The sequence below is a fragment of the Aplidium turbinatum genome, chromosome 3 (genome assembly GCF_918807975.1).
Source record: "Aplidium turbinatum chromosome 3, kaAplTurb1.1, whole genome shotgun sequence".
Lineage (NCBI taxonomy): Eukaryota > Metazoa > Chordata > Ascidiacea > Aplousobranchia > Polyclinidae > Aplidium > Aplidium turbinatum.
The window spans coordinates 28,909,767-29,053,945 of record NC_137474.1 but is presented as its reverse complement, the minus strand read 5'-3'; the positions used below and the strand labels follow the sequence as shown (position 1 = coordinate 29,053,945).

At 39.5% G+C, this 144,179-nt stretch overlaps 3 protein-coding genes and 2 non-coding genes across 7 annotated transcripts in view; 2 read left to right on the top strand and 3 right to left on the bottom strand.

Moving 5' to 3' along the window:
* The window catches only part of LOC145766213 (max dimerization protein 1-like), an 18,653-nt gene extending 15,795 nt beyond the window's left edge, over window positions 1-2,858 (bottom strand). The window contains exon 1 of the mRNA XM_082577880.1: window positions 1-2,858. This exon is cut by the window's left edge and continues 884 nt beyond it. The gene's annotated coding sequence lies outside the window, so the exon portion shown is untranslated.
* A 16,790-nt stretch (window positions 2,859-19,648) lies between these two features.
* LOC145767289 (alkylglycerol monooxygenase-like) lies at window positions 19,649-56,676 on the bottom strand. 3 transcript variants are annotated; one of them, XM_082579080.1, is made up of 11 exons: window positions 56,528-56,676; window positions 51,979-52,179; window positions 45,110-45,237; window positions 29,098-29,252; window positions 27,403-27,506; window positions 26,884-26,995; window positions 26,444-26,560; window positions 24,922-25,007; window positions 24,334-24,468; window positions 23,113-23,312; window positions 19,649-20,926 (listed from the first exon to the last, which is right to left on the bottom strand). In XM_082579080.1, exons 2-11 carry the CDS (start codon window positions 52,135-52,137, stop codon window positions 20,731-20,733), a joined length of 1,392 nt encoding a protein of 463 aa, XP_082435206.1. In that variant the 5' UTR covers window positions 52,138-52,179; window positions 56,528-56,676; the 3' UTR covers window positions 19,649-20,730. The 3 variants fall into 3 exon arrangements, with proteins under 3 accessions (XP_082435206.1, XP_082435207.1, XP_082435208.1); XM_082579081.1 differs by lacking the exons at window positions 51,979-52,179; window positions 56,528-56,676 and adding an exon at window positions 29,557-30,258 and having other exon boundaries at window positions 45,110-45,202; XM_082579082.1 differs by lacking the exons at window positions 45,110-45,237; window positions 51,979-52,179; window positions 56,528-56,676 and adding an exon at window positions 29,557-30,571.
* Window positions 56,677-72,907: 16,231 nt separating this feature from the next.
* On the bottom strand, window positions 72,908-114,171 carry LOC145767487 (uncharacterized). Its single transcript, XM_082579319.1, has 25 exons — window positions 114,010-114,171; window positions 106,678-106,764; window positions 101,799-101,954; window positions 95,558-95,702; window positions 94,963-95,127; window positions 93,265-93,403; window positions 92,891-93,031; window positions 92,575-92,719; window positions 92,258-92,359; window positions 90,321-90,402; window positions 89,668-89,808; window positions 89,250-89,372; window positions 81,814-81,951; window positions 81,315-81,364; window positions 79,888-80,037; window positions 79,648-79,755; window positions 79,362-79,442; window positions 78,878-78,929; window positions 78,360-78,448; window positions 78,011-78,080; window positions 77,360-77,614; window positions 77,007-77,104; window positions 76,572-76,743; window positions 76,131-76,283; window positions 72,908-75,826 (listed from the first exon to the last, which is right to left on the bottom strand). The coding sequence occupies exons 1-25, from the start codon at window positions 114,070-114,072 to the stop codon at window positions 75,666-75,668; spliced, it is 3,066 nt and encodes a 1,021-aa protein (XP_082435445.1). The 5' UTR covers window positions 114,073-114,171; the 3' UTR covers window positions 72,908-75,665.
* A 22,808-nt stretch (window positions 114,172-136,979) lies between these two features.
* Trnas-gcu (transfer RNA serine (anticodon GCU)) lies at window positions 136,980-137,061 on the top strand. The gene has a single exon. It is a non-coding gene; the product is annotated as a tRNA-Ser (tRNA).
* Window positions 137,062-137,066: 5 nt separating this feature from the next.
* Window positions 137,067-137,138, top strand: Trnaa-ugc (transfer RNA alanine (anticodon UGC)). Its single transcript has one exon. It is a non-coding gene; the product is annotated as a tRNA-Ala (tRNA).
* Window positions 137,139-144,179: the final 7,041 nt, after the last annotated feature.

The following is a 144,179-nucleotide window of genomic DNA, read 5'->3' as shown; positions in this document are numbered from 1 at the left end:
TGACCTCGGCAAAAATAAGCAGGATCGAATGAACTTGTTTTGTAACACTTGTAGTGGAGCAAGCAATGTAGAGTTTGCTCTTCCCCAATTTATAATCGAGTATTGGATCTTGGATTGAAACAAAGCATAATATAAAGTTTGTAATATTGTTAAAGGGGCAATGTATCTCAGCTTAAATGCTATGCCGCAGACCTTTGCAAGCTGCTTTCTAAGATTAATAATTGTGTAATGTGTGTATATATGCAATATGCATATACCTTTATACCACATAAAAGTGGTTAAAAAATAAGGTACATGACTAGATGCATGTATCAGCTATGAAACTGCCAGAAGCTTGTAAAGTGGAAGTAAGCATGCAACAGACATGATACGCCATATCCAGAACCCAGTAGAAGAGATATAAATAGGGAAAAATTAACAGCAAAAACAATGAGTACAAGCAAGAAAACATAACAAAGAAGTAAACACCACTTTCTAAATTTTTTTGATGCTGCTTTTGTTTGTTAGACAATTTGGGATCTTGCCAGGACTAACGTTGACAGCATCTTCAATTTCAATCAACTGGCAGGTTTTTTTGGAGTCCTCCTTGTTGGCCAAACACAATTAGTTTAACTTGCAGGGGAGCGGACTTTACTCCAGACACCAGGTTTGCCCTCAATGTTGCTGAAAAGTTATTTAATTAATAACGTAAAATTTTTATAAATTTTTTATCAGAAAGAAACCACTGTCAACTAAATAATATTGAATTGCAATTAAATAGAAAAACGGAGGTTTACATGACATTAAAGATCCTAATAAAGACCTGTATGATATGACGTATAAAGTTCAAATAAATGATGTTTAAGATCTTATTCAGATAATGTCATTTCTGTATCACATAGACAAAAAGCAATTGCAATGGATTACAATGATGCAACTGCTGGCATTTTCAATAAATACCATATGAGACATTTTTTTATATCTACCGGTAAATACCACTAAAAAAAAAATTAAGAGCTTCTCAACATATTTAGGTCATCGGGATGTGATAAGTGATGTGCTTCCTCTTTTAAATTGTTACCGTACATTAAATTTTTGCACATGGAGATCAAAAAACCTTGTATCATGCAATGGCTTATAAAAAGAACAAGATATGATTAAGTGAGTTACTGTTCTCCACATTCACAAATAACACTCTTCATTAAACCTGAATGCTACAGTTTCAAACCAAAAGGACAGACAAAATGATTCCTGTCAGTTCAGCAAAATGATTCCTGTCAGTTCAGTCTATACAAGTCCAAAGACCTAAATTCTCAGATGGAAACATACTGCATAACCATGCTTCTCGGCATGTCTCCAGATACCAATTGTTTGATTAAAAACTCATCAGAAGCTGTCAGGTAATCTTGTGCAACTTACAAAAATGACTTTTTTAATTTTATTCAATCTATTTATGTCATCCCAGAAATGGTTTCATATATGACAGCAGTGAATGCTCAATTACGGTATGGCAAAATTACACAGAAATTCAGTTTGAGTTGGCCAAAGGCATCCAGTGACAGTTTGCAGGAAACTGTGTTGCCGTGTTAAAAAGAAAGTTTGTGCATGTGTGGTAAAACATAAAACAACTTTTCATATTTGTTTTCAATACCATTTTAAAGACACTTTAGCCTATCCTCAATTGAGACTAACTAGAGAATTGGAAGAGATAATCACATGCTAAAGCAGCACCATTAATTTTATGTCATGACAGAAAAAAAAATGTCCAATTGATTCCGATATAAACTACAAAGGTTTAAAATATATTAGACAGTTAGACACTTTAGACATGTTGATTCTTTAGATAAATTGATTCTTGTAATATTGTAACTGTTATAATACAGTACAAAGCCCTCATGTGGAAAACCACTCCATAGGCCTCATATTAGGCTCTATTTGCAGAAGGCAGGCTAGTTAAAGCAAAACCGTTTGGTGGTGGAGTGTAAAGCTCTTAAATCAATAAAGCTCCATGTCATAATAAATTCAACAGTTCACAAGTCGTCGTCGTGTGAGCCTCTAGGGACGAGGGTCTGTCCTTTTACCAGTCCAAATTCACGATGTTTCCGGACTACACTGGAAGTTTACAAGTAACAGAACATCTCCAGCTTATATCAAGATGTGATTACCAACATCCAATTTTAGAAAAATTCTTAATACAATATTTAATTGGAAGTTTATCGATCCAGGCTTTGGAGCTTGTGTACAAGTCTCCACTCTGGTCATGAATGCTATGATGTGATATACGATAAAGATTGAAGTTGACCAAGACATATAGGGTGAAATGTATGAACAGTAAAGCAAAGGTAAAGTAGTTAAACTATACTTTTTGTTGATTCCAATGTATGAGATTGTGGTATTTTTGACCAGGGCAGAGACTTGTACAACAGCTTCCAGGCGTCCACGTGGCAGTTGAATATTTTGTTTGACGCCAATCTTCATGTCCACCTTCGAGCATGCCTTTCAGTGTCCTGCCAAAGACACAGCCACATGCTCTTGAGCAGTGGTGAACTGTCGCTATTTTGAGTATCGTACCAGGGCTCTCGCCACTCAGCTATGCAGCATGGATTAAATGGCACAAGAATGGGATATAAGATTCAAGCTGTAATAATGTAAGGTGCAGACTTTCTTTCATGCTGTGATGCGGTAAAAGATTGAATGTCACAAGAATCCAAGATATCTGAGGTAAGCTTAACTCCATACAAATGTACCACCTAATATAGCTTAACTGCCAATGGCCCATAAGCTGTATCAACTGATACACTAACGGCATTTTATCTGCTTATCATGCTAACGTGCTGAGACAATGCACAAAAGTCGATGTAAGTTTTAAAACAGCTTCAAAACAGATACTTTACTTATCAAACAAAAATACTTCAATAGCTTAGTAGATTGGAAAAACCTAGAACATCACACAACTAAGGCGAAAGAGAAAATTGAATTGAGTCCTGTCTTTGTCATGAGTTACCAAGGGGGGTGGGGGGGACTTATATACCAGTCCCAGGTATACAAGTCCCCCCCACCCCCGTTGGTTACTCATGACAAAGACAGGACTCAATGGACATGGCTCTGTCACCTTAGTTGTGTGATGTTCTAGGCATTACCTAGTAGATTAGGATGGCACTGACTAGTAGACCGTATGGTCATTTTGTTGTCCCCATGTCAGTATGGGAACTTGTGCTACTTTTGCAGTGTACCGTACTGTATAATAGGCGATACAACTTGCATATTTCAACCATGTACGGTTCCTGTTTCTGGCAAATCAACCATTGATTCATTGTTGTTTGTTGTATCCAGGCTTACACCCGGTGGTTGAAGATTTATATTAAGTGGATGGGAAGGCAAGGAAGCCAATCTTCATGTCCACCTTCAGGCATGCCTTTAGGTGTCCTGCCAAAGCCCAAAGACACAGCTGCATGCTTTTGAGCGGTGTCGAACCGGCACCCTTTCGATTGCCGTTCCAGGGCTCTCACCACTCGGCTATGCAGCCGATACAATTGATTCATTGATTAATGGTAACTCAAGCAATAGGAGTGAGTGAAGACTCATGAAATATTTGCCAGTTAATGCTTTGCACAACATATCCATAAGTATGTCCATCATTTTTCAATATGACAAAACAAGTAGTTTGAATAGCTAAGTAGTTTTTCTGAATAAATTTATGAAATTGTTCAAAAATAAAAAGAGATCTTCACGCCAAAAATCTAAAGCTACAAGTCGCAGTCCAACAGTAACATACAATTGAGCCCTAATTTTACAAAAAAAAAAATCAACTTTCTACCTAACAAATTGAAAAACTGCCTGAACCGTCTCTACTCTCTACGAGTTTCTGCAGAAATGCATCCATAAAAACCCTCAAGTGATAAAAAACATTTCATTTTCAAATCTTGATTCGCAATTCGCAAACCACAATTTCTGTTGTGGTTCCCTGATGAGCCTTTTTCTTCGGAGTGAATACCAAACAAAGAAACCTAGTGACGAGAGGCGAACGCACCAATCAGAGTGCAGGATTTAAGTCAGCGATGGTTCCATGTGATGCACACATGGACTTTTTGCTGACGCGGTTGCTGATAGAAACAAGGCCACTCAGGAAAGTAAATTTTAGATTAAATTTTCGCTCTTTTTTTTGGGTCTAGTTTGGTAAAAGCAAAATATATAATGCATGAGTTTTTCTACGCTATGAGTGCAATAATCAAACATCTGTATGCAATCGGTTTGTTGACAGCAAAAAATTTGTTTTAAAATTTAAAGGAGCTATGGCCCAACAAAAATTTATAAAATTTTAACTGTCAATAGAGAGAGAGCAACCCTTTTATTTCGTCTGTTCCGAAAATAATATGGTACAATTATACACAATACGAATAAAATAGCACCATAGCAATCTACATACCACAACAGGCAGGAAGCAGAGAAAGACTGTAGCCTATGGCCTATCAGTCATCGAGTCAGCTGCTTCCCTGTTCTTAATGTGACAAATGTCAAGCATCGGCAAGTTACGTTGAAACAAGATAGGCTGATGTTCGGTAAAATTGCAAAAAATGAATTCATGTGCTGCTGCGATCCTCAAGAGAAGTCCTGTAGTTATATTCAAATACAAACTTTACTTCTGGTCAGTGGCGTAGCTAGGGGGGGGGGGGGAGGGGGGGTGGACCGCCCCGGGCGGCACGTCTGGGGGGCGGCACTTTCAAACAGGACGTTTTGTTTTTTTGTTGATAATGCAAAAGTACACGGAAAATAAAAGCAAACAGAATGGCAACGTTCAAAACAGTGGCGTAGCCAAGGGGGAGGAGGGTTTGGGGGTAACATTCGTAACAACCCCCCCTTTGGGGAGGTAGACAAGCACCTTCACGTGGTCCCTCCCGTCAGTAACATACAAAATTATACAAAATACGTATGCGAAACGAAGCTTGTCAAACAAGAGCTAATGAGACTGTGCAGCGCAGGGTGGGTAGGAAAATGCCCTTTTCAGGGCACGGCAGTGCTCGCACTGTCGAAAAGTACCGACGACCCACCGTACTGCAGCTGAACACCGAGGGCATCACGGCCAGCAAGCTCAACATCATCGAGCACCTGGCCACCAAGCATCAAGCCCTCATCATCCTCCTCCAGGAGACTCACTGTACATCTGTGGATAAGTTGGTAATAACCAACTTCACACTCGCAGGCGCAACCTGCAGCAGGAAACACGGCCTCGCCACGTTTGTCCATGACCGGCTGAGCTGGTCCTTGGTTGACCAATCCCAAGCTCAATCGGAGATCGAGTGGCTTTGTGTAGATGTAGCAGGCTACAACATCGTCAATGTCTACAAGCCCCCACCTTCGCGGATAACATCAACAGCCATCCCAGTGTTCCCCCACCCCAGCCTCTACGCTGGCGATTTTAACTGCCACCACACTGACTGGGGGTACAACTCCATCAACAACGACGGAGATAGTCTGGCCGCTTGGGCAACCAACAACAACCTCGCCCTCTTATACGATCCTAAGGGCGCACCGAGCTTCCACTCCGGTCGTTGGAACACTGGCACGAACCCAGACCTGGCTTTCGCAAGTGATGACCCCGATGATCGCCAGCCGGACAGACGTGTGTTAGAGAAGTTCCCAAGGTCTCAACACCGACCCTCGCTAATCACGGCCCCCTTGCTTGCCACACCTATTCCGAGCAAGCCTGTCAAGCGATAGAACTTCAGAAAGGCCGATTGGGAATACTACAGCTTCCTCACAAACGAAGCTACGCAGTACCTCCCATCCCCACACACCATCAAAGTGGATGAAGCCTACCAGGACTTCTGTGATGCAATCATATCTGCGGCAAAAGACTCCATCCCGCGAGGTCGACGGAAAAACTACATACCTTGCTGGGATGTGGAGTGCGACAGGCTTTACCGCGACTTCCTCCATTCCCCCCAGGGTACCGCCACCACCAACTCAGCAACAGCCCTGCTGGCAAGATTGGATTCAAAGAGGAAGAAGCGCTGGACAGAAGCCATAGACTCAATCGACTTCACGCACTCCAGCCGCACAGCTTGGAGTACACTCAACAACCTCACTGGCAGATCACGTGCCTCTCGTCGCCAATGCCCCATTTCAGCAAATGCCATCGCCTCACAACTTGTGAAAAATGGAGTGCACAGAACGAGAGACCGTGAATCAGACAAGTCCGTCCTCAAGGAAATGACGGACCTCTGGAAGGTCCCAACACCTGTCGAGGGCAACATCTCTGGTGAGTTTACCCCAGAAGAATTTGCCTCCGCCCTCCAGCACCTAAAGCCAGGCAAATCCCCGGGCCTTGACCACTTATGCCCGGAACTAATACTCCAAGCTGCCCCCTCTATGAGGTCCTGGTTAAAAGAATTCCTTTCCTGCTGCTTGCGTCACCTGCGCATCCCAAGAATCTGGAGAAGAGCCCTAGTGGTTGCAGTCCCAAAGCCGAAGAAGCCCCCAGGGGATCCGAAGAGCTATCGTCCCATCTCTCTGCTCTGTATCCCCTTCAAGATACTCGAAAGACTTATCTACGCCCGTGTCGAACCGATAATAGACCCTCAGCTCCCTCGGGAACAAGCCGGCTTTCGCCACGGAAGATCAACTGTAGACCAGGTCACTCTGATGACCCAAGACATCGAGGACAGCTTCTCGGCAAAAAAGAAGGCTGGCGCCGTGTTTGTCGATCTCACGGCTGCCTACGACACTGTATGGCACAGCGGCCTTACCTGCAAACTACTCCGTCTCCTTCCTGACAGGCACATGGTCCATATGATTATGGAACTTGTGCAAAACCGCAGCTTTACCCTTTCCACAGACTACGTCGACTCAGGAACGGCGTCCCACAGGGCTCTCTCCTGGCTCCCCTCCTCTTTAACACTTACATCTATGACCTGTCTGACACCATCTCCAGGAAGTATGCTTATGCAGACGATCTGGCTCTCCTGCATCCAGCCGGAGATTGGCAGTCAATGGAGAGGAACCTAAGCCAGGACATGTCAACTATATCAACATATCTCCAGAAATGGAAGCTACAGCTCAGCAAGGCAAAGACAGTGTCGGCGGCCTTCCACCTAAACAACAAGGAAGCAAAACGTGAGATCAACATTACCACCGATGACGAACACCTCCCCTACTGCGCCGAACCCACCTACCTCGGCGTAACCCTGGACAGGTCACTCACGTACCGACGACACCTGGAGTCACTGCGCAAAAAACTATCTGCGCGCGTTGCACTTTTGAGGCGGCTGGCGGGTTCCGGTTGGGGAGCTGATGCGAAAACCCTTCGCACAGCTACCTTGGCCCTTGTCCATTCTACCGCTGAGTACTGCGCACCAGTGTGGTGCCGCAGCTCTCACACCCGCCACATTGACACCGCTATCAATGACGCACTACGCACTGTGACTGGATACCTGCGTCCCACTCCAACGGACTGCCTTCCCATCCTTGCAGGCATCCAACCTGCTGAGCTTCGCCGTAAAGGAGCCATGATTTCCCTTGCTCGTCGCGCACTGGACCCCGACCACCTCCTCCACAGTACATTCCAGCGCCTACCTGGAGGACAGCAGCGACTGAAATCAAGACGCCCATTTGTGCCCGCCGCACGACTGCTTCTGAACAACGTTGAAGATCTTGGAATAAGTGCGGCACACTGGACGAACTACACATAGAACATGGAGTGGCAAAACAACACCTCCCGACTCCGTGATTTCCTACCCGACGTCGATCCCCACCCTCCGGGAATGTCCCTCGCAAGACTTGCGTGGGTCCGGCTTAACCGCCTACGAACCGGCGTCGGTCGCTTTCGTTCAGACATGTGCAAATGGGGCCTGGCTCCCTCACCGGGATGCGAGTGTGTCGCCACAGACCAGACAGTAGATCATGTCGTCCATGACTGCCCAATCCATCAACCACCACATGGAGCGCCTGGACTGAAGGCCCTGGATGACGAGACTGTCGAGTGGCTGATGACATCATGCCCAAACATATAGTCCAGAAGAACAGCTCATACGACGAAGAAGAACCCCCCTTTGGCACGCATGTGACGTCACGATATTGAGAATGATGCTTTCAGTCTCTATGTCTCTAAAACAAAGTTTGCCTAATTTTAAACGAAACTCCATTAAAAGAGCGAGTTTTGCCAATACCAAACATTCAAATATCTCAGCCAGGAATTACGAATTAGCAACAAGAAAACATAGAGACTTAGCTTTATTAAGTTACCGAAAAATTCCCAAGAAAACATGATCTTATCCTTTTGCTATGCCACCGGACAGCGCCATTTTACAGAAATATTTATACTAGGGGATTTATACCCACATTTTTGTTGAAAATGCTCTCAAAATGCACCAAATCAGTTCGCCTTATTCTGTTTGTAATCAAGTTGGGCATTATTTAGCTGCAACGTTTTCGATCTGGAAGTTTGTTTCTTCTTTGAAATAAACTCATAGGCCTACTCGCAAAAAAACAAGGTAGGCCTATCCAGTGTTGGGCGCGATAACTCATTTTTCATTTAAGCGATAACGATAATCGATAAACGAAAAATGCCTAAAGCGATAACGATAAACAATAAATCAAAAAAAAGTTAAGCGATAACGATAAACGATAAATCATCGCCGATAATGTCCGATAACAATAATTTTTTTTTCCTTGATTACCGCTGCCCCATCCCATGCAGCACGAACTGTTTTCATCAACATGACGAAAAATCGAACATAATATACTGTAAAGGGACAAAACTTTTTGTAAGTTAGCTTATGCACAAATAGAATCGCAATAGCGGCAGTGGGTATCGAATCTTCAACCTCTTGATCCAGAATCAAACTACTGAGGTAACAGCTGTGCTTATAATTATACCTTCAGATACCAGTTGGATGCTTTTATCAATTGAGTTACACTGCCGCTTACGTGCAGTAGGCAAAATAATTAAATCAAATGAAAATACCATAATAAATTCCAAACTTTGTATTTTGCTTTCTGCTTTAAAGGACTGTTTACAGCAAAGTCAGCAATAATTGAAAAAATTCCAAAAAACGAAAAATGCTTGAAAATTTATCAGTAATCTTAAGCGTTATTGGTAATAAAAATGTGCATACTGTGAAATCTATCAAGCTTGTCAAATTAGTCGTGTTTGTTTAAGAACAATAACATAATTATCGTAATTTACTGATAATTTCAGATAATTTTTTTTTGTTTTCTTTGTGAACACCATCAGTAAAGCAATAGCAGAACGCTGAGTTGTTGAGATAAGAATTACAATGTAGGCACTGTATTAGTGGGAATAAAAATATTTGATTGAGGTAGGCTATGTCGCATAGGTAGGCTACAGTAAATGAGAAAGGTTATACTGTATTTAGCATAATTTTACCACGCAACTCGATCCGCCTATTGTCATGCAAAAACTACTACAAGATGCAAAAAATGTGATGTCGGTCTGCATGTTAAATGCTTCAAGCAATATCATATTCCGCAATGACTTGTTTCAGTGACGTTGTGTTACTTTGCTAATTTTCATCTTCATATTTTTTGAACTTTCATTTCAATAAAATGCTCGATGACAATAATGACATGACAAGACATGAACAAGACATTTCTCATTTATCACTTTGAGCGATAAGTAAAATGTAATAACGCTTAAACATTAGGCTACGCACAAGAAACTTGTGAAATTTGATAACGGATTTGTCTAGCGTCTTATATATAGGACGACTTTTTTCTCAAAAAGTACAAACACAATTAGGAAAAAAATAATTGTGATATGTTTTTTAGGTCATAATTATGCAATATTTAAATTTTCCGAAAATTTTTTTAAGTCCTACTTTCACTTTCGGCACAAATGGGTTAACTTTTTAAGTTAAATGGCACTTACGCATTCGGTTATTATTTTTGGATTAAAGTTATATCGCCAAGCTAGAAAAAAATCGATCTTACAGTCTATAACTGATCTTGTGTTGTTATTGTGTGTGAATTTTGTCTTTTAATCTGAGTTTGTGACGTAACCGCACGTCTCAAGGCAAGTTTTTGCAATTTTAGTTAATTTACTCATCTAAAGATTTAATGCGCTTAAAACAGTAAGTTTCATGTTTTGACGAGAGAGATTATTTTTTTACGACAATTACTAAATCATTAGTTAAACTACCATTCAACGTTTTATAGGCAGAGAAAACTTTTTCTCGAACCGTAGAAAATTTCATTGTCAGATCACCGCTTCAATGCGTGATGGAAATCTACAGATAAATCTGCATCAGGCATTGCAGAGTGCAAAAAACAGTGTTGCAGAACGCGTTTTCGAATATTAAATTCTCATCAGTGCTACTGTATTACATTGTATTATAATCACTGAAATCATATTGAATTGATATTAATAACAATACCGTCTATTAATTTTCAGTGCTTATTTAAGTACTGTAAATTAGTATACTTCGGTAGATGTTCATTGTGATGGCTTTTTTGCTTTGAACATTAAGTTTGTTTTAACAAAAAAAACCTTAAGCGAGTAATGTCGGTCTGGAATTGCATGCGGGAAGTGATTTTCTGATGTCTCTGGATTTATTAATATTCAATTGAACACTGAGAATATGTCCTTATAATGTTTGTAATGTATTGTATTGAGTTTAAATTTAACCGTTGTTATTGCGTTCATAAACGTAGTTGCACTGATGAGAATTTAATATTCGAAAACGCGTTCTGCAACACTGTTTTTTGCACTCTGCAATGCCTGATGCAGATTTATCTGTAGATTTCCATCACGCATTGAAGCGGTGATCTGACAATGAAATTTTCTACGGTTCGAGAAAAAGTTTTCTCTGCCTTTAAAACGTTGAATGGTAGTTTAACTAATGATTTCTGAAAGTTCCTTGGTTTCATGTTATCACAATTACTAAAAACTAACACTTCCAACCAGGGAGTCGAACCGAACCCGAACCGGATTTTTGTAAACCGGTTTTGGTGCGATTTTGTCTGAACCTTAATCGGAACTGAACCGAAAATTTGAGTTAGCTTAAACCTTAACCGAACCCGAACCGGTTGAAAAAAGCGGTTCACTCCAGCATTACGTCATTGTTCGCATTGTGGTAAGTGAAGTTGTACGTAGCATGTTGTTATCTTGGAGGCCACATTGTACGGATGAATTATAGCCTATTCCGTAACACACGATCCACTATCATCGATGCTTTGGAGAGGAATTTTTTGGGGTAAGCAACTTCTGTTCTGTGACATCATAGACAATATAGGCCTAATTTTATCGGACTCGAACCGGAACTTATAAAACCGGTGTTGAGACTATTTTTGTCGAAACCGAACCGTACCCGAACCACGAATCATTGTTGTTGAACCGGAGCTAAACCGGAACTCTTAAGTTTCTTCGAACCCAAACCGGAACTGAACCAAATTTTGAAACAATCTTTGAACCAGAACCGGACCCGAACCGGAAAAATCAAACGGTTCGACTCCCTGCTTCCAACGAAAAAAGAAAACACAAGAATAAAATAGTTGATTGTGAGGTGGCGCAAAAGACCATGTTTTCGATGTAAAAGCGGCCTCGCATTGCGACACTTTCACAAACCACTTGCCATTTCTTTCGCTTCGTTTCAAAGGAAGTTGTGCCGCCTGTGCTCTTACATTTTAATTGTATAATTCACTCGGGATTGCCCATTGCAGCAAAACAACAAGAGACTTGTTACATGCATTTCATTGCATTGCAATTTGCAACTTTAAAAATTATTGTGTTGTCAGGGCCGTCGCTGCAGGGGGGCGTGCCCTCTCCCCTGATAACGACCTGTGCACACACACTTCAGGACTGAAGAAGAACTGGTTTTAATTTTAGTTTCATTAACTAGGTGGCTATAGTAAAAATATTACTTTTCATGATCTTTCCACTTGTGTGTTGATCCAAAATAAAATTTATCGGCGATTAATTATATCGGCGATAATCAAACATTGCCTTTGGCGATAACGATAAACGATAACTGAAAAAATAATTGAGCGATAACGATAAGCGATAAAAATTTATCGCCGATAATGCCCATCACTGGGCCTATCATTCTCAGATCATCCCCACTACCGTGCTGGTACTCCGGATGTTGCTGTAACAGTTACAACTAGGCATGGGCGGATGCTCCTGACCAAGGGTCGGGAACCTATGGCTCGCGAGCCATATAGCCTATGGCTCTTTTCAAGACGGCATCTGGCTCGCAAAAAAAAACTATCTTCTAAAGTGCAAACCGCAAAATTTTTATCTTAATTTTTCATTACAACTTAGAGCTGAAAATGCGCTCAGAATGCACCAAATTAATTGTAATTTTTCATTTTTTTTGGTGGGGGAGACCCCCCAAATCCCCCGCTGTTTTTTTCCTCTTGCTAAGACAGGTTCCCACTTTCAAAACTTCACCAGTGTCACCACGTGTTAATTGTATTAAGTGTTAAGGCATTGCAGTATAACCTATGGCTCTCACGGAAATGTATTTCCAAAAATGTAGCTTTAATGGCTCTTTTACTCAAAAAGGTTCCCGACCACTGCCCCAGACGATTCGATGTCCGCTACAACCACAAAGAAGCAAATTTTCGTCAAAACCATAGAAACTGTTTAAAATTGTGCGCAAACTTGGAGGCAAAATCCGCTATACAAACAAACAGGGGGCGCCGGAAGCGGGGGGCAGGGGGGCGGATGCCCCTTGCCCTCAATTTTTCTGTGGATGGGGGGCAGGAGGGGCAATGGTGCCCTTTTGAGGTCATGTAAGCTACTGCATATTTTACAATATAACAATTTCTGCTATTCGATTTTAGCCTAATTATAATCTTTCATTTTGCCTCAAAACAACACAAAATTCTATATCGCAGTAGTCAGTAGGTTACATCATTATAACATAGCATGATGTCCTTCCGTGCCATTGTTCTTTGTATACCGGACGGCGGACACCTATATCATTACTCGATAATGAGCTGATAGATGAACATTATCGTTATATCTTAAAACTTTAAAAAAAATTGGCCTTTCCTGCCCCCCCCAGTCAAAAATCGTTCCGGCGCCCCTGCAAACGAAAGAAACCAGGAACATTACGACTTCCATTGTTAAGATGTGATGTTCTGTCCCTCAAGTAGTCTAGGCCTCACATATTTTTGTGCGGACATTTCAAAATAAGCTAAAAAGGAATTTTTTAAGCTTGTTCAATTTTGCATTGACGCCGGAGATGAAAACATTTTGCTCGAATGGCGGAAACGCTCAGTATGTAGGCTTAACCCAATGTAACAAAATGAGCTTCCGGAGTAGCTGGCAAAATGGCGAATCGCATTGGCGTAAGAGTCAGAGGTGCAGGGAGGGCAACCGCAGCCCCAAACTTTTCAATTAATCCAAAATTTGAGCAAGTTTGATAAAAATCTGGGCAAGAACTTTCAACATGTTTTAAAAACTTATTTTTTATTCAAATAATAACATTATGCAACTGAAGTTATGTTATGCAAATAAAAAGCAATCGCACCCCCAAACTTTTCAATTAGTCAAACATCCGATAAAAATTTGAGCAAGAACTTTCAGCATGTTTAAAAAGTGTCATTAAAGAATAAGATCGAACTAAGAATAAGATCGATAAGATCGAATCAATTATAAGATCGAACTTACCGGATTCTTAAACACGAATGTTCATTGCTGCCGGATTCGAAGGAGTTCATGGCTCCTGATTGATTGCTATTGCATAATTGCATTCATTTTTGGCTAACCCTGCTCAGCTTGACTAATGACTATCTGCTGAAGCCTTTTAGAACGGTAGGCTGTAGCCTACATATGGGCTATGTCAGTGATTGATTGTAGGAATCATCATCATCCTCGACCTAAAAAAGCCTTTTTGGAAATCCTGACTAATTCACATAGGCTACTTCCTACTTGCAAAATATTCAAACCACTGACTGCTTGCGCTTGTTGAAATTCAATACCGGTGCGATAACTTGTTGTGCGATTTCAATATATAGCCTATGACCCTCATGTAGGGGCTATGCTAGTTTAACAATATTATTTGTTTGTTGGTACGGTAAGTTAAATTTACCAACATAAAAATAAACAAATTTTTGAATGAAAAGCGTAGTTACAAGTATTTTCCGATTTTTGTAGATGCTACTTCAAATGTTTCTTATCAAGAACAAATCACTTTCGCGAACCAGCTATAGGCTAGGCTACACCATGCTAAAGTTTCTATCCCTCCTACTTAAACCACTAATCTCTGGAGATTTCACTTCAGAGGAGTTCGGCACCGCCCTCCGCCTAGTGAAACCACACAAGTCTCTAGGGCAGGATAAGATCTGCCCTGAGCTTGTGCTTCATGCTAGCCCTGCCCTGCCCTGTCCTGGATAGCCTACGGAGATTCTTTTCTTCTTGCTTGCACCACCTCAAAATCCCCAAAAATCTGGAAAAGAGCTTTAGTAGTTGCGATCCCTTAACCTCAAAAGCCACCAGAGGACCCAAGGAGTTATTGTCCGATATCCTTCCTCTGTGTTCCTTTTAAAATCCTCGAAGGTCTGATCTATGCCCATGTCAACCCAATCATCGACCCGCTCCTTCCGAATGAGCAACATGAGTTTCAGCGAAGAAAATTCACCGTAGATCAGGTCACACTCTTGACCCAAGACATCGAGGATTGCTTTTTAGGCAAAAAGGGAAGCCGGCGCTGTCTTTCTAGATCTCACAGCTGCCCATGACACCGCGGTCTTACTTGCAAGCTGCTTCGCCTGCTTCCTGACCGACATATGATCCATATGATCATGAAACTTGTCAGAAATTGAAGCTTCGCCTTCACCACCAGCAACTCACGGCGAAGCAGACAGAGACGTCTGAAAAACGGCGTCCCACATGTATCGGTCCTGGCTCCACTTCTTTTCATCATTAACACCCACGACCTGCCAACTACAGTCTCCGCAAAATACGCTTATGCGGACAACCTGGCAATTATCCACTCCACGAAGTTGTAGGTAAACCTAGAAGCAGGGGCGCCGGAACGATATTTGACTGGGGGGCAAGATTACGAAAAAAAGGCACTTTTGTTTACTAAAAGGCCAATTTTATTTCAAGTTTTAACATAAGATATAGCGATAATGCTAATTTATCAGCTCACTATGTATTGAGTAATGATAGCCTACAAGTGTCCGGTATACAAAGAAGGGCATCATGCTATGTTATAATGATGTAACCTACTGTCAAGCCTTAAACCAGCCTGCGGCCATGGCCGCTAAGTAGTGCTTGAATGACCGCCGGTGCTACCTCCTCAATCGGCCAAGTTTGGCCGCCGGTCTCTTCTAGCCAATTATTTAATTTCGCAACAGAATGACCGTGGATTAACTGTCGAAAATATGTAGTATCAAAGAGTGACACAAAATTAGGTCAGCGCGTCATAATCGCCACTGTTGCATTGTGCAGGAATATTTGTTATTGATGGAATATATCCATCTGCGATCACCAGCGCTGTAAGTCTTGTTTGTAATTCCTGACGTTTATTTTAACAAAGCCTTAATCCGAAGTGCTAATTTACGTCGGCTGGCAATATTGTCGTTTTTATGTCGATTCGATGTTGTCGGACATTGAATCGTTGTTAAAAAGGAGAACTAGGTTAGTTGACATCTCAGGAGAAAACATTTTTTGAACATATTTTGCAAAAATTATGCTTCTTTTAGGCTAGTAATGTCCTTCACATCATTGAAATACTTATTTTATTATCTTGCCGTCATCGTTAACACATGTCGAACGTTCTTTTTCGTTGCTAAAAAGAATTCTAGGGGAGTGGCGAACTTCTTTAAAATCAGCCACATTGGAGACACTCGTGCGAGTGTCGTTTACGGTTAGATGATCCCGCAGTACTGGTTTACAATCCCGATAAAGCAGTTATTGCGTGGTGCAACGATTCTATCGTAGGACGTCGCCCAGGCCCAGTCTTCAACAATGCTAAGTGATCATTTTAGCATTGTTGCAAGTTTAATTCTATTTACTTGTGCTGTCGTTATTTTTATTTTGGCCTCCAAGCACGCAGATTTGGCCGCCGAGAAAGAGCTCCCGGTAGGCCACGATGGCTGCCGAAAAAAAAAACGAGTTTTAAGGCCTGAAACTGTGTTGCAAAATTTTGTGCCGTAAATATTATTTTGAGGCAAAAATGAAAGATTATAATCAGGCTAAAAGCGAATAGCAGAAATTGTTATATTGCAAAATGTGCACTGTGCAGTAGCTTACATGACTTTAATAGGGCACCATTGCCCTCCCTGCCCCTCCATCTGCAGAAAAATTAAGGGCAGCGTGGGCATCCGCCCCCCCCCCCCCCCCGCCCCTGCCTAGAAGACACCTTGAGCCAGGACATGAAAACCCTCTCAGCTTATCTCCAGAACTGGCGACTGTAACTCAGCGAGACCAAAACTGTGGCAGCAGCTTTACATCTACACAATCGAGAAGCTGATCGTGAGCTACATTTCCAGAACAAAGGAAAACCACCGCATTCTCTGGATATGGTGCATTGTTCTTAGTGTCTTTATTTGGGATCCGAGAATCATTATGATAGCCTACCGGGCCTAAATTTTCCCATCAACGTCTCTGACCAAAGGTACTATGTATAAGATGTGCAATTGTGCATGTGCGCACCATAGGCTACGATTTTACTACAATTTTTCTAGACAAACATTGAGCAACAATGGCAATCTTGCTACAAATGTAGTCGAGTGACTTTTGTTGACTTTTTGGGGACCCATTTTTCGTATTGTCTCCTGACCAATCATGAGTTCTCTCGGAGGCCCTGCAGTGTCCCACTGGTCACCGATCTCCCCTTATAACTACCGGTACATCTGAGTAAAATAAGTCAGGAGCCAGGTGCTACGCAGTGTAGTAAAAAACGAATGAGTGGTAGGCTACGCGATCAGAAAAAGTTTAAGAAACACTGGGTTAAAGCTATAGGCTACCTCTGTTAGCAGCATAGCCTGTGCTGTATTTAGAAAGTTTGAGTACCGTAGCATTGTCCTAGTCCCTATAACAAAATAGTCTTGGCACCTTAGGTACGGTATCTTCAATTTGTCTGTAGGCTACTCAACTCGTTAGTGGTTAAACTTAGACCTACATATTGAAATTATTTCTCATTCATTTAGGCTAATACTATTCTCTGGATATATACCAACATGCGGAGATCTGGCACCTCTAGATATATGTCCATGTATTTTTTTAATTTTGTACCAGTAGGCTACTAGGTTACATCAGCTTAAGATTTAGGTTTGCACCTTTTGATTTTAATAATATGCAACCATCCATTTGGAATAGCCTAGAATTTGTATACGTGTTGATAATATCAGAGTTTGCTTCATTTGTTTGTTTTATGTATTTTTCAAAATTTCTTGTTGAGCCTACATGTGCTAACTGAAGATGCTGTTGCTAAGGGAGCGTTCAAATATTACGTAACGCTGTTTTTCCGAATTTTTGACCCCCCTCCCCCACGTGACGCATTTCCATTACAAAGCCCGTTTATACCAAAATTATGACGTGGAAACACGTGCTGATAAAATATCTTGGTTTGTATGCACCTAAAGCTTACGTTTGAGACATGAAATTTTAGCTATATTCTTTTTTTGGAATTAAAACGTTATGTACCTACTGAAAACGTTTAGTAGCCCACCGTCCAAAATGTTTCGATCCAAACCTTTCATTGTTTGGTTATGTATTGAAAGAAACATCACAAAAGCGCAAAAGAAACCGCAAGGAAAGCTAAGCATCTTCGAATGGGGTCATCAATGCTTCAAAAATGTTTCTATATATTGGAGCAGTAGGCCTACTCTCGCTTGTGTGGTTCGAACTTGATGCATAATTGTCTTCTTCAGACTCGTACGTATGAATGTCTTCTACCTGTTGATGGTTTACAGAATCAGTTGCTTACACCTTACTATGCTGTTGGTACTATGTACTGACTGCTGACTAAGCTAAGAGACTTTAGAATTAGGCTGCTTGGCAATAGTCCCGAAACCCGGTTCAACTCAATAGAACCACCCTGTCCACAGCTAACACATTCTCTACTCTCTATGTCTCTACTTAGTAATTAAAACGGATATAGTTCAGACTTTAAGTGATGACAAGTGATACTTTTATTTGCAATTTACTTAAAATAATACTTTCTAAACCGGTCAAAATTTGCAGCCATAAAAAGGGCCAAATAAAGCCAGATTTTCTGGCCTTAATTGCATCAATTTTTTTAGGCCAACTGCAATTTAAAAAGGCCAGATTTTTGGAAATTGGCCTAAAAAAAGGCCATCTGGCAACCCTGATGTTGTTCACTCACATTAAAGCAAGCTTTGTGATGCAAGAATGCTGCCTTGCAATTTTGCAACGCGAGGTTTTATGCACTTGGAACCTGTATGGAATTACGGGAATTACAGTAGCCTACCGTAATTGATACTTGATAGAGATTTTGTTGGTGCTGAATAGGTGCTGTTGGATATGATTTGAGCTTTATTTAGTATCCAAACGACGATACCAGCCAGCACAAATAAACTACCGTACCGCAAGTGTTACGTAACGTTTTGCTTGAACCCCCTCCCCCCCGATGTGACGCTAACGTAACGCTTTCCATAAACCCCCCCTCCCCCTCGATAGCGTTACGTAATATTTGAACGGTCCCCAAAGCGAAATCGATTTTTAATAAATTAGGCTATAAGTTACTAAGAGGTTAGATTGTTGTGCAAACGCCAGTATTTGATGAATGCAAAATAGCAGTAGTTAACTGCGAATTTGTCATAAACTAGTTTCTTTTAAATATTTTTTTTTTGCTGCCGACACATCTTTCGACCAGAAGCGGTCATAGAAAAGCATCTCTTCTGCGAATTTTGACACCATTTTTATCACTCTACGATAAGTGGTTTTCGAAATATTGGGGTAATTGGAACTTTAAGGGCGGTGCCCCACGCTTCCGGACTCCCGTAGACTTGCATACTTTATCAGGGTCATTTATTTCTTTTTTAGTGTTTTTGTCTAATAAATCTATTCGGCACTTCGGTGTTGCATCCCGCTTTTACAATTTAGTAGCCATCAGAGATGAATCTGCAATCTGCATCTTTCAGCACACACGATTTCAGGACAGAAATGCAAGGCTGTGTTTCATCTTGAGATGGGACGGCAATTTTAGGGCGATGTCTCCTTTCTTTTGACCATATCTCTATTGTGACTGATGTTGTGGGCCATCATATAGGCTAGCCATCAGCCTACTATGACGTTCTAGAATATGACTTCGCAATGGAAAAATACTGAAGCATGTTTGAAAATACACCAAAATTATAATTCAAAAATCAAAATTTACTCAAAAAAGTTTTCTTGAATAATTTTTTTTCTGCTTCCAATACGACTCCCTACTCTTACAAGTAATTATAGGTAACCGCATCTTCTGCGCCTTTTGACACCAAATTTGTCACTCTACCATAAGTAGATTTTGAAATACTTAATAATGGGGTATTTAGAACTTCAAGGTGCGTGCCCCGTATCTTTATGACGGCATCCTTTCAAATATCACACTGGCACTCTCAACATTCGACTACGAATGTCATGGTACGGAGTTTTCATTGCAATTATACGAAACTGAAACCAACTGAACTTTTACTTATTTTTCACGATAATCAAAGAAACCTTTCATCAAAATTTTGGAAACAAATGTTCTTTTTAGCACTTGTATTGATCGCAATTCATTTCATCGCAAGATAATTTCACAAATAAAAAAAATCTTATGGCAAAAGAGATGTCTTTTATAACATTCATGGCATTCGGTGAAAATTTTTACACGTAACAATTAACCTACATTTGTTTCGAAACAGTGGAATCACGATGTCTTTCGAAAAACAAGTAGCCATGTGAAGAATTACGCAGCATCCCTCCTCTTAGAACCATTCCCACAACCGCTGAGTATCATATTTTTTAAAGTAGCTATACAACATTCTGGTAGGCTACTGCAATACTTACAACAAATATGAACACTGGCAATAGTTAACTGAAATTAAAACAGGTTTGCTAACATACACTATGTGGTGCACCTCAAAAAATACCAGATGAAATTACAAAGGATTAGTGATAAACTCCATTCTATCATTACTTGAGAATCTTTTTAGTCATCAACCAAAGACAACAAGACCAGGCGACAAGGTCAAGAACTCGGTCTGCGTCTGGAGGAAGGAATCAAACCGTGGCCGAATCAAACCAATCAGGGTTCGGTTCTTACAGCGTGCGGTTGTCCAGCACATTGTAAACTTTGTCATTACGGAGATTAATATTCCTCCAATCAATCAATGGCATTAGAAAACTTTTCAATCATGAAAGCACAATAAATATAATTAATAGCAAATAATACTGTTCAATTAGCAGGAACCAAGAAGTTCAAGAACCTTTCGTAAAGCACATTCTGGCGTAAATGTAAAACAACCTTGCATAATAAAATTAAAAGCACTTAAATCGATTAATTTCTTAAAAAGAAGAAAACATTAATGATTAATTATGATAGCTGTTTTCCAACAACAGAATGAAGAAAAATAGCAAAAACAAAATGATTTGCTGGTAAAAAATTTAAAACAACTTATTCCATTAAGGTAATGTTAAAGGCCAGCATCTACAAATGTACAACAATGATGTCCCATAAACAAAGCGGTGAGCCACATTGGGAATACACCATTGAGTGAAAACTCTCATACTTGATGAACATTAGATAAATGTTCCTCTCTTGATGTTGAAATCGTTCTGTGCCTCAAACTAAATTAAGAAATTTTTCGCTTTTGTTGCCTTGCGGCAATAACAGCCAACCAGAGAGCGACGGATGAAAGATAGATGAACTCCATACCTCGTAGAAGGTTGGTCGGTAGTTTGTGAGACTCGCTCAGGGCCGCCATGTTGATTTGGATGAACACGACTGATAAGAGACACCTGATACATTCTGCTGAGTGAGCGTAAGATCTGCAAAAAAAAACGCACATATGTACAGTAGAAGCTGTTCAAATATCATATGACGCCATGGAGGTGTCAGAACCCTGAACATTGCCTCACAGAAGCTGGCGACGTGCCACATGTGGGTGGGAATATATTAGTAGTAGTCCAGTTTTAATCCGGTGATGTCCCCGTTACCGAAGGTGGCCGGATTCACCTCCAAGTGCCGCAATCGCCTTCACACCCTGCCTCCACATCACTCTCTTGTCAAGCCCACCTTGCTGCTTTCCTCCTCAACTTGCCTTTTCCATGTTTTCTTAGGTCTTCCTTGTTTTCTACGACCCTCCACTTGCAACTCCAGCACTTTTCTCAAAACATCATTTTTATCCCTTCTCAAAGCATGCCCGTACCACCTCATTCCATTCGCCTTCGCCAACTTATCAACATTCTCATTTAACCCAAGCAAGTTCATAAGTTCTTCGGTATTCCTTTTATCAATCAGCTTCACACCACACATTGCCCTCATTATCGCTCTCTCAGTTCTTTTTACTTCTCTGGGAGTGTTTTTCAATTTGGTCAATTCCAGCTCAGCTTCTTTCTTCATAGATTTTGCAACTATTCTCTTTGCCCGATTTTTCAATTGCTTGTACTTTAGCTTAGTTTCTTCTGATCTATTTCTGCAATCTGCACCAATCCTCTTATGCGACTTTTTTCTCCCAAACTATTTCCTTCACCTCTTCGAGGATGTTGGGACTTCTGGCTTCTTTCTTCGAACTCTGGGGCCGAGGGTTTATCCTTTTACCACCCCAGAGACGCCCTGATGTGTCTCTGTTTGTTGTCATTAGCCTGTTTTGTGCAGTTACCGGGACTCACCACGAGGAGGTTGACAACATGAGTCCCAAGGCACAACTTGGGGTGCAGGTGCTGACACCTTGCGCACTGCAACCCTGGCGTTGGTCCACTCCACTGCTGAATACTGCGCCCCTGCTTGGTGCCGCAGTGCCCACACCCGCCTCATCGACAGCCCAATCAACGACGCATTGCGAACTGTGACTGGATGCCTGCGCCCAACTCCAACAGAGTATTTACCAATCCTCGCAGGCATCCAACCTGCTGAGCTTCGCCGAAAGGGAGCCCTTATACACCTGGCTCGCCGGGCGGGGGATCCTAACCACTTGCTTCATGCAAAACTCAACATCCAACCTCAGGAATCTCCCCGGCAATTAAAGTCAAGACACCCCTTTGTGCCAGCTGCTGTTGAATTACTACATCCATTCAGCGATCATGCCATCAGCGCAGCACACTTCATGGAAGACAATTGGAATGCAGCGTGGTGTGCCACCGACACAAAACTACATCGTTTTATACCTCACCCGGTGGTGCGCTCCCCTGGTATGGACCTGCCTCGGCCGACTTGGGTCAAGCTCAACAGAATCCGAACCGGAGTCGGTCGCTTCCATTCCAACATGCACAAGTGGGGTTTGGCTCCCTCACCGGCCTGCGAATGCGGCGCGGAGGAACAAACTGCTGACCATGTCGTTCTCGAATGTCCGATCTATAAGGCACCAAATGGAACGCATGGTATAGCAACGCTGGACGAAGCTACACTCACCTGGCTCTCCATCACCTGCCCTGAAATTTGATTTGATCTAGTCTCAAACGAAAGAAGAAGAAGAAGACCTCTTCGAAGATGCAGTTTAACGTCATACCCACCCAGGACGTAAATAAATAACATACGTGAATAAATCATATAAACCAATGTCACTTTGTATGGTTTGTTACAGTCCAAAGTACATGAGTAAGACAATATTAAAAGTACAGTAATAAAAAAACAGAAGTAATTCATCAGTTTTGACTCCAAATTATATGAAGTAAGTGTTTAGTTACTGTAGATGAGGAATTTTAAAACTTTCTTCTACTCTGGTTTGTTCAAGAAAACTTTAAGAAGGAAGAGGCTATACCAGGTTGCTCACACGCTCAAGAACTCATGCTGCAATGAGTGCATGGCAAAGAACTAGACTCTAGCGTTTTGCTCACAGCAGCAACCTTAAAACGATTGAAATACAATGAAAGGATTTGTGGCATTTTTGTGGTGCTAAAACAACCTATCAGAAGGATCAAATTACGCGTGTCAAAATTAACCTTGCTTTGATCTAAAAAAAAAACAGAGGATTTATTCTGATAAGGAACCTTCGAACTGCAACAGACCAACTTACTTTTTGTCGAAAAGATATCCCAAACAGGTGAAGCCAGCCAATAAGAACACGATGTCAAATAAAATGAACTGGCCAGCCATCTGATAGCGCAGGAGCAGCAGCTGGTCGTACATGGGTATCATGCTCAAGCTGTGGAGGAGGGCGTAGGCGGACACCCAGTTGGACGTGTCCACGTCATAGCGGGTGATAGGATTTTCAACCTGAAAATATAATCAATGATCATGCAAGTTAAAGTAAATGGGAAATAAAATAGAGGCAGGGCGCCAAGAACTTGACCACAGAATTGTAATTAAAAATCCAAAAACAGACAAGTTTGGCGCTTTATTGCCTTCAACCCTCAAAGAAAAGGTGGACCTGATGATGACGAACATTATAGATCCCGATCCACAAGACCGTCCCAGAGCATAATTATGACGAGCCTGTTTTTGCTCTATCATTATTATTATAATATTATATTCTCTAATGCAAAGGAATTTATTCTCACACGAGTCAGTTCAATCATAAATAGCTAAAAATCGATTTCGATCAGCTAGTAGCTAGATCATCTTCAGTTAAGCTTGACTACAAATAGATTTCTACAAGACATGTAACCGAGTCGTTCATATCAAGCATTGTTGTGGGTTTGACACCTGTCAGAAGATATTTCATTTTCTTGATTATATTCTCTATCATTAAAATTATCTTGGCGGATGTAGAGGGGGGCGAACCTCGAAGCAGGTTTTAGTCGAACATATGTATCATTTCGACGGCATGTTTAGTTGGCATAAAGAAGGGTATCCGTTATCCGGTCATAAAATATCTGCTACTAAGTAGCATTTTAGTGTAGTGAGAGAGTTTAATTGATGAAGTTTTACGTCAATTAGAACCTCTCTCTCGTTAAAAACTATAATTATACATTGGTTAAGGCTTAGATGCATCAACAGCAGATCATCCACATCAAACGGAAGATTACCTTAATCGGCCGCTTAAACAACCCACTGTTGCTGCAAACAACGTTAACGTATCAAATGTGAGTAAATATGGCAACGTGACATACAGATGCATAACGCGATTTCCAAAACAATCTACCCGCTCATGCTTTCAAGTGTTAAGTTAGGCAAAAAGCAGAACAAGCTTTAACCACCTTTAAAACTTTCAGTTGCTACACTTTGTTTCGATCATTATTTCCTTCCACAAAACACGCGCATACACCGCGATAGCTTGATATCAAAATCCACTCACTTTAGGAAGGTCTTTGAATTCTCCCAGCCGGGGTTTCCCTGGTCCCCATCCGGGACCTTTGATAAGGACACACAACTTATTCCACAATCCTTCTGTGTTCAACACACGCGAGCACACGTACTGCACGTATCCAAGCTGCACAAACACACAATATTCGATTTTGTGGTAAAACACCTCAATAGAAAAATGAAAGTAACTGAACAGAGCGCATCCACCAATTTGAGAGCCTGTCAAAGCTCTGGTGATAATTGATATTGTTGACACATCTAGGATAGCGTCATTCAAAGTTTAAAATTTCTATGAATATTCTGCAATTATTTTTTAAATGTTAAGACAGTACGCACTGAAAAGTAATCAGCTAACAAGCCATATGTTGAAGAAAACTTAAATATTAATAAACAATACTGTACGCATATAGTACTGTACGTTATCCATACAGGATCAAGAGATGGACCAAATGATTTAAAGGTTTTTCAGACTTCCGAAAAAAAAAATATTGATTTGTTTTATTTGTCTATGCAGAACAATGTTTTTGATGGCCGCGTTCCAACAATCAAATAACATCCTAAAAGTCCACTGCATGTGTACCTGTACATATGTTGGATCGAAGGAGGCGAGGGGTTGGACCAGGCCATAAGCAACCTTCTCCTCTTTGCGCTCAGCGGCAAACGTCCCTGGGAGAAACATTCCATTCACATTGAGTGTGTAATATAACCATTTTTGATGTTAAAGTAACGGACAAATAAAGTAAAGTGAATCCCTAGTGTTACTTCAGTGTTACAGTATTGTGTATTTATCTGCGTTTAACTGTTGTAGCTAATTTTGGTGTTGTTTGTTTAAATGTTTCGGTGGCAGCTGACTTTGAATATCTCTTAGTTTTTCGCTGGGCACATCTTTGGTGTTGGTTGTTGATGGTTTGGTGGAAGGAAATAGGTGCAGGAGACGAACTTGGGGAGATGATGTAAAACAGCGGGCTTTGTCAAGCATTAGAGAAGCAAAAAGAGTAGCGGAAGAACGTGACGTGTGGAATTGACAGCCAACCTTCGTCTCGGAGACAATACATGATGCCGTCCCCGATAACTCTTGTGCGAATTATTTGTGTTTATTGTGTTATGTATACTTTTGGTATTTTGCTAACAAAATATTTAAACCATCAGTGCAGTGTTTTTCAACCTTTTTTGGCCCAACGCCCCCTTCATGAACTAGCAAAATTTTACCGCCCCCCAATAAAAACGATTAATCACAAAAAAACGAAAAAAAAATACTACTAATACTACAAAAGTGCTCAATGCCAAGCAAAAAGCCAAGCAGAGTGAATTACATCAAATATAGGCTAGTTATCAGTCTCTAAAACCCTTACAGCCTGTTTTACCGTAAAAGGGGGATCATCAGAAGGTCCCTATTCAAATAGAATTATATTTCTATTAGAATAAGGACCTTTTGATGATGCCCCTTTTAGGGTGAAACTGGCTGTAAGGATTTTAAAGACTAGAAACTATATAATTTGATGAAAAGCAAATATATATTTGCGAGCATGAAAACAGTATAGGCCTACTGGTAGTCAGTGTGAACCTTGGGCTTGGTGAGAAAGTGCCAGTTTCTTCACATCCGGTGTAAAGCCAGTGAGGAACATTCGAAGATCACCTCTTATGGATATGTCAAGTGGGTTTTTCTGTTTGGTAGGTAGCAGAACAACACAGCTGAATCCCTTTTCCACCAGGTATGAGGTAGGAAATGCTACCACGAAGATATGAGCTCTTTGACGACATCGTTACGCTGGGCAGTAGATGGTTTAAACCAGAATGCCCCCTAATAACCAAAACGCCCCCCTTAAGCCTAGGTAATCATACCGCCCCCCCCTACAAAATCAAAACGCCCCCGGGGGGCGGTACCGCCCCCGTTGAGAACCACTGCATTAGTGCATCCGACCCTGAGAGGGATCCGACTTACTTCATATTTCATTATTTATTACACATCTATTTTTTCATATTCATTGCATTGCACGCACCACTTATATTGCGCTGATATCGTTTATGTGTAAATATTTCAATGTCACTTTTAGAATTAGTAAACTTTTCAGTGATATTGCTACATAGATACAAGATATTACCAAACATTCTGTCCCAGATTATCAAAGCTCCTGCGTAGTTCTTATCGATGCAGTAGGGATTCCTCCCGTGGTGTACCCGGTGGTGACTGGGAGTGTTGAAAACGTACTCTAAGGGTCCTGTCGGTGTAAATAAATATAAATTATTTCAAAATAGTCAAAAGTCGGGGCAAACATGCACCATGCTTAGCCAGAAAAAGTTTGCCTTAAAGAAAGAAAGGGGAGTTTTGTTGGCTGGGTTGTGACGATCTTCCACTTCTAGACTTCCCAAAAAAGAAAAATAGGCTAAAAAACATTTCAGAAAGCGGAAAACATTGTAAAATTTACAAATGCAGCCGTAAGCCTCGTAACCGAATCGACCAAAATCAACAAAGTATTAAGAACGAAACCACGAAAGTGAAGCTTTGATCATTCCCACCACCAACAAGCGAGAGTACCCATACCCAGTGAATCAATGAGTTCAGTATGGATCCAAAACTGGAATAGAATGTTGACTTGAAGATGAACAAGATGGACGGATGGAGGTATCAGCAACCCGCAAGGTGCGTAGAAGAACTGAACAAAACAACGCATCACTGTGACGTCACGTGATAATTGTTAAGTTATACGCATTCCACATCAAATTTTGGTAACCCAATGTTTCATTTTTTTCTTTTTAAATATGGTATTGACCATGCAAAGTAATGGACAAACAACTTTCTTTTACATCTTGTACGTCCTTGATATATGTCTATGTGCAATTTTACCACTGCGTGGAGATTAGCTGTGCTCACTATTAGCTTATTGACCAATTATACAACTCACCGTTTTTTCAACCTGTATCTTTGTAAGTACTCGACATAGGTTTACAAAATTTGGTTTCTGGGTGTTTTAGGGTCAAAGAATCCAAATCGTCATCAGAAATAGTTGCCTTAGTTAGTTAGTCAATTTTAAGTAAAAATAACTTCAAATGGTTAACAAACCGCCGATACGAATCCCTGAAGAGTAGACTGCCTCAGAGCTGTCATCAAGTTATAATCTTCGGAGCTGTGATGGGTTTGGTGGCTCATCCAAAAGAAGTTTATTTCTGAAAAAAGATGCAGCAACACTTTCGGCTAATTTGGAAATTCCTTCAAGAAAGTTATTGAAATCATTTACAAATACACCAAATATGATTCAACTGTAATTCAAACGGTAGTCTCCATCTTCCAGCAATCTAAGTAGTCAGACTTGGAACTTCTCAATGTAGAGAGAAAACGTTGAATTGTAGTTTTTTTATTTATTAAATATTTCTGGAAACTTCCTTGGTTTCATATTATCTGAATTCAAATGATGTCAATAAAATGACTTGTTGTCATGTCCCGTGCTTCAGATGTTTTTAACACAAGCTAGTTTATAAATCAAGTTCCAGGTGATTTTCATGTGTCTGAAGGTTTAAAAATCTTCAAGTAATGTCTTTTCTTGTTTCTACAGTTCAAAGAATGCCATGTAAATAATTAGGGCAAACTCATTGCAAGCTGAGACAATAAATCAAGGGTTCTCGTCTGGAGGTAAATTTCTATCATGAAGAAAGTAAATTTAAGGGGGCAGTTCTACTTAGAATCGCATTTTTCGTACTTGTCATAAACAGCAATCCACACAAAAGTTCACCCACAAACCATATATTGCCGGAATAAGGAGGAAACAAGCTATCCAAAAATATTTACTTTGTTAGGCTGGGGCAATCCATTAAGGGTTTATACCATTTTGAATTTGTACATAAAATCAACCGATTGTCTCCATTGCAGCCCTAGAAACTCGAAAATGGCTAGAGGTAGGGACTTCGAACTGCATGGTGATCTAGTAGAGTATCCTAGCTATAAATTGATAGAGAGGATTTCTTTCAACTCTTTTATATTTTTAAATATAAAAAAATTCATAATTGCTATGCATCGAGAGCAAATTTGACTTCAGGATTTGGTAATAAAATATTTATTACTCTGAATATTGAAACAAAACTCAATCATTATGTCCGTAAGGGCCTACTGTAGGCCCTGTTAAAAATTTTAGCCAATTCTGACAGGTAGTTTTCTAGAAGAAACATTTTTAGTGCACAAAAACATGATTTTGAGTAAATCGCATTTGAAAAATAGAATTAGGTAAATTTATGCTTTTGACTTTAAATGTGACTTTTTTTCTTCTATGTCCATTCACAACAACTAAAATATACATAATGAACAAAATACTGGTGGCGCTATTTAGCTTATTCATTATTAGATTTTGTAAGGGAAAATACAAAACATCTTGCAACTAACATTCTCACAAAAATGCAAATTTTTATTCACATTTTAAACTTAGGTGCGTTCAGAAAACCTTCCGTTTGAAGCCTAATGAGGGCAAATAGGTAAAAACTGACTGCATATTCGGAATCTACGATAAATTTCCAATATATATCAATAAAATAAAAAGTTTGAATTTTTTTTTTTCTAAGTAGAACTGCCCCCTTTAAAAAAAATAGAGGACATACCACATAATAAATGGAAAAATTGCGATTTGAAAAAAGCTGATCTTAACATTTTATAGTTTAGACGGTGAGTAGGCTAGATGATAAACTAATTAACAATATGTCATTCTTGTAAAAGTATTTCACAACATTGAATCGAAGCAGGAACACCAAATTTCCACGGAGTCCTTCTCACCATGGGCGGCCCTGTGGAACCAATAATAAGCAAAATCCATTCCGATGAAGGAAAGAACCCAAGTGATGGAGGAATCCCAAGGAAGATCAATAATCCTCCAGTTGTCATAAACATAGAAGTATATAGACATCTCAAATGACTTCTCGCTCACCAACCTGGAGGAATCGCAAACGTAATTATTGAGGACACTTACTCTTTTACACAAAGCAGCTGTTTTGCTAGAATACTGATTTTATATAGCGATATGTTCACCTTATGCATTGTTAGAGCTCTTTACAGACAGTTTCAATAAGTAAAAAAAAAAACGAAGTGGGCTTGACCAGAGTTGGAGCATAGCATTTTGAGCATGGCGAACGTGCAGTTATCCTAATACAGTGAAAACATCACATAGCACATTTTCAAATTGGTTTGTGTTTTGAGCTTCTAAAATGTTCATGAAGTAGGAGTGCGCTACAATACCGGGAAAATAAAAATATCCAGCTCCACAAGCCAAATGACATCTTCCTTTCTGCAGCCAAAGCGAAACTAGCAGCAACTGCACAGGTTTTTAAAATAAAACATTTCTTAAAATTAACTTACAGTTTCAATGTTACGTCACATAAAAAATTTACACTTGCAGTTCAAATCAAATATAGACAATGATTAACTCCCAGGTTTCTGTTTAACTTTGTCCAAAGTACATTGCTGATAGTGATAACTGCCTACCAAGCACATGGTGAATTGCAGACAAAGAAACAAATCATCGCCGAGTTGTGCAAGTAAACGTTGATTTAACTAAAATTGAAGTCGGATGGGAATTTAACAATATGCATCAGTGATTTCCAACCTTGTTCTGCTCATGGCTCATTAAACTAAGAAGATTTTTGTAGTGGCCCGGCACCTTATGCGATGATAAACACAAAGTGACAAATACACAAAATATTAATTAGCAGTTTATTAACACAACTTCAATGAGAAGATTGCTGCTGCATCTTGTCACTTCGTGGTTTTCATACAATACGTTGAATACTGGGCATGGGCACAGTCGAAGGAAGTGCGCAGCGTACGTCGTCTCCAACATCCAGTCGGTTGCGCTTCTTGGATTTCACAGTCAGTAGGGATGAGAAGACGGACTCACACAATCATGTGGTGGTGGAAGGCAACAGCTTTTTTTCACAGTTTCTGCTGATACATAGAATTGTAGATACGATGACGACACTCTAACGCAAAATTCAGTGACTGATTTGATGGCATACTGGAAACAGCGTCATGGCCCACCGGTTGGGAACCACTGGTGTATATTCTATATATACTAATTACTAAACAATAAATACTAATACTATCAATACCGGTAACTACAAAAAAGTCAAGCAGAGCGAATTACATCAAATACAGTTACTATTCACTAAAAATCTTAACAGGCTGTTCCACTCTTATTGGGTCATCACTCATCAGAAGGTTCTTATTCAAATACAGTATAATCTATTACATATCTAAGTAATATCTAGAACAGTGGTTCTCAACCTTTTTTAGCATGGGGGCCAAATTTAAAACCTAAATTTTGTATAAAGAGCCGCAGCAAAATAAATGCAATACTCTCTACTGGAGATGTACCGATACCAATATTTTGGCCGATACCGATATCACTTTTTTAGGCCGATACCGATATTTTGGCCGATACTTTGGTGTTACAAAAAGAAGCAATTTTGGTATTTGCAAGGAATTATATCAAATGCTAAGTTTTACCTTATTTGCATAAAACTATTAAAAAAAGCTTTCAATTGGCATAATTTATTAAAGATTCAAGAATCCAATCTCAACCGCATTGTTGTGTCATAATAGTAGGTTTTAGTAATGAAAGGCCACCGTAATTGAGGACTGTATAAGGGAAGAAACATTACATCATAATTGGGGTTTTTGAAAAATTAATAAAGTGTTTGAGCAAACTCTCCAAATAGGCTATCATAATTGATAATAAGATGTAAAATGTAAACCAAGTGAATTGTGTAGTCGTACAAAAACTATTCGACAAGTAATGAGCAACCTAATGGCGCTTGTCGTTCGGTTGAAAAGCTTTTGCCAGGCCAAGACTACCCAGGTAGCAAAAATGTATAATTTTGCATCGTTTTTACGTTGCTAAACGTTTAAAAAAAAACGTGTAACTTGGTTGTTTTTAGTAAGCTGGTTCTATCAGTTTGTGATTAAATTTCCATCTTTCGTTGTAATAAACTCACCAAGCTTAAACAATGTCATGGCAGAATAAGTAGGCTCAAAATGAAAGCAATGGAACTACGAATCTTCACTAAACTAATCAAAATGGTCTTGTTGCGCCTAAGATGACCAAGGCCTATGAGAGGGGGGGGTACGGAGGGTACGGCGTACCCTTGACGGCCCAAGCCTGTGTTTGTTGGGGGCCCGAAATTGTGGTTTTATAGTTTACACGCAAAAATGTTTGGTTAAAACCATCCTAAACGACTGATTTCAAGCATTAAAGTTGTTATTCTTTAGTCCTGGGGGGCCCGTAATCTAGAAAAAGGGCCCAGAAAGGTAATCGAGGGCTTTGCAAGCAAATTATGGGTCCAAAGTGGTAATTTAATGCTTTACGTGCAAAAATGTTCTGTTAAAAGCACCCTAAATTAAATCATAAAAGTTAGTTATTCTGCTGTCCGGGCGTACACTAGCCATTTCAATTCTTGTCGATGTCAATTCTTGCTACAAAACGGCTGCCGAGAAACACATAGTTGATTGGATGGTCTAAATGGCTAGCGTGGAAGCTACACTGTTATGGTTAGCGAATCGCAACAGCTCGCTGTAGCCTACTAGTAAGTGCTCAGCCTTGTGCTGATGCCGGGAAGAACGCTCCTTTCTTCACAATGAGGTTGTCATCTTAGACGCAACAAGACCATTTATTGATTAGTCTGTTTAGTGAGGATTCGAAGTGCCATTGCTATCATTTTGAGCCTACTTACTCTGCCATGACATAGTTTAAACTTGCGACGTGAGTTTATTACAACGAAAGGTGGAAATTAAATCACAAACTGATAAAACCAGCTTACCAAAAACAACCAAGTTACATGGGTTTTTTAAACGTTTAGCAACGTAAAAACGATGCAAAAGTATACATTTTTGCTACCTGGCTAGTCTTGTCCTCTGCTGAGAGTAAAAAAGAAACACGAAGAAAAGAATGATAAATATTGGAGAAATTGAGTCTCCTTCACAACTTAAGAATCGAACAACGCAAAACTGCTGAAACAAAACGTTTTGTTTGAGTGAAAGAATCACTGTAAGCAAACAATGCCAAAAGGTGCGCGCATGAAGTCATGGGAGTGTGAGGTATCAAAAATTTGAACAGGTTGTTATTTTTCTACATCAATGTGATGTTAGTTACTACTTTAAAAAATCTATATAAAATATCTTTGCTTCTGCAGAAAATCCGCAGCGAACGCCTTTTTTTACATGTTTAGTATCGGCCACAGTATCGGTCAAATTTTGCCGATACCGATACTAAAAAAATGGCTGATATCACCGATACCGATATATCGGTACATCTCTACTCTCTACTTTTTTTGTCGATAAGTTAACTTGTATCAGTCGATTATAATGCAAATTCGCCAATTAGACTTTAAAGAACATCATAATACTCCATATAATTGCCTACTCGTCATAATAGGTTACATGCAATGAAAGAAATGAAACAAACAAACTAATAAAAAATAAATAAAACAAGTATATAACAAAGGGGTTGATTAAATGACATGATTTAAGTTTTTCTGGTGCAAACTAAGCTGATCTTAGTGATCTATCACAAGATGTAGAGGTGATAATCTGCTTTTATTCCGAAGTTTCATTATTCAGACATGACTGACTTCTTCGGGGAGGATAGGTCAGGTAGGCTGTTAACATGGTCACCACTGACACCTAACAGTCCTCATCATTGGTAGCACTTGCTGAGCATACGACCACACTTCTGACTTACATAATTTAGTCAAAACTGCAACAAACTAATTTATAATAATAAGTTATTCAGCAGGTATAATTCAACACTTTTTTTGCAGTTCTTTGTTGTGATAAACGAAAACAATTGTTACTTGAAAAAATGTATGAAACGATTGGAAATAGTATAAAAAACAAAAAAAGCGATTAATAAAACGTCTTTATCATCCCTAGTTGTGGTATTTTGATTTTATTCCCACCATTTTGCTGAGAATTGCTTAACACATGTGAGTTGAACCATTGGTTGAACAGAGTGTGAGTTGAACAGAGACAAAGGCATTTTTCAGCATTGGCTATCAAGATAAGGTACTTTCCCTCTGAGACTCGATTCCAAAAGTGAAGTAAGTGATCACATTTGAATAATGTTAGCTTCACATCTTACTGCAAATCTAGCAGTTCCAGTGGAAAATCATTGGGGGGCAATGGCTGCGTCTATTGCCATAGGTGTTGACATGGTCAGGGTGTTTATATTTTCATCAGGGGCAGAAACGAGTTGATACCGTTGGTCACAGCGGTAAACCATAATCTCTTCGTGGGAAAATTTTAACATAAAGTTCCCGAATCCGTTCGTCTGTATATAATGACCGAAGAAACACACACTTGAACTTCTTTTCAAACAGTGTATTTCTGTAAAATTAGCCCGCGGCTATCGAAATGGCTGGTGCAACGCCTTACACCTCAAAACTGTCACTACGATACAGATTACTTGGATAAAAGACGGAGAATTTGTCCAGCTAGCAAGCACCAAATAAACCAGTTAAATGTGCGACCGACTTCCAACAAACAACTTCGAGAATGAATCAGAAAAATTTGTGATAACTCAAAGGCACGAGAGCAGTTCGTGACGCAATATTTCATGTCCAAACAGGTCTCAAACTGAAACAGGTTTAAACCGGTCTGACACGAGTCTTACGGACGATGGTGCAATTTTGGCTCATGTTTTAGGAATTTCCATGACGTAATATTCAGTAGACCCGAACGGTTTCTACATGACGTTTGACCAGGCGAACAACCGTCTGTAACATAGCGGCCCCTAGTTATGACAGTCTGACATGGCATAACTAAAAAAGAATTGACGACAATTGTGAGCCAATGAATAAAAACACATGATACACAAATGGTTTGAATCACTCACGTTTAAGTTAATACGCAAATACAAAGGGCATGCAAAGAATGAACAGCAATAAGAATAAACACGACGATACATGAAATTGGTACCATAGGTAGTAGGTACACGCAAAAAATGACGCTATATACCATGGTTGCGATAATAACCGACTGTTCTGGGTTCAGACAAGTGTCGGCCACCGCAGACAAAACCAGGCTCAAACCCTAACACTTAGGTGTTCTTTACGGGGGCGAGGCACAAAATATCCCTCAACACATAGTCTACTTTCACTTTCCCCGTACTCTCATCATAGTTGCAGACGGCAACTTTAGCTCTACGAACCACAGGCTTCCCTTTCCTAATTTGTGGAACTACCTCATGCACCCTCCCAAGTTGATACTTCCCACGTTTACCAATGTCCTGGAGAGAACCTACCACTACAAGTTGACCAGGCTCCAAATTCTCGGCCATTTTTAGCCATTTTTTCCGGCCCTGAAGACCTGGCAAGTAAAAATCGATCCATTTACTCCAAAACTGCTGAGAAAGTGACAAATTGAACCGATAATCCCTTCTTAATTGGTCACGATCATGTGGTTGCCCAACAGCACAGTATGGGTCTAAGTATGGGGTCAAAAGTGAGGCAGGGGTGATGACAGTAAAATCCCTAGGGTCGTCACTCAAAGATACCAAAGGGCGTTCGTTCACGATCCGAACGGCACTGCCTGTGTACGTAAGCAGTTCAATAAAACTGGGCTTACGTATTGAAGAGTCCAAAATGTGAAAAAACGCGATTTTAAATTGTTTAACCATTGCCTCCCAGGCGCCACCTTGCGCCGGAGCATACGGAGGTATAAATTCCCAGTTTATCTCTCTCTGTCTCAGGGCGTTGTGAAATTCAGCTGATCCTATCAACTCGGGTAACTTCTTAGATGCTGCCTGAAAGGTACTTCCATTGTCGGAATAGATAGCATTAACCTGCCCACGTAAATCTGTAAACCTTGTAAAGGCAAGTAAAAAATCACTCAGCGACAATGACGTAACCAGCTCAACATGAATAGCGCGAGATGCCATACATGTGAACAAGAGTCCCCAAGCTTTTTTGTGACTTATACCTTCAACGAAAGTTAAAGGTCCAAGATAGTCTAAGCCGCAATCAAAAAAGGGTTTCCTATGCGCAGTTGTGCGAGACAAAGGTAAATCAGACATGAGCTGCCTTATAGGTCGAGCTTTCTCAATCGCGCATACACCACAGTCATTAAGATACCTCTTCACGGAGGCATTACCATTAGCGATCCAAAACTTCTGTCGCGTAGACAACAAAGTGTGCTGTACTCCACAGTGCGCATTTCCATTATGATGCGACAGTACAACAAGCCTAGTGAAGGGGTGCTTCGAAGGCAAAACAATCGGATGCTTTGCTTCAAGAGAGATCTCGGGAGAATTACTTAAGCGCCCTTCAATGCGGATTACACCAGCGTCATCTACACAAGGTCTGTACTTTTTAAGTGAACGTAATTCTTTCAACCGTTCCTTCTCACGTTGCGAAGCGCCAACACTACCTCGCTTTATCACTTCCTCAAGGGCATCCGGCGATCGTTTGGTCATTAAATGTACCACATCGCCATACACGCTCTTCTGAACAAACTTTACAGCCAACTCTGAAGCACTGTTAAGATAAGATGCATCCAGTTTTGGCTTCACAAAGCTACTCTTTCTCGTTTTACAGCACAAAAATTCAACAAAAGCAACCAAATAAGCGATTCTCTTTTTCATAACATACAAAGAAGGTGCGGCCTCGATCAATCTGTGAAGACCACCCTGTCCAACGTCAAGCGACTCCTCTTCGTCACGAAGATATAGGCTATGGACAGGTACTGGAGTGGCATTTTCTACAGATGGAATTTCCTCACACTGGTAGAGAAGACTAGAACCATTTAACCACAACTCTCGAAATTCTTTCTTTGTAATAAGATTTGGCCGTGTGCCAACATCAGCTGGGTTCATATCGGTAGAGCAAAAACGCCAATCCTGGGCTCCAGACAACAATAAAATATGCTCAACTCGACGCGTAATAAACTTATTCAAACGTAAATCAGGGTTTTTAACCCACTGCAACACAGTACGAGAATCACACCAAAAATACTTAAGGCAGTCGGGCATCTTCAATGCCTCGTAGGCCTGCTTCACGAGTCTGGCTGTATTCAAAGCGGCAACAAGCTCTTTCCTAGCTATCGGCCAAGAAAACTGATTTTTTACAACAATGGTAGATTTACCCAGAACGAAAGACACACTCGGAACTCCGTTAACCAGTCTACGTAAGTAAACAACAGAAGAGAAAGCTTGATTCGAAGCATCACTAAACCCATGCAATTGATATGAAACAATATCATCCGGACTGCACACACCAGAGTTTGCAAAATACCATCTCGGTAACGAAAAATCCTTAAGCAGGTCCAAAGAGCGAAGCCACGACTCCCACTCTTTAACAAAGCTATCAGGGACCTCGGTGTCCCAATCAAACTTGTCTATCGCCAATTGCTGAAGTATAAGGCGTGCTTTTAGAAAAAATGGCGCTCCAAAGCCTAGCGGATCAAAATTTTGTCCAAGCTGACTGAGCATACTTCGGCGCGTGTGTTTAGCTAAGGGCTTTAAGGAACATGCGATACGCATCTCGTCAGACTCGGTTTGCCACACACAACCCAATGTCTTCGCTGATGGCAAAGTCATATTTTCAGTCTGAAAGTCAATGTCACGAATCAAAGGTGAAAGCATCTCATTATCCAAATTTGACAAGACAATCATAGCCTCCTTGTTAGCACTCCACTTACCAAGTTTAAACCCACGGCTATCAAACAAAGCAATTGATTCATGAGTGATTTGCTGAGCTTCCTCTAAGCTATCAGCCATGTACATATTATTTGCAATATTGCAGAGAGTCAATTCACCAGCACTGCTGGGATTCTGCTCGATCATTTTCTTTATAGCCAAGCAAGCGATATACGGGCTACTCTTTATTCCCCAAGGGTGTACACTAGGGTGTGACAGCCGCCCCATGATTTTTGAAACTTGGTTTCACAGAGCCTACCTTTTTTTTGGTGGTGAGGTTTTACCTGTATAAGATTCCTGTAAAGTTTCAAAAAAATTGGTCAAGGTTTAGAGGTGGCCCGTGGCCACTAAAGTTTTTGGGGGGTGCGCGATGCATTTTTAGGGGTGTTTTTGCTATATCTCAGCTCATAGACATGATAGAAGGTCATGTTATAGCTCAATCGATGCAGAATAAGCAAGTTTATATCAGACTTGTAAACAAATGTTCAGTTTAAAATGTGTAGTTTTCGAGTTATTTGAGAAAACCCCGTTTTTTGCATATTCGTGAGAAAAATGTTCTTAGCACATTTTCTTCTTGGGTTAAAACACATGGAAAATCAATGAAATGATGAATTCACATGTTTACTTAATGTTAAACGAAATCACAAAGTACATTTGAGAACTAGGAACAGCGATGATAAAAATCACAATGTAAGAAACCAACACCGAGATGGATGTAAGTTTTGTTTACGCTGATTGGGCATAGAATTTCTGCTGTTCTGAACTACTTGAAGAAGATTTTTAAATGAAACTTCTGTCTTGTGTCAATTAAGTCTTGGCACAGTTTGACACCCCTTTCTGCTGCATCATTAACAACACAAAGATTTAAAACCCGTTTCTTTGCTTCACAGTAGCTGCCGTTCTGGCACTAATCGACAACACCAACACTTAAAAAGGTCGTGTCAATCCTCAAGATTCTGAAGAAGCTCCAAGAATATTCTCCAACAAAGGAGCTCAAGTCATCTGTTGGTTTTGTAGGAACGGAAGGAAAGGAGGGTTTGCCAAAATCACTTCCTTCTCTTTTCAAAGAATGTCCAGGATCTTCGAAGCTTGTCAGCTTTTGAACAATTTTTTGCTTTGTCCCATCAGACAGACTGCTATCGAAAGGGTAAGGGGTATAAGTTCTTCACTAAGATACCACATGTGCCCCTTTAGAGCTTTAAGAGCTGCTTTGGCCCTACTGCTTTTGATTTCTTCATACTCAAGGAGGTTGTTGATAAGTTCTAGGTCGTTGCAAGGAGCAGAAGTTGACACAGAAGCAGTTAGCCACCATGACACATAGGAATATACAAGCTGAACAAATTTTTGGATTTTCTTTAACTGTTGCTTTGAACATATAAAACCTGCAGGAAGATCTCTAGTAATAACTTTAGTCAGAAGAACGATCTTGATGCATTATAAAATCTTGGCCATCCATCTGGCTTTGTGACAACTGACAAGCACCCGGACGTAGAAAACCTCCAAAGATCTCAGTCAGCTCCTTCACCAAGATACAAAAGCACTAGTTTGACTAGCTCCTCATAATCACCCCTCACAAATCTCTGGCCTAAGGCTTCATAGCAGATCTTCACAATCATCTCCTTCTTGATCCTCATATCTGCTGGCAAAGGTGCAGGGATGTCTAGGTCTGCATGGCAACATTTATGGCTAATTGACTCAAAGTTCTCCCTAAACCTGTGAGAATATAAACACATTTCACACTACTAAAATTCTTTGTTGCTGTAAATCGTCCATCCTGTGCTTAGTTTCTATTAGGAAGCCTAATCACTTCCTCTGCCATCTTATGAGATTGCAAGTGAGGTATTCTTGCATATGCGTAAAAGGGTAGTACTGCTTTAACAGCTTCGTTAGCAGCGTTTCTCAAGGTATTTGTTGGTGTGGAATGATGCAAGAAAGAACAGCAGGACCTGACGACAAGTAGGTAGTCGTGAACCAGTAATGACTTTATCTTCTTCACCAGGAATTGTGTCAAGCAAATAATACCTTGGATCTTTAAACTATGACATAGCATGTAATATAAATTAGCACTTACCACCATAAAAATTGCCTAAATAGTAAACACAATGTTAGTGTTCAGTTTCTATGCTTCTAACAAAGCAAAACATGAGGTAACTTAGGTTTAAACTGTGAAGAGTTACAGCTTCTGTACTTCTCCAGGTGTTCCTAGGAAGAAAAAAAGTGAAAAAGATAAAACATTCAATTCATATGTAAAATTTTTCACAAAATTTTTACAAAAAACGGGGTTTTCTCAAATAACTCGCAAACTACACATTTTAGGCAAATATTTTCTTCACAAGTCTAATACAAATTTGCTTATTCTGCATCGATTGAGCTATAGCACGACCTTCCATCATGTTTAGGAGCCGAGATATAGCAAAAACACCCCTAAAAATGCATCACGCACCCCCCAAAACTTTAGTGGCCACGGGCCACCTCTAAACCTTGACCAATTTTTTTGAAACTTTACAGGAATCTTATACAGGTAAAACCTCACCACCAAAAAAAAGGTAGGCAAATTCTGAAAAGGTCGGGGCGGCTGTCACACCCTAGTGTACACAAAAACGAAATGGTACCATCCTACCATTTTCAAGGTCATCATCTTCAAACCACAATATACGAAACAAATCCCTTTGCGACTCAGGTAATTTTATTTGAAAGAAGCATTTAGTCACATTAGCCATGAGACCAAATCTACCAAGCCGAAATCTAGCCAAGACATCTACCAGAGGGTTTAACAAGTCAGGACCCGAAAACATTACATCATTAACACAAGTTCCTCGGAATTCAGACTTGCCATCGTAAACAATGCGCTTTTTTAATTGTGACGTAACAAAGTATGGTAAATACCATTCAAATCCCTTGACATTTCCTGCTTCACCAGTACGCTCAATATAGCCATTTGATTTAAGATCTTTCATGGTGTCAGTAAGGAAATCACGAAGTTCAGGTTGTTTTAAAGCTTTCTTTCTTAAAGCAGCAGCTCTATCTGACGCCAACACAAAATTGTTAGGTAGTTCAATATCTTCCTTCAACGGAACAGGTATCTCAAATCGACCATCTTTCAACTCAATATTCGGTTCAACAAGTTCTCTAGCCAACTTATCATTGCGAGACAATTCACAGGTTTCATTTTGCAACGTCAAATCCTGAATGACTTTATTTAGGTCTGCTATTTCCATATCACGAGACTCAATTTTACGCTGAAAGCCAGAGATGACATCCGACTCTGAAGACGTCTGCACTCTGCACACTTTAGCAACGCTTTCCTCTAAGGGTGACTTACCACCACAAGCCAACCAACCGAGAGGAGTGAGCAAAGCATGTGGTTCACTACGATTTTCACCAACACGTTCTTTTTTTGCACACATCAAATAAGCGTTGTCGTTGCCAATCAGTACATCTACAGTACTACAATCATTCAAATGAAACATATTCACGTCATGAAAATGACGGAAACCATTTAAATCTTGTTTATGCGGTAAAGTTTTAACATCATCAGCCCAAGCTGGGTTAACCACCGAAGTTATATCACAAAACAGTTCATCTGTCTCTAACGACTGGATGTTGAGTTTGACAAGGTCAGCACAAGTAGCTTTCTGACCAGCCAGGGTATCCATTTTAAACGACGCTTTATCGTACGGTTTAAGGTCAAGTTCACACACCAAGTCACTCGAAACAAACGTCAACTGCGAACCAGGATCATGCTGACAATACACCAACTTCGATTTGCCAGTCATTGGATTCAAAACACGAGCAGCAGTAACGCGGTTAAAGGCTGCTTTAACATTTCCAATCTTAACATTACGCACAGGAACTCTGGCACGAGCATCATCTTTCCCAACCGAATCCAGAGAATCACGTGACGTCACATAAAAATCATGCAGAAGAAAATAGTGTTTCCTATCGTTGTTAGGCCCACACTTACGACAGTTATTTGCATGAACGCAATCCCTAACCATATGCTGGCGCAAACAATTCAAGCATTTGCCAGCTTTCACAATGACATCTCTCCGATCTTTAGGTGTCAAGCGCAAAAATTCTTTACAATTAGACAAAAAATGATATTCAACTTGACCACGTGACGAACAACAAATGCATGCCGGTAGGTTTTTACGTCTGGCTTCACCACCGCGCGGTGCGCCAACAACAGTCGAGTACTGCGAACTCCCTGACATCACATCATCATGGGGTTTTACGGACGTCTGCCTAACCGGACATGAAGGCAATTTTCCTTTGCCAAACTTTTTAAATTGCTGCGACTCACCAGAATCGCCCATTAGCATAATGCTAAAATCAGTCGACTTACGCGTTTCCTCCCGTACTACAAATTCAAACAAACTCTGAAAAGTAGGCTCATCAGTGCCACCATACTGATCACCTAAAAAGTCAAGATAACGCTGCTTAGCGTCAAACGAGAGTCGCTTAGCCAAATCCAAAACAAAACGTCCTTCCAATTTGTCACGCTGACCATAAGCTTGCGCGTAAAGCAAACACTGCGATAATTCATCTTTAAACTCTTTCAGATCACTGGAAGAGGTCGAAGTCAATTTGCTACCATAGCGATACTTTCTAATTTCCGGTTCTGCAAAAAGACCTCCACGAACCCCAAAACGCTGGGACAAGCGAGCTAACGACATTTCTATCCTGTCTTCCTCTGACAAGCCAGGGGTGTCAGAAACCAAATTAGCAATCGTTTGCGCAGCTGTTCTAACACAAGCTGCTTGTAACAAAGTCAAACAAGTCCCCTTAAAGGGCGAAGCTGCCATTAAGGCCGTAACACGATTTTTAAAGAAGATAAATGGCATATTATTACCATCGTAACCAATCAAGGCCGCCTTATCGAAAAACGTCCTACTATTTTGGTATTCAAAAAAGCAATCCTGCTGTTGAGAACTCGATTTAGCAGGAGAAGACAAGCTATATCCCTTAAGGGGCTGAGTGGGCTCAGTCACATGCACAGCCCGATCAGACGCGATACGCCTCTCACAACCACCCAAATTACGTGTAGCTGGGCGATCAAAACCTAGCGGCGCAGAGAACTGTGAAGGGGGCAAAGCATTACTACTAATGGCGGCCCCGTGACCTGTACGCTCTGGGGGAGAAGTTCGGTTGTAATTCGCAGACCTTGGCTCTACAGCATTCGGAAGACCCTTAGCCGCGGCCCCAAGACCTCCTGAAACAGCTGGAAAACGTGTGGATTGCCCTGGTCCACTCACAGGTTGAACGGGCGTTTGGAAAAGGTTATGTAAATTAAACTGCGATTGATGTTCATTTCTGGAATGCCTAGAAGAGCTCTTCCTAGAGCTACGCCGGGAGCCCGCCTCTGATCGATATTCAGCTAAAACTACCTCTTTACGTTGTTCAGCCTTCAACTGAGCGTCTTTGAGTGCGAACTCAGCAGCTCTAGCTTCGGCTCTCGCGGCGGCCTCAGCTGCTCTCGCTTCGGCCTCAGCTCTCGCTTCAGCCTCAGCTCGAATGGCCTCAGCAGCTCTCGCTTCGGCCTCAGCTCTCGCGGCAGCCTCAGCAGCTCTCACGGCAGCCTCAGCTCGTATGGCCTCAGCTCTCGCGATGGCCTCAGCAGCTCTTGCTTCGGCCTCAGCTTGGATCTGGAGCTCCTCTCGTCTTAGCTGTAGGTTAATTTGTGCAACTATCCGAGACGAACTCTTAGACATCCTAGTGCTTACATTTGAGGCGCTATCCTCAGGATGTATGTCAGCATCCAACATATCTGAGAACTCACTTTCTTTTTGTTCAAAGTTATTTTTTAACGAGTTAAATTCGGGATCTACCCTATCACGAAGTTCTGCCAAGATTGCAGAGTTAAAGATTGTAGTCAAAAGAGCATGGAAATGCCGTAATTCCTCTTCTAAAGTAGATAAGTTAGATCGAAAAATTAACAGTTCCTGCTTATCACTCAAAGAACCTAGGGCTACAGAAAGTTCCCCAATTTGAGTCAAAATATCCCGTCTAAGATGCCGGGCCTCTCGAACTGACTTAGCCTCATCGTTATTGCGTCCCTCCCCAGAATGGTCTGCCCGACCGCAAAGAACATCATCAGGCTTAAACTCAGTCGAGTCTACGGCGGTCGAGTCCTTGTCGCCACCGAGTGTAGACATATTAAATGTTGGGGCTAAATTTAACAATTAAAAAAATTAAGTTACACAAACACACAAATTATTAGGCTACAGTAGTTATAAAAAACTTAACTGCAAAGACAGTAAAAATACAAAAAAGAATTTAAATGCACGATACCGTAGCTGTACGAGTATGAAGTCCTAAAGTCCACAAACTTGCTTGGATTCTTCCACTTGAATCTACAAGCACAGATGGATTGTCTTTTAATCTTCTTTCTTGCCAATGATTGTCAAAGTTATTTTTCTTCTGTACCAAACTGAGAAGAAATGTCTTTACTTTTCTTTGCTTCTGTAAGAGTGTAGACTACCAACCAACAAATCTTCTTTTATTATTTCTTGTACTTCTAATTAGTTCTTCTGCACTAGCTGACAACAAACACGTCGTTTATTTTTATGCCTTCAAGTGCTTCTTGGCCTACCAGCTAACAAATTCGTTTTTTATTTTTCTTGCTTTAATTTCTTCTTGACCTACCAACTGACAAGAACTCGTCTTTTATTTTTTATGTGTGCTTCTAGTGCTTCTTGGCCTACCAGCTAACAAGAACTCGTCTTTTATTTTTTATGGTCACAGCGGTAAACCATAATCTCTTCGTGGGAAAATTTTAACATAAAGTTCCCGAATCCGTTCGTCTGTATATAATGACCGAAGAAACACACACTTGAACTTCTTTTCAAACAGTGTATTTCTGTAAAATTAGCCCGCGGCTATCGAAATGGCTGGTGCAACGCCTTACACCTCAAAACTGTCACTACGATACAGATTACTTGGATAAAAGACGGAGAATTTGTCCAGCTAGCAAGCACCAAATAAACCAATTAAATGTGCGACCGACTTCCAACAAACAACTTCGAGAATGAATCAGAAAAATTTGTGATAACTCAAAGGCACGAGAGCAGTTCGTGACGCAATATTTCATGTCCAAACAGGTCTCAAACTGAAACAGGTTTAAACCGGTCTGACACGAGTCTTACGCACGATGGTGCAATTTTGGCTCATGTTTTAGGAATTTCCATGACGTAATATTCAGTAGACCCGAACGGTTTCTACATGACGTTTGACCAGGCGAACAACCGTCTGTAACAACCGTCAATGCGACTTTTAAATTCATTAATCATGTCGCAAATAAGCGTAGTGTACTTTCGAATGATCCATCAACAAGGCATGGCTTAACCACACAAAGGCAGTGAACACACAATCAGCATCAATATAAGCAAGAAAATGCTTAAACTTGTGATGAACAAGCGTATTTGCACGAATTCAATTTACTTTTGATGTTACGATTTGTTTTTATTACCTTACACATCTTCAGTGACTAAACAAAGATATTTTAGAAACGTTATTATAAGGCATTTTCTTTGCTAGTATATCATATATGTAAGTTATGTGACAACCATGTATTTTTTTCCATTTGGGCAGTTCTTCTAGCACAAATAATGATTTTTGCTGCATCAATGAGGGCCGCAGGAAGAATGGTTGAGCCGCATATGGCCAATGGTTGATATCACTGATCTAAAATCTAAATGAATAAGAACCTTCTGATGATCACAATAAAGGTGAAACAGCCTGTTAAGATTTTTAGTGAATAGTAAAACTGCATTTGATGTATTCAATATCATGCAAGGGGACATAATGATCAGAAACATATTGCAACAAGTTCTAATTGCAATTAATTAGTATTTTATTCCACAAGCCAGAGTGGTGTTTTGATTTATTGAAACTAGGCTAAGCACATGAACTAATAATACGATGAAAGAACAATGACATGAATGGGAATGTGCAAATAATGCGGGCAGCCAATACACTGGATGCGCACAACTTTATAACATAAAAACAAACTAATTATCATACAGGAATGCTGACCAAACGCAATTCCAGGTATCACAAAGCACAATCTATGAACATTTTTCCTAAAAGAAGTTGTGCAAAACTGACCGGATTAGTCGTGAGCATACGCCAGCATGCAAGCTGGTAAGTCCATCATTGACTCGTAAAGTACGGTGGCCCTTCCAAGTCGCTATAGCGAATTCCAGAGCAATCAATGTGAAGAAAGATGCAGCAGCCTGAATTAAAAGCAAGCCTTAGATGAAATGTATACGCATTCTTAAATTGACACATTATGGTTTTAGGCAGGGCTTTGGAGCAGTCATAAATGTTAAGTTGCTCCAGTTCCGGAGCTCTCTTTTATCATAAATTAGCTCCAGCTCCTGAGCTTATTGATACCACTGCTCCGACTCCAGCTCCAGGCTCCGAAAAGCGCTTTCATTAAAATAATAACGACATAACAATTTAATTTCTTAAAGTTAAGCTTAAAATTGCCTGCAGTCAACTGTTACTAAACAATGGCACAACTTTATGAAATTTAAGGTACTTTCATCAAAATGTCATGCGGAACAGCGTTTCAAAACATATTCGTTAATTCAACGTCTGATTATGCAAATAATTTCTTAATTTTGTAAAGGGTTGCTGTTAAATTATGTGAATTCAGCCAATAGTAGTAGCATCTTATGAAATACATCGGAGCCGGAGCTATTTTTCAAACAACTGGCTCCAGCTCCACTTGAATTTCATGAAGAGCTCCGGTTCCAGCTCCGTTGAAAATGCACGTTTTACAGCGTGTGGCATGTTTTACAGCATTATGAAATCTATCAATGATTATAATAGATATTATCTGAGCTGAAACACTTGTAGGCCTCGAAATTTGTACTTTTTTCCGGCGGTCAAGCATGTCCTACCGGACTGGCCCTTTCAGCGGACATTTAATATCTCAACCGGACATATTTTTTGCATGTAGATTTTGCACAAAATCACACTACAGTATTGTGTAGTCGTGTTTGTAGAAGATTTTCTACAACAGAATAACTCTGCAATGGTTGATGGCTTAATTAACCGACCCTGAAGTATACTGGAGCAGATTGCTTGCAAATAAATCAGTGCGTTAATGACAGTCGTGTAACGACGCAATAAACACAATTGAAAACAACAATCCAAATTTCCTTATTACAAAAGCAACTACGATCACTTATTCCGTGGTTTTCGCGTTATAGAATCGTTGTGCCAAGCGATTACAAGCCTTAAAGCAGCCGGCGGCCATGGCCGCTAAGTAGTGCTTGAATGACTGCCGGTGTTACCTCCTCAGTCGGCCAATTTGGCCGCCAGTTTCTTCTAGCTAATTATTTAATTTTGCAATAGAATGATAGTGGATTAGCTGTCAAAAATATCTAGTATCAAAGAGTGACGCAGAATTAGGTCAGCGTAAATACTTATTACTGGAATACTTATTACTGGATACTGACAGGGAAACTGTCTTCCTAAATGATCGCTAGAATGTCTCTAAATAAACAGAAGCAGCAGCAAGACGGGTTTTTAAAGTCAATCAAAAAAGGTTATCGATAAAACGATCGTCTTCACAAGAGCGGAATGGCCCGTTTCGGAGAGTCCGATTCGGAGACATCCTTTTTCGGAGAAAGCCCTTTTCGGAGATTTTTTGAAAATCCAACAACGCCTTCTGTAAATCAAAAGACGCCTTCTGTTTCTAAACAATTCGCATTCTAAACTGCCACTTAGGTTTTAACTTACTTGATTGCAACAGAGTGGTGTATAAATACTTATTACTGGATACTGACAGGGAAACTGTCGTCCTAAATGATCGCTAGAATGTCTCTAAATAAACAGAAGCAGCAGCAAGACGGGTTTTTAAAATCAATCAAAAAAGGTTATCGATAAAACGATCGTCTTCACAAGAGCGGAATGGTCCGTTTCGGAGAGTCCGATTCGGAGACAGCCTTTTTCGGAGAAAGCCCTTTTCGGAGATTTTTTGAAAATCCAACGACGCCTTCTGTAAATCAAAAGATGCCTTCTGTTTCTAAACAATTCGCATTCTAAACTGCCACTTAGGTTTTAAGTTACTTGATTATGTCAAACCCTATTTGGCAACTGTCTTTTTTTCGTTGACACTTTTTGCTGAGACTTTATCTCATTAACCTCTATTGTTAAACATGAAACGCTGTTGCAATTGATCGGCGAAATGACCATTGCATTTACAAGCGCGCCGCGCCAGTCAGCAAAACAGTTTTTTTTACATTGAATCATCCTGTTCAGACGTGAAATCAATGTAAAGAAAAACGATAGGCCAACTGAGTGATTCCACGTATTCAGACGTTGAATCAACGTAAATACGAACTGTTAGGCCAATAAATTGGGTTCTTTGAACAAATCGAATGGCTTTTGTACATGTTTTTCTCAGTTACAACCTATACCTAGTCAGTAAAAGTTCCTTTTTGTACATGATTTCGAAACTTTTTTTTACAAACAAGGCAAAGTCTAGCACATGCTGATGAGAAACATTTCTGATCAAAGTTGCGCGAAAAGTCTGAGCATCGACCAAAAGCAATAGCTCTACACCTACTTGGAAAATATATTTCAGGGCCTTGTTCTAACCTGAGTGAACATAAAAACACCATACTAATTAACATGTTTTTAAAACTAGAATTATTAGCAGATTTTTTATTTTGGCTTCTGGACACAAGAATTTGGCCGTCGGGAAGAAGTTTCTGGTAGGTCATGCTTGGTCACCAGTGGCGTACCGTGACCACTTTGACAGGGTGTTCAGTGACGGCAAAGCAACAGCGGGGGGTCTGGGGGGCCTCCCCCAGAAAATTTTTAAAATTAACATTGAATTTGGTGCGTTCAGAGAGCATTTTCAGCACAAATTCTGAACATGAACAGAACTGACAAAAATAATGTTGTCGGAATGGAGAAGAATACAAAATAGATTTTATTTGACAGCGCATTGAATGAAAGACTTAATAATATCAAACATTAAGTTGCATTTCTAAAGTCACATACTTCAGTTCACTTTTTATTTCCGACCATCAAAACGAACAATATTACTTGCCATAACACAGCAGGAGTCTGAAAAAACGCGAAAGTTAAAGCGTGCTCGAGATGGAAATGATTTACTTCATGCAAGGATTAGGCACGGTCGCAACACCTTGAGAAATGTACAAGCAAATTAAAAACAAACAGGTGAAAGTTAAAACAAAAAACAATAGCAAAGCAACTCGATAATAAACAAGAAAAAAAAGTCGATTGCTATGTTGGTCGGCTGTACTTTTATCTGCCGTACTACTTAGTAAAAACGAAAATGTTTAACACCTCGACTACAGAAGGAAAATTCATCTATAGCATAATTCGATTCTTCTTGTTTGTGCAATAAATTTTTGAATTACATCGTCGTAGAAAGCTTGCTTTTGCTTCAGTTCTAGCAAAATTTTTTTCCAACGCTGATCACCTCAAACTCTAATCCAACAAGCTAAAACTTGCTATTGCCTGGGATTCCCCCAATGACGCGCCAAGGTATGCAGATCAGCGAGTGCACAGCCTGGCTGACCTAAAACCATTGCTGTTTTCCCTGCCTTGTGACGTCATTTTTCTTAATTGTTTATTTTAAATAGCACTCGCCAAGCTGTCAGTGCACACCCAGCTTAAAGGTAATGACCGAAAAAAATTAAAGGCAATGACCTCAAACGTTGGAGTATTAAAATTAGAAGGGGACGAGTTTTGCAATTGAAAAGAAAGCAATCAGCATGCAGCAAGATGTTAGAATATCATGAAAGTAAAGAACATCGACAACCGATGGAAATTTTCTTTTTTTCTGGATTTCTTGGGGTGTGCAGTGCACACCTTGAACACCCTGAATATACGCCACTGTTGGTCACCGAAAAAAATGAAGGAGCTTAGAGGCCTGAATCAAATATTAAAAAACATTTTTTTATGTTTTTTTATTGTTCTTTTTTCTATGTCTTTTTTGTTTTTCATACTACTGTACTGTATTTCCAAACATTTGTTCAAATAACCGTTTTTGTATTGAAAAAACAGCAAAAAAAAAAACTGCATAATTGCAGCTACCGGTACTGAATAACCTATCACTCTGTCGCTTTGACTGAAATCTATCAGTCAGAACTCAGAAGTGTGGCCACATGTTCAGCAAGTGGTACCAATGGACCATCCAGTTCAAGTGCTACAAATGATGAAGACTGTTTGAATGATGAATCCTTGGAAATGCTGTCCCAGTGGTGACCATATTAACAGTCAACCTCCTTTGTTGTTGGTCTCAACTTCCTTTATTAGGCTAGTTTGTTTATTTCCTTCAATGCATTATTGTATTATGAACTCAGCAACAGAAGAGGAATACCAGTTAAGGATTTTTGTAAATTGGAATGGTTAGGAAGAAAACTTGTGAAATTAAAACTTGACGTCAGGTATTTGGAAACGTGTACCGATTTGAACATTTGCCAAATTTTTTTATAATTCATGACACCGAAACTTAGCATTTGGAAGAACACTCAGGAAGTATTTCAAATTATAATTATATATATTAAAAGAAAGTTGAGCAAAACGAAAACTTGGCAGTTACGCATTGCAGAGCGAAAGTATGAAGTAAATAGTTCTACCTGTCATTCATGATAAGCGAATGTTCTTGGAAAAATTAAGCGAAAATAAGCGAAAATTTAATTGGTGAATCTGCACTGTATATCATATATATAGTCAAATGCTACAGGTTAACTTATCGATGTCTTGATTATTTCAAAACAATCAATCAGTGTATTTTTCGTCATTAACGCGTCCAGGACGAAAAAGATAATACTAACTACAAAAATCGATATACAGTAGACCTACCAGCACGTTAATGAATGGGAAAAGGTGGCAAAACCTTGAAAGGTTTAAAACGTGCCTGAATGGAAAATCATGTAGTAAGCTAGATATGTCAGACGTTAGCACGGCCAGTCGGCCACAAAACCAAAAAAACAAATAGCCAAAAATAAAACAAAAACAGAGAGAAGCACACATGTAGTAATGAATGACAGCCTACTGAAAAGTGTTGTGGATTCAATTTGCCAGTTCCAATATTGATATGGATGAGCAGTCATAATAATAAAAATAGGATGGAGAAAGAAAACCGGACATAAAAGAAACCCATTCTCAGGCAAAAGCCGTTTCGATGTGGCCCAGGAGAGCAGGTGTTGAGCTCTTTCTATGGTCAGACTGCACATCACACAGTAGCCTATGACGATTGAGGTTTGAGATCCAGTTTAAGTTATTGTTTATTATTAAGTTTATTATTATTTAAAGGAAAGATTGGAAAAGATTGGAGCCTTACCAAGTATATATTCCGTAGTAAACAATGCTAGCTATTAATAATTATTTATATCATTATTATTATTATTTTTACTTGTTAAGTTTATTATTGGATTGGAACAAATTAACAAAGGAGCATAATTAGGCTACATACCGTATATATATATATATTTAGTTTCAGCATTGAAATTTTAGACAGATTGTTTGGCAAAGAAAGGATTATTTTTTCTACTTTTATAAAAATGTATTATATATACAGCTTATAATAAAAAAAAACAGCGCAAAAAACAATTCACATCCCTAAACATGATATTATACAGAACGCATATATACAAAACTAGACAAAAAGAAAGCCAAGAGGCTTAAGATGGGCATTTTCAAATAGTTGAGTCCTAACAATAAATTCTTGTTTTTGCAAATCTGAAATAAGAGTATGTGTAACTCAATTTGCAGAGGAATAATTCTGAAACCAACAATGCTGTTCAATGCGTGTGACTCGTGTGACAATGTGACATATTAGTTGCGCATGTGTGTTGCATCAATGAACAAAACGTACCGTATTAAGTATATAAGTTGTGTTTAAGGTGAGGTCAGTAAACCTTCATACAGGTCCCACAAACTCAATACCAACTGATACACCATAATTATACTGTAACATTTCCTGACTAGTGACTACAGCTGCTTCAAAGCATGTAATTGATCATGATCACAAAAACAATGACCAGGGCGCATTTTTTCTATAAACGACAAATGTAGATTATATATTATAGTTATATATTCAAGCAATGCAAAGAAAACGCATTTTTTTCTGACGTTTTGCTAAAAAATCGGTCAATGAATGATAAAATAAAACCTAGCATGGCACCATCATGTGTGCCTATGCAATCTGCAGAGCTTGACTTAATCTCACTAGCTAACTGTCAAAAATATGGAAGATGACGTTAGCTTTCTGTTCGCACATGCTAAAAGATTACAGAATTATCTGGTCAGAAACAAAAATTTTGAAAAACGAAACAAATTACTATCAAGGCATCACTGCAAAAAAGTTGCTTCATCAACATCGCCTTAAAACAATGCAATGTACTCAAGCAGAACAACGTAAATATGCTGCCCAAAGCTTATAAATCTTTATTGTCTTGATGCGCCTACTTCATGCCTTATTGAACACAGTTGAAAACGATCTCCTAATTCAACTTCATCTATTACCAGTAGATCTTCTGCTTGTCTCAACTGCTTCAATTTCATGTGTAATGTTAAAAGTTGTATGCTATCTAAACTAGAAAGTATATAACCGCTCATACATCTTTTGGTCAACCTTTAAAATAATGTGTGTTTCACTTTTTGTCTCTTGCCTTTAATAGCACTGCAGTATGGTGCCGTTATACAGTGATCTATACAACTATTTAAATTTTACTTTGCATGTTATTTGCTTTGAGGATGCGCTTTGTAATGGTGCTTGAAATGTCAGTAAAGCAGTAAATCAACTTGTTTGTCTTTGCTTTTACTTTCATCAGAGGAACTTTGCAACTAGTGCTAGAAACGACAATTATCCAGATGAACATCAACACTTTTCAGTATTCAATTGGTATTTAGTTTTAGAGAGAAACTTCAAGTTCAAGAACATAACATAAAACTTAATAAAACTTAATAATAAGAACACTTACAGCTGATGTGTAGTCTGGGACCAAGGTTACATCTTTAAAGAAAGTTTCCTTTGGTGAAATGGCGTAAAATAGCACTCTAAAAGATTCAGAAAATGTTGGCCTTATTGCATTGGAATGTAGTTTCAATTCACTTTGACTTTCAGAAAAGTTGAGCGCCATTTCATATTGAAAATGAAAGACTATTGAACTGTGAAAAACAATCTGCAATATAAATGAATTTCAGTACGCATTTGTATCAAATATTTTTTCTGTAAAACTCACAAATACAGGTACAGGGTCATCAATAATTAACGTTATAACTTCAAACAACTGTATTAAACAAATGGTAGACAATTTTTGAGCAATATACACATACCGTATATATATATAATATTATTGTCGAGTAAATAAATATTTAGGAAAAATAAGTTTTACTCAATGTGTCCACCATCTGCGTCGATAACAAGTCAGAGACGCTTCAAAAAGGACCTGCAAGAGTCACGAATAACTCTTTGAAGTGTTTTGGCTCATTCTTTTTTCATATTAGCCTTCAGCACTTCCAAGCTTTGGTGGTGTTTAGTCGAAACCTTGCTCTAGTGGTGTTTAGTCTAAAACCAGGTAAGACCACATGCCAAAGTCTAGGGGGTTCAGGTCTGGGGATGAAGGAGGCCATTCTTCCTTTGAACCCTCAAGAATATCATTTCCGTAGTTTTTTTAGTTCAATTTCACTCACATGACAAACATTTACCAGTAATGTTTGATCGTACAACCAATCGCTGACAAAGCACTCTGTTGCATATTCGTACAAAGCACTAACAAACTAGTCTGAGTGTAATTAGACTTGCAAACAGTTGTAGAATTAAACCACAGTTGTGAAGCCCAATGCAATCGAGTTAGCACACGCACAATCCTAACAACACCTAATTACAATAAACCTCTTTATTGAGCAAATTAATTAAACAAGTCATTCGGATAATCGTATCAAAAGGTCAAACAAATGGCTGATATCATCAACCAATTTCATCTGCACCTCGATACATATCATTAGGTATTTTCAGGCATGATACCAAGACTATAAATTTCTTTTTGCTTCTTGTTGTGCTGCATCTGAGATCGCAGTACATTGTATGTTGTTATAATGGACACAAACTGAAACATGACATTATAATTGCAGTGGCTATTCTTGCAGGGTTATGAGCTCTTCGAGTGACAGACTTTGCCATTACTGTTTTTAGCATTGACGGCTCGTCCATAGAAACTGCAGAACCCCCTGCACATTTCAACATTTTATTTTTTTATTAAATTTATGTTTTTTTTGTCATTTTCTCTATAGATCAGGGGTTCCCAACCTGTGGTACGCGAAGGTTTTTCAGGTGGTATGCGGGTAGCTTACGTTTCTTTTCAGAACTTCATATTTTGTTTATCTGGCTTTGTTTACAAAAAAAAATTCCCGAAGCCTATTCTTATTGTTAAGTAACTGTTCCCTGTTGTTACGGTGCGTAATTATTCCTGTTGTTTCGTATCATTACGATCTTCAAAATACAGGTCATGTCAATTGTCAACAAGGAGCACAGTTGCTTTGAAAAGCCATAGCCTACAACGCTGCAGGACAGTTTGCGTTAATTATGTCAAATGATTGCTCTTGAAAGACATCATCTACTGTTTTACAGCTTAAGCTACAAATAGCATTGAATAATGCTAGTTGTAAGCTAAAAATAGATCGGAATAAAATGTTCAAGAACGGTTACAAGGAATGTTCTCCAGTAAACTTTTGGCTCAGTATGGCCTCTTCAAATTCAATGCTAGCTTCCCATGTTGTTCCACAGCTACTCAAGTCAAAAAAATCGAAACCGACTAGATGCGCCCGGAAATGACTTTCGATGCTCTGTTGGCAAATTTACACCGCACATCGACCAATTGGTGGACAGCTGGGGTTTTTTCGCTGAGACTTTTCGGTCATTTGTCCGAAATGACTTGAAAAAATTCGGTCATTTTTTATTTATTTCGGTCATTTTTAGTCACTTTTGGTCATATATAGTCAATTGACTATAAAATATATTTTTTCGGACATTTTGACCAAATTGACTATATTTTTTTCGGACATTTTGCTAAAAAATCGGTCAATGACCGATAAATGACCGAGAAAAAAAAACAGGTGGACAGTAAACAGAAATCTTATTAAATTTAGTTGTGGTGCTTTAGCGTTATTTTAGTAGGCCAATATTATTCTTCGGAATAAAATAGATTCGATCAAATTCAGGGTTGTTGGTATTCTACCCGACCCAAAAAAACCCGGGTGGGTTTTTTTAATAAAACCCACTTAAAAAAACCCAAAAAAACCCATAAAAAAACCCAGAGCATCATATTTGTCCAGTTTTTATTGGAAAATTAAAAAAATTTACAAAAACACAACAAGGCACTTACAACAAACTTTAAATTAGGACTTAAGGATGTGATTGTGAAGTAATTTCCAAGAATAAACTGAAAACGTAGTGGATATTGCACAGTACACAAAAATCAAGTAATGTCACTTTGTGTATACTACACTAAAACTCATTTATGCAAGAAGGCCTTATAGTTAAATTGGTGAAAGTACTACTCTACTGTAGTCTGTATATATGATGTGAAATGCAATTTAGGAGGCTATTTACCAATTACAGATTCTGGATTCTAACGCATGGCTGTTTCAGAGCATTTGCCTAATTGGCCACGCAATCACTCAATTGCTCATCCATTACTATATATAATATATATATAAATGATAAAAAATATTTAAACATGATGGCATAAATGCTCCTTGCCTTCAAATCTAAACAAATGATGCAATAATGTGATTTCTACCACAGTAGCATCAACTTGGTATAGAAATCAGTGGATGATGCAACATCCAACTTGATCTTGAAACTAATGGATGATGCAATATTCAAGCAACAACAGCCCTAGTGCATTATTTTATTGAGTTATGCAAGCATGTACTGTGAGTGATAGGCACTTCACTCGTAAAAAGTAGTTTTGAGGTGAAATAAGCATGAATCTACTTTTTTGCATCTTTTTTAAAAAAAAACAATAAAACCCAAAAAAACCCGGGTTTTTTAAAAAAAACCCGGGCGGGTTGAGCTTTTTTAAAAAAACCCGGGTTTTTCTCAACCCTGATCAAATTAGTTGTTCTGCAAAAAGTGGTACGCTTGGCAGTACAGAGCGTCCAAGTGGTACGAGATCGTAAAAAGGTTAGGAACCCCTGCTATAGATCCTACCGACTAGAAGTTTCATAATTTCTGGATTTTAAAAAGTATTATGATTTTTTAAGTTTTATATTTGGAAGCCTGGAACTGCAAGCTCTGCAGTTGCGATCTTATAAACGTAGAACAAAGAGAAATTGAAATTGTCATATTTTGGCTGAGGTTGCTTTAGAATCCCACAATTCCAAACTGCAAATTTTACAGATTTGCTAGTCTGGCTAGCTACTGTTGCAAGTATACTTCATCATTGTCATGCACGATATTAGGTGGCTGCGACTGACGCTGCAACATGGTTAGACTAATGTGCTTTGCTTTCTGCACAAAAAGATAACTAGGTTATCATTATTGTTGTTACTCAATTAAAAATAAAGTTAACAATTTAACCTAGGTTCATTGCTAACTTACGATAATAAGGTAAGGCCAAAGGTCACATGCTAAAACAGCCTATTTAAACTTGTTGAACATTAGGAATTTAAGTGCTCAAATAGCTTCAGAATGCAGGAAATACTACTAAAATAAGGTAAATTTTATTGGGGGGGGGCATGCCTCCAGACCTCCTAGCTTGGCATCGCGCCTTTGACGCTCGATCTTTTACGTATACCTCCAATTGCAGCAACCCCTGTTATAAATACCGTACCACGAGCCGCCACTGGTTTTTAGCTTACCGAGTGTGCCAGACATTTTCAGAGATTGTCATTTTTTTTTAGAAATTTCCAGATATATCTATATGTTCTTAGGCATTTTGCTAAATATTTTTAAAGGTTGTTAGGTGATAACAAAGATAATGAGAGATTTTGAAGAATTACGATGACATTTTATCTTAAAACAACCACAGTCAAGTTTTATTACATGTTTTTAGGGATTGTGAGACATTTTTCTTTTTCAGTTAGTTTGAAAATCTGTTTGATATTTTCATAAATATTATGGTTTTCCATGCACTGTTGAATATTGCGATGAATGATGATTCAGGTATTGTAGTGCACTTCCAGCGACTATTGGAAACTTTGAAAAAAATGTTGAACCAAGGGTTGTTTGGGTGTTTCCAGGAAAAGCCACACATTTGAAGAGATTGCTGGGACATTATAGTACTTATACATAAACTTTTTCAAGCATTGTTGAGTATTGCAAAAAGAACTCCTGACAATCCATCATGATACCTGAGAACCCCTGAAATTGAATGGCAATCTCTGACGATGTTGCAGGGAGGCTATGACATTTACAACATAGGCTACCCTATTTTCACTAGCTTATCGTAAACGTTCACATAAACTGGTTAGCATTTAAACTCCAACTTGTCATTAACATAGTTTGATCGCTGCTGGCTACGGTACCTCGCAGGAATCATTTGCTGAACTTGAAAGAAATCATTAAATCAACTTGTTGCATGCTGTACATCCGTGTCCATTGATGTTTTTGCGCTTCAAAATAAACTTTCTGAGCTTTGACGTTCCGTGTAGCCTACTTTGTTGTTTAGGCCAAGGCAACAAGATGTTGAGCTTTTGAGTTTTGAGCAAAATGCAGTTTGCACGGTTCAGTGATTTTATGGGGAGGAAGAACAAGCACCTTCTCGTGGTCCCTCTCGTCAGTACCATATCTTTAAGAAAAAAGATATGCAAAGCGAAGCTTGTCACACTCGAGCAAACCAGGCCCAGGTTCAGCCCAGGGTGGATAGGGAAACGCCCTTCTTAGGGCGCGGCAGCTCCTCTGTCGAAAAGTACCGACGACCACCGTACTGCAGCTGAACACCGAGGGCATTACGGCCAGCAAGCTCAGCATCATCGAGTATCTGGCCACAAAACATCAGGCCCTCGTTATTCTCCTCCAGGAGACCCACTGCACATCTGTGGGTAAGTTGGTATTACCCAACTTCACACTCGCAAGCGCAACCATCAGCAGGAAACACGGCCTCGCCACGTTTGTCCATGAGCAACTGAGCTGGACGCCAATATACCAGTCCAGTGCCCAATCGGAGATAGAGTGGTTATGCATAGACATATCAGGCTATCACATCATCAATGTCTATAAGCCACCACCCTCACGCTTAACACCAACAGCCATCCCAATGTTCCCCCAACCCAGCCTCTATGCTGGCGATTTTAATTGCCACCACGTTGACTGGGGCTACAACACCACCAACACCGACGGAGAAAGCCTGGCCTCATGGTCAGCCAATAACAACCTCACCCTACTGCACGATTCCAAGGGTGCAGCGAGCTTCTTCTCCGGACGCTGCAACACTGGTACAAACCCCGATCTGGCTTTCGCAAGTGATGACCCCGATAATTGCCAACCGGACAGACGTACTGTGCTAGAGAAGTTCCCCAGGTCCCAACATCGACCCTCGATTATCACGGCTCCAACGCTCATAATGTCTGTCCCGAGCAAGCCTGTTAATCGATGGAACTTCAGAATGGCTAACTGGGAGTAGGCTACTATAGCCTCCTCACCAATGAAGCCACACAGTATCTCCCATCCCCTCACACCAACAACGTGGAAGAAGCCTACCAGGACTTTTGTGATGCAATAACATCAGCGGCAAAACAATCCATCTCCCGCGGCCGACGAAAGACCTACATACCGGGCTGGGATAAGGAGTGCGAAACCCTCTACTCCGACTTCCTCCACGCCCCTCAGGGCAATGACACCAACAGCTCAGCCACAGCTCTGCTGGCAAGGCTGGAGTTAAAGAGGAAGGAGCGCTGGACAGAAGCCGTTGAATCAATCGACTTCACGCACTCCAGCCGCATAGCATGGAGTATACTGAACAACCTAACTGGCAGATCACGTGCCTCTCGTCAACAATGTCCCGTTTCAGCAAATTCCATCGCCTCACAACTTGTGGAGAACGGGAAATACAAATCGAGAGACCGTGAATCAGATAGATCCGTCTTGCAAGAAATGACGGACCTCTGGAGGGAAACAACCCCAGACGGGGACAACATCTCGGGTGAGTTCACTCCGGAAGAATTTTCCGCCGCCCTCCAGCACATAAAGCCAGGTAAAGCCCCGGGCCCTGACCACCTATGCCTGGAGTTGATACTCCATGCTGCTGCCTCCTTAAAGTCCTGGTTAAAAGACTTCCTTTTCAGCTGTTTGCGCCACCTGAGAATTCCCAAAATCTGGAGAAGAGCCCTTGTGGTTGCAGTCCCTAAGCCGAAGAAGCCCCCAAGGGACCCGAAGAGTTACCGTCTAATCTCACTGCTCTGCATCCCCTTCAAGATCCTCGAGAGACTCATCTACGCCGTATCGAACCAATAATAGATCCGCAACTCCCCCGTGAACAAGCTGGTTTCCGACACGGACGATCAACCGTAGATCAGGTCACACTTATGACCCAAGACATTGAGGACAGCTTCTCGGCTAAGAAGAAGGCTGGCGCCGTGTTTGTTGATCTCACGGCTGCCTATGACACCGTATGGCATAGCGGCCTTACCTGCAAGTTACTCCGTCTGCTCCCTGACAGACACATGGTCCATTATGATGATGGAACTTGTGCAAAACCGCAGTTTTACCCTCACAACCGGTAGCGGTCGTCGAAGCAGACTACGCCGACTTAAAAACGGCGTCCCACAGGGCTCAGTCTTGGCTCCTCCTGTTCAACATATACACCTACGACTTGCTCCCCACCATCTCCAGAAAATATGCTTACGCAGACGACCTGGCACTCCTGCACTCAGCAGGAAACTGGCAGTCAGTGGAGAGGAACCTCAGCCAAGACATGCAAACACTATCAGCATACCTCCAGAAATGGAAGCTACAGCTCAGCAAGTCAAAGACAGTGTCGGCGGCCTTCCACCTTAACAACCGGGAGACACAGCGTGAGATAAACATCAAGATTGATGGGGAACGCCTGCCCTACTGTGCCGAACCTACATACCTCGGCATAACCCTGGACAGGTCACTCACGTACCGCCGGCACTGGAAGTCACTGCGCAAAAAACTATCTACACGTGTCGCACTTTTGAGGCGATTGGCGGGTTCCGGCTGGGGAGCTGGTGCTAAAACTCTTCGTACAGCTACCCTAACCCTTGCTCATTCCACCGCTGAGTACTGCGCGCCGGTCTGGTGTCGTAGTTCTCACACCCACCAGATTGATACCGCCATCAACGACGCACTGCGTACAGTGACTGGATGCCTGCGTCCCACTCCAACGGACTGCCTACCCATCCTAGCAGGCATCCAACCCGCTGAGCTACGCCGTAAAGGAGCCACGATTTCTCTCGCTCGCCGCGCTTTGGACCCGGACCATCTCCTCCATGCAACATTCAAGAGACCACCACCTATAAAGCAGCGGCTGAAATCAACACGCCCCTTTGTGCCTGCCGCACAACAACTCCTTAAGAACGCAGAAGAACTTAGTTTAAGTGCGGCACACTGGACGAACCACATGTGGAACACGGAGTGGCAAAATCACACCTCCACGCTCCGTGACTTCATACCCGACGCCGATCCCCGTTCACCAGGGATGTCCCTCGCAAGGCTTGCGTGGGTGAGGCTTAACCGCCTGCGAACTGGCGTCGGCCGCTTTCATTCGGACATGCACAAGTGGGGCCTGGCTCCTTCATCAGAATGCGAGTGTGGTGCCACGGAACAGACCGCAGACCGTGTCATCCACCACTGCCTAACCCACCGGCCTCCACACGGTGCGCATGGTCTGAGAATCCTGGACGACAAGACTGCTGAGTGGCTGAAGATTTCCTGCCCTCCAATCTAGCCTGGAAAAATCGCTCATACGCCATCACCATCAGTGATTTCATAGAGGTTTTATACTTTTTACAAGAAACACTGGCATAATCGCAAAATATGACAGCAGTATATTTGTACTAACCTCAATTTCACATCTGATTCATTTAAAATAATTCGAAATTGTAAATCAGAATTTGAAATTGAAACCAAAATTCACGAGGCACTTCAAATAAAACAACCTAACTCAAAGCTCAACCAGAGATCCCTGAGCTCAACAAGCAGTTATTCGTTGGAGGAGCATCTTTCATAGTGAATTTATATTAAATTTCGTTGTTGGTTGGTTTTGAATCTTTATCCTCGGACTGAAAAAGCCTTGATAGGCTATTCCTGGTAGTTTCTCATACGGGTAGAGGCTGCTAACGCATAACCGGTTACCGAGATTGACAGAATGAAGTTTCCAATTGTTGAAGCATAGATAACTTGCCGTACTAATAGCCCACTGTAGATATGCAACTCAGCAATCGTGGAAATATCGTCACGCTCGACTGACTTTACGAACACAATCAAGCAGTGGTGCCACTCCCAGTGCCGGTCTTAGGGTATTTCGGGCCCTGTGCGGAATATGTGTTTGCGGGCCCCAATGACAATGATCCAATTCAGTAGCGTAGCTAGGTATTTTAAAAGGGAGGGGGTGATTTGACGGTCGGCGGGCGAAGTCTGACGGCGTGATCGCTGAAGGCGACACCTAGCAGAGGGGGGTCTGGGGGGCCTCCCCTAGAAAATTTTTAAAAATTACTTTGAATTTGGGGCATTCTGAGAGCATGTTCAACAAAAATTTGGGTATAAATATTCCTGTAAAATGGTGCTGTCCAGTGGCATAGCAAAAGGATAAGATCATGCTTTTTTTGGCATTTTTCGAAAATAAAGCTATATGTCTCTATGTTGAGTATGGATGCAACCTATTTCGTCTCCTGAAAAATTCGTAGGCTACCCCGATTTCGTACCCTGAATCGTGTAATAAAAACAAATTGACCTATTTCGTTCCTTGAAAAGATCGAGAAATTTTGAAATGTTTGCGGCAACTCCGATCAGCGACTTCGGCTCTGTTGTTTTTTTTCTCGATCTTTTCAGGGTACGAAATAGGTTGCACCTGTTGAGTCTCTATGTTTTTATGTTGCTAATTCCTTGTTTGTTGAATTCACTTGTTAAATTTTTCCATTGGAAATGACAAAATTACTGCAGTTTCTGAGTAAATTGCGGGCCCCCTAATTTGTGGGCCCTGTGCGATCGCACGGTTTGCACACCCCAAAGACCAGCACTGGCCACTCCTAGTGTTTTTCCACTAGATCTAGTGTTTTTGGGTTGCATTTAGTGTTCTAGTGTTTTTTCTGCTATCTAGTGTTTTTTTAGCGATTTACCGCTATGTTGGTATGCATAAGTTTGGACAGTGTTTAAAGTACCGGTAGTCCCTCCTATTTTTGTTTGGCTGCATCAATGTGTTTGTAGGCCTACAGTAGGCCTATAGTACTTTTCAAAGTGGACTCGAGTTTTTTGTCTAGTTACACCCAATGATGACCAAATGTGAGATATTTAGCATAAATGCTTTAAAAAATACATACAAATGACTGTAAAAAGTGTTTAAAGTAGGTAGCGTAGCCTACCTTATGGTAAGCTTGCATTTCGTCGGCTTACATTTGATGAGTGTGAAGTTCTTAGACTAGCCTACACTACCTCAGAGATGATTGTGAGCAGAGGTGGGCACCCGCTACTTTTAAAGTAGCGCGCTACCCGCTACCGCTACTTGAGCCAAAGTAGCGCGCGCTACCGCTACTTCTTCCGCTACTTTTGTCTAAAGTGACACTAGGAAACACTCAAGTTCCTAGTGACGCAAAAATGACCTTGAAAACGAATGTTATCATTCGTTTACGCTGTCATTTTAACGTCATTATAGAAAATACATTCTAAGGGAAATTTATTATTATGCATCTTTCAAAAACACGAGCATTTCAAAATGAGAGTCACTAAGTCCTGCAAGCTTTCGCTTGCACATCTTTTCCAACAGAGAAAGGTCTCTCCACCGCAGCACTGGAAGGAATGGGGGTGTTGTACTTAATAAACAGATGTTTTAACTCGGTATTCGAAAAGCTCAAGAATTTGCTCTTGTCCGAAAAAAAAGGCGTCCATAATTACTGCTTCCTTCTGCACAGACGTTTCACGGGATGGCGCCAATACACCAAAAAATTCTTCCTCGGAGTCACGACTGGTGTTGGTGTCACTCTTCTCGGTATCAACCTGACTTGATGTCTCCCACAACAGTCGAATTACATCTGTCTTAACTTTTTCTCGCAGTGCGTCAGCATCATCCGTGGAAACGTAGTGCAGAAATTGTAGTCACGACGTCTTGAAGGAGGGATGAAGACATGATGCCATAACGCATTTTATGCGTTCAAATAGTTGTTGAATCGTTTCTTCACTCCTTCAAGGACTTTCACTTTCAACTCCTCACAAGTCACAAGATCACTGATCTCGGTCAACTTATTCGCGCAAATTGTGATGGTTGGAAGCAAGACTCCGCAATACGCCTTGGACTCGCCCTGGAGAATGTCTAAAGCCTGGCAGATAGGCTTCATCACACGGAGATTTTCGCCGAAGAAGTTGACATCAGCTAGAAAAGACCGAAACTTTGCAACCAAACCGATTATATAGCTGCTTGACCACGCCAGTATTGCCAAAAAAACAAGCATTTTTTTCAATTTAATTTAAAAAGTAGCGGGTAGCGGGAGTGCAACTGAAAAAAAGTAGCGCCTCTCCCGCTACCGCTACTTTAGAGAAAAAATAGCGCCGCTACTGCAGCCGCTACTCCAACTAAAAAGTAGCGCCGCTACCGCTATTTTTACTAAAAAAGTAGCGCCGCTAGTAGCGCGCTACTGCCCACCTCTGATTGTGAGTAATATTGCGCTTTTGACAATATACAGTAGAATTCGCCTATAGTGACACCTGAAGAGACCGCGGAAAAAGTGTCACTATAAGCGAAGTGTCACTATAGACGAAGTCAAGGTGAAATGGCCGCAGATGACTACAGTAGAACTCGCATATAACAAACCAGTCGGGACTAGCGAAATTCGTCCGTTATGTGCGATATCCGTTATGCACGAGGTATTTTACATTGTTTTCTTCAAAGGGACTGGAGAATTAGTCCATTGTATACAGTTATCCGTTAACAACGGAACTTCTTGGCATTCCCGAGCGGTCTGCAGAAGCCGTCGCAAGAAAACTCCAAAATAAGAAGATCTTTGCTTCTTCAGCTTTGGAATCAATCACCATTATCAACGAACGGATCAAAAATGTCAGAAAAGATGTTTCCAAGCTTATGTTTCCAAGCTTTCCAAGCTTATGGAAGCAGCGAACATCTTTGCGTCTGTCAATAACCTAAAGACGCCAAAGGATCCCCGAGTGAGCAAAACTCCAGCAAGATTTCGAAACACAGAGGAATCGGATGCTTTGTCGTCTGCGGGAGAAGGAGCGTGGAAACGGCAATACATCAAAGCCGCAAACTCCGTTCAAAAGGTTGCTGAGATATAATCGCAACTGAACCCTCAAACACTAGATCTTTTCAAAGAAACGCGAAAATTCGTGAAGCTCTGCCTTTGCCTCTCGGTTTCAGCTGCATCATCAAAACGTTCTTTTGCTGCTCTAAGACGCCTGAACATGTGGTTGAGAAGCTCAATGACACAAAAAAGACTTACTCATCTTGCGTTGATGCATGTCCACCAAAACATTTTGGACACTGTCGATATCAAAGAACTCATGAAACAGTTCATAAAGAAAACACCTCAGCGAAAATCAATATTCGGAAACGTGTGAGAGCTCATTTCCACAAACTGTCGTTTTCATATCACTTTCTAATTAATATGTTGGTTTTAATTTCTTGAACAGCTGGTTTGTTATTTGTCGTTCTTCATTTGTTACAATTTACAATGTGTGTGTTTTTTATTTACACATGAGGTGACTGAATGCCTACTACCAATTGTAAATGTTCTCCCACATAAGGGGGGTCTGGGGGGCGAAGCCCCCCAGAACCTGTCAACACTACGGCAGCTTCAGCCCTCCCTAGAGAAAAATAGTTCCCGCGCCACTGGCTATGCCCCTGATCACCTAATGAAGTTTACATTGCTGTTGACTGCTTTTGATTGTTTATTGTTTACGTTCTTGTTGAATGGTCGATAACTCGAATTTTTGCTTTATGAAGCTTATTTTAGCGCTCGAATTTTTGCTTTATGTTGAAAATAGCAAAATTTGGTTCATGTCGGTAGCCTATCTCAGAAACGTGACGTGATAGAGAAAATCTGACTTCATATTTGAAATCAGCGCCCCAAATTCAGCTAAGAACACCTGTTTTCATGTTCTGTTTTGTTGCTTCCTTCTGCACAGACGTTTCACGGGATGGCGCAAACACTCCAAAAATACATCCTCGGAGACTCTGAGTCATTACTGGTGTTGGTGTCACTCTTTTCGGTATCATCCTGGCTTGATGTCTCCCGCAACAGTCGAATTACATCTGTCTTAACTTTTTCTCGCAGTGCGTCAGCATCATCCGTGGAAACGTAGTGCAGAAATTGTAGCCACGACGTCTTGAAGGAGGGATGAAGACATGATGCCATAACGCATTTCATGTTGTTGAAGCACTTGTTGAATCGTTTTTTCACCCCTTCAAGGACTTTCACTTTCAACTCCTCACAGGGTCACAAGATCACTGATCTCGGTCAACTTATTCGCGCAAATTGTGATGGTTAGAAGCAAGACTCCTAGAGCGAGAGCCAGGTCGATTTATTTGACTGTCTGGGTCAGTAAGATTTGACAAGTGTTTCTAGACTGAAATTTTGTGTAGATTTCAAAAATAAACCTCTTACTTGCACTAGCCTGACCGTTTTTGTTATATTAGGCATTTTCCGAGATGATACCTGTCAATAGGCTATCGCTATATCCGACTAAGGGTGCACCATTTGCCCCGGATCTTTAGCAAAAAGCCTGAACATTTTTTTGCTTATGAGGTTATCTTAGAAAACAACTTTTGCAAAGTTTCATTTTGATTGGACAAAGTTTAACCCCCCCACCCGGCCATTTTCTAAGGGGACTAACAACATTTTCTTCACATTATTGCTACTAGATGAAGCTGCTTACAAAATACAACTGCATATTTACTTTGGAAACATACCCCTCTTTATTCCGCATAATTTAAAACAAAAATTATCTGAATTGGCCAATGGGAAGCAGAAATATGGGCAGTTTTGTACTCTCCCCTAGCGCAATACTGCCTCTAGCGGCCAAAACATAACAACAATTATCTCCTTAAATGTTCATCCGATTGAAGCAAAACTGGTGTCTAACCCCCCACTTTCAAGGGTGGTGAGTTCATTTTTGCTGCTAGTTTTAAAGATTCTAGCCACTAGGTGGCAGAAAACCTGCTTTTCATAAGTTTAAGCTAACGTAACCGCTTGGACTTGACTTCAAATATGTAAAGTCTCAACAAATGCAACTCATTGAGATTTATATCATTGAAAACAAACAAAGAAAGAACCGTGCAACATCTATTGTAATTGTGATGGATATTGTACAGCAATAACCTTACACGAATTTCACATCATAAAGGTCACACAGGTAATGAAACAGTAAACTCGCAGTTAGATTGTCAGATACCATGACGCTGAATCTATTTTCCTATTTCTTTGGTTTGGTAATTTTTTTTTGGGAATTCTCTACTACTTGTAAAATGTTTTGGTATCGTTCTTCCTTGAGAGCAGTCCCATGAAAATCCAGGACCAGTTTGACTCCTCGCTCTGCTGTGTCATTAACCACACTGATGTTATTCACAATTTTTTTTTGCAATTTTGTAAGTCTCATTGTCATCCCAGCTTTCGATAGGTTCACTTAAAAATGCTGAGTCAATTTTCAAGATTTTAAAAAATGACCAAGAGTCTTCTCCAATATAGTCCTGGAGATCCCTGGATGTGTCTGCTGGGAGTTCAGGGAAACAAGGTTTTCCAAATCCAGAGCCAAACCTTTTTTGTGCACACACCGTCATTTTTAACTAAGATCATTTTTTGTGCCATCAGTTCTTTGGTTGAAGTTTTCACACTCTGACTGAAAAAATCCAACGGTGCAAGCTCTTCTGTCAGATACCACATATGTTTTCCAAAACTTTTCAGAGCTACACCCGCAATGGCACCATCAATTGTTTGATAATTAAGGAAGGAGTGAATGAACAGTTTGTCATTTTTTGGAGCAGTTGATGGTTCAGGAGCAGTTAGCCACGACCGGATATAACAAAATACAACAAAGCGGCGAAGTTTCAACAATGACCTGTTCCAAAAATTTTTCCTGAACAATAACATCATTTATTTATAAGAATATGCTTGCAGTACGGTATCAAATGTTAGTCTAATACACAGATAAATTTGCATAAAGGGTAAGGTTGTTACACTTTCTTATCTGTGCTGATTTAATGTTCGTTTGGTGTTGTTTATTTAATTAAACAATTTCTTAATTAACCATGGACACTGGACAGTGCTGTTTCGACCTTTCGGGTCTCTTCAGCGTGGTGAATATGACCTAGAAGCACAGATGCACAATTTCTTAATGTTGAAGGTCACTTACCTTTCATATTATCGCATATTTTGGATCCCAATAAGTCCAGCTTTATAGCGTATAAGAGCTTAGACATCCACCGCGCTTTGTGCAAACCACCAGATCTGTTACATGATTTGAAAGTTTTTTTTGTGTTATCATCAGCAAGGTAAAGAAGAGTTAATAGAACCAACTCCTTGTAGTCTCCTCTGTTAAATGGGTGTTCAAGAGGTCTGTTTTTTCAGGAATAGTAATTTCAGGACTCTTTGATGGTTCAATTTGTAAAGTGTCCCAAACATGGGTCAACACAATCTCACCAATATGGTGACGACATGCAAACCAAAGCAAAGGTTTTGAAATAATCTTTTGCAAAGCCACACATGCAGCTGTTTTAGCTCCAGTGTTAGAGCTAGTGGTGTCAAACATCATTCCAGACAAGCTGCTTTTACAGTCCCATACCTTTATGAGCTCATTGGATGCTTTTGCAATGAGCTCACCTACGGGGTCAGAAGATTTGTGTGGGATAGCTGGTACCCCTGGCAACTTCGTACCTCCAATCCCTGACAAAAGGATTGACAGTCTTTCTACTTTCTCATTCCCTTCTAATGTATCCATAAGCTTACCATCACAATGGATGTTGGCAACTGATGGAGGTTTCCAGTTTCCTGCAATCCTTTCAGAGATTGTTTGAACTGCTTCGACCCGATATCTCTCAGTGGTAGTGTAACTTAAGTTTACTTTTGACATATCACCATCTGCTGTATCGATGACTGCATGCAACACAGCAGAAAATTGTTGAAACTTCGCCGCTTTGTGAAATTTGTTGTATTTTGTTATATCCTGTGGTGGCTAACTGCTCCTGAAGATCAACTGCTCCAAAATATGACAAACTGTTCATTCACTCCTTCCTTAATTATCAAGCAATTGATGGTGTCATTGCGGGTGTAGCTCTGAAAAGTTTTGGAAAACATATGTGGTATCTGACAGAAGAGCTTGTACCGTTGGATTTTTTCAGTCAGAGTGTGAAAACTTCAACCAAAGAACTGATGGCACAAAAAATGATCTTAGTTAAAAATGACGGTGTGTGCACAAAAAGGTTTGGCTCTGGATTTGGAAAACCTTGTTTCCCTGAACTCCCAGCAGACACATCCAGGGATCTCCAGGACTATATTGGAGAAGACTCTTGGTCATTTTTTAAAATCTTGAAAATTGACTCAGCATTTTTAAGTGAACCTATCGAAAGCTGGGATGACAATGAGACTTACAAAATTGCAAAAAAAAAATTGTGAATAACATCAGTGTGGTTAATGACACAGCAGAGCGAGGAGTCAAGCTGGTCCTGGATTTTCATGGGACTGCTCTCAAGGAAGAACGATACCAAAACATTTTACAAGTAGTAGAGAATTCCCCAAAAAAAATTACCAAACCAAAGAAATAGGAAAATAGATTCAGCGTCATGGTATCTGACAATCTAACTGCGAGTTTACTGTTTCATTACCTGTGTGACCTTTATGATGTGAAATTCGTGTAAGGTTATTGCTGTACAATATCCATCACAATTACAATAGATGTTGCACTGTTCTTTCTTTGTTTGTTTTCAATGATATAAATCTCAATGAGTTGCATTTGTTGAGACTTTGCATATTTGAAGTCAAGTCCAAGCGGTTACGTTAGCTTAAACTTATGAAAAGCAGGTTTTCTGCCACTTAGTGGCTAGAATCTTTAAAACTAGCAGCAAAAATGAACTCACCCCCCTTGAAAGTGGGGGGTTAGACACCAGTTTTGCTTCAATCGGATGAACATTTAAGGAGATAATTGTTGTTATGTTTTGGCCGCTAGAGGCAGTATTGCGCTAGGGGAGAGTACAAAACTGCCCATATTTCTGCTTCCCATTGGCCAATTCAGATAATTTTTGTTTTAAATTATGCGGAATGAAGAGGGGTATGTTTTCAAAGTAAATATGCAGTTGTATCTTGTAAGCAGCTTCATCTAATGGCGATAATGTGAAGAAAATGTTGTTAGTCCCCTTAGAAAATGGCCGGGTGGGGGGGTTAAACTTTGTCCAATCAAAATGAAACTTTGCAAAAGTTGTTTTCTAAGATAACCTCATAAGCAAAAAAAGTTCAGGCTTTTTGCTAAAGATCCGGGGCAAATGGTGCACCCTTAGTCGGATATAGCGATAGCCTATTGACAGGTATCATCTCGGAAAATGCCTAATATAACAAAAACGGTCAGGCTAGTGCAAGTAAGAGGTTTATTTTTGAAATCTACACAAAATTTCAGTCTAGAAACACTTGTCAAATCTTACTGACCCTGACAGTCAAATAAATCGACCTGGCTCCTGGTCTATCCGTAATATGCTTTGGAATCGCCCTGGAGAATGTCTAAAGTCTGGCAGATAGGCTTCATCACACGGAGATATTCGCCGAAGAAGTTGACGTCAGCTAGAAAAGACCGAAACTTTGCAACCAAGCCGAATATATAGCTGCTTGACCACGCCAGTATTGCAAAAAAACAACCATTTTTTTCAATTTAAATTAAAAAGTAGCGGGTAGCGGGAGTGCGACTGAAAAAAAGTAGCGCCTCTCCCGCTACTTTGGAACAAAAATATCGCCGCTACCGCTACTTAAAGTAGCGCGCTACTGCCTACTGCCCACCTCTGCACCTTAGGTCTGTAGCGCCCTGCGTTTTCACTTTAGGTCTTTTCAATCTTCCTTAACGCTTGTTACCGCCTTGATATCATTGTTCTGTTGCATATATGTAATGTTACTCTGTAAGTCAACCAATTCAGGTAGTTTGGCAAGTATGCTTCGGGCTTCCTGAAGTATGATTAGGAATTTGCTTACCTCTGAAGAAATCGTTCGCCAATCAGCTAAAAGCATTCTTATAACCTGTAGCTTCAATCACATATGCGTAGTTTTCGTCTTTTCAACGTTATAGCTTACAGATGTTTCATTCCTCAGCGACTATGTATATCGCGTTTTGGCCAACCAATCGACAGACAGAGAATTTTAGTTTTGGTGTAAAGGATATGGTACTTGTAATCGAGAACTTTACTAGACCTTTACTGTAATAGATTTTACTTTACTATTCAACTATATTATTCGAGACGATTCAAGAAGGTTCGCTATTATTTTTTGGTTGCAACCAAGCTGGCTATTTGATTTCTGCAAGTTGAAGTTCTATTCTTTGAAAGTTCGGTGTTCTTAGTTCGCTATGTTTAAATTTCTGTTCTCCTGAAAATAGTGGATCAATTAATAAACGACGGAGCCTTGGAGAATTCAATCTCGTAGTCAAGCATTAGCTGTCAAGCCAGTTAGTAAATAGACAGTGTGAAGACCACCGTGTCCTGGTCATTCCTTGCCAGTCCCAATCTCGTTCTGCCCAGGAATGTCGCCGTCAGCACGGACGGCAGCATATGAGCGCGCGCACTAACCGACGCGTCCGCTACAGGTCTATATGTTATTGCGCTCAATTGTATCTTTGTTTTTTTTTCTACAAGTCGTGCGGTCACGCTGAATCGGTTTCCTTAATTTTTTATCTTGCGGTCTTCTGTGACATCACAATTCATTTTTTAACTTGTCTATGAAGACTCAAAGTAAAAAGTTCAGGAAACTTGTAATTTTTTTAATTTCTTTTCAATTTTATTTTTAATTGTTGGCGCGGAGTCCAGGGTTGCCAGATTGGCCTTTTTACGGCCAAATGTCAGAAATTTGGCCTTTTTGAAAAGTGTTTGGCTGGACAATTTTTGTTTGGCCGCTTGGCCTTTTTTTGGCCTTTTTTAGTTTCTCGATTGGCATTTGTTTGGCCTTTTTTTCTTTTGGTTTTCATAGTTCTTTTGGTTATCCCTAGCAACAGTGAAAAGTTTTGATGTAGCGTTTTACATCATGCCCATTTCAAAGACCTTGCTAGCTATGCTTTAACATGTCTCTGCATCCCTGTCAGTAATGCAGTAGAAGAGAGGATTTTTCATTACTTACTGCAGTGAAAAAAAAACACGAAACAAAATGCAGACTGAGCTTTTGGAAACGATTTTGCGAATGCAAATGGACATGCTGCTGAATGGAAAATGTTGCACAAACTTTGATGCCAGTGTTATAATGATAAGGCGTTTCACATCTGATATTGTTTATGGTGAAACTAGCAGTAACGAAATGGCAGAGGCGCTAGCATTCCTAGAATAATGAGGAGTGTTCATTGTGGAAGGATGTTGGACATAAATGCAATTGATTTCTCTGATTTTGCAGTGTTGGGTGTTTAATGTAGCCTACAAGTAATTGTATTGGGTATAAATATTGTATGCTATTTCATATTGCATTAAGTGATATGCCAATATTAACTCCTTCTCACTAGTCACCAGGGTCTCACTGGTGGACGTTAATGGCTTTTTAGTCTACAGGATGATGCTTAGCCTAATGTTGTATGCATATTTCAGTTGTATTGTAATTGTTTCCATACCTATCTGTTTGTATTTTATGGATTGCATTTTTTCAGGAATTTTACTAAGCGATTCTTCTTCAACAGATAACATGTAAAACAATAGAACCTGGGTAAATATTATATAATTTGTTGTTGAAAGTAAGTGCAAAAACACCACTGATTTCAACAAAGAGAATAAAACCTCAGGTTTGGCCTTTTTTTCTATAATTTGGCCTTTTTTGGGGATGCATTTGGCCTTTTTTGTTTTATCAATCTGGCAACCCTGGCGCGGACACGTAGTGAACGGCAAACTAACAAAAAGGAAATTGGAAAAACAACTAAAACGTAATTTACCAATGCTTGACATTTGTCACATTAAGAACAGGGAAGCAGCTGACGCGATGACTGATATAGTCTTTCGCTGCTTCCTGTCTGTTGTGGTACCTAGATGGCTATGGTGCTATTCTATTCATGTTGTGTATAATTGTACCTTGCTATTGTTGCAACAGACAAAATAAAAGTTTTCTCTCTCTCTCTCTGTATCAAAAAAAAATTCTTTTTTGTTGACCAGTGTAGTTTTTCACTGTTATCTTGCACCGCATACATTATATTTGGGCAATTTCTATAAAAGCGTAAAGATTTGGGCAAATTTACGTTCTGCTCCCCCAAAATGGTTTGGTCTCGTACGGCTATGTCATAAACACATGACTTTCGGGCTATTTTTCTTGTGAGGTACTTTACCACAACTGTTTTCATTGAATATTCATGTCTCCATTACATTACATTTCTACCCTTGCTTGCGTTTTGATGTTTCGTACAATATCAACCAATTGAACCAGACAAGTGCAATTATGACATCACAATGGTAAACAGGGCTGAAAATAAGTAATGTGCCCATTGAAAGCTTATGAGCAACGATTTCAAAAATATTTTCATTGTCGAATATCTCGAAAACTAGAGCCAATTCAAAAAAAGTAAGTGCATTTTCGGAATCAGGGGTTCTGAAATACTCTATAAGTCTAAAATAACTCTCACCTTTTGTGCCAATTTTTTTTTGTTGGCCTGTGTAATTAAACTGTCCATGCTAGAAAGCGGCTCAATTGTTTTTTGAACATTTTAATATTCAGCCTAGTAATAATTGTATGTTATTGGACATGTAGTAGTTACGACTGGCATAGCAGGCTATATTTTATTGATCCAGTGCAGGCACTAGTCAGACATAACAGGTAGGCTTAATAACAATGCTTATGTCCAAAGCCAGAGATGAGCATGATCTTGAAGACCAAGATCGTGCTACCTTTTAAACACTTACGGTTGCAACTTTCAAATTACCTTACCAGACTTTCCCAGCACGCAGTTTAAGCCCCTAAGATAGGCTGACTAATATGACAGAAACTAGCATCATAAAAAATGAATTCCACAACAGCCACGACTCCCATCATCTTTTTTTCGCCTGCGTACACAAATACTAGCCTAACTTAATATGTAGGGTTGTCCCTCACGAGTGACATGAGATGTTTAATTGACTCGTGTTGTGAAAGTATGTATCTACGTGTCATGAAGTCACAAACTGATATATTCTTACAGACACGGAGCGGACTTCTAGATAATTGCCCTGTGATCAGACGTGACATCATTGGAGACTGGAAGAACTTATTGAGCGAGGAACAAGCAAATTTTATCGACAATCTATCTGAAAAACATGGGATCAGGTGAACATTTGTGCGATGATATTACTTCAAACGGTTCATCGATCGTGAAGTCTCCTAAATAAACTAAAACTAAATATTTTGGTAGTACATTTCTAACCTTCCTCAGGCCATCAAGTCTCTGATAACGTTAAGAATTGTACACTGCCTGCTTATACATATACAACTTAAAATCCACCAATAAATTTCAACGCTTGATGCGCCACCAGTTTATCTTAAACTCTTTGAAATCAACCGATTATTTGAGGGTGGCAATAAGAAAGTTCGGACATATGAACATGTGCTTCCAAGACTTTATTGAACAAACGCTTCGTTGTACATCGCAGACACCGTATGTTAATCTAACGTATAATGTGGTTGATGTTGCTGCCAGTCAGCAACAGCCAAAACAACTACAGGGACTTCGCAACAAACAGAAAACATCGAACAAACATGGTCGTGACCACATCATGCTATTGAATATCCCAGACACCAAAATCCGCCATTTTTACATTGTTTCAACGTCTGCAGACAATGTAAAAATGGCGGATTTTAATGTCTGGGATGCAGGTTTAGGTCTAGTGCAAATGCCCCTTCTCCCACTGCTGAGCACAAGGTAAGAACCAACGCTAATAAACATCAAGACAACGTGGTAGGTACAAGTAACAGTGGCTGGGATCGTCAGAGAATCGAGCATGCATTGTGACGTCATGCCACAGAGGGTGTGTGCATTGTGACGCAATAAATAGCATCGCGTTAAGTTGCAAAGTACAGGCGAAGAAAAAAAGCTTATTTTTCAGGGTTTTTTACATGTACGTTGAAATTACACAAGCCGAAATGCCTTCACCTGAACAAATTCTGTCTTACAGGGCGTTGAGGCTTAGCGTCAATGCAGGAAACACAAAGTGAGTGAATACAAAAACGAAAATCAAAACGAGAAATACCAGAATTTACAGTAGAAATGTAAAAGATTCATTCGGTTGAAAGAGGGAACGCAGCTTCATAGTTTGTTGTTTTTTGGAAACAATTGTCACGTAACTTTGAAACATACAGACAGCAAATCCATCGTTTTTTTACAATGATTTATGTCTGCAGATGTTGAATCAATTTAAAAACGATTGATTTGCTGTCTGGAAGGCAGGATACGTTTTATGTCATACTTACTTCCGCAACACAAGGCTGAAGTGAAATTACAGAAGCAGCCAAATTGAGATGGGCATACGGATAAAACAAGGTAACAAAAATGAATATTTTACCCGTAAAGTTTTCAGCAAAAACACTTTGAAAATCTGGAGCAAGAGCACGATCCTCGTTGAAAGTGATTTCACACAAACGATAAAGCAAGAAAAAAAGTACATATTTCTACCCAACCAGTATATCAATGCTTTTTGCATTAATTTCGTCAGTTTCAATACCTTCGTAATGCGAATTGCTATACTAACCAGTTGCTGCCACGTTTTACAAACTGCATGCGGATTGGTTAAGTTTAAATCGTGTACATGGGGACACAGCTCCACAGCATATGAACAGGTTGCAATTGCTTGGAGATTAAAAAGAAAAATTGTCCAAGAATCTATTAGCCTACTAGTAGACATGGCAACTTATTTAGCGTCAAAGGCAGTGGAGATTACTTTGACAACCCATCTAGCAAATTAGGTCTTACATTGATTCAACGTCAGCGGACTGTTGTGAAAATCAATGTGAAAAGGTCTGAAACTGTATGAATGAAAGTCCGCCCATTTTTAGACTATCACGAAACAACAGAGGCTTGGTGTTACAAAACAAACGAAATAACAACGATGATGGGTAACTTATTTTTAACGAGAGTGCTGGGTGGAAACAATCAGTGTATAGGTTTAAATAAAACTTTGTTGCAAAAGATTGCCTCACGAGACAACCCCAATGTTGACGTCAAGTGTTACGGTACAGAATGACAATCAAATGCAAAAACGTGACGTTTAAGCAAATTCGGTGTTGAATGATTCTATTGATCTTATTCTATAGTAATTATCTTCAAAGTGACTTTAAACCAAGGATTATAGCAACGAGACACACAATATTTTGACCTTTCATTGCAAATCAGCCGCAGCTCCATCGGCTGCTCTCCAGAGGACCTCTGTTTCGGACAAGGTATAAAATGCGGGTGGGATTGCCAAAATAAATAATTTAAATCGACTGAAAGGGCAGATAGCACCATCATCATTTGCGCAGTGGTTGAATAAAATGAGTTTCCTAACCTGCAAAACAGTACTTTTTATATTGATTTAATCCTTCAAACGTTGATTCAACGTAAAAAAGACTGAATTGCAGGTTAGGTTAACATTTGATGAATACTTACGTTGACCAACGTCATGCGAGCAGTTGGCGGAAAAACGTCATCACTTCGAAGTACGCAACGACACATCATGAAATATACGTTAAAGAAACCACAAAATGCACAAATGGCGAAGTTTAAACGTCGAATGATGGAGTTATTGAGCAAACCGGAGGTGAGATGCAAACTCCCAGACAGCAAAATTGCTGTCTGTGTTGTGATGTGGAACCTTCAAAGATCACTCTGATGCAAAAGACAATCGACCTGATCCTGATGAAATTGGCGACCACATTGGTTATCTTTAAACAAGACAAGCAAAAAGTTGAAAATAAACTCTGTACAGTGTACACCGAAGGTGTAACGCATTCATATGGGTCAACCAATAACATCCTTGAAAGCCTGAACACGATTTCAACTAGAGCAGATCGCTAAACTTCCATTGAAAGAATCTTCTTGAAAGTGATAATAAAGCAAACCACATCGTGCTAGCTATTGTTAGTGTAGAACAAGTAACAAAACCGTGCTCTTGGAAGCAAGGCAGTTGTGTTGTGCTGAAGACAATTGTATGCAAATAAACGATAAATCCAAGTGATATCATCGTCAACCAGTTCGCCAAAACAACTTCATTGCAGCACTAACCAGCTGACAACCATTTTCATTTTGAAGATGTTTAATCAACGTAAATTGGCGGATCAACCACGCGACTGCCAGATGAGGGAGCGAGGTACCGCAGCTCCCTCACATTACCGCTGTTGTGATCTGATCAAGCAACTCCCGTCGCTGTTTTGAGTCAGGAAGATCAGTGAGGCGGAAGTTGCAGGATTGGTAGTCTCCCAGGGCACGGAAGGCGACGGATGAAGAAGGGAAGAGAAGGTAGACATCTTTAACAGTGGTCGAGTCTACATTCAACATCACGTCAACACCACTCCATTTTCAAGCTAGTCAGTTAAATCTTATGCAGATTATTCAAATAAGAAAAAAAACAAACAAGTTCATTCAGTTCAAACAAGCTCAATAGGATTGAAGTAACGCGTGAAAATAAATTTGGTTGCACTACAGACATGTAACCGAATGGTTGATATTTCATATCCACATACTTGATGAACATCACATTATACGATTTTACTTCCATTGATCACAATGAAACATGATTTGCAATTTTCATGAACAAACGTGTTTCAAAACACAGCGACAGCCGCTCACCTTTGTCGCCGTCGTCCGACGAAGCGACTTGAACCAACTTGGCGTCGTTACGCGAGGCGAAGGCGATCAGCTCGGGGGAGTCGATGCCCGATGCAGCCCCGTCTACGTAGAGGGGGTACCGCTCGTCAGCAGGGCTGCCATTTTCAACTCCATCTGCAACCACACAGTAATGTGAGTTTGAGTTGTGAAAGTAATTTAGATACATTTCCATAACAGAGCTAACACACATCGTTTCAACGTCGCTACATGTTCAATTGTTCATCCTCTGAAAATCAATGCGAAGTGGAACTGGTTGAAAGTATTTTTGTACAAAATCGAAATAATCTAATTAATCGAACACACGCTAATGACATTCTAACTCAAACCACAAAGGAATACGTAACTTCAAGATGAAGTGCAAAAAGGTTGGTTAAAAATATTGAAGAAGTGTTGCGCACTCACCTGGTTCGGAGAGTGTCGTGTCCACTACTCCGTTAGCGGGGGTGCTAGGGGTGGCTTCGTAATGGTATGGGGGGCGGTAAGCTGGGCTTTGAGGCACAGCATGGGGATTGTAACCATTGGGTAAGGATGGGTACATCAAAGGCACGTTAGGTACCACTTGATTAGGTGCAGGCTGAAATAATAATGCAATTATTCGGTAAGATTTCGAAATTACAATGTTTTAAATAGAGAACAAAGATTCATGATAGTGGTGATGTCTCGTGATTGGCTGCTGCTGACACAAAACTGACTGTGATACATTAGATTGCTGCAAATTTACAAAAACGAATTTAAACATAAAAAATTAATGCAACGATTGAACGACCAATTTATTTCAAACTCGACTGAAATTACAATAAGCTAAAACTGTGAGGTGGGTGTGGTCTGATTACTTACCTGGTACGGTGCGAATCCCTGGTTGTTGACCATGTAGTAGACTGGGGTAGATGGGTTGGGGAAATATCCCCCGTATCCCGGATGCACTTGCTGGGGCACTGAAATAAAGGTTTCAAAAACCTCCTCAGCACAACCATGATTCAATGTATCTCAGTGATCACAAGCAGAAAAAAGATCGAAATTTAATAAATTTTTATGATAGTGAAAACCCAGAACTGTAAATGAGGGTTCAACATATCACTATCCCCGTTATTCTTTTTAGCCACAACAACAATTGCTCGCATGGCTGCATCCGAATAGTTGGATGCTTTTAACTAACATAGCAATATCGTCTCCATTCTTGACCAACTCACCTGAGTGGATGTAATATTCTTGCTGCTCCATGCTGACACCTTGTGGGTTGACAACATGCCGCCCCAGTTTCCTGTCGCCGGCCACTCCGTTAATGGGGTATGGGATCATGCCTCCTGGGTACATGTGGGGCTGGAGGGGCCTCGTCGGGGGATGGGTGAATACTGCTTGTCCAGTAAGCCCTGGTTGAAGTGGGGCTTGGGGCTCATGGGGAGCGTAGTAGATGACGCCTTCAGTGGGTGTGGGAGGGACGTTTCCTAATAAAAGCAACGTTCCAATAACAACATACCAAGCTTTGACCTTAGCAATTGAAGTTATAGTATCATGTTGACAGAAATAAAATCATTTTTCTAACATGTTTAGTTTTATAAAATTAGAAAAAAATAAGAAGTTTTGCTATATTTTGGGATGGTCACTCATGCGGTCGAATTATTGTATGCTCATTCTTGTGAGAAACTAACATCAACTGTTGATGTTTCGTTATGGTTTGAAAACCATGTACTCAGACCGAGACCCATCTCTAGCTAACGTACGGTGAGCTCTCTTTCAAAGGTTCAACGCAATCAGTGATCATTTGATCTAACAATGATCACAAGCTGATCAAATAAAAAACATGTCGTAATTTTAAACTCAAAATGTGTTAATGAACCCACCTGGATGTACGTCCCCTCCATTGGGACCTGGATATTGCGGAGGAGCTGAGTCGTCGTTTGAAGACTTTTCCTAATGAGAAAGTTTGCCTCTGTTAGTTGACTAACTTTAAAATGTACCGTATTCAACTGAGCGTGTGGTGACGTTGCAATAACATTACCACATGTTAATCTTAATCAAAACGATCACTTTAAAGAGAAACTTGAAAATTGAAGATGCCAACAGCAGAGAGAAATGGAGGAGTCGCTACACACAATTGGCCGAATCTGATATTTTGGGATGAAGACCAGGTTTCTTTGAAGGAAAAAGGAAAGAGAAACAATCACTTCAACAAGAGTTGACATCAAATACCAAAGCGTCGCCGTCGTTGGTGTCTGTCGCGTTGCTGGCGTCATCATGTGGTTGCGATGTGGAAGCTTCTGGAACATCGTCGGCTGAAACTAAACAGTATACAAGAGGTAAGTCGGTTCGAGATGGAATATATTTTAAAATGTTCTCATGTTTAGTTGCGGAAAGCAATGGTTTTTGGGTGCATTAGTCCAGAAAACAAAATGTTATTTTTACGTTGATTCAACATTTGTCCGCGTTGAATCAATGTAAAAATGACGGACTTTGTAATTTGGAAAATGATTTATTCGGCTACCAATAGCATACGCTGTGTGTAGATGAGCTGCTACACTTCCCAAAAACTCAGCTCAACGCGGCATAATAAAATATGAACAAAACGTGCATGGTGCTTTCTTCAAATACCGGGTAAACCATCAACATATACCACCTCAGTGCAAACAATATTGTCAATGTCCAGATTCAGGCGTGGACTGCATAGATAGTGGTTATATAACATAAACTATCAGCACAAGGAGGTTCACCTGGTGGAGGGGTGTGTGTAGTGAGTGTGTCGTCTGATGAAAGACTAGAGTTCTGAAACACAAATATCAGTTAATGCATCGAATTGACAAGCAACATGACAATTTTGCGCATGAAAGCAAAGCAGACGGGACAAATAATACGAATATTGGGGAACACAAATGTACCAATGGATGTCGGGGTTGCAAGTTGCAACGTGACGGAATATAACTCGAAATATTGGCCAAGCAAAGCCCACTGCCCTGGCAGATGGTTGGCCGTCAATCGTCATCTTCACGATCCGACCTCGTCGTGCAATAAGAGGCGGGAAAATGTTTATTCAAAACTTAGCTTTCAGAAACCCTGGTTCGACCTCAGCAGGAAGCAGTGACTTACGCAATGAGTATTAGATAAAATGCAACTTAAAAACGCTTCGTCTTTAATATTTCATGATTCATTTCTAAAGTACAGAGAAAAGTTTAAAGTTAACTATGCAGTGACCGTTACCTGTGCAGCAGTGCAAGAGGTGCCATTGTTGGTGGTGGGGTTAGTGACAGCGGTGGCTTCTTGGCTGAGCGAGGGGGCAATCTATTATGTTAATCAAAAAGTTACCGCTTGCAACAACGACTGAAATATCATGAAACGTTGACCGTATAATTAATGCATATCTGTAGTAGTTTGGTAACGTTTGCGAATTAACTGTAAGTGCACAAATGACAAATCCTACTTAGCCAGTAAGAAAACGTTTGGTCGATCTTAACAAAAACTATAGTATAACGGAAAATATCGTTACATTTGTGTCTTTATCTTCAATATGCAGTGACGACATGGCGTCACCAACGTTGCTGCGTGGTTGCACCTGGGAGGGGTCGAACACCTGGCCAAGGGGGGAGGGATGCCCCTGCGGATGGTATCAGGAGTCAATTATTTCAACATTTCCTCGTCACGTGGATAAAATTTAATTTGAAACAAAAAAATCACACAACACGAAACTGTTAACTACGACATCGGGTTGTGACAAGCATAACACTACCTGCACCGAGGGAGGCTGGTAGTAAACAAAATGAACAGGTGCGTGCTGGTATTGATAGGCATACGGGTTGAGAGGGGGCTGGTAGATGTTTGCACCACCGTCGTTACTTGGGGGGTTGCCACAAACTATTCCGCTGGGAGGCGCACCGTTCTGGAAATAAACAAGCAGTTTTATCACAAACCACAAAAACAGCAAGCAACGATACTTTTGAACCTGGACAGAAAAACTAAACATCTGAAGACAAACCAAAGTTACTGAATCAGTCAATGAGGTCACGACTAGTTCTGTAAACCTAGAATCATATCCCGAGGAACATCAGCCTCAAGGGAACGCCAATGTTGCTGCAATTTAACCGCAATGTTAGATATGTTGGTAAGATCCGGAAGGGTTGTTGGCACCGGGTTTGTTGCAGCGTAAAATAATTTTATATTGGCAAGTTAATGAGGGCACACTGATGGCAGAACACAACTATCTACCGCAGCCAACTCATTCTTTACTCGGATCCCGAATATGTATAATTCATATTTAGATTCAGGTGGCAGGTCAACAGAAAGTCTTAAATTTGCAGATTTTGAAACTAAAGCAATACCCAGTCCTCCGGTGCCGCCAGATTGCGAAGTTTCAAACAACAGGTCACCGCAATGTTGCTTTTGCGTATACTGCCTAACTTTGCGTTGAAGGCAAACAGTTTTGCACACAAGACAAATTCAATTCTCAAAAACCTTTCTGTCTTCTCTAGCGTTGGACATTGACAAGATGGATCACAAACTTTGTCAACAGTTTGGAATGAATCTCATAGGACGGGTTCATGTTATTTTAAATCAATTTCCAACAACCGAAATGGACATGATGTAACGTGTCATGCTGCCGACAATTTCCAAAATACACGTTGTTTTAAAGTCGAATGAAATGGCGGTAAACGGCCTTTCCATTGATCAACTTAAAACTTTTTTTAAGTTTTCATAGCAGGCGGAATTTTTCCAAACACAATTGCAGACTGTTCTTCATAGACGTGCAATCAAATTGGAATGAGCATGATTAATCCCTAGAGAGGTTTCTCATTATCAATTATTTCAATGAGTCAAAAGGCTGCATCAACTTATTGATTGGCAAGAGTAGGCTGTGACGGCTTGTCATTCCACTAACACACAAACCATCGAAATACCAGCTGCATGTTAAGAGGTCCCTTGTTCAATTCAGGATCACAGCAGACATAAAAAGTAATGAGCCAACAGGTTATACGCGAAACAACCGGGCACAGCGAAAGAAAGATTAAATAGCTAAAAAGGTTCTGCAAGTAAATACAAACATATTGAGGCAATGTTCTTCAACACAATCACGTTGTTGTCATCAACGTAGCAAAATTATATCTCTCTCCAAGTCATACAAATATAAAGTAAAGGTTTGTTCTAATACTGAATGCTCACCTCAACTGAACCATTACTTTCCTGGGGTGAAGGTTGCATGACCGAAGCACCTGAAACGATTGAAAAGCATTTCGAATCAATGTCAAGCCATTTTGAAATATAAGAAACCTACTTCAAAAATGCACAACTCTTTTGCCGAAAAAAGTTTTGTTCATATGATTTATAACTATCATTGTATGTCAATCGCTAATCAAAACAAGCTAGGGCCAGATCTGACAAAGTCTTTCAACAAGATTCGCTTCTGGAAGCTTGGCATACTTGTAGATATGGGGGTTCTAAAGTTGAGCCACTGGTCCAGGTCTAGTCATCAAGGTTGACAGAGAAGCTTTCACTTCTACCTGTAGTAAACTATTAGATCACATAGATGACGCTAAATGGAGAATTGTTATTGGTGTGCCTTGTTCATCTGCACAGAGAGGGAATTGAACATTTGAACAACCGTTGTTGGATCCTGCCGTTGTGTTGATCATTTGAACTGGAAAAACATTCCATATTTTACCTGGGGGTATGGAGCCAAGCTGGGGTTGGGTTCCGTATTTGGGGTTATACTGCATGGGCATGGATGAATAGGTTGGTACCGGAACAGATCTGCTTGGAAATAGGATAGGTTGTCCTTCCATGTTGACGTAAGGAACACCTAGAGATGAGTTGAAATGTTACATATTCTATATTCTTGCATTATTTGGATAAACTTGAAAAGGAAAACGTTAAGTTAGTAGAGGCAGGTTTGAGGCATTGACAACTACTGTACCGTATAGGCAGAGTTGGTTGGGTAAAACCTCTGGGAGGTTTTTCCCAGTTTTCCCCGGGTAAAACTGGGGAAACCCTTGAAACTTCTAAATGTGTTGTTTGTGGAATTTCTTATGCAATATAATGACTAGCCAGCTGTTTAGCTGTTATCTCATGACATTTTCCATCTGAATTGCATCAATACTTAGATAAAATAGATAAAGCTCCGAATCATCACAGAGTGATATTTCAGGTTTTTCTTTTGACACTTCCTCAATGCGTAGACTCACTGTCTGCTGGCAGTACCAAACTACCAATAGTAATTTCTTATTGCATTCAGATGGTCTACCTCCAGCTCAAAGACCACGCCAGTCAGTGTTGTGACTAATTGCTTCAGTTTAAATTGCAGCTTGCAAACCAACTGATATCTTCCAGCACTTTGCCGGAAAGCAGTAGAGGTCGTCCACATAGCCTTCCCAGTCCGAGTCCCTCAGTGGTAAGCACTTTCCTAAAACGCTTCTTCCCACAGAAAAAAAAAATAAAAGCTTCAAAAACGATGTCTAGTGTGATACTTTCATGGAAGGAGAAAAGTGAGAAGATTGATTGATTGAATCTTTATCCTAGGACTGGGAAGCTGTTTAATGTGGACAACGAAGACTGTTGACATGTTATCAATGACTGAGATTATACCGGCTCTTTATCTTTTCTTTCTTTGGCTTTTGGTGTTCAAAGTTTACAATTTTGTTCGCTGACTACATGTTAGGCACAGGGAAGCATCTGACTTGATAACATACTGGTATGTTCATCTATGTAAACTAATGATTGGACCAATGGACCTATCTATTATTAGATATTAGTAAATCACAGTATTTTTCTTTTGTAGGATGAGCACAGGAAATCTTATAGGTTCATTCAAAATATGATGGTAATAAACATTAACTATGAGGAGTAATCATTATTTCATTCACATTTGCAAATTATAACAACTCAAGTTTTTCCCAGTTTCCCCCAAAAGGTTTTTCCCAGTTTCCCCCAGGGTTTTACCCGGGTAAAACTAAAGTGGGGGAAACCTACTTGACCAACCCTGCGTATAGGCGTATACACAAGTTTAGTATAGCTCTGAGATTATAATTATCATTTGTTGATTGCCGAAGCGCGTATACATGAAGAGTTTAACAGTAAGTACCAGAAAACAATTTTGATTGTGAATGCTACGAACTCAACGGGGAATTGACAGCAAAGTGTACTTGGTGACAAAGTTTGATGGAGTTAATGCAATTAGATAGATATAGAATGTCATGCATACCATACTGGTATCGAATTACAACCAGGAAGCGCAGGTAGTTACAAAACAGATCGCCACAACGAAGAAAACATAGGCCAAAGAAGTAATAACAAAATATTCCAAAAAGTCACAACAAAGGAATCATCATGCACGGATTCAGAACGCTGAAAAATGTCATCATCGCACTGGTGATGGAACAAGTTTCAACTTTCTCAGATCTGACAAACTTTCTTGCCATTTGCACAAGATGTCTGAATTTTGACATTTCGTTTAACAAACAAACAAACAAACATACAATACAACAAATAAATTCAACCACGTACGTTCACAAGAGTCAGCCGCCATGACAGTGAAAGAGTGAGAAAAAAGGGTGCACACTGCACAATCACCTGTATGAGGGTGTGTGAGGAGAGTGCCTGGTTCGACGTTGAACCCAGCGGGGACAGCTATGATCAGCTGCTTCTTGCTGAGGTTGATCACGTGACAGGCAGTCTCATGCATGAGCGATTTTTTAGTGGTACGTGGCGACGCTTCGTCGTCTGTGTCGTTGCAGCTTTCCGCTGCAGTGACCAATCAGATCATTTAACAAAGAAGACGTCAGGTAAACCATGAAAAGATGACAAGCGACAGATACGGAGAGTCGGCATGCAACACAACATTCATATACCGTCGTGGAAATCCAATAAAGATGAAAAAGAAGAGAAATTTTGTTAAGTGAGGAAGTTAAAAAATATGCTGCTTAATAGTGCTAGGTATTCTATGCACTACTGGAAGTTTTAATTAACTAAGACAGAAAGCTTTTTTCCAGATTCTACAAGAAGTCAATATAGTTAACAACTTAAAAAATCGTGAAAACATCTGGCACAAGGAGCCAAGAGAAAGCAACCGTGAAAGCCTTTGCCTTGTTTGTCAAGAGTAGCAGCGTACGTACATCGTCCGTACACCTGCCTCTTCTTACGGGTTTGGGGAGACAAAGTAAGCTTGCTCATTCTGCAGCTTCAACCCCAAGCGCAGAACGCAATCATTTGTACATCAGACTGTTGAAAACGTGGAAAGACATATATAGGCGAGTAAGAAGTGACATTGGACCCGGACATTTTTGATAACAACCATTTTTTGGTCACAGGAGGCTTGTCTGGTAGTCAGACCGACGATTCTAAAATTCGGCAAAAATCGGACCTAAGGAACTGCCCCAAACCGCATTTAAAATTTGCATAGAGCGCCATCTAGCGGTTGTAAATATTTACTCTAAATAAAATGCAACATATGACGCATATATAAACGTAATTAACAGTCACAAGAAGATAAGTGTATTAAAACTATTTAAAAAGGTTGTGATCATAGGTGTCGGCAGGAAAGGGGCACTAACCCTCCCTCCCTCCCCTGGATTATGATTTTACATGTAATTTGCTTGCAAGAGTGCAATTTTCCAAAATCGGATTCGCCTTCCAGGCAAATACTTTCCCATCAGGTTTTCAACCAACCCTATTTTATTTTTTGATTTCTCTAAATATTTTTCCGCCGCAGGCGCAACAACCACTTACATCAGACGTTAACAGTATTTTTTTTCACAAATCTCGCACCTCACCACTCAAATGTTACTTTAAATTGAGAACTTTTCTTACCTATGTTGCAGCTTACAAGATGAATTTGGCTTCAAAAATTGCGTCTTTGCAACACCCGCCTCTCCCCCACCCTTGCATTTTTTCTGCCGACGCCCAAGTTTGTGACGTATTTGGCCATTTCTAACAGTTTAATGATTTTCACACAATTACAATTGCCTACGTAAATTGTAATTCAATGTAGGTTATATGACACTTCAACAACATTAGCAACTGAAACAAATGATGATACAACGTTGGCAGATGTAGAATCAACGTATAGGCTAATACAACGATGAACATCAGCAATTTGAGCGATTAATGCTTCACAGAAAAGGCAGCGTATATTTAATATATGCGTTCACTTTCATTAACAAATCATTCATTGCAAAAAATATTTTATTTGCAAAAACTACCACAGTAACAATTTGAGGTCCCGTTCTAGTGATACAACTATTTTTATTAAAGTAAATATACTTCTACACTTACAGCTCTTGGGTATCTAACACTCTAGAAGTGATGAATTTTCACACTGAGCTTCACAAGCACAGTGAATACTACGTTTAAAGCCTTTCTTGGAGCAACCACAAAGTATGCATAAACGCTTAGCGCTCCTGCAATTGCTCCTGATTTCTTTCAGAAAGGTTTTGGGTGCTCATTCATTATCTGTCATTATTGGGACCAGACCAGAAGCTGTTTCCTTGTATCCATAGAAACTAGGATTCAGCACAGTTTTTAAATGACGCCATGTTGACACTTGATGATTCACACGAAGGCTGTGAAAGTAGCATGCTCTACTTGTTGGAGGCATTCTTTCAACTGATGTATATTTTGGGGATACAGCGTAATTTGTAGCGCAATAAATTCAAAATATCCATGGAAAACCCTTGCTTGTACAGAATTTGGGAAAATTCTTCTCCAATTCTGGAAATGTCTTCTTTTAAAGCTTCCTTGTTTCCGAAGGCGGCACATTTATGTTGCACTTTGTCCAGACCTTTTAAAATTTTAAAAACTTTAACTTTTCCCCTTCCGTAAAAGCAGGATGTTGTATCGCAGCCAGAAAACGCGTGGCAAAATTGCAACAATCGGCACATATTTTCTCCGAGAGCAAGCTGCTGCAAGCAAGCTGCTCCAAGAAAGAACATCAGTTGACGAAAACCACCAAGTCGTAAGTGAACATTTTTGAAAATACTAAAATTGTCCTGTTTAATTTTGAATGCTCTGAAGTAGAGGGGTTGGTCAAACGTTAGCGGTGCACAACATATGCTCATTTTTCTCGCTTGGTCTTGAACGAATATCATTGTACTGTAACAGCTTCATCTGTTACGGGATTAAGCGCTATCATAGGATTAAATGATACTGACGAAACCTGAAACTCACCTTTAACTACATTAGCCATGAACCCTTGCCATTGTATACCGGCTTAGAATTGAATACATTTGAACACAGCCACAGAGTGTTAAGCAATTCATAGTGCGTAAATAACACAGCAGAGACATCCAGCTGCTTGATTCGTACGTCTTTCCAAGTACCCATCTTTGCAGCAGTATACGGCTTGACTAAATTTCCAAAATTACCTAATTCCAATTTCCAGTACCGGTAGTTCAGTTGCACTGACGTGTGGTTTTTCAATAACTAGTGGTAGAGATGCCATTTTTGGTGTTTGACAGTTTATAATGCCCATCACATGCGTTGTATCATGACCTGGCAGAGTATCTTCGTTAAAATCGAAGTTATCTGCTATCCACTGACAGAAAGAACCGGGATGACTTGTAGAGTCCATTGCCTCATCCGTATTATCACCATTCGCTTGGCTTACAGCAGCTGATCGTTGAAGTGCTATTACTTGACCATAACTTGCACAAAGACCAAGGGATGATAGTACAGTACATCCAAAAGAATACGCGATCTTGTGACCTGATGTATAAAAATGCCAATTGACAATAAAAGAGGGGAAATGTAAAATAGCCTGCTTGCTGACTGCAGAAATACATGGGACACAACGATTTGTAGAAGCTTCTTCTAATTCACTCCGCGATCGAGGCATTACTTCAGACATCAAGACTTTAAACGACTCCGGTATTTCGGAAGCAGGTACTCCAGATTAATATCTTCAGGAACAGGATAAGATGTTTGAGCTTTATCAATTTTTTGAATTTCTTTCTTTATAACACTTCCATCTTGCTGTATTAGTTTTTTAAACTCTTTATCTTCTTCGAAACGTGATTCTTCATAACAATCATTTAAAATGTTATCGACATGTTTCTTTAGCGTTGCCACGTTAGGTTTGCCTTTCACCTCAATGATGCTCAGTTGCTCATCAAAGTGCTCCAGCAAACGTAGTTTTAGATGTTTGCAACTGTAAGTTTGAACATCGCTAGATAAAAATGTCGACATATGATCGCGTAGCTCTTGCAATGTATATTGCCTACCTACTCGATTAATTTCATTCATCCACAAACAGAGTTTTTTGAATGCTTCTTCCTTCAACGAATCTGAGTTGCGGGAGTTGAGCTTCCACTGCTTTCACCAACCTGATCAGATTTTATAGTACAGTTACTGAGAAATCTCTGAAGACAGTCTCTGTGATATGTAGCTTCTACAGCTCGTATATCTCCTGCACAAAGTATCCTACATTTTATTTGAATTGAAATGTCATCTATTCTCTTTTCACATTCCGCTATTAATGTATCCTGTAGCAAACTTCTCTTTTGTTTTTTGTCAACAATTTCCACATTTCCTATCGAGGAAAAATGGTTTGGATTCTGTTTGAGTTTTTCAAGATCTATTTCTTCACCGCAAATCAAACAATGGGTTTTATAGTAGTACGTAGTTCTTCTTAATCGCGAAGCTGTAGAGTGCGGTTTGTGCGCATCTGCTTGGTTTTGACTTGAGCGAAAGCTTTCCGATTCGTATAATTTCTGTAGCAAATATTATGGACTGCAATTTCCGTTGGTCTCAAATATTCTTATTTATTTGATCACGATACTTAACAGACCACTGGGTTAGTGTTGATACTGCTTTTGAACCTAGCGTTCTGCCATCTTTTCCACAGGGCACAGACAACCGCTTTCTGACAAATTTCGCAGATTTTACTTAGCCTACATTGCTTTCCATATTGGCTTAAAAACTCAACGTTTTAAAGTACTTGCTTGCACGCGTATTAAAAGTTAGAACTGAAGAATTGGTCATGTACTGTCCCATAGCTCCGGCCACGTGTCAATATGAAATCAAGTTGACAACCTGCTGAGAAAATTGCTCCATTTTACCTAAACTTGCTAAAATTGCTCCATTTTACGATCGAAGTAAGAATGGCTACCTATGTAACGACCTATTTCTTCAGATAACCACTTTTGTGTTGCTTTGGCAATGATGTAATCGATTTAATGACTTGGCTGGTCTGATGCTATAGACTTTTATAGTTGTTATCCAACTCCTTAATTATGCAAGAACATTTGTTCGGGGTATTTTCTGAAATCTTTTCTTTGTAAAAGTTCAAGGTATAAATCATTACCAAATTTTATGTGCATGTAATTTTCATGTTAGTCAGATACGTTGTAACAGACGAAATTACATTTTCCGAAATCATTCTTAGTTAATTAGCATTTTGCAGAATTTTACAACCACTGCACTATCACTGCAGCCTAGTTTCTATTACATGAGGCACTCAACAAACAAAATATGTTATTTTGCATCGATTCTACGTCGCCAGACGTTGAATCAACGTAAAATAGCAAATTCTGCTGAAGGGTAATTCTAGACACTATGTTAATCATCCTTGTTTCACTTGAAATTCGCAAATTAGCACGACGGAAAATACTTATGTTTTTCTTCCGCTAGACGGCGCGCCGTTCAAGAATTGCTCCCCTCAAACGGCCTTTCCTTATGTCCGAATTTTGCCGAATTTTAGATTTGGGGTCTCAAACAGGTAACCCATCTTTTTATGAAGAAAAATGGTTGTTATCAAAAATGTCCGGGTCCGGCTATTTTTATGTCAATTCTTACTCGCCTAATAGTAAAGATCAGTAGTAAATCTTTGACTATAATTTATGTATAGTATACTCAGGTAGTGCTTTCAACCAGTCCAAGTTGTGGCCAAACAATATTCTTTTGCGTAAAAAATTTCACAATTGGAAACAAAAAACAAGATCAACGTTATAGATATTCTTAAAAAGTTACGTGAAACCTAAGTTAAAATATCTTGCAAATATATTCGGGAAAAGCGTAATTACTAATTATGCAACTTCGCCGGGAAATAGCATTATAAATAGCCGAGAAACGTTCTCAACGTGCAGTTACAAAGCCAACAACATCACTCACGGTAGTAAGGACATATTGTGGGTGGGTTGATGTTTGATGAGTCATACTCCTCACTGATGTTGTCTGTAGGAGCAAGTTCACTTATTGGGTTAGGATAGATGGATGAAGATGAGCTGGATGAACCTAGAAGATTGATGTTGACCATGAAAGGAGATCAGGTGTGCACAACTAAGGAGGGTACTAAATTGGTACTAAAAAAGCTAAACACTTAAACGCAGCCCGTCCGCATGATGTTTCTGAATCAGTATGGTATTCGGTTTCACACATTCAGCTCGTGAGTTTGAAGTCGGATTTCCTTCGTGTAAACTTTTGTCTTCGTTAGGCTTAAAAAATCGTGGTCCGGCATAAATCAAATCAACTCCTAGTGAACTGCTTCAACAAAATTGAATTCTATCGAAAATAGAGCTAAAGATCTCACTGATGCAATCCTTCATGTTGTTATTGCGACGAGAGAGGACAGTGATTCCGGAGCAACTGTTGGACTTGCTGGTAAGTGAAGAGGAGCCTAGAATAGACACTGGAGGAGTAGAACGATCTCGTCCTGGCAAGCTCTCGAGATCTGCACAAAATGCACTTTATTGATCACAAGAAAAGCGTTGGAAGATTTTTTTAAAGTATATTATATGTATTAAAAATGGTTCAACAGCATGAGACCTTGATGTTTTGCAACCAATTTAGATTGTTTGCTTTCGAAAAGATTATTCTCAATTAGCTAAAAAGTTGATCATTATCAGTTGATGAAACAGCCAAAATATTTCATATCAAACCAAAATTATTCTCTTTACATTTAAATATTCAAACTTGCCAACTTCTCTTCAACGATAACAACATTAAAAGTTTGAATTTTTTCATCGTCTTAGGGAATGTTAAATACTCATTGGGTAAAAAAGATGAACTGTAAACCGCAGCAGTTGATAGAGGTAAGCCGTGGTTTAATACAATGTGTTGCAGGGAGAAAATAAGGAAACAAAGAAAACCTTCAAACTGGAATGAAACAAACATATCGGTTCAACGTCGGTAAGGAGTGATCAAAAGCAAAAGTCCATTAGCTAATTGGCAATATTAACCAACCTGTGCTGTTCCATGGCTTGCGGCTCCACTGGGACATGATTCTCTCTTTCGCTTTGCTTCGCTTCTCTCCGTTCCCCATCGCCTGCAAGATTACGTACAATAGCTAACGCTGGTTTAACGTTAATATTGTGAGAAATGCGGCATTTTTTCTCTCAACAATAGATAGAATATGTTACAAGAAATTGTCGTAAAAAATCGGATGCTTGCGTTAAAAAAAACAATAAAAAGGTAGAGAAGCATAGTCATTAGTCATTGGAGCATAGGCGCCGACTTTTCAAAAAACCTTGGGGGGCGAGAAAGGTGATGACGTCATAACCATATCGCTATTTTTGCTCAATTAAAATAGTCTTTGATTAAGCTTAGTGTCTTGTTTATATTGACACCTAGGTCGCAAACCGAATTTATTAGAACAGCTGCTTGAAACGATTAGTTTTTTACGCATGCAAAACGCCTAGTCGTAAAAATTTTCATATTGTTAGCTCATAATTGGAACAGTTGGACAGTGAAGTTATCGAAATAAAACGCAAAAAATCATGATCTCAAGCAGAGTGGAAACCCGATACCGCTATCAGTTTTATTAACCTCGTTTCGCTCGTTTTGCTAATTACTTACCTTCAAAGCGTTAACAACGGCGAAGTGTTTTCTCTTCTGTTTTTTATCGAAAGTCTTATAGTCTTTTATTGAATGCAGTAGGCTATATACTCGAGTATAAGTCGAGATGTTCACAAGTGATTTTCACCTCAAAAAGACAAGTTCAACTAACACAGGACAAGCTGTTGTCTCCAGCTCGGCAGTTTTCAAAATGAACGCACTTAAAATCATTGTCGACGTAGATTACGGAGTGTGAAATCGCGTCGGCCTCAGTAAAAGTTTTGAATTCGTTTATTTGCAGTGATTCAAACTTAATTTTCAAATTTAAAGATTTCTTGTCAATTCTAAACTTTATACATTTGTTGAGCAATACGCAAAGCTCACGAGACAAAACAGCAGAAAAAGCTGTTTTAAGAGATCATATTTTTATTTTTGCGTGAAGGTTGTAATCGTTCTTATTACGTAACATTCCATGATCGTTAAAGTCGATGGCAAACCTTAACGGCCGCATAAAACAATGATGTCAGGTTGGCTAGGTGATAATAGCGGTAAGAGACGTCGTTAATGCAGGCAATATCTGCGACCAAGACCATTAAACACCTTTTCTTTTATCGGTTTTCGATTTAATTCTCACGCATTGCGAAGAAAACAATGCGTTCTGTTGAATCGTAATTGTCTCACAGCGGGAAGACCTCGTTGAAAATAGCGCGTCTAATTTAGCTGGTTAACTTAATATTGCAATGAATAGTTACGTGACTATTCCAGCAGCGTAAGTTACTCTACGATCTACTTTGAAATGTCCATACCGTATGAGAAAGCCATGCGATCAGCTGCTGTTTTGCGGGGTCTGCTACTATTCGGTGAGTCCGATTCGGTGAGTCCGATTCGGTGAGTCTGATTCGGTGAGTTCCTAACCTCTAACCCCTAACCCTAACTCCTAACCCCTAACCCTAAAACGGCAATGATAATTAGGCCACGGTACCCGATAATTAAAAAAAAAATTGAAAAAATCCCCCGCTAAGGGACCGGACTCACCGAATCGGACTCACCGAAACGGGCCATTCCGGTTTTGCAGGCAAGAGCAAAGTAGGCTGTTTTTTTTTGCTTTCGGCATTCTTTAAGTCCGTTTAAATTATCTAAATCTCTTTCGCGAAGTGTTTTATCTTCGAAACACCACTTGTAATAACCATTTTTGTTGCCCCTCAACTATAAATTTACGGAGGGCGCCGCCCCCCGGCCCCCCCGGAAGTCGGCGCGTATGCATTGGAGTTCTCTTTTATACACACAATCTGGACTTGGTACATCTGCCAAGAACAAAGCAAAACAACTACATTAGCAGATGGTACCTCTGTGTTGCTGAAAATTCGAGCACGGATTTTTTCATAATCAACTTCGCGCTCTTCGAAGGAGCGTTGTTTTGAATCCCTCCATTCCTTTGCTGGCTTCACCTGTAAAGTAAACGCAGTTTTGGCAACACTGCTGCTTAAGTGTAGCTTCGGCTACTAGTTTCTTGCTGAAGCATGTTTTTGATAATAATGATCATGTTTGCGCTCTTTGCGACAAGACATACTGCAATGCAGAAATGCAACACAACAAACGACTGGAAATAGCCAAGGTACATATAGTAATCTGCTTAACATACTGCCAATCAAATGTTAATCACCTGGATGCTACTCCCGGGAATCTGAGTGTGCTCAAGACTCTGACAGTTCTTCATTCTCTTCAGGATGGATCGGCGACACATATCATCATCCCTCCCAACCTGGTCATCAACCTCAGCCACGTATTCCGAGAACTTCTTCTCTGGTCTGCCAAAGACACTCATTGTGTACTAGATGAGAAGTTAAACCGATTTATTCAATTTTTCTTCAGTAATCTTTTCTTGAGTGGTTTGTGCAAAGAGCCCAGACATTAACAATACTAGCATTGACACACACTTTGTAAAATGATAACTATATATCGTTTATCTTCGGTCAAACCTTCGAGTGTTTCTTGTCTTGTTGATTATGACGGCCTTTCCTTTCGCGTCGATGTTGTGATCCATGCCGAAGTATGCTGCCACCCGGTGGACAAGCATGCGGTGGTATGACGTCATATCCGGGAATTTCATGAACTCGATTCTGAAAAAGATGAGCTAGTCGGATTTAGAGTGCACACAAAGACGGAAACTGTGCAAAAGAACCCTCTTTTTGGGATATATTTCCAATTCATGGTTGCACTAAAACGATTACGTTTTCAGAAATTTCGGTGGATTAAGAAAACATGATAGCGTGCGTATGTGTGCGGTGAGTATACGAATAATCTTCCGCAAACGTGTTTACAATGCGTCTACGATGGAGCGATGCCAACTCACGATTTGTCTTCAATGAAATCCGTCATGTCCCTCTCCAGCTTGATGAGGATGGTGCGATCACGTGGATTGCTCTGTAGCGCCTTCACAATGAACTCGTGAACATCTACTCCCATCGAATCCAAACACTCGGTGCTGGACTCTGCAATGGTGCGGGAATAATGCGGGAACCAAGTCCAAGATATATTCGATTTAACAACGACAGAAGCACAGTAGTGGCTTAAAAATATTTTCCACAGCACTATTTTGCACAATGATGGAGTCAAATTATTATTATTTTTAATATATCAATTAAGTATCGCATATCTGCCAACCTCTATCGCCAGACACCTTGATGACTCTAACCACCAACACAACTTAGTGAAGTGGTGAAGTAGGCCGTGGTCTTACTAACCAGGGGAGTATGGAATGGCGTTTGTGCTGCGTGCTTTCAAGACATTAGTTATTATTAGGGCAACCAATTTTTTGACCTAAAAACTTGAAATTTTGATTTTATAATTTACAAATTTTGACCTAATTTTGACCAATAACTTTCTGCGTTTGCAACCCAAATGCGAAATACAAAGCATATCAGAAATCAAACCGTTAGGTAAGGATATCTTCTTTTTCTAATAAGATAAAAGAAGAATATGGAAGACTCAACGACACCACAGCTAACGAACAGGTAATGAAAGTAACTCGAAAAAGTGCAAAAGATAAATATGGAGTGTCTTTAAATATCCCGAAATTACTGAGAGGGTTCTGCAGTATTATACTTCAACATCAAGTAACGTTTCACATTATCGCCTTTGAAGTTCCGGTCTTTGTCATTCACCTTTAGGTGTTGAGGTAAACTCAGAAGCGTAATCAAGCAGTGTACTACGAACTTTAGAAGAATTTGATTGTTTAACCTTAGGCATAATTATAGGCTAGCTAAAGACAAATTTGAGAACATCAGGAAGCTAAAACTCAATACTATAATATATGTATAATGGTTTGTGAGCATTTATCTAACCAAGAACAAACCGACCACGTTACCTGCCTTCCACGCCTAGTCTACTTAATATTCAATGGTCAGTAGTGGGCGAAGCAAGATTATTACCTCAGAAATTGCAACAAATGGATCATTACGTCAGAATAGCAACAGGAATAGCAACAAAAAATCAAAATCTGTATAGCTTTAATAAAATATCAATAGAGAGAAGAAAAACTATGTTAAAAGATAATTTTGACCTAACCATGAATTTTGACTTTTTTTTTACTTAATAACTTAGAAACCTCTCTTCGTGTCAGCCTGAAATTTAGTTTATGAACTTTTTATAAACTTTGAACAACGCAGAAAAATTTTGACTTTATTGACTTTTGGTTGCCCTAGTTATTACATAAACAGTTATACAGAAAGTGAAAATGCTGATTGTAAAATATCTGGTTCCACCTTGTCCACCTATCCGTTGTGAAAATTGTGAAATTGTGAAACTACAACCTCACAAAAAGCAGGAGATGGTGGAAATGTTTAATTATGTATTTTTTATGTTAAAATAATGCTCAAATTTAAATGGATGCTCTGTTCGGACACATCTAATCTACCAAGCGAGGTCAAGCAGGCACCTAATAATCCTTCGCCTGCATAACACATTGATGCACGTCACTTTGCATCGCTTTACAGTCGTCAGACGTCCAAACAATGCAAAAAATGGCAAACTTTGTTAGGTAGGGCCATACCGTTTGGTTGATTTGCTGCGTTATTGCCATTCGCATTCCCATCACCATGACAACCGGGTCTGTTGTTGCCAGGCATCCTCTCACGGCTCGATTGCTTCTGTAGGCGCGGCGGCTTCTCGGCTTCCCTGCGCAAGGCAGACCTTGCAGTGATGTAACTCGAGTGGCCTGGATAGAAACATATGACGAGGGTTGAAAAAAGAAAACCTTAGCTTGCTATTTTCCAAAAGGATATTCATAACAAAAAATTGCTTTAATGTTCACGTAAAAAACACCATTTCTTGGAAACGTTTGTGAAAAAGAAACAACTTTAACACTTGAAACGTAAGAGTTGGAGGAAAGTATTCAAATAGTCGTACAACGATTCTAACAAATTTGTCAGCATCGTACAAGCTTGATTGGTTTAACTACAGATCGAAAAAATATTATCTTTGCAGACAGCAAACTGACAAGTTGGAAGCGCTTGGTGTTCGAGAAATTTTAGCGGAAAATCCTTTCGAAACGCATCATTTCAACATTTACTTGATGCCACGTAACAAAAAAGTTATGTACGATGAACAGCTGACAATTGCAGAAAGAATGACAACTAGAACCTGACCTTGCACTTCCGGCGGGTCTGCAAGATGATGTCCGTTAACCGCTAAAAACCGAGGATCGTTTCCAGCATCATCGAAACTCCCCCCTCCGTTTATGAGATGTCGGTGGCCCTGTCGCACAAAGTGGCAGGAGGTCTCTCGCATCGCCTGAAACAAATAAGAGGCGATGATCTTATCAGGTAAAGAAGCTACTGTACAGTCAACGTGATTTCGATCACAAATTGCAATTCACCAACATCTGAGCTTGAAGTCGTCAGCGTGGTTGCTAGCTAAGGAAAGTTATACGTTACTCTTGCTCATGTGAGGCCGCATCAGCTGGCGGGGTTGGATCTAGACCCGGTATGTCCCATAGCATCAGAAAACAGAATACCACCGACTGTGGGATATGTTGGACAAACAACATCACATCTTATATCAACCACAATCGTGGCTATCGATCAACAGCGGCCTAGCGCTATGAAAACGAGTAGCAGATCGGCGAAAAACATATTATCACTCCACCACTTTATCTGAAGTATTCTAAATAAAGACCATCTTTTCGTTATGCTTTGTCGGAACTTGCAACCTAACAAGTGTCAAGAAATAAACACACTTAACATCAATTGCTTACCGTAGACTTGTCAACTGAAGCAAAGTGACAGTGGAAAAGTCGAAAACATTGAAGATCGGCAAAAGCTCAAATGTTATGGGTGGGCAGACATCGCTCGCCAGCAGTGCGCATGAATACACAATACAATCGATAGAGCGTTCTGTTTTCAAATACCACGACAAAAAGAAGCCTGACAGTGAAATTAATATGATGAAAAAAAGTCATATTTCTTTGCCATCTTATAAGATGCAGACGAATTGACGGAGAACAAAAAGTATTGATTTTTCGGAACGACACATACGGCAGGAGCATATTAAAGCCGTGATAACACAGTCACAAGACGCTGACAGTCTAGCAAAGCAGCTTTCCTGGGTCGCTGCAGTCGGCAAGCATAGAGATAACGTCCCTTATCTTTGACTGACACAGCATTGCATCGGCATGACTCAATGCAGGGTTCAACGGCGTGGTTGTTGTCACTTTTTAAACTTGAAATGATTAAAAAGAATGGTTGGAAATAGCTTTTATATGAACGCAACTAAGCACGTTCTCATGACACAACTTTTCAGAGTGACTTTGTTACGTCATTGAAAGCGGCTTCATAAAACTGGAAATAATATTCCATCTTTATCCTGTTGCGTACATGGTATTCAGTAGACGATATTGAAATTATTCACATGGAAATGGATTAAACGACTTTACTCGTTTTAAATTCCCAAGCTAAAGTTATACAAGTACTGACGTACCTTCCATTTTTTTCAAACTTGCATGTTTGTGACATGGTAAAGCGACTTGGGGCATTCGAAATGCAGGTTTATAGAAGAATGCATAAATTTTCATTGAAGGAAAAATCACAAACGAAAACGTACTATTTAGAATGCAAACCAACGGAAATTCTACAAACAATTAAAACAAGAAAATTGAAGAATTTTGGCCAAATGATTCGCAATAATTCTATTCAAAACAACTCAACATCAATCAAACAACCAAAGACAACTAGAAGGAAAACGAAGTAGGGTAGGCCACCAAGAATTGGACTAATGATATTAGAGACTGGCCAGGACTTAATTACAAACTGCAAAAGAAAAATCTCACAACCAACCAAGGTTGTTAAATCAAGTAATAAAAGTGAAATAAAAAAACATTGCAATTTCTTAAACATAAAGAGGCATATATGAAGGCAAAATGCCATCTTTCAAGGAGATTGATGCAGCAATGGAATTTGCTGGGGAGTGGGGACATTAGCCCTAATAGTTGGTCAAAAGTCCTTAACTATCGTGCTAAAATGGGCCATTCAAACCATACTATTTCAAGATGTGCCCAAAATGGTAAAACCTTTAACCTTGTTTTTAAATTCCCGGAATGGCCGGTTTCGGCTACAGTCCGATTCGGCTAGTTCCCTATTCGGCTACAGTTTTGTATTTTATTCCACAAAATCGTTTCTTTTGCATTCCGACAAAAAAAAAATTGAAATGAAATTTGGCGCAAAATGTTTGAACTATTAAATTGAAATGTTTGCTCACATAAAATCGACATGTATCCTACGACCTACGTCACTGTCTGTATGCAAACTTAAAATATATTACAATCCTCAACTATTACAAAATTCCAAATCCAACGATGCCTTCTGTTTATTTAGAGAATGTTGTATTTTATTCCACAATATCGTTTCTTTTATAGTTGAGATTATCGAAACTTTAGATGAGTGGGGTTTAGACCTAACCACTAACCAGGGGCAACAAAAATGGTTATTACAAGTGGTGTTTCAAAGATAAAACACTTCGCAAAAGAGATTTAGATTATTTAAACCAGTGGTTCTCAACCTTTTTGTTGTCACGGACCCCTTTAGACAAATTATTAATTCTGCGGACCCCTACCTAAATTTTGCCTGAAACTCAATTAACATACTATTGACTATTGTAATAATTACAGTATGCTACTCAACTGCTGTACTGTGTCATATTGCATTGCCGCTATGACTCCTGCGGCAAATATCAGGTTAAACAGTTGCTCAAATAAGAAAATGAATGAATTGTTAAAGAAATGTTAGCAGTATTTAAATATTAAGGTGACCCAAAGTGCCATGCCGAAACTTTTTCAACGTAAGGAAATTTAATGAGGGCTGTTGTTGCCTTTCCTGAACTAAACGACTGAACTGTGGTTGAGTTTTTGACAATGCAATACACATGTCATCTTCAACGTCCAGGCGATTCCGATGATTAGTTTTTATTGTAACAAGAGCTGAGAATCCTGCCTCACAAAGGTAAATTAAATGGTTATGAATGGTAACAAAACAATAATCGCTTGCTTTGCCAAGAATGGGTAGGTTTGCAGTTGTGAGCACCAAAATTCTTCCACAGTTTTTGAATGAAATTTAATGCGTAATAAGTAATAACTCTTTTGATCTCAAATCAATTAGGTCATCTTTACTGAGATCATCATCAATAATGTTGCTCAAGTCAAAAAGAAAAGAATTTCGAATCCATGTTTCAACTTCGTTCGGCAGGTGTTCTAATTTAAAATAACGTTGAAATGAGATTTGCAGGGTTTCCAAGTGTGCGCAAAAATGTTCTCTGTGCTTTCTATTACGTAAAAGACGAGCCAATCCGGATTTGACTGGAATCGACATGCGTTGTGGTAGATGTAGTTTAAGGTCAATGTACACACTGTAGGCAGCAGCATAGATTTATTTTAATGCATACCGGTACAGTTTATTCTCGCGGGGTTGAGCTTGACACATTTGCATTTAAAGAGAGAAATGAAAGTAAAAAGATCGCTTTTCGTTTTTTCTCTCCAAAATTCATCAAGGTAATCACAATTCCCCAAATGCTTTCTCACGGACCCCAGGTTGGGAACCACTGATTGAAACGAACTTAAAGAGTGCCGAAAGCGAAGAATAGCCTACAATGCTCTTGACCGCAAAACAGCAGCTGATCGCATGGCTTTCTCATACGGTATGAAAATTTCAAAGTAGATGATAGAGTAACTTACGCTGCTGGAATAGTCACGTAACTATTCGCTGCAATATTAAGTAAACCAGCTAAATTAGACGCGCTATTTTCAACGAGGTCTTCCCGCTGTGTGATCAATTATGATTCAACAGAACGCATTGTTTTGTTCGGAATGTGTGAGAAATGAGAATCAAATCGAAAACCGATAAAAGAAAAGGTGTTTAATGGTCTTGGCCGCAGATATTGCCTGCAATAACGACGTCTCTTACCGCTATTATCACCTAGCTATTAACCTGACATCATTGTTTTATGCGACCGCTTAGGTTTGACATCGACTTCAACGATCATGGAATGTTACGTAATAAGAACAATTATATCCTACACGCAAAAATAAAAAAAATTGACTTCTTAAAACAGCTCTTTTTGTTTTGTCTCGTGAGCTTTGCACATTGCTCAACAAGTGCATAAAGTTTAGAATTGACAAGAAATCATTAAATTTGAAATTTAAGTTCGAATCACTGGAAATAAACGTATTCAAAGCTTTTACTTTTCGACGCCGTTTCAAACGGAAAAACCTAGAACATCACACAACTAAGGCGAAAGAGCCATGTCCATTGAGTCCTGTCTTTGTCATGAGTTACCAAGGGGGGTGGGGGGGACTTGTATACCAGTCCCAGGTATACAAGTCCCCCCACTCCCTTGGTAACGCATGACATCTAGTTTTCTTTTTTCAATTTTCTCTTTCGCCTTAGTTGTGTGATGTTCTAGGCGTTACCGTTTCAAACTCCGTAATCTACGTCAACAATGATTTTGCGGCAGTAAAAATGCGTTCATTTTGAAAATTGCCAAGCTGGAGACAATAGCTTGTCCCGTGTATAGGTTGAACCTGTCTTTTTGAGGTGAAATTCACTTGCGAACATCTCGACATACTCGAGTATATACGGTATTCGATAAAAGACTGTAAAGACTTTCGATAAAAACAGAAAGAGAAAACACTTCGCCGTTGTTAACGCTTTGAAGGTAAGTAATTAGCAAAACGTGCGATACGAGGTTAATAAAACCGATAGCGGGTTTCCACTCTGCTTGAAATCATGATTTCTGCGTTTTATTTCGATAACTTCACTGTCTTGATCCTTGTTATTCACTCGCACGAAAAGGAAATGAATTGGCTTGTTTTCCAACTGTTCCAATTATGAGCTAACAATATCAAAATTTTTACGACTAGGCGTACTGCATGCGTAAAACCAATCGTTTCAAGCAGCGGTTCTAATAAATTCGGTTTGCGACCTAGGTGTCAATATAAACAAGACACTAAGCTTAATCAAAGACTACTTTAATTGAGTAAAATAGCGTTATGGTTATGACGTCATCACTTTTCTCGCCCCCTAAAGTTTTTTGAAAAGTCGGCGCCTATGATTGTGGAATAAAATACAAAATACAATTCAAAACTGTAGCCGAATAGGGAAATCGCCGAATCGGACTAGCCGAATAGTAGCAGCCCCGAAAATTCCAGTCTGACAGAATCAGCAATGACATGTTTAGGTGGCTTTGAGAATTTTGGGAGTGAAAGCTACCAGTGCAGATGTTGAGCATGAATTTTCTACTGTGCTTTCGGCCTGATTCAATCTGAAGTTTAAAATCAACTGTGCACTGCAAAAGCTGGCTAGCTTGTATTTATGCAAAACTTCTCAATGCAAAATAAACTTTAGCGCACTTTCCACAACACATTCTTCAGCATTCAGCGTGTTGATTGCATGGATGCTGTCGCAAAAGTGGAGCTGTCAACAACGTTGAATAAACGTTGCTTTGACTCAGATACGTGGTTTCTATGAAAGGAAATGTAGACACAGTAATTGATCAGTGATGATGAATATTGAATAAGTTATCAAGTATATAATATACAATCTTTTTTACTCAGCAACCCGTACAAAAGAACGTTATCCAAACATAAAATTAATAGCGTGTTTATGTTGAACACTAAGGCGTTTGTCAAAACAAAGAGCAGCATCTCCACGGTGAAAGACTGAATTTAAACATTTGAAACTATTCGCAACGTCTATCTCAACCGCGAAATCACCAATTCTACATTCCATGATACAGTTTTATGCTTAACAAATCTACTGCAGAGGGAAAAACACATCATAAAAATATTGCTTTGATTTAAACTGCTTGCATTTCTCTCTATTTCGACTTAAATTTGGTGCTCAATTTGGCTTGGCGACAAAGCTAAATGGCCTTAAAACATTTCTGGACAAAATACTCATTAACCCAAATAATTTATTTCTAACTTAATAATGTAGGCCTATATACGATACACCTAAAACTAAATTTATAACGGTTAATCCTGGCTGTTTTTCTGGAAAATTAGTTTAGGATTAAGTAATAACAAGACAATTCTACCACAAATTACTTTTGAGGTCAAAGAAAAGAATGAGGATAGGGTAACAAAACAAAAAGGTTATACCAGAAGAGACTCAAAACCTATGCAACTTCTAAGCGCACAATATTAGTAACCATCGTCCCAAGGTATGTTGACGAAAAGTTGGTTCACATGACCGGCCATTTATGTTAGTTGCTGTGCGCATAAGGCAAGCTAGCAAAAACGCGCCTTTGCAATGAACCGTTCCTAAAACCAGGGACTTAAACTACGGAGTGTCCAACCAGATACCTGCCAAAAATACGTATCATGTAGGTACATAACCTTACCTCCTCCTCTGTGATAGGAACAGGCGATGGGAATACACAGCCTTCATTTAACGGAAAGCTCTCTTGTGATGTGTCACTGTTGTTTGTCTCCAAGGTATCCTCCTGATTAAAAGATCTCCCACGAGCAAGCGCCTTTTTATTTCTTCTCACAACTCCCTGTGAAACAAGTGTCAAGTTGAAGTGACGTGAGAGAATGGAAGACAAACTGATATCATGAAACAGAACTATAAACTTTCAAAGTTAGACAAATTTTAAAGAAATATTTTAGTTTCCTAACTTCATCCGTTTACTCTATGTCTATTGTCAATATCGAAGTGACATACAAATGGAATAAACATCTTCTTGTGGGCTGAAGCCTTGACCTCAAACGTGGGTGACTTCTACGTGATCTTAGACACGTTCTCGTTTGATCATATGTACAATGTTTTTCTTTAAATCGTCAGCTGTTCATTGATGGAGCTATCCCAACAACCATCTCGCCAAACTGGAGGAGTTGTAGTAACAGGCCTCGAAATTCACGGCGGACACGGCGGTCATGTCCGCCGTCACAGCATGTGATGTCCGCGGGAAGTACCATCTAGATCGGTCATATTTGTCCGCCGAGAAATAATACAGGAACTAGCAATACAAATCATCTTTGCATAGCACAAACCATTGTTGCGAGAATATAATTTTCCGCGCATTCTAGCGCGCATCTACAAAATGTGAATACGGTACTGTGTCCCTTAGCTTCCATTCAAGCAGGAAAACTTTCGATTTTTACGTTGCTTTGACGATTGATGACCTTGAATCAGCGTAACAAAGGTGAATTCTTCGCTAAGAATCGATGGGAGTACGGAGTACTTCTACACTAATCACGCGCAACTTAGTTGAAGCTTACGTCACAATGTCTGGCTTTGATCTTCGAGTAATATTGATAAGGCACGGTTGGTTACAAAATTTGTTAAGTTTAGGTATACAGTAAGAAAGAAAAGGCCGAGGGAAAACTCACTTTCGCTTACATGACACGCAAAAATAAACCTAAAAAAACGCTTAGGGAAAACACAGCAGAAAATACTAGCGTTAGTGTAGAAGTTTTCCGACTCGTACCCAGAGCATTGTGCGCAAGACGCCACGCGACCTCGTTCGGTGGAAGTTATGCAGCGTATTAAGAAGCTACACAGCGCTTTGACTCATCAAGCGCACGTCGTTGGTCTGACGACAGCCTTTCAGAGTGAGTTCGCTGAAAATTTAAAAAGTCTTCTAAACCGTACTAGCTATAGTTCTCGAATGGCAAAGAATTATCAAGATAAAGTGATTAAACATGACGATCGACGTTAAAACTGGTGTGTCCGCCGTAAAACTTAAATTGTCCGCCGAGATAGCTGCTCAGACCAGACACGTTTGTCCGCCGTCAACAAAAACGAATTTCGAGGCCTGTAGTAATGTAGACAACATTGCTTGAAAGACACGCATTACAATGCATTATGCATTCATAAGCGCACAAACAAGTCAGACGTTATTCTGACGTTGATTTACCACAAAGAGTTGCGTTACCTACATTTACCAAGAACCAACCGGGCAAGTCCTGCAACAGCAAACCCCATGAGGAGTCTTCATAAACATCTGCATTTTCGTTTTGCTTTGAAGTTCAATCCCAGGTAACAAAAGCTGACGTCCAGACATTGTTGGTTTACGTTGAAGGAACGTTAAAAGGGAACTTTGGTTGAGTGTAGTTGCAACGCATGAGTCACATAATTTGCAAACATTCCCGTTCATTTCGTACCACCATCTTTCTCAATTAGTCGCATCTCATTTAGAAACTGCCATGACGAAGCAACTGAACGTTACGTCATGCCATTAGACCTTCCACCGCTTTGATACATGTGCGGCTGTGCGTTCATAACTTTATGTCAGAAAACGAAACGAAAAGCTTGGATCTTGCTTTCTGTTGAAGAAAATCTGAAGCTGAACATGTTTTTTTTTATATTTAAGTAATAAAATGAGAAGTCTGTTGAGTCCACAACTCTATTAACGAGCTTTATACACTTGTTATGAGTTTGGGTTAGTTCGTGAGATGCGAGTCTGCACACAACCTGGATTTTTTGATAGAAGGCGAAAATCCTTGTTTCGCGATTTCAAATTTAATCCCGAAATCCTACCCTGCGTTATAAGAGACACAAAACATCACATTGCGTTGTGATACAAATAATAGTGTTGTAGTGAGATGCTCAACTGCTTCAGTGGTGTAACAAACCATTGCTTGTTTTGTAATGTGAAAACTCATACCAAAAAAGATGCTGATGTCGGACAGTCCAAATCGATTTTACAAACACTGCAACTGCTAATTAAGCATTCACTTCCACACTTCCCACGTACAATGCAACCAGAAAAACACAATTGCTCATTAATAATTTAAAAAAATTATCCTATTAGGTGTTCAATCGTACTTTTTGCGAATGTTAACACAGAAATACCACGTCTTATTCCAATTTACTCAATGCAAATTACATTGTCAGACGTGTTAAAAATAAATGATATTTTTTGCAAGATTTGCTATATGGCAAAATGTTTTGTTTGCTGCCAGGAGTCTGATAAAATAAAAAATATAAACAAAAATTCAACAACCACGTACACTGCATCGATTTGACGCTGACAACCGTAATATCAATACAAAATAAAAACCTTGTTTGGGCACATGACAAAGTGCAAGGCATTGTGAAGAAAAAAATGCATGCATGGATGCAGCTTGTTAATGCCTGATGACGCAGGACATCACCATTACCAAAATCTAATAAGCTGAAATAAGTATAATGAATACAACATCCTGGTGATGGGAGAAAGCAAATGCCACATATAAACCTTGCCGCTGGCCCCATCACTCGGAAAGAGTGAAGTTTCGTTTTGTTTGCAAGTTGGACTCTTGCATGTCAAACTAATGTTAGATGACATCAAGCGATGACAAATGAAATAGTTTCTGCAAAACTAATTGAATGAGATAACGCATAAGAGAACATGGCGACATAAGGAAGGCACAAGAGAATGAACCGGTTTAGAACAACCGCTACTCTTAAAATTGTCAATTCCTTTGAAGATCACATGCTTCACGTCATGGTGACGTACAACATGCTAAGGCCACACTTTGTCTCAGAGGATTCCTATCAGAATTTACCAGACATGCGACTGCAAAGTATTCCAAGCGTTCGGCCAACGAACATGGCCTGCGCACTTCACAATGCTGGTACGTGCTACCACCGAAAGATAGATAGGTTGTCTATTTTGTCATAGCAAACGTTCCACAAGCACCTGGTACACGTCATCAAGGAAACAAAGCAAATATTCATTATTCAAACGTAACAAATCAACACATTGAGCAATGAGCATAAACAAATTCGTAAACACACAATATACTACAGTATTGCTAATAAACACAGCGAAGGGCTTCGCTATCACCGTTTCATACACGTTTGTATGGTATTAGACATGTTTAAAAATTCAAATTTTTTTTTTAGCTTTTTGCATTATTTCCCATGGTTTTGACCATGAATTATGATATCTAATTATCTATATCCAAAAGTTGATTTTCATTTGTGAGCTATCAGAGAGGTTTGGATGAAAGTGTTTTCAGTTGAAATAAAGAGTTCAACCGTCAGGAGCATGGCTTCAAAGTTCAAAAATGGGTGAAAAATATAAATGTTTAGGCATCTTGAGGCAGGGTATTCCATCATCTGAGGGCAAAATGGTTGTCATTTTCAGATTTCTCATGGAAAACAATGCAAGAGGCTAAAAAAGTATAGTTTTTTTGAATTTTGAACAGGTCTAGTATGATATACTGTACAAGGAACCTCACAACTCAAGAGTTGTAACCTAAAACAATAAGCAGTTTTATTGGAGAAAACACTACCATAAAAGAAGTGTTTCCCTATCTTCACGAATTGCATTCTATGGACCTTATTGTATCTGCCACAATTCGCACAAACATAACATTAACATTATTATTTACTCTTTATTATAAAAAAATATCCAATCCTAAGAGACAAGTAATTTTTACAACACTTTTCAATAGTATTGTACAACAGAAAAGTTTACAAATAATGTCATACGTTCGAACAATAGAAACATCACCAGGGTTCGATCTTAACGCTAGTCCGCTAGCCAATGGCTAGTGAAAATTTGCGCGGACTAGTAGAAATGTTGCAGTGCTAGTCCGATTGGCTAGTGAAAATATTCGCCGGCAAAAAAGAGCTTGTTGTCACTGTGTAATTGTGTAATATTAATACGTCCCCAAGCTTGAACATTTTTACAAACAATATTTTATTTCGTTTTTTTCCTCTTTGGATTGCTATCTTGTCGTAGTTGAAGAGCTCGTGTGCCTCCGTGACCTAAAGAGTTATGCTGACCCAACAAGCCAGACAGGTCTGACGGTAGAGGCCTAACCAGACGCAATCCATCCAATAGTCCACTTCTTTTGACAGTGAACGAATATTATGTATTGTACCACCCTGGCGAGTGGCGTGTCATCTCGTACTACAGATGCACACAATGTAATATTACAACATAAAATAAATATTAAGCACACACCGCATGCCACATTTATTTTTTATGTTTTAAAATTGCATTGTTTGCGTCTGTAGTACGAGAAGGTGTTTTTGTGTGTATTGCTGCTCTCTTGTGCATACCGAAATCTGAAAGCCTTTACTTTAGTTAGTTTCAGTTAAGCCAAAACACTTATCTTAATACGTCATCAGACAAGTGAAAAGTCAGTAAACTGGTCGGACTAGTGAAAAATTGTGCGGGCTAGTGAAAACGGGGAGCAACTAGTCCGGTGGGCTAGTGAAAAAAAAAGGTTAAGATCGACCTCTGATTGCTTTAAACAGACATTAAAGCCCAATAAACCAACCTGTGGCTTCATGTTGTGGTTAACGCCATTGCTTGGTGGGGCATCTACATGATTGTGCATGATGTCACTGCCTTCTGATGTCTTTTCCTTGAAAAAAAGAAATGCGCTATTATAAATCTTAAACCTTTGCCAATCATCTAAGAATAAGTGAAACAAAGTTGGAATGGCCCGTTTCGGAGAATCCGATTCGGAGACAGCCTTTTTCGGAGATTTTTTGAAAATCCAACGATGCATTCTGTTTATTTAGAGAATTTTGTATTTTATTCCTCTTGCTCTTGTTGCCATGGTAATTGGTAATGAAAAAATATGTTGCCAGATTATTGAAAGGCACTTTGGAATTTTGGAGCAAATCGGTGTTGCAATTGATTGGCGAAATGACCATTGCATTTACAAGCACGCCGCGCCAGTCCGCAAAACATTTTTTTTTCAGATTGAATCAACCTGTTTAGACGTGAAATCAATGTAAAGAAAAACGATAGGCCAACTGAGTGATTCAACGAATTCAGACATTGAATCAATGTAAATACGAAGTGGGGCGATTCCGTGTCAATTCACACAGTCAAGAAAATCAACCTCTTCGATTTTCTTTAAATTTTACACACCCTTTTAGTTTAGCTATCCTATATAATGAACAACTGCAAAATTTGAGTGAAATTTATTGAGAAACACGAGAGTTATGAAGCATTTAGTTTGGGGGGGGGGTCTGTCGAAGGGGCACATTTTTTTTATTTTTGGCCATGTTTGAGGCTCTATTACTGCTAAAATAAATTAGGTAAGAACCCAAAATTTTTACATGTGATAATACTTCTGCCAAATATTGAAAAAACAACATCGTTCACATTGTCACTCTGAAAGGTCAAAGGTTATAGACATCCAAAGTTGGTCGTTTCCAGCTCTCGGCTAAAATTTTCCAAAATTTTAAAACCTTACCAAGACCCTATTTTTGATTGGTTTTGGCTGGAATTTAGTAGAAGTGTTGTTTATAGGATTCTCTATGAACTGAGAAAATTTTAGTATAAAATATTAAAGGGGTTGGGAGGTATTTAATGTGAAACATGGGTCAAATGAAAAAAAGCTAAAAGTGGGGTCCTTTTAATACCCCGGTTACCCATGACCCCAGTGAAAATTTGCACTGAAATTTTTTTCACATATTCACTAGATATGACAAGTCTACCATGCAAAATTGATCCATGGTTCTCAATGTTTTCTTATAGAAAGTATTCGTCAAAGTTTGGACAAAAACGCTAAAAATTAGAAATGAAAAATTCAAGGGGAGTAGGGGTGATCATTATTTTTTCTTGTTATTGGCTATATAAAGTGTTCTTGATGACAGTAGCAATATTATGTGCTTGACAAATGACAATGTAGACCTATGAATAATTTTTGCAAGACGTTTTACGCATAAAGTTTAAGACAATATTATCTTTATATGTGTGTTTTGGTTACACTGTCCGATATCGTTTTGTTCGATCTTTTGGTATTAAATTTTTTTTAATTGCATGAAGAAGAAGTATATAACATCAAAATGCCATGTTAATGCAAGCTGTAGTACCTGGTAAGCTGACATACACAGACTATTTGGAAAATTGGTGTACTCCATAATTCTAACAAAGAATGCATGATGAGTTTGTGCAATAATTGCTCTTGCAGAGAATGTTTGAAGAGCTACTTAATTGATACATTCAGCAACGAACATGATCTTGATGATACTATAAGGGACAAGCAATGGGCTCATACTGATAGAACGACAATTAACTGAGCAGCTAAAAGACCTGGATGACTTTATCGAATCATTGTGACACCTTTCTTGCTTTTATTTATTTTTATTTATTTGCATCAGGCTCAACTCAAGATGGTCAATATTACAATCAAACATAAAAAGTAGAAACAAAGCAGATACTCAACTCCGTAGAGCTGAGTTGTAATGTACCAAATACAGCTTTGAAGACCCGTTACTTCATTAGCAAATCACAATCAAGTTACTTAAAACAAAATTAAGCTGATGATGAAGTCGTAGTACTGCTTGATTTTGCTGAGAATTACTCATTTATTGTCCAAGATGCCATGCAAGGGTTCCATTGGGACAAAACTCAGGCAACCCTTCACCCTTTTGTAATATACTACAAAAAAGATGGAGCTTTAACATTAAAAAGTTTGGTTGCAATATCAGATCACTTGGAACATTCAACAAGCACAGTGCATGCATTCATTAACCAAATAATTCCAATTATCAAATCACTTGGTAATGTGAAAAAAATACTCTATTTCAGGGATGGTGCTGCTTCACAATACAAAAACCGTAAAAATTTTATCAATCTTTGCCATCTGATTTTGGAATTGATTTTATCAGATTTTGAAATTGATGCTGAGTGGCATTTCTTTGTTACATCTCTTGGCAAAAGTCCATGTGATGGAGTTGGTGAAACCACCAAAAGATAAGCTGCACGTGCAGTCGTGCAAGTCTTCACTCTTCACGCAGCAACCAACAACCAAATTCTCACACCACAAGATCTTTTCCAATGGGAGCAAGATCACATTTCTGGGTTTGAATGTATTTGGGTTTCTTCAACTGAAATTCAAGACCTCAACACAAAATTTGAATCGAATATGCATTGTGTAAAACAATAACAGGCATGAGATCACATCATAGTTTTACTCCACAATCATTTCAGTCTTTGAAAATGCGTCGACTGTCAAATGATATTTCACATACCCTTGTGGATGTGGCACGAGGTCAATCACAACTCCAAGAAGATGATGCAAGTATAGGCCAATGTGTAGCTTGCAGATATGATTCTGATTGGTACATTGGCATTATTAGTGAAAAAGGCTATGAAAAGCAAGACTTCAATGTTCTGTTTATGATACTTAACAAAAGCAACAAATGTTTAAACTGGCTCAGACATCAATAACCATGCTGGATTCCATTTCATGACATTGTTTGTTCAATTGCTGTGCTGAGTATCCATGGTTCTTCTGGACAACAGTACAAACTGAGCAATGAAGATTATGACAAAATTTTCCATTTTGTCCACTGACAATGAGGACCACGTCCACATGGTACATTACAGTTGTCAAATGTATCACAATTGCTTTGTGAACAATTGCTAGAAACACAATCAAAAATACACTTCAAATGTTTTCTAGTGTATATAGTTCAATATTGTTACATTTTTTTTTAAATTTTTCATTTGTAACTTTTAACGTTTTTCTCCAAACTTTGACACATACTTTCTGTTAGAAAACACTGAGAACCATGGATCAATTTTGCATGTAGACTTGTCACATCTTAGTGAATTTGTGAACAAAATTTCGGTTGCTATGTATGTCAGCTTATCAGGTACTACGGCTTGCATTAACTTGGCATTCTGATGCTATATACTTCTTCTTCTTCATGCAATTAAAGAAAATTTAATACCAAACAATCAAACAAAAAGATATTGGACAGTGTAGCTAAAACAGTAAAACACATAAGACAATAATGTCTTATAAACTTTTTGCATAAAACGTCTTGCAAAAATTATCCATAGGTCTGCAATTGTCATTTGTCAAGCACATAATATTGCTACTGTCATCAAGAACACTTTATATAGCCAATAACAAGAAAAAATAATGATCACCCCTACTCCCCTTGAATTTTTCATTTCTAATTTTTAGCGTTTTTGTCTAAACTTTGACGAATACTTTCTATAAGAAAGCATTGAGAACCATGGATCAATTTTGCATGGTAGACTTGTCATATCTTAGTGAATATGTGAAAAAAATTTCAGTGCAAATTTTCACTGGGGTCATGGGTAACCAGGGCATTAAAAGGACCCCACTTTTTGCTTTTTTTCATTTCGACCCATGTGTCACATTAAATACCTCCCAACCCCTTTAATACTTTATACTGAAATTTTCTCAGTTCATAGAAAATCCTATAAGCAACATTTCTACTAAATTTCAGCCAAAACCAATCAAAAATAGGGTCTTGGCAAGGTTTTAAAATTTTGGAAAATTTTAGCCGAGAGCTGGAAACGACCAACTTTGGATGTCTTTAACCTTTGACCTTTTAGAGTGACAATGTGAACGATGTTGTTTTTTCAATATTTGGCAGAAGTATTATCACATGTAAAAAATTTGGGGTCCACGTCTTTTAGGCGCTGACAGTTAGGCGCTGGTCAAATAGGCGCGCACACTGTGGCGTCTGGATATTTAGGTGCGGAGCACTGTGGCGCCCGTTCATTTAGGTGCTATTCCTACTAAAGTCTGTAGATTGTATCAGCTTGGCAGGTAGGGGCGTAGGGCAATGCTTTTCACACAAAATATTATATTGAACAGGAAAATATATTGTTTTGTTAATGCGTGTACGTTGTTGGTCATGGCTTCAGTGAGTGAAGTTGCCTAAACCGGCAATGCTTTTTCACACAAAATGTTTTATTACACAGAAAAATATATGGGTGAAGCTGCTTGAACCGGAAATGCTTTTCACACAAAATGTTATATTGAACAGAAAAATATGTTATGGCTTCCGTGAGTGAAGCTGCTTAAACCGGCAATGATTTTCACATAAAATGTTATATTGAACAGAAAAATATGTTGTTTTTTTTAATGCACGTGTTCAGCATTTATTTGTTGTTAGTGCAGGTTTGCGCCGGCGAAAGCTTTATCAATAAATTATTCAAGTTTCCAAACATGTATGAGTTCACTTTTAGTTAGGTCAAATAATAACTAAACATCAGTAAAAAATGTACCGTAGGCTGTACTCAAGCGGGCGGTAGGCTTGAGTGAAGAGTAACTTAGTTTTCCGTCAAAACCCGGACTAGGTTTAATAACGAGCGAAGTCTCACCATTATGCTTGCAACTTGTAGCCAAGGTGTAGCCTATATGCCCTGTAGAAATGTATTCATGTGAACAGTAGTAGAGCGTCTTACGCGTTCTCGTCACATGGCTAATCCATCCCGAACAGAAGTAATTTATATTTAATCTAAATTACCAGACATTTTTCACACAAATCTGTTGTATTTACGCGGTAAAAACATGTCATGTGATCGACGTAGACGCACAATCTTGACATCAAATGAAAGCATACATCTTCAGCTATCCGAAGATGCAACTCTTTGCAATAAAATTTAAAACATTCTATGTACAACTAGCAACTTTCCAAAAGGAATTTTTCCTAATTTTTTAAAAAATTAAAAATTGGCAGAAAAGTGTACTCCATTATAATTTTTACTACCCAAGCATGATACAATAATATTAAAATATATGTAGTTTAATCGAATGCCAAAACAATTCTGCACATAAGAAAAAATTTACTTCGTTTCTGCGCGCAATGCTTTAGGAGGTACAGCAGAATGATTATGGAGAAATTTGGAAAATTTTAAGCAAAAAGTTTACGTGATTTAGCCTACAGTCTTTTTGATCGAGAAATTCCAAAGTAAGGGGTTGCCTAGCCAGTTTTGACTACCAATTCCCATGAGTGAAAGAAAAAAAATCCACTGTGTCCCAATCTTTAAGAAGTCCTCATCTGATAACTGCACCGCCAAAACATTTTTTTTTAATTAGCCAAAAAAGGACAGGCAAAGACTATGGATCTGCCATCATTTACATTATTTTTTTGCTTGAAATAGGCTACCTTTTAACCTTGGACGTAGGGATACTTCCTTGGTCATCATGGCAAAAATCCCAAGACGTGTGTATACGTCCGTGGTCGCGAAAGAGTTAACTAAAAATGAACTCAACATGTTCGGAAGCTTCAATAATTTATTGATAAAGCTTTCACCAAAGCAAACCTGGACTAACAACAAATAAAACAATAATAAATCAACTAATAAAACAACAATATATTTTTCTGTTCAATGTAACATTTTGTGTGAAAAGCATTGCCGGTTTTAGCAGCTTCACTCACTGAAGCCATGATATAATTTTCTGGCAAGCTGCCAAGCTAATACAATCTACAGACTTTACTAGGAATAGCACCTAAATGACCGGGCGCCACAGTGCTCCGCACCTAAATATCGAGACGCCACAGTGTGCGCGCCTATTAGACCAGCGCCTAACTGTCAGCGCCTAAAAGACTTGCTCCCAAAATTTGGGTTCTTACCTAATTTAGTTTAGCAGTAATAGGGCCTCAAACATGGCCAAAAACTAAAAAAATGTGCCCCCTCGGCAGACCCCCCCAAACTAAATGCTTCATAACTCTCGTGTTTTTCAATAAATTTTACTCAAATTTTGCAGTTGTTCATTATATAGGATAGCAAAAGGATGTGTAAAATTTAAAGAAAATTAAAGAGGTTGATTTTCTTGACTGTGTGAATTGACACGGAATGGCCCAGTGGTAGGTTAATTGGGTTCTTTGAACAAATTGAATGGCTTTTGTAAATGTTTCTCAGCTACACCCTATGCCTGGCCGAGAGCTAGGCTACCATACCAAAGTTGAACTTGACCAATTAGGCGGTTGCAAACATACTTCCTTTTAATGAAACCTATAGGCTATCACGTTTGGTTTGCCTTTACATTACATTCAAAAGTTTTGTTGACATCAAAAATTCTTTGATTGTTTTGAGATACCGTACAACATCTTTTTGTGAAAAAGGTTGTTTTGATGTAAAACAAATATTTTGAACAGTCAGTTCAAAATACTAACTTATGGGAAGGCACTCAAAAGTAAACACTGGATGAGATATTATTTGATATATATATAATATAAATCAACAAATATAGCTCATTTAAAAAATGAATGACATGAGGAATGACATAAACATGACGCAAAGAAGGTGGATGAAAAAATATCGATCTTATAGCCCAGAGTTTCTCAGAATGTGTGTTGTGTATGCTGCGAAACAGCTGCACAGCTAAAAATGTTTGGAAACTACTGTCATAGCTTATGCATACAGATGGTCTTTACAACAATCCAATCCATCAATGCATTACCAACATCAACAATTCAATCATTCATTTCTCTATTGTAAGCTAATTCCTTTCAATATACATATGCCGCTGTGATTTAACAATTCTCCGAAAAAGCCTGTCTCCGAATAGGGATTTCTCCAAATGGGATTCTCCCAATAGTAGCAGACCCCAATAATTAACTTATTATAATATTATAAACTAATTCCTTTCAATAAACAGATCCGCTGTAGCATTTTAGAAATCTCCGAAAAAGGCTGTCTCCGAATTGGGTTACTTTCAAATAGAACCAAACTGTGCAAAACAGGCTCAGATAACATGTGGAAAAGGTTTGAAAAGCCTTCAGAGTAAAGTTAATCTAGATGGTGTTAAATCATCCGAGTAGTGTGTTCCACACTTTCATACATGCAATTTTAATAAGAATATCACAATTTGACTTACTCGAGTTACATCTTGATATTCTCCATTTGTTCGAATCTTCTCCGTCTTCATTTCTCCACTCATGTTTGAACTTTTCTTTGTTCAGACAAGATTACTTGATGTAAATGATTTGAGATTTTGAATTAAGAGTTTGTTATTTAAGGAAAAACTATTGCATCTTAACTGTTTGACATAAAAAGTATATAAACCTAAAAGAATATTGCAAGCTCAGTTAAACAAATTTAAAATAAACGTATCGTGTATACTTATGTGTAGGCAATAAGCATCTTACTTTGATGTAATTTCATTATTAAACCTTTAGATTCTTTGAATTAGAATTTTCTCAGGATAGAATATGGTATAATCGTTCAATTTTTTGTGAAAGTACGTGTATAAAAAGGATTAGTTTATAACATCTAACTTTGTAAATAAAACTGTTTTCTCTTCAAAACTTTTTCAAAAATAAGGCGAAGTCTCACATACACTGATAAATACTGCTAATAAAAGTTTTCCAAAAAGGTTGAGTATTTTCTACATCTTCTTGCAAGTGATGGGATGGAGCAGTGGGTACGACATTGGCTTCCCAATTATACAAACCTGGTTTGACACCCAGCTTAAGTTGGTTGTTGAAAAACACCGCTTACCTCTACCAAGCATGTGATAAATTGGGTGGAAATTGTTGCTGAAGGAAAGGCAGCTAAGAGAAGAAAAAAAATGGCCACTCTACTCTCATTAGTTCCCAAGACTGAGTATAACAATGGTAACTACAAACTTTTAACGTAGATCTAATTAGGTGATTCTTGAAGAGTTTTTGACGCTGCTTCAGAAAATGTCCTTATTTCTTTTCTAGCACATCTAGTCTATCGTTGGCATCTTCAATTTTCAGTTTTCTTTTGTTCATGCCATCTTTCACCGTATCATACCACATTTTCTTTCGCCTTCCTTTTCTCATTTTTCCAGTCACACTACCTTATTTCGAACTGGCTTTGTCAAATTGTTCTCATCCATTCGTTCAAGATGTCAAAACCATCTTAGACGATGACCATGCAAGTACTCTTCAATATTCTGAACATCAGTATAGGGATGGGCAATTCAGAATAATTCACTATTCCAGAATTATTCCGGAATACTAAATCGAATCCAGAATACTGGATCTTATTAACTTCCAGGCTCCAGCAATGCAAAAAGTAAAAAATTTCATGCAATGTTTATTTGCAATTTTAGACACAATAAGCAACACAATTAAAGGAAATGTTTGTTGCAGTGCAACACATGAAGGCATTTTAAATAACTGCCAGTCAAACGGGAGCTGTGTTGCCAGATGCTGGAAGCTGCTTGGCACCAAAAGTAACTAAAATTTCACCAGATATTTAAAACACCCTAAATAAAGCAAAAGACACTGCCATCACTCATACGCAAACCTCTTGCAAAACGTTTTCTATACGAGCAGGAATTATTTGCTAAAAACTTTTAAAAAATTCAAAAAACTTTCTTGAAAAAAATTAAGTGTGGAAAATTTCACCAAAAAGTTGTCTGGTTCCAAGGTCAAAAAGCTTGGCACCAAAGACCTCTAAATTTCACCAGAAAATTTTAATTTGGTATTATATTCCCCATCTGGCAACGCTGAAAGGGAGCGCAGCTTAGTTGCCGTCAAGCCCGCACTAGAAAAGCATCGCTCGAAAGATGCTGATGTGGCAGGTATGCTGAGATATTTCAGAGCCAACTCCTTTAGCAGGGGCATCTGCTTAATGTTGTTACGCCACCAGTCAAACTATTGCGGAGTCGCATACGCACGTGGATTGAAAAAAAAATTACACAATTGTGCATGTGTACAGAGCGTGAAGAAAATTGCGCGCTTTGTTTCTTTGATTGCTCACGCGAGCGAGTGACGTAGGGATGCATGCGCCGTGTGCGCACAACGGGTGCAAAATGTTTTTGAAAGTGCGGATGGTGTCAGCGCAAAGAAAAAGTGAGCAAACCACACTTTTTTTCACTTCACTGTCTCAAGCTGACAGCTTCCACAAGACTTATGCATATCTTTAAATCGAATCTTATTACCCGGTTTTGCTGCCATTTTGGATTCGGATAGTTTAGGATCCGAATCCTTCTGGATTCGGTATTCTGAATTGCCCATCCCTACATCAGTCCACTCTCTCGACATCATTTTTAATTTTGTTGAGAAGTGTCTTGCCACATATCATACAAACAACCGTCTTTAAAAGTAGCAAACCTCGCAAAGCTTGTACAATATTGATAATGGTAACAAAGATATAGTTTTGAGGAAGGTTTGGGCATTGTCAGTTGATAGCTTTGTTTCTTTACATTCATTCGGAGCCTTTTACAATCAACAATACAATCTAGCCATTCTATATTATACAATATTCAGACAATGAAAGCCTTATGCCGGCCAGAAAATCACTTGCTTTTTACATTCATTTAACGTCTGCAGACGTTGAATGAATGTAAAAAAACATATCAACTAACAATGCCCAAACCTTCCTCAAAACTATAGATGTGTTACCATTACCAATATTGCACAAGCTTTGCGAGGTATGCTACATTTAAAGACGGCCATACAAACCATTCTCATTTCTGTCATTTTCATTCTCCTATATCCGTATCCGCCCTCTACAATCTACATCGTACAGCATTCACTTCCATAACACATCATGCTTCTTAAACATACGCGCCGACTTCCGGGGGGGCCAAGGGGCGGCGCCCCCCGTAAATTTATGGTTAACAGAAATGGCTATTACAAGTGGTGTTTCAAAGATAAAATACTTCGCGAGAGATTTAGATCATTTAAACGGACTTAAAGAATGCCGAAAACGAAAAACAGCCTGCGTTGCTCTTGCCCGCAAAACAGCAGCTGATCGCATGGCTTTCTCTGAAACGTGAAGTACAGAAGTACTACTGAGATGCGCACGGCACGCACGCTCACAGTCACACACTGCTTACCTTCCCGCGTGTGAGATGCAACTTCAAGGTCAAAACGCGTGGTAGCGAAAAAGCGAATGCGAGGTTGAATAATTATTCTAATTTCACGAGTTATCCAATCGTCCGTTAGATTTTTTGTGACTTCAAACATGAAATCGATTTTAGCAAACTTTATCGAGTTGAAACTACGACACACCGAACAATTACGTGAATACAGCTTGGAAATCATACCGTATGGAAATTTCAAAGTAGATGATAGAGTAACTTACGCTGCTAGAATAGTCACGTAACTATTCACGTAACTATTAGACGCGCTATTTTCAACGAGGTCTTCCCGCTGTGAGATCAATTATGATTCAACAGCATTGTTTTGTTCGCAATAGACCTTTTGCATATCAAACCAACAGAGCGTGACGTTGGAGTCGTGAACGACGAGCCGCTGTTTGCAATGCTGTGCGATAGGGTTAGTGGTGTAGTTTGCAGGCGAATAAATTGTTTAACGTTTGCTTGAGCTGTTGTTTTATGGTTTTTAGAGACATGTATCAGTGTTTCAGTATAATTTTCCAGAAAATAAAACTCTTTTAAGTTGTAAACTTAGGCTACAGAAGTGTTAACCTTCGACCAGTTCTTTACTGTATTGGAAGCAATCTTGCCCGGCAAAGATGGGAAGAATTTCCTGTATTATACAGCTTCAAAAGCTAAGCATGCAAATCAAAATGTTGATGCAGAAGCAAAACTTAATGACGATGCTACTTTCAAAATACCTCAAAATGATACAGGAGTAGGCTACTGCATCTAGGCTACATAGACTGGCGGTGGAAGATGAAGTTTTCTTGGTGTTGATGAAGCTTCGCCTAGGTTTGTTTTATACAGACTTAGGCACAAGGTTTGGTATTAGTTCTGCATTCGTATTGTACACCGTATTTTTCATTCATGAATGCATCTCATGTATTTAAAGTTGATTAGTTTGAACATATTCCGTCATCGTGATGTTATCATAGCAGCCATGAAGCCAGACTTCAAAAAGGACTACTCAAGCACCATGATCATCATCGACTACACTGAAGTAGCCTACGTCTCGAAACACCATCCTCACTTCACCGTCAGTCGCAAACGTACTCAAACTATAAAAGTACGAACACTGCAAAGGCATTAGACTAGTGGGAGTTGATCCAAGAAATGGGGGTATTAGCCTATGTTTGTATCTCAGTTGTACACTGGTAATGTGAGTGACAAAGAAATATGTCAGAGGAGTGGATTTTTCACCTTTTGAAGCAGAAAATAGCTGCTAATGAACTGCACTTCAATGATGCTGTTATGGCCGAAAAGGGGTTTCTTATAGAAAAAGATTTAGCCTACATGGTATTGGTCTACATTTGAATATCTCACCGTTCCTAGGTAATCCTCAAATGAGTGAAGACGAAGTGTTGAATACACGAAGTATTGCACGCCATCGCATTCATGTAGAGAGCGTGCCATAAAAAAATTCGTCAATTTCACATCTTCGACAGGAAAATACCAGTGACTATGCTTGGCATCACCAATGAAGTGTTGTTGGTTTGTTGCATATGTTATGCAGAATGAAAATAAAATGTTGCAAGACAAGGTACCACTAACGTGGTCCATAATTCCCGGTTAAAATGCACACGCTCCACAATGGCCGTCCTAAATTGCCTTTCCTAGTCTGTTAGCCAACACTATGATTAAAACGAACAAGAACTGAAATGTACCGATAACCTACATTAATTCATAAACACAAAAAATTTACTTTCACCTGCCAGCAACCTCACGCTTGCTTGCAATAACAAGAAACGCCTTCATAAACCGTAGAAAACAAGCGATTCTTAACCCTCGGACTCCGCGTAACTCAAACGTCACGCTCTGGTGATTTTGAATGTGCAAAAGGTCTATTGTGAGAATTAAATCGAAAACCGATAAAAGAAAAGGTGTTTAATGGTCTTGGTCGCAGATATTGCCTGCAATAACGACGTCTCTTACCGCTATTATCACTTAGCTAACCTGACATCATTGTTTTATGCGGCCGCTAAGGTTTGACATCGACCTCAACGATCATGGAATGTTACGTACCGGTAATAACAACGATTATATCTTCCACGCAAAATTAAAAAAAATTAATCTCTTAAAATAGCTCTTTCTGCTGTTTTGTCTAGTGAGCTTTGCATATTGCTCAACAAGTGCATAAAGTTTAGAATTGACAAGAAATCATTAAATTTGAAAATTCAGTTTGAATCTTTGCAAATAAACGTATTCAAAACTTTTACTTCGGCCGACAACATTTCACACTCCATAATCTACGTCGGCAATGATTTTGCCGCAGCAAAAATGCGTTAATTTTGAAAACTGCCGAGCTGGGGACAACAGCTTGTCCCGTGTGTAAGTTGAACCTGTCTTTTTTGAGGTGAAAATCACTTGCGAAAATCTCGATCTATAGTCAAGTATATACGGTATTCGATAAAAGACTATAAAGACTTTCGATAAAAAACATAAGAGAAAACACTTCGCCGTTGGTAAAGCTTTGAAGGTAAGTAATTAGCAAAACGAGCGAAATGAGGTTAATAAAACTGATAGGGGTATCGGGTTTCCACTCTGCTTGAGATCATAATTTTTTGCGTTTTATTTCGATAACTTCACTGTCTTGATCGTTGTTATTCACTCGCACGAAAAGGAAATGAATCGGCTTGTTTTCCAACTGTTAACAATATCAAAATTTTTACGACTAGGTGTACTGCATGCGTAAAACTAATCGTTTCAAGCAGCGGTTCTAATAAATTCGGTTTGCGACCTAGGTGTCAATATAAACAAGACGGTAAGCTTAATCAAAGACTATTTCGATTGAGTAAAATAGCGTTATGGTTATGACGTCATCACCTTTCTCGCCCCCCAAGGTTTTTTGAAAAGTCGGCGCCTATGTTCTTAAACATGGTTTATACAACCTTCCTTTCAATCTGCGAAAAAGCATTCTGCCACAAAGTGTGCCTGAACTCTTTATACTTTTTCCAACCGCAATGTATCCTTGCCTTCACAGCTCTTCTGGTGCAATTATCTATTTCTAATTTTCTATCTCTAAGATAGCAGAACTCTAAATATATATATAATATGAAAATATAGACCATGATATGAGGGTCCACGTCTTTTAGGCGCTGGTCTAATAGGCGCGCACACTGTGACGTCTGGATATTTAGGTGCGGAGCACTGTGGCGCCCGTTCATTTAGGTGCTATTCCTAGTAAAGTCTGTAGATTGTATCAGCTTAGCAGGTAGGGGCGTAGGGCAATGCTTTTCACACAAAATATTATATTGAACAGGAAAATATATTGTTTTGTTAATGCGTATTAGGGTGGTCCTTATTTTTTGACTTTTAAAATTTTTAGGTCTCACCCTCCCAAAAGGTTCCATTTTGGATAAAAACACCCTGTGTGAAATATTTTTGAAAAAGATTAATGTTTAGAGGTTCCTCAAGGCTCTAGAAATTTCTCCATACACTATGTATAGGGGGTGTGATGCGGTATGAAATAAACTTTTTGAAACCCCTCTAAACAACTTTGTGCAGACATGAAAACACCTGAAAGCACTCTTAATCACAGTATTTTAACAGCAATCACAAGACATAATTGTTCCACTCTAAGACACAAATTTGTATTGCTTAATTCTCAAAAGACATAATTGTTCCACTCTACGACATAAATGTGTATTGCACAATTCTCACAAAACACAGTTGTATTATTAGAAGACACAATAGTTGGCCTCGAAATGCATGGCGGACATGTCCGCCGTCACAGCATGCGATGTCCGCGGGAAGTACCATCTAGATCGGTCATATTCAAGGAGCAGTGGGAGTACATAGCTCAAGAGAATCATGAAGATTCTTCCCCTGATGAAGAAGCTGCAGCGGTGTTAAAGACATTAAGGATGACCTTATTCAGTTCATTCATGTAGTATTTGCCAAGGAAAAGCAACCTTGAGATGATTATCGTGAACTAATGGAAATCTTATTGCTTTTTCTTGGAGATACTACACTGGGGCAAGCTAATTTTAAAGCACCTGGTGCAAGCCATCATACACGGTGGATGATGAAAGTGATATACACCTTCAGGTACACCTACACTTTCAGGTACACCTACACCTTCAGGGGATGAAATAGGTTGCATCTTTAAAAATCTACGGTAGGTACCATAGCTGCTTGAAATCAATTTCAAGTAACTTACTAATATATCAACAAAAACAGATTACTTTTGGTGTTACAGTTGTTTAAAACGGGGGAGGTGGCACAGAACATGTAATTATTGTTAAAGGGAGGTGCTTAAAAAAAGGAAGAGGCTGTTTTTCCACACTTAATGCCATTGTTACAATCAGGTGTGGTTATTTCGAAGTCAGTTTCACCTGACGTGCCGTGAGCAAACGGTCTCCATGACCTATGTGTGTTTTTTACATGTATCTATATCAAGGCATGGATAACAGCTCCTTTGGCTATAAAAGCTCCCAACAATGATTTGTCCTTATGTAAAGAATCGGAAGCTTATAAAACTGTTAACAAAGATATCTCTAAAGCAACAACTGAAAAGATGGGTCATCATCTGTGGTATTTTTCGGAAGAGCTTGTTGCCCTTTCTCTGTTTGATGGTGATGTTGCAGCAAACATCAAAGAAGAAATAGTGGAAGTAATGAGAATTAGAAAAGAAAATTTGAAAGCACCCAATAAAAGAGTCACCATGACACTAAACAGCTTAAAAACTAAGACACTATCTTCATTTGCCAGTGCAAACACAAAGTTGTTGTTCAAAACATTAAGCCTTCCAGATTCTTTTCTCCATCTTCCTGTGTCAGAGTGGGAAGAAAACAGTGCTTATCAGACTGCTCGAGAACTATGTAAATCTCTAGCTGTGACCAATGATCAGTAGCACTTATCCAAAACTTTTCTGGGCGACTCACTAAGGATGAGGAACAGTTGCAGTACCTTTTTCAAGTCGTTTCACAACATCAAAAATGCATTTCTGAACCACTTAAAAAGGCTTTGATGTGACATTTGACCATTTTTGAGGCGTTGACCATTATAACCATTTTAAAACCAATGACTATTAATTTGCATTTAGCAAGTTTGTTTTAACAGGACCGCAATATCGCATGAATCACAATTTTTCTAAATTACACATCCAATATATATCTATTCAGCGTGTATTGTTACTTTTATTGCAACTAAAGGCTCACTTATAGCTATTGCTTTACACTGTTTGTTGCGCAATTTTTCGAAGGAATTAAATTTGCTTCATCACTTTCAAACATGTGAACATTATCATTTTTTTTATGAATAATATTTATTATCAAAATCGCAAAAAAGAACTTTTGTCTTAGGTATACCAAACTGAGTTATTATTTATGCCATGCTGATGAAAACAAGCCATAACACTGTGCATTTCAAATCCACATGGCAAAACCAAGCTTACAGAGGTATGACATTCTTGCATAAAAACGTGAAATTTTCAGAGGCCTCGAGGAACCTCTAAACGTTAATATTTTTCAAAATTTTTTTCACACAGGGTTTTTTGTGGTAAATGGAACCTTTTTGGGGGGTGAGACTTGAAAAATTATAAAAAAAATTTTTGAGCCCCAAATAAGGACCGCCCTAATGCGTATGCGTTGTTGGTCATGGCTTCAGTGAATGAAGTTGCTTAAACCGGCAATGCTTTTTCACACAAAATGTTTTATTACACAGAAAAATATATGGGTGAAGCTGCTTGAACCGGAAATGCTTTTTACACAAAATGTTATATTGAACAGAAATATATGTTATGGCTTCCGTGAGTGAAGCTGCTTAAACCGGCAATGATTTTCACATAAAATGTTATATTGAACAGAAAAATATGTTGTTTTTTTAATACGCATGTTCAGCATTTATTTGTTGTTAGTCTAGGTTTGCGCCGGCGAAAGCTTTATCAATAAATTATTCAAGTTTCCAAACATGTATGAGTTCACTTTTAGTTAGGTCAAATAATAACTAAACATCACTAAAAAATGTACCGTAGGCTGTACTCAAGCGGGCGGTAGGCTTGAGTGAAGAGTAACTTAGTTTTCCGTCAAAACCCGGACTAGGTTTAATAACGAGCGAAGTCTCACCATTATGCTTGCAACTTGTAGCCAAGGTGTAGCCTATATGCCCTGTAGAAATGTATTCATGTGAACAGTAGTAGAGCGTCTTATGCGTTCTCGTCACATGGCCAATCCATCCCGAACAGAAGTAATTTATATTTAATCTAAATTACCAGACATTTTTCACACAAAACTGTTGTATTTACACGGTAAAAACATGTCATGTGATCGACGTAGACGCACAATTTTGACATCAAATGAAAGCATATATACATCTTCAGCTATCCGAAGATGCAAAGCTTTGCAATAAAATTTAAAACATTCTATGTACAACTAGCAACTCCAAACGGTATTTTTTCTAATTTCTAAACAAATTAAAAATTGGCAGAAAAGTATACTTCATTATAATTTTTACTACCCAAGCATGATACAATAATATGAAAACATATGTAGTTTAATCGAATGCCAAAACAATTCTGCACATGAGAAAAAATTTACTTCGTTTCTGCGCGCAATGCTTTAGGAGGTACAGCAGAATGATTGGAGAAATTTGAAAAATTTTACGCAAAAAGTTTACGTGATTTAGCCTACAGTCTTTTTGATCGAGAAATTCCAAAGTAAGGGGTTGCCTAGCCAGTTTTGACTGCCAATTCCAATAAGTGAAAGAAAAAAAATCCACTGTGTCCCCATCTTTATGAAGTCCTCATCTGATAACTGCACCGCCAAAACATTTTTTTTAATTAGCCAAAAAAGGACAGGCAAAGACTATGGATCTGCCATCATTTACATTATTTTTTTGCTTGAAATAGGCTACCTTTTAACCTTGGACGTAGGGATACTTCCTTGGTCATCATGGCAAAAATCCCAAGATGTGTGTATACGTCCGTGGTCGCGAAAGAGTTAACTAAAAATGAACTCAATAATGTTCGGAAGCTTCAATAATTTATTGATAAAGCTTTCACCAACGCAAACCTGGACTAACAACAAATAAAACAATAATAAATCAATAAAACAACAATATATTTTTCTGTTCAATGTAACATTTTGTGTGAAAAGCATTGCCGGTTTTAGCAGCTTCACTCACTGAAGCCATGATATAATTTTCTGGCAAGCTGCCAAGCTGATACAATCTACAGACTTTACTAGGAATAGCACCTAAATGACCGGGCGCCACAGTGCTCCGCACCTAAATATCCAGACGCCACAGTGTGCGCGCCTATTAGACCAGCGCCTAACTGTCAGCGCCTAAAAGACTTGCTCCCTGATATGACAATTCCAACAAGGCCAAACTTATGTGTCTGGACAGTCGTTTACCCCCTTGAACATGACCACTTAGTGATTACAGATGTTTTCATGCAATGTTGGCATATAGGCTATATAATATAACATCTTTAACTTTTCCCAATAGCTCTTTCATTTTCAAAAAGAAAGAGCTATCAAGAGAAGCATTGCCACGTCACTTTGGAACTTATCATTCAGGTAAACTTCCGGCTAATAGCGTTTAGTAGCCTAACGTCGCAAAGTATTCTCAATTTTCAACATCTTTAATGTAATAGTGGTAAGTAAAAGCATGCTTAATAAAATGCGCCTACTACGTTTTCACTTTTCAACAATAAAATATTATAGATAAGCCCGTTCAAGTGCATAAGCCTAAGGAACAACGCATCGGTACATTCTTTTCTCGACGAAACAGTGATAACGTTTCTGAGTTTGCCAAAGCACAACCAACAAGCAGTTCAAGTTCAGTCGGTGAGCTTCCATCTGCAAATATAAAGTCAGGCCCTGGTGATAGCATGGCTTCACTAGATGTTCAAGCTCATTAAGTTGAAACGACCTCTCATGTTGAAGTACCACCAACAATCGAAAGATCTAGGTCTGAAGTTGCAATGTTGTACGAAGAGGCTTGTTTGACATCTCGGCACACCTTAAACACGGTGACATTACGCCATAGTTTTGTATTATCATAGCATTGTTAAATTTTCTTTTATTTGCAGTTCATTTTTCGCTTTATCTTGGCTGTGTTTCTTGGTAACTTGCATATTTCGCTCCTAACTGTGCCTGCGTGCGGGTACGTGCATAACCATTTACGTACCATAGTAAGCGAGACTAAAGAGATACCAAAGGAAAAAATCTCGCAGTAGGTTACGCTAGCGGTATAGCCTAAAGGCTTTTTTCTTTTGCGATCCTCGGTTTCTCGTTTACAACGTTCTCTTGCTGGAGCAAAACAAATCATATGGACGCAACCTAATGCGTACCATGAACAATTCGTACCGTCAGTTCATAGCCTACCTTGAAAAGATCGAGAGAAAAAATAAAAAAAAGCCGAAGTCGCTGTTTGCAGTTTCCGCAAACATTTTACAATTTTCCGCTAACAAACAAAAACTCTTAGGATCATTACCAGAAATTTTAAGATGTTTGCGGAAACTCCGATCAACCCTAACCCTTTTAAAATGTTTGCGAAAACACCGATCAACCCTAACCCTTTTAAAATGTTTGCGAAAACTGCGATCGGCGACTTTGGCAAACTCTTAGGATCATTACCGGAAATTTTAAAATGTTTGCGAATACTCAGAAAAACGGAAACTGCGATCAGCCATGTCAGGCCTCGAAACAACTTTTTTTCCGGCGGCCAAACGTGTCCGACTGAAGCAAGCTGTTCGGCGGCCAATCACAAGCACATGGTGGCCATCGGAACGTCGACACGCATCAATATACAGTCTTCAAAATTAGTACATTTTTACTTCGGCAGAAACGTTGCCGAGGCCAAACGAAAAAAGTTGAAATTGCCTGGGCAATTGCTGTGAACGGTTATTACGAAACAGTTGTACCAAAACCAGAAGCGAAAAATATACTAGAGTAGTCTATCACGACCGCACTGTTTGATTTGTTGTGATGTAATAATACCAAAAGTAGCGATAAAGCGAGCAACAAGATACGCACGACGCACGCTGTTACAGTAATTCACGTTAAATAACTCACAGGCGGAAAAGTAAGTTAACTTTAGGTTGATTCAACGAGTCAGCACAGATTGATTTAATTTTTCGGCGGGTTATACTGCGTAACAACAATGCCCAATAAGAAATTTACGTTTGTTTTACATTAATTCGACATCTAGCAACGTTGAATTATCATAATACAGGCCTCGAAATTCACGGCGGACATGTCCGCCGTCACAGCATGTGATGTCCGCGAGAAGTACCCTCTAGATCGATCATATTTGTCCGCCGAGAAATAACACAGGAACTAGCGATGTAAATCGTCATTTATAGCACGAGCAACTGTTGCAAGAATATAATTTGCGCTGGGAATGCGAAATTATCGCATTCTCAGCGCGCATCTAGAAAAAGTTAATACTGTATCTGTATCCCTTAGCTTCCATTCAAGAAGGAAAACTTTCGATTTTTACATTGCTTCAACAATTGATGACATTGAATTAACGTAACAAAGATGATTTCTTCGCTAAGAGTCGATAGGAGTACAGGTACCGGTACTTCTACACTAATCACGCAAAATTTAGTTCAAGTTTTACATCACAATGTCTGGCTTTGATCTCCGACTCCGAGTAATAATTATACGCCACGGCAAGGTTGGTTACTAAATTAGATTATACGAGTAGGCTATTACAGCAAGATGCAACAAAATTTGTTAAGTTTGGGTATTACAGTAAAAAAGAAAAGACCCAAGGAAAATTCACTTTTGCTCACATGACAAGCAAAAATAAACTTAACGAAAAAAGCCTGTGAAACTTTGCACAGCAGAAAATAGTAGCGTTGGTGTAGAAATTTTCCGACTCCTGCCCAGACCATTGTGACGCAATAAGCCACACGACCTCGTTCGGTGGAAGTTAATCAGTTATGTGACGTATTGACTAGCTACACGGCGCTTTGACTCTTCAAGCGCAAGTCGTTGGTATGATGAAAGCCTTTCAGAGTGACTTTTACTAAATTTTTAAAAAGCCTTCTAAAACCGTAGTTATAGTTCTGAAATGGCGAAGAATTATTATCAAGATAAAGTGATTAAGCATGACGATTGACGGCTAAAACTGGTGTGTCCGCCGTGAGACTTAATTTGTCTGCCGAGATAGCTGCTCCGACCGGACACGTTTGTCTGCCGTCAACAAAAACGAATTTCGAGGCATGTAAGCTACTTCGAATTATATCCTGATCACTTTGAACTTTAGCTCTTAATACGCGTAGATACTAAACTGAGCAAACAGCACTTCGTTATTGACACTCCCAAGAAAAAACAAAGCGAAAGAAATCAAGAAAAACGTTTTTCAATCATCGTTACTATGCTTCAACGGCACCATGCTGGCGTTTATCAGCTACCGTACTTCTGTTTCTTTTGTTATCTTAGGAACAGCGCTCTTGTTGCAACAAGTAGATCTTTTAATTGAGATCAATCCGCAATAAAGATCAAACTAACGCAAATCTGAACTTAGAAACATTTGACTTAGGATTTTTTTTAAATAATTTGCGGGGGGCAACCACCCCTAGCTAAATTCACGGGGGGGCGCTGCCCCCCCCGCCCCCCTAGAGTCGGCGCCTATGCACAACTTAGCACTTGATATTCCTTTGCAATCACTCAACCAGCTTGCGATTAAAAACTTTTGGTAAGTGACTCTTGACACCACACAACTTGTGCGGTAACTCGCTGCCAAACGCTTATCTGACTCTTGTGACGTCATATTACTATTTGACAAACAAACACAAAATTTTTGGTTGTTCGAGAAGGAAGAAAAAATCGCAGCCCTGCATACACTCAACGGAAACACTTGTTGCTCAGAAAATAGGCCTACATAAATGATGTGTAGGCTATTTTATACGTAATTTTTAGACAAGAAAATATTTGTGTTTGGCTAGTTACTGTAAGTTCATAAACGAAATCTTAGCTTGACACATGAATTCTTAAAATCAAGATAAATTGTGGTAACTGATGCCAGTAGGTCTGGATGCAACCTAGTTCGTACCATGAACAGTTCGTACCCTCAGTTCGTACCTTGAAAAGATCGAGAGAAAAAATTAAAAAAAGCCGAAGTCGCTGATCGCAGTTTCCGCAATCATTTTAAAATTTTCTCCCTGAAAAGATCGTGAAAAAAAATTAGCTCAAAGCTGAAGTCCGCTGATTGCAGTTTCCGGAAACATTTTTGCGCAGTTTCCGCTAATCCTAACCATAGACTAATCTATGCTCTAACCTTAACCTTTGCTGATCGCAGTTTCCGCAAACATTTTTCCGCAGTTTCTGCTAACCCTTACCCTAATTCTAACCATAGAGTAATCTATGCTCTAACCCTAACCCTCGCTGATCGCAGTTTCCGCAAACATTTTTCCGCAGTTTCCGCTAACTGAACAAAGACGGTTATTTTTCTTAAATGTATTAACAAAAGAAAAATGATCGAATCGCAATTTCTTGATTACAAATAGAACAGAGTACTGCCTCGCGGAGTACACGTGACAGAAGGAGTGCAAAAGTAATCAAGGAAGCATGCTAACTGGCTCAGGCATTTGTGCATCCCCCCCAGCTCGTAAGGCGAAACTGTAGACTTACGAGCTCGAACCCTTGATTACCCATTGACCAGAGGATGCGTCTAAATCCAATGCCGGCCGTCGGGACCGCGTAGAACGGGTCTGCTACTATTCGGTGAGTCCGATTCGGTGAGTCTGATTCGGTGAGTTACTAACTTCTAACCCCTAACCCTAAAACGGCAATGATAGTTAGGCTATGGTACCCGATAATTTAAAAAAAAAATTGAAAAAATCCCCCATTAAGGGATCGGACTCACCGAATCGGACTAACCGAATCGGACTCACCGAAACGGGCCATTCCGGCGTAGAACGGCGCAAAACAGGCGATTTTTCAATTTCTTGGCTAGGGCCTATCTCGAGATGCGGAGGGTGGGGACTGGGGAGGGCAGTAGTCCGTTTCAGGAGGCTGGGCAAAAGAAGATGATGGGAGGCTCTGTGGGTGGGCATTGATGTTTGGTTGAGGAGGGATGGAATCGACACATGCTTTAGTATGTGGAATTACTCGCAAGAAACGTCGATTCCGTTTTGTGATTCTGCCCGACCCGTCAACTTTCACTACATATTTGTCATGCGGAAACGTTTCGACAACCATTCCCACTTTGTCCCATTTTCGAGGATAGTTACCGTTTTGGTTTTGGATAAATACGCGGTTTCCACATTGTAAAGTACGTAAAGGACGAATATGCTGAGACAGCGCCTTATCGGTTCGACCAGCTCGCAGGCGAAGGGCGTCTTCCTTTGCCTTCCATGTATCCCGCCATGTACGACGAATGTGACGATTGGAGAACTTGACTAGGCGGTTTACAAAACCGAATGCGTCGCGCAGAGGGTGACCGAACACGATCTCTGCTGGAGAGATATCACAGTCAGGATCAGGTGTGTTACGCAACTGTAACAATGCACGTAAGAAGGAATCGTTGTTCAGGTCTCCGTTTGGGCTTACATTAGTCATGAGCAAGCGTTTGACAGTTTTGACAGCCACCTCAGCTCGGCCATTAGATTGAGGGAAGTAAGATGACGATATGCGGTGCTGCACAGAGTGCTCCGACTGATGCATCTTTAGGAGGAGCACCCCATTTGTTTATATGACGAGATGACCGAAAGCATTCGAGACAAAGGGACTAAGGCGTAGTGTTCCAACCTCTGCGGCCTTCTCTGTAACGATTGAATAATCTATTGCATTTAGGGCAGTGAGTTTGTTTTGACCAATTGGGAGAGGAGGGTGCTGCCTGGATGTGTCCACGGTCTCTTGGAATAGGGCTTTGGCTTTTCTTGCGCTTGAAAGTCGACACTGCCGAAACGTCATGAGATGGTACTGCATTGCGAGCCATTTCTTTATTCTCGACAAGGGCGATGATATCGTTGATGGGAATCGACAATACTTTGTCCATTCCCATCATGTCGCGACGAATCTCATCGTCAGAAATTCCACTGAGTAGTGTGTCTCGAATCATGTGATCTGTATAACTGACTTTCAGGCCGCAAGAACATTTAGTAGTGAATGCACATATATCCGCTTTTCCTCGAGCACGAGCTGCAAAAGCGCGAAATTTTTCATCGCGCATTTGGTGCATAGCCATAAACTCTGTCCGTAACACCCCTGTGGCGACAAGTATAACGGCCAGTTGTCGCATTGCAAGCAAAAGTTCATCTACAGGTTTACTCACTGTTTCAGCGTCAGCTTGAAGAAGGCTGTCCCCTAGGACTTGGCCGGTACATTGGAATAACTGGGCTGAAGCTGCTTCATCAGAAATTCTGCAACCTTCTTTGAAAGCCTTCCATCTTCTGGTGAACACGTTCCATTCTTCCGGAGAAACTCCAATGTCTACAGTAGGTCGAATAAGCTTCGGACCAAGGTTTACGGGCGCTGGAACGTTGCGCGTCGTATCAGCATGACTGTACGTGTGACTTTGCAGCACCACACAAGCAACCGCTTCGGGCACGTCGGCTGTTTCAAAATTACAGTTGGGAAAGGCGCATGTTATCACCACCATTCCACAAATTTCTTTAGATTAACCTTATCCTATTGCGATTCGATCATGAACAAAGACAGTTATTTTTCTTAAATGTATTAACAAAAGAAAAATGATCGAATCGCAATTTCTTGATTACAAATAGAACAGAGTACTGCCTCGCGGAGTACACGTGACAGAAGAAGTGCAAAAGTAATCAAGGAAGCATGCTAACTGCAGGCATTTGTGCACTAACCTTTACCATAACCATTAAGAAATCCATGCTCTAACTCTCGCTGATCGCAGTTCCCGTTAAACACAGTTTCCGCTTCCCCATGGATCACAGAATTACAAATTAATAAAAATTAAAAATAAGAATTAAAAATCTAATTAAAAGAATTAAAAATCTAATTCAGTGATCCATGGCTTACCCTAACTCTAACCATAGAGTAATCTATGCTCTAACCTAAACCCTCGCTGATCGTAGTTTCCGCAAACATTTTTCTGCCGTTTCCGCTAACCCTAACCCTCGAGTTTGTTTCAAATTGTTTGGGGAAACTCCGATCAGCGATTTCGGCGTTGTGTTATTACACTGCGATCAGCGACTTCGGCTTTTTTTAATTTTTTCTCTCGATCTTTTCAGGGTACGAACTGACTGTACGAATGGTTCAAGGTACGAACTAGGTTGCACCCGTAGGTCTTACCCAGCTGTGATAAAAATAGGATTTTATACAAAAAAGTAGCCTAATTATAAAAAGACTAAGCGTTTTTTGAGCTCCATTTTTAAAAATTACCTGCGGTTGCCCTTAGTCAAGAATGCAACAAACTATGGTAGTGTTTATAATTAAACTCACTCCATAATTGTACGGTACTGTACGTTTTGCCGAGACTGAAGAAAAAACCATTGCTAAATTTCTTTCAATTAAAAAATAGACAAGCCTAGTGCACAAATGAACACTACCTAGCAAACTATTATGATAAAGGCACAAATCAACGAACAACGACTAGCCCTAGCTAATGGTAGAATTGCAAAATGCGATATGCTAATGCTAGCGTTACAGAAACGTGGGAAGCAGCTTTTGACGCCAAAAATAGAGGAAAGTGGAGTTGCCAGTTTCCAAATATAAAATACACACTTCAATTTTTTCCATACAATTTTGAGGAGTTCACTTTCATTTGTGCAAGTGGCAAAATTTCACAGAGAAAGAGAGCTCGTATAATACAGGGATCAGGTCCGTTGAGAGGATAATTTTGGCCTTGTACTAATGAGACTCTTAGGTCCTAACTCAAGAGACTTTTAAAAAAAGGAAAACATTCAAAGAATACGTAGAGACCGGGCGCTAATTCCCATTGTTTTCTACACATTCTCTGCATAATGTTTGCGTCATTGAAGCCTAGCCTACTTGCTTTACAACAAGCCTACTGCAAAGGCTTTGTTAAGAAAAACAGCTTAGGCCTACTGGTAACCTTTCAATTGTCTTTTTTAACAAATAGTATACTCTAAATAACATTTCTGTAAAACTGTCTTCTGTAGCTGACTGTGCCAGATGTAGCCTACTACAAAACTTTCTACAAGTTAAAAAAAACTGCATGTTTAACGCGACACCAACTACCACCCTTCTACTTCTAGTTTCGTGAGAATAAGGTAATCACTGTGGGACTTCATATCCCCTTTTTTTATCTATCCCTGGTATAATATTTAACCTATGAGTGCTGTCACAAAACTTCTTGTATTGTAAAAGATTGATTTTGATTGATTGATTGAATCTTTATCCTCGGACTGGGAAAGCTTCTTGAAGAGCTTAATCCTGGCAGTTTCGCATACTTGTAGAGGCTTTGAATCACTGATGCAGGCCCGGTCACCGAGATTGACAGAGTGAAGTTTCCGATTGTTGCAGTCTTGTTGTCGGGGAACTATTCCATCCATTAGATGCCGCTGAATGGAGAGCAGTCCTTAACGTGCGTTGCTCAAGCGCACACCCCAAGAGTCGAACCAGCGCCGCTATTAATCTTGAAGCTTCTTCGTTCCAGAAGTGACGCGCTAACCAGTAGCGTAGCCAGGAATTGTGAAAGGGGGGTTTTTGACGGCCGGCGGGCGAAGCCTGACGGCGTTTTCTTCAAAGGCGACACCCAGCGGTGGGGGGTCTGGGGGACCTCCCCCAGAAAATTTTGAAAAATTGCTTTGAATTTGGTGCATTCTGAGAGCATTTTCAACAAAAATGTGGGTATAAATATTCCTATAAAATGGTGCTGTCCGGTGGCATGGCAAAAGGATAAAATCATGTTTTCTTGGGTATTTTTCGGAAATAAAGCCAAGTTTCTATGTTTTCTTGTTGCTAATTCTTGGCTGAGTTATTTGAATGTTTGGTATTGGCAAAACTCGCTCTTTTAATGCAGTTTCGTTTAAAATTAGACAAACTTTGTTTTAGAGACATAGAGACTGAAAGCATCATTCTCAATATCATGACGTCACATGCGTGCCAAAGGGGGGGGGTTGTAACCCCCAAACCCTCCCCTTTGGCTACGCCACTGGCGCTAACCAATTGAGCTATCGGGCTGACCAATGTGAAGTAAGATTGATTTTTTCACGAATTGTTCCCATGAAAAATTTCCAAGAGCGAGTTACTTTTATCGCTTTAAATTGGAAAGTAGCAGGTAGCCGGAGTGGGACTGAAAGAAATGTAGCGCTTTTTTCCTTTACCGCTACATTGAAGAAAATCAGCGCGTTACTGCAGCCCTTACTCCAACAAAAATGTAGTGGCGCTGCTATGTATCTGGAACAACAAGTTAAGCTCTCTACCAAGGGTCCAACATAATATCTTGTTAAAACATAGCCCAATCAAATTAATCATCTGACCAATAACCTTTCTTCATTAACTTTTGAATTCACCACATGCCTAGCAGAAGTAGCCTAAATGAAGGCACTTTTTTTTACTCCGGCTGCGTTCCTGCTCCGAAAGTAGGCTAAGCTATTCACTCCGGCTTCTGCTCCGAAATTCATTTTGAAGTAAAATAAGCGTGAAACTACCTTTTTCAAATAGTTTTTATAAAACACAAAAAGCCCAAAAATACCAGAGCAAAACTAGCAGGTTGGGCTTTTTTCAAACCTGCTTTTGCTACACTATCGGTTTATCGTTACTACTTATTGTTTTGTGTTTTCTATTTCAGTGAATAAAAGCCTCAATTAGGCGTGTCAAAGTTTATCACAGCAAGCGCACACACCGAGAGCTAAACTAGCGTCGCTTAATCTTGAGCCGGGCGCTTGTTTATTTTTTGGCAAATTTTTGCAATGTCTTTGCCCATTGTATTTTTGCTGTGTTTAATATAGGCTAGGCTAAATAATATCAACCTGACCCGTAGAGAAGGAAATATTGTCGTGATAGTTTAGTATACACCTACAAGCTTCTCAAGCACTGGCCCTGACTTGGTCATGAAATTTGGTCAAAACAAAGTTTTCACATGCATTTGATTTTTTATAAACTGTACATCAACGAAGCCTACGACGAACTGGCATCATTGATTAGATGTTGCTTCTCCACTATGTAAATTGTAAACCGAGAGAAGCATAGCCTAGTTGCTTGGTTGATTCCGTCAAAAAAGCTTTTTTCATGAAAAAGATTTTCACAATCTCAGTTTTGCTATTTTTCTTTTCTTGCAGATCGCAGTGCCGCTTGTGTTGAACTATGGAGACAATTTACATATGTGATTATTCGCTAGATGATGCTAAAGCAGGATATTGCAATTTATTTAAAGGAGGCTGGTAGACGAGACACTCATGTCTTGGTATAAACCTGCTTGATGCAGTAGTGTTCCTCATCACAACATCGACGCTATCAGTAACGTCCACTGCAAATTGTTACCATTAAGGATGTTTTAAAAACAATTTTGAGGTAGTTTTTCCAAGTTCCTGGGCCTCTTGGAATGGCTGCGAGCCCCTAAAATTATTCGGCACCCGGGACCAAAAGTACCCCGTGGAACCCTTGTTAACGTGTCTGAGTAGGACTGTTTTTTTTTAACAATTGCAACAATTTAAAGATTAAACGTTCAATCTAAACTTCTAAAATAATTAACGACCAAGCTGCTAAAAGCGAAAACCAATCCCCCAGAGCAAAATCCGTCACTTTTACATTGATTCCACTTTTGCAGACGTTGAACCAATGTAAAATTGACGGATTTCGCTGTCTGGGCAATTGCCTAAGACAGAGGTGTTTGTTTCAAAATCAAAACAAAATAGAGTGTTGAAATTTTGAAGTGTTGTTCTTTCGAACAGCTAAATTCACAAATTTGAGCACGACAAAACATGTTTTTAACTAAATCCTTTTGTCTAACTATGACTAGTGAAAACAATCTAGCGCCTTGAAAACAAGTCGCAAGAATAAAACACCAAATAACAATGAAGACTTCAGTTAAGACTAGATCACAGGGCGCAACAAAATTTTAAACACCTCCGCAGTTTCTAACATTGAACAACAATAATCTGGATGGTTCTAAAACGTTCATATACTTTTAGAATAAGGAAACCTTTGCCGACTCAACTTTTCTCGCTCGCTAATCATCCTTGTTTTACTTGAAAAATCGGGAATTAGCACTACATAAAATGCATATGGTTTTCGCTAGATGGCGCGCCGATCAATAATTGTCTCCTTCAAAAAGGCCTTTTCCCATGTCCGAATTTTTCCGAATATTAGATTTGGGGTCTCAAACAGGTAACCCATCTTTTTATGAAGAAAAATGCTTGTTATCAAAAATGTCCGGGTCCAGCTATTTTTATCTCAATTCTTACTCGCCTATAACGTCTACATGCAAAATTTAGGGCTGTTCGAAACAAAAACATTTGGAAAATATTTTGAAATATTTCTTTCGTTTAAAAGCGAAATTCTTTGTCTTAATTTCATTTCGTTTCCAAATAATTTCTTAGTGAAGAATTTTGTTTCTTTTATTTCGAAATCCAAGCCATTTTGTTTCGTTCTGCGTTCGAAACGAAGCAAAAAATATACAAAAATTTGGGAATTTAAAAAGTGCCAAATACTGATACCTCAAAGTGAATTCGTATCATGATTATCAAACGTTTAAAAACAATCCCAACTCACAAAGTGAGAAAATTTAAGCTTACGAGGAGATCCTTTTTTCTTTTTTTACTATTTTATTCGTCTCAGCCTGGGTTCCATTTTCTATTAGTGTTGCCAAATAATGAATGTTATCCTCAATTTTGCAAAATTTGCAAAAACTGTAAGGTTATTGGAAAGAAAAATTTTGAATTGAAGAAATTTCCAAATCTGGAAAGATTTATTCAAAGAATATTTGAATAAATCAATTGAAAAGCTCAAAAATTTTTGTAATGTACGTAGTAAAATTTGGCTATGTTTTAATTTAGGCTACTGTGTTTGTCTATTTTTTAGTTACAGCTTGGCGTTAGAATCATAATGGATCGAGCAAGAGAGTTCTTAAATGTAGGTCGTTTCCAGATGATCCAATTAAAGTTGGCTACATTGCAGTCAAACTTACACTTATACCGATTTGCCAATTGAAATGTAAGCACAGAAAAATGGTCTCAAGCTGTCTGCCACTACTGTCGAGTCACGATTTAAGTTGCTTTTATTTGATAAAGAGGTTCACCAACGTGTCCAAAAAACAGTTTTAGAACTGTATCCCATAGTGAGAAAACATCTGTCGGACGGGTATAGCGAAGTTCAGGAAACGAATGAAAGAATTGCTGCAGAGTTGGAGTTTTGGAAGAAAAAAAAACAATTGTTCAGAAAAAGTGCCAGTAGGCGATTTCGAAAGCGAATTGCAACGCTTTTGGAAACGCGAGTGGATACCACCAAACAAGTGTCCATTACAATGGTGGAACATGAATCAATCCAGCGTTGATCAAACTCACTTTCCAACGGTGACTAAATTAGCACAGATTTTGTTGGCTATATCAGCCACTTCCAACACAAGCAAGCTTTTGTGGTCTACTGGTGGTAACATTATGGTACCAAATCGGGCATCCTTGAACGCATCAAGGGTTTGAGCAGGTTTGAGACATGTTCTTTTTCAGAGCAACGATCAGGAACTTCATTGGACACGTGCCTTCTTCGGACGACATTATAATTTCCGATGACTGTGTCTATTTTTTTTTCTTGTTTGTAGACTGCTGCTTTGAGTAAAAATTTTGTTTAATTTAAAGTACTTCTCAAAACCTGACACAGCATATCCAGACATCATTAACAGAATCGTTTCAAACATTCCGGTCTTTTACAAACTTTCATGGTTGTTTACATTTTTGTAATCCAAAGTTTTGTTATATGTTTAAAATTTCCTGTTGAATTCTACAGTAATGGCCTGCTAAGTGCTAGTTGTAAAATATTTCGTTTCGTTTTGAAAATACTAAATATTTCGTTTCGACCTACAATTACTTACTTGATTTTGTTTCGTTTCAGACAAAAATCCTTAAGAAGGGTTTCGTTTCAACTTCAAATAGTTTTTAGGACGAGGTGGCCGAGTGGTTAAGGCGATGGGCTGCTAATTTATTGTGCTCTGCACGCATGGGTTCGAATCCCATCCTCGTCGAAAGTGGGGATGTAGCTCAGTGGTAGAGCGCACGCTTTGCATGTGTGAGGCCCCGGGTTCAATCCCCGGCATCTCCATATATTAGCAACATTTGGTAGACAGCACTTTTTGCTGGTTCATGTAATAATTAACTGACAACAAAGTAGCTTGGTTTAAAATGACATATAAACTTCGGCATCTCCAAATTTAATTTTTATTAATTGTGTTTAACCTCACCAAGAATGAATTTAATTTTCTTTCCGTTTAGATTTCAACATTTATACATTTCATTATCTCTAAATAAAATTATTATCAAGCTGCAGAGCTAGCCGTCGTGGATGTATGAGGGGATCGAGATTCGAGAATGCCAACAAGTAATGTTTTAAGGGAATATGAAAAAGTTGAGGTTGGAAGGAGGACTTAACATTTGTATGAAAAGAGTAGGCTAGGTGTAGGCTACGATTTGTATTTTAACACGATTATCATATTAACTTATATGGCAAAAGTATTGCATTTTAAAGAATAAATAATTATTCGAATTCAAACCTTCCAGTACAAGACGAGATGGTAGAGTAGTTGATTGATTGAATCTTTATCTTCGGACTGGGAAAGCTTCTTGCAGAGCATAATCCTGGCAGTTTCGCATACGTGTAGAGGCTTTGAATCACTGACGCAGGCCCGCGAAATTTTTTTTCCCACGAGATTTCTGTATCATTGATTCTATAGTCACTCTAAAAGTAAGATTTTCCGAAAGTGTTAAGAGATTCGTTGATTCAGATTGCGAAATAACTATTTACCAATCAAATTCTGCAATGATAATAAAATATAAGCTTTCCCTAACCCTACTTTTTTTGAAAAGCTCTTGTGCACCGCAAAAATTAATTTAAAGAAGAAAAAAAGTTTGACTTCGTCGGACGTCGAACCCTCGTTCTCACGATCACTAGGCGAGGATGAAACCACTGAACCAACCGTGCCAACGAGAAAATGTTGCATTCACACGGTTTTAATCCAAACTTTTACCAACATATGTAAATGAGACAGAAATCTCGTGGGAAAAAATTTTTCGCGGCCCGGTCACCGAGATTGACAGAGTGAAGTTTCCGATTGTTGAAGTCTTGTTGCCGGGGAATTATTCCATTAATTAGATGCCGCTGAATGGAGAGCAGTCCTTAACGTGCGTTGCTCAAGCGCACACCCCAAGAGTCGAACCAGCGCCGCTATTAATCTTGAAGCTTCTTCGTTCCAGAAGTGACGCGCTAACCAGTAGCGTAGCCAGGAATTGTGAAAGGGGGGGTTTTGACGGCCGGAAGTGACGTGACGAAGTGACGTCACTTCCAGAAGTGACGAATTTGACGTCCAGAAGTGACGCGCTAACCAATTGAGCTATCGGAGCGGTCTAGTTAAGGCGACGGACTGCTAATGCATCGTGCTGTGCATGCATGGGTTCGAACCCCACTCTCGTCGAAAAATGGGATGTATAGCTCAGTGGTAGAGCGCATGCTTCCCATGTGTAATGCTCCCAGTTGATCCAATATGTTGAGTTCAAAACAATGTTTTAAAGATCTCCAGCATGTCTATACTTTGTAATCATCAATTTATTTTTAAGTGAATCAAGATCAGATTTCAGTTTTTCCCCACAAATTATTAAAATTTCAGAAACCTATTATTAGTAATCTACAGGCTTGCCAGGCCTAAAAAATGATTGAAGAAAGTCTTAGTTTCGACAGTTCCGACAAATTAAACATTTAAAAAGACAATGTAAAAGTTGAAGGAAAACCATTTGTTCAAGAAACACGTTTTTTGTTTCATCCCAACTATCTAATCAAGGCTACTATAGAAGACTGGAGTTGGAAGTTTGGCTTGAAATGAATTTTTGATGGCATAGCAAAGCCTACCGTAATTAAATTTTTGACTTGATATTGTTGACCAAATAACAATTTTCTTCCAATAACGGCATCGTTTGCTGTTGCCGCAGTCAAGATTATTCAATACCACGAGCTTGATTGAGCAAAGCGAGCCAGACAATTTTTCAAACTAGTACCAAACTGCATGTTTTATCTCGATTTCCAAGAGAAGCAAGTGACTCGGCGCTATTTCTTGATTTCCCTACAATCATGAATTGATTTATCTTTTCCTTGCATTTCGGTCAGTTTTATTCTACATAAAAGACAAGTACTAAATCTAATCTGTGAAAAATTTAATCCACACGTTAACAATGTACAATGTTATGATATACTTTATATTCTTCTGGAAATAATATAAAAAAACAAAATTTTCAAAGACCAAGCTTGAGCTTTCTGCTGCAAATTGCAAACGATTCCAGGAGAAAAAACTATTGAACTTAATCCACCCCTACGCGGGACGAGAGTGTCAAGTGGTTAAGATGATTGACTTTTAATCCATTTTGCTCTGCACGCATGGGTTCGAATCTCACCCTCGTCGAGTGTGGAGATGTAGATCAAGAGTAGATCAATGGTAGAGCGCACGCTCCACATGTGTGAGGCCCCAGGTTCAATCCCCGGCATCTAGCAAGCGTAGATTCAAATCTCATTCTCATCGATGATTGGGATGTAGCTGTGGTTAAACGTACGCTTCGCATGTGTGAGACTGAGACCCTGGGGCCTGGGTTCAACCTCCGGCATTTCCATATTTTGAGCTATATTTCACAAACTGACTAATTCCTACCAAAGTACAGGAGCTAGTCTCAAAGCAAATATTACTTTGGCAGATGAGGGCAGTGACAGGCAGATACCCCATAAAGCAGGTCTTGACAGTCAAAGGACACGGTCCCGGTAGCGCGATCCCACCAGGTTTATGAAAGCCTCCCAATCCTGCTAGACAAGTGTGTGCGCCTGTCTTTCGAACAACTTAGAAATCACTAGCGATTAACATTTGTCTCATACTTACACATAGAAATAAAGCAACCAAATATATTGAAAAGCGTAATGATTCCCAATAGAAATGTGGTGGCACCGAAAGTAAGGCCCACTCTCGATGCTGTAGTTTTTTTTCACTGTACTGTACTTCAGTGACAGCTTTTGTGAGGTCTATAGCGTTTGTTTTGTGTTTGGATGTTGGTGAATTTGGACAAGTAGAGCTGCTTAGTTCTGAAGTGGAGGTCAAGTTACTTTTACAGTTTTCTATTATTTTCAAGTAGGCTACTATAGACCGCAGGGACGCAAACTCGCTTGAAACAAGGACATTTTTACTACAACTTGCAATCTTGCATACTAGTTCTATTTTGCATTGATTCAACGCTTGCAAACGTTGATTGTAAAGAAGTAAATCGATTAAGGATTTGAGTAGTAGCCTAGCCCTACAGTGCCCGCAAATGAAGTGTTTACAAAATGAAATTTTGGCAAAAATTGTGTTTTTATTTGAAAAGAAAAATACTTACACAATGCCTTTGGGTTGAGTAACATTTTTCATTCTTTGAAACATCAAATGGGCTGAATTTTTTAAACTAATTGATGTCCACGGATTGACAACCCACTTCTTAAGTCGCTTCGTCAGTGCGTACATATCTGTCTTATCAAAGAAGGTTTAAAGTTCTACTTTTAGACGGATATTTCAATTTTTTTAAATTAACCTCCCACCCCCAGGGGCGCCGGAACGATTTTTGACTGGGGAGGGGGGGCAGAATTGTGAAAAAAGGGCACTTTTGTGGCTGAAAGACCTTTTTGTTAAGTTTTAAGTTAAGATATAGCGACAATGTTCATCTATCAGCTTATTATCGAGTAATGACACAAGTGTCCGGTATACAAAGAACAATGGCACAGAAGGGCATCATGCTATGTTATAACGATGTAACCTACTGTGATACAGAATTTTGTGTCGTGAATATTATTTTGAGGCAACAATGAAAGATTATAATTAGGCTAATAGCGAATAGCAGAAATTGTTATATTGCAAAATTTGCAGTACAGTAGCTTACGTGACCTCAAAAGGGTACCATTGCTCTCCTGACCCCCCATCCACAGAAAAATTGAGGGCAGGGGGGATTTCGGCCCCTTGCCTCCCCGCTTCCGGCGCCCCTGCCCACCCCTCTAAAACATTTCATTTGTGGCATTGTATGTAGAAACACCAGTAGGTGTATCTACCATGGTAACAGAGAACGGTGGATGTTCGCGGACCGGCAACCAAAGATCGTAGTGAATAGAATGAATATTTGAAACGTTTTGTTAACCAAAGTTGTCGTTGCGCACCATAATGCAAGGTTTTAGCATATGATTTGTATTCAGGACAAAAATTGGAATAAAACGGCAATCAAATCAACTCAAACAGAAAAATTTCAATCCATTTGCATACAAAATCAATGCCAGTGGGAAATTTGATACTGTTTCGGCATCCAAGCGATTTCTTTACTTTGTTATTAAAGCTAGAGATGAAAAAGAATTGTCGTTTCTAAATAGCTAGTTGAAACATTTACCATCAAATCGATTGTTTTGAAAGTTAGGCACGAGTTCGTTTGAAAGACATAACCAGAAGTGTGACAATGATGTTTTTCGAGTCTGGACTGCAAAGTAGAAGCACAACATATTGTAATTCAATCAAACTTTCTTTTTCATAAAGATTAAGGTCGCATGTGTTGACATCATCGATGCATGGATTGTTTATCCAAAGGTTTCCATGTCGAGGATCTTCATGCTACGCAAAATGATCGTCAAAAATGTTAGCCAACTCTTTCAAGTGTTGACTCACTATGCTCAGCACCTCTTTTTACTTTTTTCACCACTCCATTTTACCACAATTTTCCACAGCAAATCGGCTTTTCTTCATTCCATTCCGAAACGTTATTTTCCGCATACTCTTTGAAAAACAAGATCTTTGCTTTCTCAAACTCCGGTTCTGGCAAATTTTCATTGCAGGTTTGACTTTATCCCGGAACTTCAAATTTATCTGATTCCAAATTTTCTACTCCAACGACTTTAAAATTTTCCAAAATCAAGAACAAAATTCCCCATTTGTTTATGTATTTCTGTGTTTCAAAACTTTTTGAAAACTACACGCAATTTGTCACAAAAACAGTATCAACGGCACAGAATTAGGTCATCAAAAAGTTCACCTTTATTATCAAACAATTTTACATGGAGATATGTCAGTTTTACAGCTGTGCATGGTTCACAGTGCGATCACAATTTTACAATGTGCTAACGACTTCACATTAAAATAAGCTTTGCAAAAAGTAAGATCTTCTGCGGACCGGCAAAAAAAATTACACGGACCGGCGTTTGAGAACCACTGGTCTAAGGTGTTTTTGAAATCACGTTGATGCGCAACGCAATGGGTGTGGAACATCGCCATACGCCGGATTGCAAAGCTGAGAATACCGACTTGCGCAATCACAGTGCAACATTGTTCAATAACAAATCCAATTGTATACAGTTATGTTGGTTCAATGTAACATAACATAAATCTAACATAAACTGTGAACACATAAAAAGGTTATTTACGAAGTGCTGCTGTTTTCGCCGTTTCATGGGTGAAAAGTACCACAGTGTGTCATCATTGTTGACAGAGTTGGCAGTAAATAGAATATCATGTGTGTATTGGCTGTTATTGAAGTCTTATGTTTTCCTAAGTTTCTAGAGATGTTGGCGCATTGTTTTTATGGAAAGGCTCTCTCTCTGTAGGTATCATGGCTGATACAGCCCTCGATGTGCAATGATGTTCCAGTTTATGTTTTATGGTAAGTATCGTCCATGTAATAATGTTATGGTTTTATTTATTGTCGCTCTACAACAGCTATGGTCTTTTAGCGACAGGGCTCATTTTTAATTCTATATCAGGTTTACGATGTGATTACATTATTACCCGACTTATTTTCCCTGCGCTGTACAAGAAAGAACACAATCGGTACCTTTTTTAAAGTCTTCAGTTTGACCCGAACCAAAAATCGATCTCAGATCTATCAGCACCACAGCCGAAGGAGAAACCAATTGGCCACTGGGCTATCTTCCACCGTGACAAGCAAACAGTCACATGAAATCCGAAAAGCGCAAATTATTTTTCAAAAGTTTCTCGGCAGCCGATTGTAGCAAGAATTGACAGCGATAAACACCCTGTTTCTTCTGGTTTTTCTTCGTGTTTCTTTTTTTGTGTGCTCGTCAGTATCGCACCACTAAGGTATGTCAAGTGATGTTCACCCTTCGTTTTCGCAGATGGCCAATGAGACTGAGATCAAGCTTCTTTTTTTAGTGTGGGCTTTGGTCAGTGTAGGCTACATAAATGCGGAGATGGCTGATGAGGCCTATCTGTGCGGTGAAGCTTCTACTGCAGGATGAACATCGGAAGGATGGTTGGCTAGGGCCAGGGTTGTTTGAAGCTAGGACCTTGCGATGTTCTCATTTTTTGACAGCAGATAGCGTACGGTGTTTCTCAGCTGATTCTGCGCCTTTGTAAATAAGACTGGCGCCATGTTGGTCGTTCTGCGACTAAGTCCTCCCACGAATCCACGTCGATGGCGAATTCTTTCATGGAAGCTTTCAAACTGTCTTTAAAGCGTTTTCTTTGACCACCTACATGACGTTTGCAGTGGCGTATATTCAGGGTGTTCAGGGTGTGCACTGCACACCCCACGAAATCCAGAAAAAAAGAAAATTTCCATCGGTTGTCGATGTTCTTTACTTTCATGATATTCTAACATCTTGCTGCATGCTGATTGCTTTCTTTTCAATTGCAAAACTCGTCCCCTTCTAATTTTAATACTCCAACGTTTGAAGTCATTGCCTTTAATTTTTTTCGGTCATTACCTTTAAGCTGGGTGTGCACTGACACCTTGGCGAGTGCTATTTAAAATAAACAATTAAGAAAAATGACGTCACAAGGCAACGAAAACAGCAATGGTTTTAGGTCAGCCAGGCTGTGCACTCGCTGATCTGCACACCTTGGCGCGTCATTGGGGGAATCCCAGGCAATAGCAAGTTTTAGCTTGTTGGATTAGAGTTTGAGGTGATCAGCGCTGGAAACAACTTTTGCTAGAACTGAAGCAAAAGCAAGCTTTCTACGACGATGTAATTCAAAAATTTATTGCACAAACAAGAAGAATCGAATTATGCTATAGATGAATTTTCCTTCTGTAGTCGAGGTGTTAAACATTTTCGTTTTTACTAAGTGGTAGGCTACGGCGGATAAAAGTA

Coding starts and splice junctions, on each gene's coding strand:
- LOC145767487 (XM_082579319.1), bottom strand. CDS start 114,072: ATGAGTGGAGAAATGAAGACGGAGAAGATTCGAACAAATGGAGAATAT. Junction 95,703..101,798: donor TTCCTATCACAGAGGAGGAG/GTAAGGTTATGT, acceptor TATTTGTTTCAG/GCGATGCGAGAGACCTCCTG. Junction 76,744..77,006: donor AGGGATTCGCACCGTACCAG/GTAAGTAATCAG, acceptor TTATTATTTCAG/CCTGCACCTAATCAAGTGGT.
- LOC145767289 (XM_082579080.1), bottom strand. CDS start 52,137: ATGGCGCTCAACTTTTCTGAAAGTCAAAGTGAATTGAAACTACATTCC. Junction 29,253..45,109: donor GTATGCTCACGACTAATCCG/GTCAGTTTTGCA, acceptor CGATTCCTCCAG/GTTGGTGAGCGAGAAGTCAT. Junction 24,469..24,921: donor TCGATCCAACATATGTACAG/GTACACATGCAG, acceptor GTGTTTGTGCAG/CTTGGATACGTGCAGTACGT.